Genomic DNA, 144,179 nt, shown 5'->3' with positions numbered 1-144,179 from the left:
CTTCTGGGTTCAGTTGATTGTCTAGCCACACTTGAACTTGATGGTATACTCAATATAAGTGTTGATAAGCAGAAGCAGATGTTGGAGGAAGACAAGATAGTTGTACTTTTTTATTGTTCCGTATATTTTTAACAAAATTTAAATATCTATACTTGTCTCTACAATCAATTTTTTTGGACCTCTATATAGAGCAAGTAGAAAGCGCATCTGTTTTAGATGATGACTTCTAGAGAAGAGTCAATCTTTTTAAATACTTCTGCGCAATCAATTAAATCATTACGTTTTTCAACCAATTTTAATTCAACCAATTTAAATACTGATGTTTTACCCCTTCTGAACATTGCTGATGTAGTATCGCAGCCAGTTAATGCATGTAAAAATAAGATATGATTTTGATATTTTGGATAAGCAGATAAACTGTTCGATGAACAATATATTTTTGATTGTACATGAACCTTCCCAGGTTTCAAAAAATAAACAATCTTATTAAATGGAGTTCGTGCAGTCAGTAGTATTAATAAATCAACATCTTCACCAACAACGATAGTTGTAGTTGTTTCATTAAATTGTTCTATTGCTTTTTTAATTATAAGGACATCAGCGTCATTATTAGCTTGTTTTACTACAATGTTCGCAGTTGTAAATTTCTCACATAACATTGAAATAAAGCGAGAGTTGTGAGTATTTGCAAGAAATTGCTGTTGGTTTGTTGGTAAATTGATAAAAAATTACATCAGAAGATGTTTTTGTAGTTCGACGACGTTGTTCTGCAGCTTTAATGTTTTTCTTATAATCAGTATAACCATCAAACACTGTAGTTACTCTATGACCAAAATGTCTATGTACATACTGAATGTATTTATTAAAAATAACGTTAAATGTTTCTTCGCAAATCCATACAACGTGGTGTAATAGCTATCCTCCATCGATGATGTAAGTAGCATGTGCGTTTTGAGTTTATATTCATTCAATCGTATAGTTCGTATGTATTAGTTAGACAGACCTATATTGTTTCTTATATTAAACGTCCGATTACATCATCGGCGTACTCTTGAATATTAGTATTTTCGATGTTTGAAATGATCAGGAATGGTGATTCGTAGAGAAAAAAGTATTGGGACAATTTTTGTAGATAATTGTATGATCTACAACTTCTGTCTGATCTATTTTTAAGATAATACTTACTGTTTACGAGAAAAATGCAAAAAAAAATATTTGCGATCTTAGACCTTGAATACATTTTACTTATAACAGTGTTCCAAAAACCTATACCAATATTTAGCTCTATGCGAATTATTGTAAACTTACCACTATTTTTTGGTCTATTTTATATTGTGATGAAGGAATCTGTTTTCAATCAGTTTTTCGACAATTATTAAACAGAAGTCCACACGACAACCATCATCTCCATCAAGCTATTTATGATTAAACACTGGTTTGAATGGATTGAATGGTTAAAATTTGTTGTACCTATACTAAATTCCTTGAATATGAGATCTGCTAAATCTATGTTTTGTGACCGTTTCCTAAGTGACACATTTGGATCGTCTTGTGCAGAATCCTTAACTACAATAGTTGCAGCATCGTAATCATTGTATTATTTTTTATCTTTTCACTATGGTTTTAGAAGATAAGCAAAACTTTTTATCAAGCATAACTTTTTCTCGAAAAATCTACAATAAAAGTGTTTACAATACTGTGGTACACACTGTATATCCCCATACGTCCCACATCCCCAAGAAATGTTCTCAGCGGTGTACACCACAACAAAACTCAATGTGCCTCCCCTTCCCCAAAAAAAAATTTCATTTACATTATTTTATTTAAGTGGACCTGAGGTACAAATTCTGGATTTTGTGACGCAACAATACAAGTTATTCCCTTATATATCCATGTGCTTCGCCTTCCAATTTGCTGGAAGTTGGCTGTGGAATACTTATAACACAGTTAACGAAGAGTTGAAATTCGGACAATTGGACAATCTGTCAGAAGTAAGAACTGTTGATTTTTCCTTTCGATTTCTAATTAATCCTTTCGTAGCTACACGCAGTGTCTTGCGTTCTGAAAGCCGTAAGCAGCGCCGACGCGGCCGAAGGCGTTGAAACTCTTCGTTTGGCTTGCGGAGGTCACGGCTACATGACCTCATCAAATTTACCGAACATCTATGGACTAGTTACGGCGGTGTGTACTTACGAAGGCGAAAATACCGTTCTACTACTACAGACTGCTAGATTTTTAATCAAGGCCTGGCAAAATAAGACGAACATGGGTAAATCACCGACTCTGAAGTATTTGGAAATGCCCCTCGAGGAAAACATTCCATTCGAAAGATCGGTAAATTGGATCATTTCCACTTTACAGCAGACGGTGGTAAGGTAAGTTACCACATACAGGTCTGGCCATATTTTATTTCCGATACAAAGTTAGTAAATTATAGAAATATTTCACCAGTGTCTCCTAATAATTCTGACTCCGCCCCCATATCATTTGCATAACTTTATGCCATCGATATAAAGGAACAAAAAAACGCTATAAGAAGTGCGCAAAGCCTGCGGTTCTAAGCTCTCCTTGACTATTGGTTTATTGTATGTGTCTTGCATTAGGAATTTGGGAACAACGTACGTCTAAGATACATACATACATAGGGAAGATATTGGACCACCGAGGGATTTTTTCCCTAATGGATTCACAAAACTCCATACGCCTTATTTCTTGAGAACTTTGCATTTTATAGGTTTTGTAACCATTCTTTTTTAAGATGCGACGAACTGTACGACTTGGAATGTCAAGTTCTTCGGAAATTTGGGAGGAAGAACACGGCTCACTTACTTCCACAAAAGCATAGACATTAACCTCTTTTTCTCTCCTTGCTTCAGGAATTTGACGAGGTTCCTGATTGCTACAACATTTCGTACACCGATTAACACATCCACAAACTTCAAACTTGAAAAATAATCAAAACAGTTCTAGCAGTGGGGACTGGTTCGTCGGGGTATGAAAATATAAATCGACCAACGACTTCCTCTGCACTTTCTGCACGACAATACCATTTAATAATATTAATTTTTGTTCGACACTGTACACCAATAATAATAAAAATAAAACTAAACAAACAGCAAAGCGCTTTAGGTATTCGGTCGGTTCACAAAAAATGTAACGGGGCACGTGTGCTCCCACAGCCAACCAATTATGAGAGTCCGAGTAGGAGCTTCGATGATATATGTCATGTCCGACCCCTTCCACCCGAAGTTGATAGGGGAGGTGTGTGTAATTTACTTAAACTATGCGAAAGAATTACCTGGCCAGACCTGTGTACGAAATCACTTTTGTTGTATCAACTATCTGTTAAATAACCGTTTAGCAAAATCAACCTAGTTAACCACCATATCAATGAACGGGTTAAAAATGGCGAGACATATGAGGATGCTTGGAACAATACATCAATAGAATTGGCAGCCGTGGCAGTATTACACGGTAGAACGTTTATAGTCGAAACGTACTCTAACACCGTTAGCGATTTCCAGAAGAAGGTTTCGCCAGAATTACGTACCGTGTTGCAGCAGCTTTTAGAACTTTACGCGGTTTATACGATTCTCAGATCGACTGGTGATGTCTTAAGAGTAAGTACGACGACATTTCTAATTGTTTTTATTGATATTGAATCTTGTAGTTTACTGGCACCTCAAGAAAAGATATTGAAGTGATTCAATTGTGGCTTGAAGAATTATTAGCTAGTATACGTCCCAATGCGGTTGGTATAGTGGATGGCTTTGATATGCGCGATGAGATATTGTCGTCAACTTTGGGAGCTTACGATGGCAATGTTTATCAGAGATTGTTCGCCGAGGCACAGAAAAGTCCTTTAAATGCTGAGCCAGTCAACAAATCGTTCCATATGTACCTTAAACCTTTCATGAGGTCTAATCTTTAGATTTCCTTGAAACGTATACACATTTTTCTTTACTCAGTTTTTATTACATTTCTTTTTTGTATGAAACGAAAACACTTCTAACTGGAAGGGGTATACGAAAATTGTTAGTTGGCGACTTCTAGTATCCTAATTAAAATAACTTTTTTTTCAATGATATTAAAGACTTGTCATACGTAGTGCGATGCAAAGAATTAGCTTTAATAAGGGTTTAATATACAAATAAGTTTTTATTTATTTCACCCCAGCATACCTTGGCTCAAAGTGTACAATAAAAATTTAAATAAAAAAAATATTGACTAATTCATTCCCTTTTTATACTAAATATCAACATTCTCATCTAAAAAAACGAAACACATTTATCATTTCCAATTTACGATTTACTTTGGAATGGTCAATTTGCAATACTTAAATAAACAAGTATGTAATATTATAGAAAAAAAAGGATATTAGAATAAATAAATGAAGCGTTTGCCATTATATTATGACCGAACAACTGTGTTTTATTATATACCACTAAAAAAAGGGTTGGTTTCCTTAAACTGATGTTAGTCTCCAGCATTAATAGTTATTTATAGAAATTTTGAGGAGCTTCTATGAAATATCCTTTTGCTATTTTGTGAAAATTAATAGCGTTTATACGAAAATCGAATATTGATAGACTAAATGTATGCATTTCGATGAAATTCAGAAATTTTGTGAAATACACTAGATACATAATTTTTTAGTGTAATTTACACTTAAGACATTGGAAGATTGGATATGTGAGAATAGATTGTAATATGTATGTAGTATGAAAACATTTGCCTCATTTTTTAAGTTTAGTTATTGTTATCATCACCTTTTGTTTTAACTGTATTAGAAAATTGTTGAACTTAATCCTTTTATTTATTCTTAATGACATTTATGCACTTTAAACAACGAACATTAAATTATTTTCCGACAACTACTTGATCCTTCCACCGCTAATGTGATTTATAGGTGGTATTTCTTTTGAGACTCTTTAGAACAGGGATGCACATACCGCGGCCCGCGGGCCGTATGCGGCCCGCTGTCGATGTTTATGCGGCCCGCCAACGAATTTTAAAAGTATTCTACTCGCCGCGCTCCGGTCCAAGCATATTATTACGAGACTAGAAATCTGTCGCATCAACTAGATTACAGATTCGCGAAACACGTCGATCCCCGAACAAAGTGGATGGTTCTCGATGTTTGGTAACTCGTATAAATACGACGCATCGCCGGCTACCGGGGCAGTTAAGTTTTGACTACGGATAAGCGAACGTTATACTGTTTGAGAACTGTAATCTGTGACGAGTAAATATTTCGTCTTTCGAAGTTTGTTTTTACCGACTGTAACATATAATATTAATTTTGATATCGATAAACCAGGCCCCAGTAAGAAACGTAGTCGTAAGGATGAAAATGTAAATCGACAGTTTCATGATATTTAGACCGAAAAATACTTTTTTATTTCATCGCATAACAAAATTGTCTGTTTAATATGCAAGAGTAGTGTTTCTATTCCGAAGGAATATATTGTGAAAAGGCACTATGAAACCTAGCATCCAACTTTTACCAAATTAACTGGCGAAAATCGAACGCAGAGAATTTCCACTTTACAACGGGAACTAATAGGCCAGCAATCTATGTTTACAAAACCAATTCAAGATGCTGAAATAGCCACTGAAGTTAGCTTTGAAATATCTCGAATAATAGCGAAAACTTGTCGGCCTTTTAAAGATGGTGAGTTTGTTAAGCAATGTTTGGATATCGAAGCAAAAAAAAATTTGTCTGGAAAATGTAAAGAAATTAGAAAAAATTCAGTTAAATCGGATGACTGTTCAAAGAAGAATTACCGCATTAGCAGATAATATAGAAGAGCAATTAGCTACGAAATCGAGAAGTTTTGAGTATTTTTCTGTAGCGCTCGACGAATCTACAGATATAAGTTCAACTGCTCAACTATTAATATTTTTACGAGGTGTAACGCAAAATTTTTAAGTGAGTGAAGAACTGATTGGTATGAGTTCTTTGACAAGTCAAACCAGGGGAAGTGACATGCTCAAAGCTCTTCTAGAAAAATGTTCTATAATGGATTTGGATTTAACGAAAATATCTGGAATTACAACTGACGGAGCACCTTCAATGGTTGGAAGTACATCTGGGATAGTAACTCTGTTAAAAACATATTTACAAACTAAAAACATAAATACCAAGGAATTAATGCAGTTTCATTGTATTATACATCAAGTTCAAAATTATTGGGATTTGAAAATGTTATGAAAGTTGTAGTACCTACCGTAAACTTTATAAAATCACGAGGTCTCAATCACCGACAATTCACACAATTTCTCGAGGATATTGAAAGCGAATATGGTGATCTTCTGTTTTACACTGAAGTAAGGTGGCTAAGTCGTGGGTTGATACTACAGCGATTTCTTAACTTGATTGAAGAAATCCAACTATTTCTGGCGGAAAAGAAAAACGACGTCCCCGAACTCGACAACCCTGATTGGCTGTGTGACTTAGCGTTTCTTGTAGACATCACATATCACTTGAATGTCTTAAATACGCGACTCCAATGCAAAGATCAATTGATTTCGCAGCTATACTCTCATGTTTCGTCCTTTCAATGCAAATTGAGTCTTTTCAGGACACAAATCAATTCAGCCAATTACGGCCATTTTCCGAACTACAAAAAAATTATGGAGAAGTTCAATAAAACTGACGTCAATTTCGCTCATGTTGAAAAAATTGATATTTTGATACAAGCATTTGAAAATCGTTTTGTAGACTTCAAAAAAGTTAAACCGCTATTGGACATTTTCAGCAATTCTTTCAACATTTCACCCGAAAATGCGCCGGAATTAATGCAGCTGGAATTAATAGACATGCAAAATGATGATAATTTAAGAAACAAATTTAATGAAGGTAATTTACTCAACATCTACCGTTGCGTTGATAAAAACGCTTATAAAGAGTTGCGAATAAATGCATTGAAATGCGCAAGCTTATTTGGATCGACGTATATTTGTGAACAAACGTTTTCAGTGATGAAACTTAACAAAACGAAAAACCGAAACCGTCTGGCAAATGAAAATTTGGAAGCAATTATACGTGTGGCTACAAGTAATGTGGAGCCAAATATAAAAAAACTTGTTAGTTCAATGCAATGTCATGCATCAAAATAATAAAACATGAAATATTACATTGTAATGATTATGTAATTATTACAACAAACATTTTTGAAGGTTATTTTATTTTTATCATTGTATTTCATACTATTTAAAAATAAAAAATTTTGTGTTAATAAATATTGTTTGTAGTGGCCCGTCCTTGGCTTATATTTTTCCCGAGTGGCCCCTGTTCCCTATAAGTCTGCTGTGCATCCCTGCTTTAGAACGATATTGCTTATAACTTTTAAACGGGAGGTGATACAGAAAAATTTCTCTAATAAAAGTATATTAGAAAAAAGAGAGCATTTTAACAGAAACAAATATTGGGTATGTTTCTGGAAATAATATACCTAATTGATGACGTCATTAGTCGTTTCTGTCAAATCCCAAAGATAATACTATAGATTTTTAGAATTTTTTGTATCCTCACAATAGGCCCATACTATCGCGTTTGAGACACTGTACAATTCGCCATGAAACACAATGTTTCTAGATGAAAGCCATGAACCTAATCAAATTTAAACTCATACTCATCCGATGTCGGCCAATCTCAAAATATTTTATATGTTTACATCCAAAGGTTTAAAAAATATATGCAAATTAAAAGCTGACATCTGAGGGAAGGCATAAATTAAGAGTTCTCACTTCAACGTTTTGATGAGGTTCCCTGCTCATTTTGAAGGAATGCATAATCGCCAAGCCTCCATTACATTGTTTACATCCGGTGTGTAATACAATATTTTCATTCGTTCAACATGGTCGAAATTAGCGTCTGTTTTCACTCTCCATGGATGGTTATGGGCTTAGGAGCACGGACCCACATTCCTAATCAATCAGACCACTTGAAAATTTGACACTTTTAAGGCTCCGATAACGTCACGGATCACAAGCAGATTTACTGGCCGTGTTTTGGTGTAAATGGATATACACAGTGATCCTGAATAGGAGCTATAAACCCTAACACAAAGAAGGACTCTCCAAAATAGTAAAAATGCTGCCATCAATATATATTAATATTCCACGTCTGTATTTTGTTGTCAGTCAAATTATGTCGTTTTAAAAAGTTATTGTGGCAACGAAAAAAATATTTGGAATTTTTTTTCTCCTCGACGAAATTACACTGAAACTTTTTCCTATCATTTGAAATGACATTCATTTATTTTCTTCTGAAATTCTGTTTAGTACAATATAAATACAATTCTTCATTCTTTTTTTCTAAACGCCAAATTTTATTATATACAGGGTGTTCCTAAATAAGTGTCGCAACGGAAAACTGTAAATTCCTCTTGAAAAAAGAAACATTCTTTTCCTCTTCCATTTTTCTCTCTGGGTTTTCGTTTTCGAGATATACGGTGTCAAGATTTTCATTTTTTAAAATTTTTTTGCCAATATCTTAGGAACCGTTTGAATTACAGGACTCGAAACTTGCCGTTTTCGAGATAATTAGTTGTTTTTGAAAAAAAATCACTCTAAATGAGACTAGATAGCAACAAAACTGTAAGAGTTAGAAACCTGCAGTTTTCACAGTTCGTTTTGGCATAAATTACTCTATCTTGTTATCTGTGAGCAAAAGGTGTACCTTATTCAGACTCGGAAATACTGAGATCTACATTTAATAATCTTACGAGTTGAAAAACTTTCTTTTTAAATGGAATGACCCATATTAATTGTCACGGGTGAATCTAAAATTGAATGCCCTTTTGACTGATATAAGGTTGTCCATACTTACTCTAACAGTTTCCCAGAAAAATCAGGTTCTCCGAAAAAGTAACTATGTAACAGCATCAAGAAGGCCTTGCAAAACAACTTTTCTCTCACATTTTATCAGGCCTGGGACTGATATAGTTATAGTTATATATAGAAAAATTACGTACGACATAAGCTTTATTATTTTGGACAAATAAAATAAATAAATAAGGTTACTTCATAACTCAAAAACATTAACTGGAGGCGGTTGTATTATTTTTTTAAGGAGAATAGATAAACTAATTGTTTCGATTTTTGGTAAATGCAGGGATTCAATCTTCATTGGCAATAAGACCAATGAACCGGTGAGTTCTTTGTTTATACATTTTTATTTTCAGACCTACAAGGTGAAGGTAAACTCAAATCCATATTCAATAATAGATTGTGGCCAAAGCATCATCAATAATATTCTTACTTCTGGTTTTCTTTCGGATGTCCAATTAATTCTGCTTACAGCATTCGCAGGAGAAACGGCACCAAAAAAAAAATATGCAATTCCAGACATATTTTCGAGGAAATCTTTACTATTTTGATGAATTCTCAGAGACACCCCGTATGTGTCGTAGAACAAAGTCCCTAGGCGCCACCAGATGACCTCTACAGTCGGGAATTTAAATTCTATTAAATGTGTAATATTACGCCACGACTTGGTATAATAAAACAGAGGATTGCTTTTATTGGACAAACGAGTATTTTTTTCGCCCGTAAACAGGTTGTTTATTTAGGTAACTGTGAAGGTGAATTTTACAATATAAACCGATATTACACCTTAAATTATGTTGTTTTCAACTACTTATTTTCTTGTTTTATCTACTCCGTCGACTCGAGGAATAACGTTATACTGAACATTATGAATAATTAAACAGCCTTCTGAAAAACTGTTATAAAACATAGTTTGCTCTGTTTTTTTATATTTCGATACTACCGATACATAATATCACTAAACTGACACTTGACAGGAAAAGCAGGATAGAATCATTTTTGGTTAGTACCACTATTAGAAATAATAATTGAACTATTTAATTTTTAAAAACAAGGGCTCTAGATTATGTAGTGATTGTAGTGTGTCCAATTACTTTTTTATTATTGGTTTTATGAGAAAAAGTTATTCTTGATGAAAAGTTCTGCATGGCCTAAAACCCAAAATGAAATAATCAGATTTCAATTTTTTTGCAGTCGTATACGAGGTTTGTCGAAAAATGTAAATTTTGCTCAAGAGTAAAGTAGGTACCTTTATTTTTTACAATATCGACAATAAAGTTGATCCTAATAGAAAACTACAGTCAGTTATTCAATATTATTCATCTACCATTAAAAAACAGATTTTGCAGATTTTGTTATTTTTACAAACTCTTATCTGTATTAGCATTGATAATAATTTCTGTACGTCTAGAGATCGACATTAAATCTAGGGTGCACTGACAAACCAATGAATTCGATACAATAAATGTTTTATGATTTGCAAAAATAAATTATAATTTATTTGTTTATTCTACCACATATATTTATACCCAAAAATTATTAAAGATTGTTTTTAATGCCAGATGGATAATATTGGATATCTGACCGTATTTTTCTATTAGGATCAACTGTTCTTAATAACGATTGTTGATATTGTAAAAAACAAAAGTACTACTCTTGAGCAAAATTAAATTTTTCGAGAAAACTCGTATACGACTACAAAAACATGGAAACTGATTATTTCATTTTGGATTTTAGGCTATGCAGAATTTTTTATCAAGAATAACTTTTTTTCATAAAACCAACAATAAAAAAGCATCCCATATAGTGCCGATTTAATTGGACACACTGTATAATAAACATCAACATACAGAGAGTTCCGATTTGCATTTTCATTCAGTGGTATTTAACTCCAATCTAATGATTTTTTTCTGAACCCCTTTTCATATATGTATTTAATTATTCAACGAAAATATTGAGATCATTAGAATTTTTTATGATGGTTAGAACAAATATTCCCTCATGTAGATATAAGCGGTCTGTTCAGAAAATATTATTATTGGATTATTGATATCTCTTTTAGTTTTCTTGATATTATTTGAGTCCAGTGTTAAGGTGTCAGTGATGATTTTTGAAATGTGAGATTTTCCGGAACAATGATGTAACGTAAAATTTTGTGTGGAACTGGTGAACACTTACATGGAAACGTTTTGACTTTTGAAAAAAGCTTATGGAGATGCTTCTCTAGCATCTGCTCTCGTACGCAATGTTGTGAATGGTTTTCACGATTTAAAAGTGGTCGTCAGTCAATTGAAGATGATCCTTGACCAGGATGGACTTCAACTGATGACTGCCACATTCAGAAAGTCAAGTATCTGGTGCGAGCAAATCGTCGATTAATTTCGAGAAATAGGCGAAGTTAATAATACATAAGCAAAAAAATAAAGTTATTTTCTGAACAGTAGTCTACGACTGTTTTTAGATACTGCTTTAAATTTTTTAAATAGCTACTACCTAATATTTAAAGAATCTGTAATAATTAAACAGTTAAAGAAAAATGATCAAAAAACCTAGAGGGCTTAGTAATGACGTATCAAGTCGTATAGAGCTATTTCTCGTCAAAATTAAAAAAAAAACAGGAATACTTTTTTCATAGCTTCTAAAGATTGGGGCAAACTATTTCTAATTGAGTTTGTTTCCGATATACCCCAGTTTGCTAGAGAATATCCACATTTATTATCCTGTAATTATTTTATTAAGCGTTTCGTGCCCATTTTCGTAGAAAACTTTTTGGTCCTATAATTTACTTGACCAATGTTTTAGAATCGCCCTGTAGGAGTAGTGTGATCTATCCAGATACTTGGGGAAAAGAAGAAAATACAGGCAAAACTAAAGCGACAGCCTGCTATACCTCCGCCTCGGACCCTCGAAGCGGATTCCTCGGTGACGTCAAGCCAAAACAAAACTCGAATCGTACAAATCAAAGCAACCCACGTTCGGTCGTTCCTCGACCAAACGCGAAATAAATTATCGGCAAATTTTAACAAATGCTTGTTATTTTATATGCGGACGCCTACTCTATTACACTATAAAGTGAAATTTATTGCAGTCATTTTGAATTGCAAATGCGTTAATCTTTTTGTTCGATTCGAAATAGCGAAGTCGGGTTGAGATATGGGTGAAATTTTATTGCTCACGTGTGGAAACTAAACTTCTGAAAATACCTGAAAATTGTTGTATAACCTTTAGACTGTAATTGTTTGTTTCTAACAATATTTCTTCTGCAGATCTATAATATCACAAAGTTTTAAATGGAAGCGAGCACCTAGGCAAAATTGGACACCGTTGTTTTAAGTACAAGAGATTGTGTGTAATCCTAACTAGCAAGGCACATTTTTAATTCTCGTGACACTATACAACAAAACAAGTAAAGCCACATACGAACAATAGCATAACGAGCTTATTTATTGATACAAGCTACTTAATAAATACTATATACAGGGTGTAAGAAGTTTGACGGCCATTACTTCAGCATGAGATAGAGTAATCATAAATGAACAAAAAAGTTGTATATTACAGGGGCGTAAGATTTAACAGTTTTCAAAATACTATAGCGAGTATTAATATTGGGGAGTTTCATCACAACGTCGCAACAGCGCTTAACCCGCTTATGCACACCACGTGTTCACGCGGCAGACTTATCCTACGGAAAAAATGTAAACAAGTATTGAAACATTTAGTAAATTCCAAGACACCTGTTTTCCAGTTTTTAAATAAATAAAATAAAATGTACCCAAAGATTCACGTCATCCAAATAATCATACGTATTAAAAATAATTTAGTTACCTACTTGTCAAAAAGCAAAATTCAATAATTTTTAAACGAACAACTACAAAACAATTTACAATATATGCCCAAAATGTCCACAACCATTTTCGACGCACGCAGGACACCTTCGCATCCAATTTTCGCGCACTAGTTGGAAAACACCTCAAGAAAAGGAAATAGTGCTACGTAAAAAAACACTCTCACACGGTCGAATCCAGATACCAACTTAATTGCGTAATGCTGAACACCTTAGTACCTCGTGTTAAAAAACCGCCGCGCCTTTGTCACATTGCTCGATATGAATTTTATCGAATTTTAAATTTATTACAACGCTAATTATTTTTTAGAATTAAGCATAAAAAAGTTCAAAAAAGTGATAAACATTGTATTTTATGGTATTCGACGCACGCAGTTATGTCAGTATTCCTTAATTAATCGAACTTTTGTACATCAAGTAGCAGAGTTTGATAATTTTTTTCTCGGAAATGGTTGAGTTTAGGACGCATGTCTTATAAGGTTTTTTTGTTTATTTTAATGTATTCTATCGTCTGTTAAAATTAAGGCAGTCAAACTCCTAACACCCTGTATAAAATGAAGGAAAATATCCGCTAATAGATAAAACTGTCATGATGTACAAATAAATCAATTATATTATATGTATTAGAACCCGGTACTTGTTGGTTCTATGACCACTGAGGGCGGAAACTCCCCTCAGTCTCCGAAAAGGTTCTTAATGGGTTCTGTAACTAGTCGCATCCAATATTTTCAAACGTTTCACCATTCTTAACTATCCAAATCTTCAGGGGCAAGCAACTCCTCAAAATTATCAGTCGCGACTGAGGTCAATTGAGAGTTTGTCATTGATTTTATAGCCACAATTAGGCCTGCGTAGTGGTGTCGAGGGTGTGGTCCTGTGTTTGTCCCCAATGACATTACCGCTACATGCCCCTTCACGCCTGCGTAGTACAGTTCCAGGAGTAGGGTAAAAAAGTACGCGCGCGTCACCTATGGCACTGGATACTGCTGCGTCTCTAGTCCTGTGAGTAAGGTAAAGGGTGGGGTTTTGAGTGTGTCCCCACTAAGCGTGACTCCGCCCTGCGCCGTGGGCCGTCAAGTGTGTTCTCACGTTAGTCCCCGGTATCGTCGGTGCCGTTGTGTTGCTTTCAGGCGTGTGCAGTAGTGTATGGCGTGTTCTGCTCTCAAGCCAGTGCCTGTTCTTTAATAAAGCTAACCAGGTTATGTTCATCCCAAAGGCTTTATTACTATTCATAATATTTGGATGACGTTCTCACAAGTTCCCTCGGTATCTTCGAAGATTATCGAGTATCTTTTATTTAAGGCACATTGGACTCCACTTTGTTGAGCTTTGAGATCCTTCGTTCTTAAAATTCAATCTATTTGTCATACCTACATAATACATCCCCCATCACATGGTAAGTGATCTACCCCAGGGGTCAAACGGTCATTTACTGGCCTTGGTTACTGTTGGACTTTTCGTGTAGGGATGAACATTGTACATACTACAATTCTTTGGCAATGGGGTCTGTTCTCCTACCACTACGCAGGAGCGTGTATCACCAATGACATTAGGTGCGTGATCAGTGGCATCGACACTATAAGAACAGATAAGGAGATGAAATGGCTTCAGTGGTAGCGAAACTTTTGCAAAGTCAACACTGGAGATGTCAATAGAGAAGAACTTCGAAACGTTTGGATGGGACAAGTTGCAGAGCGGCCTTAGAACAAGGATTGAAAATAATGTTGAATATTGTAAAGATTGTCAGCTAAAGCTGAGGAAGTACGCATAGGCCACAGTATAACAACCCGAAGAACCATGGTACATGCTGTGAAAGCTTTAAAACCAGTATTTAAAAAAAAAGTAAAAATCTTCCATTATGAAGAATTTTCTTTGTAGGTGCATTGTGAAACGTGCTTTGAGAGATGTAAAATCGTTCGCTAGTAATAATAAAAATTAGCACACTCAGTGCCACAAGGAACAGTAAGGTCGGTGTTTAAGATATATGGAAAGATTTAAATTTACTTACACATTGCTCAAAATAGTGTTAAACATGAAAGTTATTGTTGGAACTTACTTAATATAATAATTATGTACTTACTTACCCCAGTAATAGGAAAACTCAGTACAGCATGAAGAAAGCGTGAAACTTACCTAAAAAAAAATACATATTTTATGTCGTACAAGGTGAAAACATTGTAAACAACATACTTCAAACAATAATCGCTAATGCGGAAACGAGCAACTTTGATATGTGAACAACTTTACAATCACGATAACCAGATTGTCTAAAGTAATTACCGAATGCGATTTTAAATATGACTACAACAAAAAAAAATATGTTAAAACGAAGCGTGATAAATGATTTACTATTTACTCTCACCTCCACGAAAACGTAATATATTTCGAAATTATTTCTGAACCATTGCTTATGTCAAACTTTGAAATAATTGCCATTAACTTTTTAACTTATAAGATGTAGGGCATGTCAGTTAAAATAAATATTAAAAATTTCTTAAATATAGACTTTCCAAAACGATGTCACGTTATGTCCAATATTACTTTCAACTTTAAATAAATAAAAAACGACGTTTTTTCTGCGAATTACATGTATGGGTATATCGTTTACTGTTTCCAAGATACAGTGTTAATTAAAAAAAAAGAATTTTGCCAATATCTCCAACAGTAATCAATAATATGTCTCATTAAAATTTCGAAGAGATATGTTAGGTATGGCTTATATAGCTGATTCAATTAAATAATTTATAGAATACGTTAGTTTACGTTGCGATCATGAAATATTTTAGATTACAACATTTTTGAAGTTGGTTGTTTGGACTTTTTAGTACAATTTTCTGTTGTACTATTTATTTTACAAAAAAAAAATAACAATTCAGTTCGAGAAAAAGTTCATAAATATGAGGTAAATCTACTAAGCTCTCTTATGTTAAACAAAATAGTCACTTTAGAGATTATTTTCAGGACACTAATTTAGAATTAAATAAAAAAGGATAATTAAAATAAAAATTGTATTACATTTAACAATTTTTGACTAAATAAATTGATGGAACAGATGTTACGATTAGAGATTTAACAATTCGAAAAAGAAACCAGAGTTCTTTTCAAAGAAAAAATTGAAAAAATGGGAAATTGATGAAACGAAATAAAAATACGAACAAAAATACTAAAATACTTTTTCAAACATGTTTTGTTGGAATAAATTTTAGTAGGTACAAATGTATGAAAATAAAATATTTTAAAAAATCAGTAGAGATCAAATATAAACTAACATAGTAGATATAATATATTATAGACTTAATTAAAACAGCAAAACGAAACAAATTCTTATTTGTTCATGAATAAACATTGGAAACAACTTCAGTGCACTAAACATACCAAAAGAACAACATTTAAGTGTTTTGGCTTCATTTAAAAATGGAAATGGTCAGATGAACTTTTATAAAAATAATTTGTACGGGTTTTTTATATAACATATTATTTGTAAGTAAAATTTTTCCGAAAATTTCCATTTTTATAGCAAAAAACAGTTTTTTCCGACGCCCGGAAATTTTGAACCTCTGGTTTCAATTCGCTATATTTCTGGCATTTTTTTACGTGCTACAATAATATACTGGCTAATTCATTGGTCAAATTTATATGAATAAAATAGTAGATAACAAAATAGAACTTTATTATTTTTAAAATACGTTATTAATTCTCAATCTGAGAACAACCATATAGCTAAAACAGGTTTAACTTAAAAGTCAGTATAATCAGCAAAATGAGCCAATAAATTTAACCCAATTCGATTTTTATTCCAATTTTTTTACCAATATATTAAGGAAACAGGAAATTTTGGGTGTTTTGGAAGTGTCTGCCACCTTTTCAGATTTTGCCATAAAGTGAATAAAACTTTAGATGATTTTTGATTTAATATTTATTTTATGAAACCATTCTTAAAATATCATTACACAATCCTTCTCCCTATTTATGTAATAGAGAAATAGGAATAAGATCAGTTACAAACAAAAAGATTTCTGTAATAACATGTCAAGTCTGTTACGTTACAGGACTAATAAAATAAAAACGTAAATAAGGAGTTACTAGCAAAATTGCGTCTAGAGTAGCACTCATTAACTTTCACTAGAGAATCGCATTGAGTAACAACACAGCGCACTACTTTTTGAAAACATCCTATTCTGCATTACATTCATTAAATTCTTGGCACTTTACTGAACCAAAATTTAAAGCAAAACAAAGAAAATTGATCGATTAGATGCAACAAAATTATAACGTCTGCTCTACCGAAAATATTCACACAAATCTTGTTTATTACGTACAAGCTAAAGCCTCCGAATGTAGGTGCCGATTATACGCATTTACCATAATTTATTTCGCATTCATTTTTCACGTCTAAGTAATAGCGCTGTATTGTCGCCAATTTACAGTATGTAGGCGCAAACTACATTTCAAAAATATTTGCAGTGACCCGCTGCCGACATATATTACTATCTTTTGTGACGTGTAGACGCAATAAAATTTTACATCGATCTGTTTGCATACTTCGAATCTAAAATACACGGTCATTATTACACTGCGGCTCGGCAGCAATGTTCAGCTGTCCTAATTAAACCGAAATGATATAAGTTTGCGTTGCCGTGCCGCATTAGAAATCTCCAAATTGCTGCTTTCGAGTTCCAATGCAAATTAGATGGACTAATTTGACATCTGTTCCTACAAATTGTGCCAATTTTATTCTGCATTTGTTCAGATTTCTGTAATTTCAATTTTTCGTATTATGTAGCTAAGTACTATGAAAATACACGAACACATCCAAATCCATTATTATCCCAGTGAATGGATTGTTGGATGATTAATGCCATGGTATTAACATGTACCTAATTAAATCTACACATAAAAACAGATGCGCATACATTTGGGAAAGGCTTCTTATTTTACAAAAAGAAGAAAAGGGTTACGTCCCTTCATCTAAGTATTTACTTTATTGTTTATTATGTATTGTACAGGGTGGTTCTAAAATATGTAGGGCAGAAACTTGAGGTCAAAATAGACTGTTTGAACTAATTTCCGAAGATATTCACCTTTATTTTTTTATACTCCGTACTTTGATGGTTTGTGCAGCATCATCGGACATATAATTTAATTTTCAACGACCCTGATTCTCTTTTTTGATACGACTAATATTAAACGAGATAATTGGATCGGATTCATCACAATGCATTTAATTTTATTAAGTATTTTTCATGTAGGCTGTTTAAAACAAGCTTATTAAGACTACTGAAATGTCATACTGACAGTAGTGTTGATAACTAAGTGTGTTACTACACTTAAAATATTATACTTGTTTAAAAGTTTTAATATAAGTTATTAAAAAATAGCGAATTTTACTTTTGGCGAACAGACTATAAATTCATTCCTTTTATTTAAACAAAAAGAAGAATGTATTTTGATTAAATCATGTTTTTATGAAAATAAAATTGTTTTAAAAGTAAATAATAGTTATTTATTGTATAAATGTTTTAAGTAGCATTTTTGTTTATTATCAACTATTTAATAAACAGTTCTATCTGAAGTTGGTAAAAATACAAGAAAGTAATTCTGTTCCTGGCTGTTTTTGAAGAAGCTCAAGAAACAATTTTTAATTTATTGCCAGCGAAATCCAGGGAACATTATGAAAATCTGTTCGCCGAATTTAACGGATAGAGGGAAAAACGGAGTAATGACAATAAATGAAGAAGTCATGCTGTCGTATTTTTTAAATTTGAAGAAAAAATATGCAATTTCATCTATGTAGTCGAAATATTTGATATTTAAGGCTACTATAAAGGTCTACAAAAATATAGATATTGGAAAATATAACAAGCTTACTGCTTATTTGGAGTGAATCGAGAGGATACAAAGCAAAAAACGCTGCAGTATTGGAAAGAGTGAAGAATTTTTGACTGGGGCTTCCGATAAAGAATATTTAATGATTAAAGTAATATCTCTTTACCTTTTACATGTTGTTATGTATATAGTGAACTTTAAATTATTTTAGGTTGCACTAATAATTAGACCAGTGCTTAAGCCTTCAAAAATGGTAGAAAGTGAAAAAAAAATTATAGTAGGATGAAACCCATTGGAAAAGGAAGAGAATATAACAGAAATGAAAAGAAAAATAATTTACGGGCGATCAGAGGTCGGGAAGGGGAAGGGTAAAAAACGGTTTATCTTGATTTCCGGAAAAACTACAAGTATTATGGAAAAAAGTTAAATGTCAAAGATGTAGGTAATAAAAAGGTCTACAACTTTTGTATTTACACTTTTTTTACATAATCTCAAAATTTATGTGAAAAATTCAAATAACCAAGTTTTTGGTTTTTTATTTTTATCTTTTACAAACAAATTTTTTTTTCACGAAATTTGGTGAAAACTTACCTATTTATGTCCCAAACACGCTGTAATTTTTTTGATTTGAAATATTTATTTTTTCACCTTAATTTTACTTAATATCGAAAAAGCACCCTTATTTTCAATCGAAAATTCTCACGTCAAAATATCTGCTTTTTTAAAAACGTCGGTGGGCTTTTTCTTCGTTGAAATCTCTACTTTCTGATGGTGTAAAAAAATATATACATTACTATGGTAAGTTTTCTCAGGAAATGCAAAGAAATGAACTAGAATCCGAAAATTTCATCATTATGTACAATTTTGAGCTATTTATTAAAATTTACACACAATTACCCGAAATACGTAAGATTTCATGTTTCATTGATAAACAAAAAAATTACAAGTCGAAATATACTATTATAATTAACAACCAAATAAGTTAATAAAGTTAATATTTAATAAGATATCTACAATATTTTGAGAAAGTTGTAGAATCTTCTTTCGTTTCTTTGCATTTCCTGAGGAAACTTACTATAGTAATGTATATTTTTTTACACCATCAGAAAGTAGATATTACAACGAAGAAAAAACCCACCGACGTTTTTAAAAAAGCAGATATTTTGACGTGAGAATTTTCGATTGAAAATTAAGGTACTTTTTCGATATTAAGTAAAAATAAGGTGAAAAAATAAATATTTCAAATCAAAAAAATTACAGCGTGTTTGGGACATAAATAGGTAAGTTTTCACCAAATTTCGTGAAAAAAATTTTTTTTTTGTAAAAGAATAAAAAATCTAAAACTTGGTTATTTGAATTTTTCGCATAAATTTTGAGGTTATGTGAAAAAAGTGTAAATACAAAAGTTGTAGATCTTTTTATTACCTACAACTTTGTTATTTAACTTTTTTCCATAAGACTTGTAGTTTTTCTGGAAATCAGGGGAAACCGTTTTTTACCCTTAAAAACTCACCCCCTACCCCTTCCCGACCTCAGATCGCCCGTAAATTATTTTTCCTTTCATTTCTGTTATATTCTCTTCCTTTTCCAATGGGTTTCATCCTACTATAATTTTTTTTTGGTTTCAAAAATTATCGACCCTGGTCTAAATAGGAGTTTCGGGTGCCTGTCGAAGCTGCGAATTGACAATTAAAATTAGTGACGTACAGGACGGCACTTCAAGAAAATTTACAATTATAGAAGAAGGATTTTGCGTGAATGCTGTTGAAATATGCAGAAAATATATTTCTCTGCGCCCAATTCGCCTAACACAAGACAGATTCTTTTTAAAATACATCTATCGAAAATGTACCTACTTCTCAGCCTGTTAGAATGAACACATAGGCGAAAGTACCCTCAATAGTTGCTTCATTCCTGAATATCGCAAATCCAAAAGCATATACTGGACATTGTATTAGGCGCACTTCAAAAACTTTATTGGCCAATAAAGGTGCTGATCTTACAACCATCAAACGGCATGGTGGATGGAAGAGCTCCTCAGTAGCAGAAAGTTATGTTAAAAAGTCTATATCTAACAAATTTGATATTGCAAGGAAAATCTAAGGAAAATATAGCTGTTCCTTACAAGAAGAGACGTGCGTAACTTGTACAAGTTTTTCACAAACTTCGGCAGATTTTATGCGTTCCGAAAATGATGGAACAATGTTACAAGGATTGTAATGAACGGAAAGGAAGTTAAACGTGATAAAACAAAAAACGAATTGTCTATTACTATACATGTAAATGTTAATGTTAATTAGTAAATAAATTATATTTGATTGGATAAAATATTTTTTTTATAATAAAACCTTACTTTTTGCTATATTCGCGTTCGTTAAATATCCGCAACAAAATACGGGAATGCAAATTTAAAATTTAAAGCAAATAATTCGCATTTACGAACACGATTATTCGGAACATCCCTGCAAATCACTGAATCAATTTTCCAGTAGGCATCTCAATTCAGTAAATATCCCAATAAATATAATTGTAGTTCTGGAAGTAACAAACTAAGAAAAACATAACACGCGTGACAAAATAAACCCCACAATGCGGTAAACAAAGCAGGGGAAAGAAAAAGAGACGCACGAAATGAAATTTACTGGTCCAAAGAAGAAACACTCCATCCTCTCAGTCCAAGTTTATGTCTGTGTAATGCGTCCTGCTAGGCGACTAATGACACCCACATGAAACTCGGTCCAAAAAAACCAGCACATATTTCACGCATTGCTCCTGTCTTGTCATTTATACCCGTCCCCAGTTAAATTCTTGATTATTTCCCTTTTTTCCAGTTCCAATTCTTACGAAAGTAAAAATTTTCTTCATATTTATTTTATTTACATACTTAAAAGTTCACATGTTCAACTCGACTTGCAAAATTTGATGAATATCTCTAATATCTTTGTACTTTCATATACAGAATGTGAGTAAAACACTTAGCCAAACTTTAATGACGAACTCAACCTTTTAAATCAACAAAAAAATTCCTGTAGACATATTGCGAAAGTGTTTTGTTTTTGAGATACGGTGAGTTAAAGTTTGCGAAAATGTGGCCTTTTTTATTAAAAAAAGATATATTTTTTTTTAAATTTGCCATGCTTCGCAGCTTAAGCGTTTGTTTCATATCATATGCGTGCAAGTCGGAGAAACGTTATTTTTCCTTTTCAGTTACCTATGTATTTAAAAATTTAATTATGTATTTTTTATTTTAAAAATAAACATTAAGGAAGACATTTTCTTCGGCTGATAATCACTGTTCCTTCATAGTTATTTATAATACATAGTAAGTATTGATTTTGAAATATTGAAATACAACAAAATAATCAAAAGCATATAAACAAAACAAAAACTTTTTAATACATCAAGAAATAAATATTCTACTAGTTTGTGTCCACTTGAAGGCAGATACCTACTATACATATATTTCAAAAGTTAAAAAATATCGTTTAGTAAGAGGAAATAACTAATGCATTTTTCATTTCGCTGTGCATATGTTTACACTACATTTTATTCCTAATCTAATTATCAGCGTTTATAATTTATGCACAGCCGTGATTTCATTTGCTATCACTAATTATCCACACTAACGTAATAAATTACTTTCTGCTCCCATTTTAATTATTACACGGAATATTGATATGCAATTAGACCATATACGAGCGCGTGAATATAACATAACATGAAAAAGGAAGACCCATATAAATCAAAAACGGATAATAGTACATGCGGTAAAAATGTACCCCGATGTAAAGCACACTGATAATTTTTTAAAACATTGTTCGGTAGAGCATATCTGAAAAATAGGCTTATAGATCTCGCGGATTACATAAACAGGTATAAGGTGACAGAAACAGGCGAATAAAGGAGTATTTCTTAATGCTTTGAGTGCTCTTATTTGAAAAATGGTAGATATAGGATTGTACAAAAATTTAACACCCTGTCTCTTTTTTTACGAGACGTCCTAGATAAAAACTTTAGAGGGAAAACTTTCCTTAAAATTTGCCAAAGAATACAAGGTTTCATTTTTGGTCAGCATTTCTGAATAAACCTGTATACACAAATACAGTAAAACATTCTGTTTTAATTTGAATATTTTTTTTATTTAAAACGCAAAGATTAATCCATCAGGATATGAATTAGGTTAAAAAAATACAACTTCAAATTTGAATGTCGTCAATTTAGCAGAAACTAAACGACTAGAGAAAGGATACCATAAATCACAAACTATAAAGATTCCAAAGTATACCTAAACATTAAAATTTAATTCCATAATAACAATTTATTTTTTAGTAGTATAACTTTATATGCACTCCTAAAATACTTCCACAAAATAAAGCTGCTGAATATAAAAATGAGCAAACGTATTAATATTTATGAAAGAATTCCTCAGCTGAATTCTCACATTCTACAAGAAATATTAAATGCTCACAGGAAACCACTGTTATATAAATTTCAAATTCCTCAGTGAACCCAGTAATATTTGCACGTTTTCAAATCTAGCCTCAAAGGCAACAATTATTTGCGAATGATTCATTCTTCTACAAGATATAATAAAATGTTACCTCTCTATTAACTTTTTCGAGTATACACACAGTAAGGATTAAAGGTAGGTACAAATTTTTTATCAAATCTAAGGCAGAAAAGAACCATTACGTTATTACTAAAAACCCACTTAAAAAAATGCCTTTCTATTTTTTTTTTAACTTAGAAATAGCAAATTCTTATCCACATTATCGACATCACTATACAGAGTGTCCCAGTACTTGTCGACAAAAAGAGTCGAATACAAATAGATGAGGTCAAAATAATATTAGCAGTTCTTCATATAAATTTTTTCATAAGGGCCTTCGTCAACAAATTACGGGCCCTCAAAGGTGAAAATTAAAAACTTATTTTTATTTACAATCTCTAAACTATTCAGCATGATGTAAATTTGGTGATCGATAACACGTGCATAGCTTGTTTTTGATGTTGTAAGTGAAACTTCATTATGCCCAGAACGCCAGGTACGGACTGACAGACGGACAACCCAAAATGTATGCATAGATCGAAATCTGCTTGCATAAAAAATTAGGTCCCTTAAGAATTTGCCAACGATAATACCCTCTTGGTTCAACTCGGTAAAATTAACAGTTTAGGAAATATTTGTGATTTTATGTCACACTACACATCGAGCGGCGCCTCCACCATTTTCTGTTTTTAATTTTTAATTGGACTTAATTACTATGTTAGAACCGTACATATTTTTAAAATAAGAGCCTAGAAAATCTTACTGTCTGCTAATGTAATTTTCGCTAACAAAATTTGACAAACACACCTTACACAAACACATAGAACACAAAACAGAAAAACAAAACAAAAATTTTTTGTATCAAGTATCGAGACACCCTATATAACGTACAAAGTGTTGAAAAATAATGATTTCTAAAAATAAAAAACTGCACAGTGTCAAACTTACAATTACTTAAAAGATAAATGATGTATAGATATCGATATAAAAAAATAAAGTTGTAAAAATTAGAAATTTATTGAATATATGGTTGAATATATTTCAAACATGTTTGTAATTATAAGGTGCATAACAATGTAAAATAAATGTACCATTTCAGACACTAATATATTTCGAATGACAGATATGCAAATAATATACTTTTAATGTCATCGGAAATAAAATTTATTAATATCGCTGTTATCGACAATTTTCAACATTGTAGAGCAATTAACTGTCAAACGTTGAAATAAATTATTAGAATAATACATGACACAACAACCGACTTACAATAATTGAAATTCTACAACCAGAATTATAATGTATGCTAGGAAGTTTTACATATTTTTTTATAGGGAGCCACGTGCTAAACGTATTTGTGTTACTAAGTTATTTCTTAAAGCAGATGGACAAACCGCTATTTTTCCATATTTGGGAAAACGATTAATAAGTTCATTCAAATCAGTTTTACAACAGTTATAAATTATAATGGTAAAACAAGTATTTATTGTAATAGGATAATAAATGTTTGCGACAGGATTATATATTTTTCTAGAGTAAAAAGGTAGGATTTTAAAAAATTATAACAATTTGGAAGATGCACCTGTTTCTAAGCTGATTTATATTCTTTGAAACAGGTTAATTCATCGCACCAGGCACATACTCCAAAAATAGGAAATTGACCATGATTCATTTTTAAAATACGCATCTTAATTTCACTAAAAAATGCAGAAATAAAGTTCACAAACACAAGTCCGTATGTAATTAATTTTACAATAAAGGATTGTTGAAGACTTCTTTTTATATTCCCATTGGTAATATGAACTCACACTTATCTATTTAACGTTTAGTTTCGCAATCACAATTTCATTAAAAATTGCTGTTCATAAAAAAACAAGCATTTCCCTACTTCTTTGTTTTTAATACCGCATCGACAGTTATTGGTTTAATCCTACAATATCAAAACTACTTGAGTTATTTACAGTTTCCATTTCATGCAGAAAAATGTATTAAAATAATTAAGTATGTTAAATTCTGCAAGAAAATTTCACATCAAGATTGTGAATCAGATTTTTACAAATTAAACCAGACATTTTAATGAAAATAATTGAAAGTTGAGGAAAATATTTACAAGAGGAAGAAGATTCTTTAAGAAGAATGAAGAAAGTTAGCTTCAGATGTCGATCGGACATAATAATATACCTAGAGTGAAACTACAAAAAAATTGTTAAACAAATATTGGGAGTATTTCGTGCCAAAATCAAATAGTTTATTAAAAAATTAAATGGCATAGAGCTAAATATCGCAAGCTAATTTCGGCACAATATGTTAGATGTTTATTTTCTACTCCTTAATTGTAAAACAAAACTTTTATTTACACTCTCCACTTTTTTTTATAGTTGCACCACAAAAATTTTAAAGCACCAATGTTCACAGACAATTAAAGAGTTAAGGGCCTTTGTGCAAGAAAGGCACGAAGAGGACACACTTGAAAAGGAAACGCTTGTAGTACAAACGACATTTTTTATCAAAACAGTTAAAAGACCTTGCGACAGAAGCGAAACCAATGTTTTATGGTCGTCCGTTTCACAAGAATACCCATCTTAGTTTATTGGCACAGTCCGACAAGTTGAGGTTAGATTTTACTGTTATCACAGTAATCTAGACTTGTCATGGCGCCTGCGAAGACCGATTTCTCTGTGGCGTATCTTGGATTATTGGCCCGGTCTAGACTGGGTATTAACTCTAAACCATCTCCAGTTACATAATGACAAATATGTGAAACCCTAAGATTTTTTTAAGGTGCCCATTTGCTGTTTTACAATTTAAAACCTGGGTACCTGTCACTAGTCAACAATTTAACGTTTCCTGAAAACTATCTGTGCCAAAACACACCACAGAAATGAGACGAAAAATATTTATATTACACAGGGTCGAAAAGAAAGTCATACATTAATTACATTCCAGTTTATCAGGATTTTTTCTGATGCCATATACAGGGTGATTCACAAATGGTGACCAAAATTGATACCTCCTATTCTTTGGTGAATTTTAATGATATTGATACAGGGTATTAAACGTCATAAAATATGTTGAATTTTTTAAAATAATTTAAAAACTAGTACGCGAAACAATTGGAAATTGAGCACATGTATTTATGTAAACATTGTCCAAAATCTGAGGGCATTTCCTAAAATTTACATGATCCAGTGGCGGAGATACAGGGTATCGGTGGCATATTTTTTTAAATAAAATAATACGCCACTGCTTTACGGTAACAACCATGATATTTTTGGATTCGTCTTTCAATTTTCTACAAATTACTACTCTTTTATGTTTTTCGAAAAATGCCTGACTTAGATTTGGAATAAAACTAAAAACCAACTGAAAGTAAAACTTAAAAAACCAAATGAAAATACTTTTACTTAATTGACATGACAAGCACTAATCATTCGGTTATTTATTCGAATAAAGAAATTAATAACATTAGTCATTTTAATCATTTTATTTGGGTAAATGCTCAAAATACCTCCATTTGCACGAACACAGGCGCGACATCTTTTTAGTAACGAAAATGTAATTTGTTCGAAATTTATAGTTGCTTGAATCTGATGAAAAACATTATATGTTCTTTCTTCTACACGGGTAGCCTGAAGGCTGCGGAAGTTCGACAAAAATGTCGCAAGATTCTGGACATAGGGAATTGTTCCTGAACCTTTAAAAAGTCGATTCCCGTTGCGCACAAAATCGGATCTGCTCCTTTTTTCGCAAAAAACTGTTTTTTCCTTATTTCCTGAAAATGAGCTTTTTTAGGGTATTGTAAATAAAAACATTGTCTCTTTTTTGAACAAAATATTTTATTGGTTTATATAATCGGTTTAACAATCAAAGATTTGTTAACAAAAAACACAAATCGGTTTAACAATCAACAAAAAACACAAATTCGAAACTGAAGTTGGCTTGAATGAGCTCACACTGGCACAAATCCATTGCAAATATCTGACGAGTAAAGTGAACATTGATTATCGAAGACATGGCTCATAAACAATAGTTTACTTATATATGATGTGACGAGAATTCAACAACTGCTTTTTTCAACTGAACGATGTATGTAGGATCTTCTAAAAAATTAATCTTATGTCGATCCCAATATTTTAAAAACTCCCGATGTATTGATTCTCCAGCTTGTTCTGGCCACAGACCAAGTCCATCGTTATCAATAGATTCTAGGTATTGTTTCAAATGGGCGGTTACCACGTGAAGTTTCAAGGTTTCTGAGAGTTGAAACCAGTGCTTTCTTTAGATCTTCAACAAGTGATTCCACATCAGCATCAACTTTTTTTGTGGTAAAACAACATTCAACCAGTTTGTTCATGGCCCTAAAAGCTTCTACAAAAGGTAGTAATTTGAGCTCCCCCACTTCAGCACAAATACCCCCCACAACTACCACAAATACTAGTTGGAAATTTGGAATCCACAATCGAAAATGTCTCACAAATACACAGTTTGATAAGTTTTTCACACAACTCACTAATTCGAAATTTCTTCGCGATTGTTATTCTTCAAAGCGAGATTTTTTTACCACAAGGCATGCAAATCTTCTGCCTATTTTCTTCGTGACTACACTTTACACTCGGATGAGCCATTATCAAACCAAATATTTCTGAAAATCGACAAAAATGGCGAGGATCGTCTAACCTATGACGCAATAAACAAATGCCAAGGATCAAACATCAACAAATAGTTACGTACTGGCATCACGTGACCCCAAAGCCAGCGCGGTCGATTCAAACTATTCAGCGAAGTTCGAAAAATAGGGAATCCAACTCATGCTAATTAAATGGACCGTTGTAAGATTTGACAAGTTCGTTTATTTCTACAAAAAGCAGTAAAGGGGCACAAATAAAGTATTTTGTATCAGATTATCGATGACATTTAAAATTCCAGGCAATTAATACAATGCAAGCGAATTTTGAAAAAAAAAATTCTGGCGAGTCAAAAAACAGTTTTTTGCGATAATTCGAAAAAAGGAGCAGATCCGATTTTGTGCGCAACGGGAATCGACTTTTTAAAGGTTCAGGAACAATTCCCTACGGCCAGAATCTTGCGACATTTTTGTCGAACTTCCGCAGCCTTCAGGCTACCCGTGTCTAACTGCTCGAATGTATTTCGGAAAACATAACAGTGTAGTAATTTGTAGAAATTTGAAAGACGAATCCGAAAATATAATGGTTGTTACCGTAAAACAATGGCGTACTGTTTTATTTAGAAAAATATACCACCGATACCCTGTATCTCCGTCACTGAAGTATCTAAATTTTAGAAAAAGGCCTCAGATTTTGGGCAATGTTTATATACATATTGTAATAGAATGAGTTGGATCTTTGCCCCAACTCAAAAATTAAAATATTAAAGAGAAAGGCAAATTTGGGAAAATAAAATTGGTAAAATTGATTTTAAAGAAATAAATTATAAGTTGAATAAGTGTGACCAATAGGAGTACAGTAGATGGTTGAAATTGAGAAAGAAATGATAAAATAAATAAAAATTAGTATATGATCAATTAAAATTTTTCGTAAAATATGAATTACAAACAAAATTTAAAGAAATGTAATGTAATAAAGTATATTCGAAATTGAAAATGTGATCGGTAATAAAAAATTGGATTACTAGAATTAGAAAGTGATTTAAAAAAATAGAGGAATATGAAAAGAAATAGACTGAGGTAATTAAGAAGAATAGAAAAATAATAAATTGGGGAGCTGACAGCTAAAGTTTTGAAAATAAAAATATTAATTTAAAAGGAAGATAATTTGATTGCCAGAAAGAAACAAATGTATTCAATAAAGAAAAACCATTTATAAGGAGTAGAAGAAAACAATCTCAAGAACTAAATTAATTGAAGATTACGAACAATAGAAACTTAAGTAAGTCCAATAACAAAACAAAGTAAACTGTTATAGAGTTTTGAATCAACACAGATCTAATCCAAGTCATCGACAGGGAATAGTAATACAGAAATATCAGCAAGTAGACAAACAACAAGGAGTTATATGACAGATGACAAGTCAGGAACAGAAGTTGTGCTAACAGGTACAGGAAAGAAATAGAAGAGATAAAGGACCAAGAAGAAAAGAAATTAATGTATTAGACAGTGGTAGAGAGGTATAAACCCCTACAGACTTCTGTTAAATTTAATATTTAAATCTAAATCTTGGATATTGTAAATTAGTTTAAGTTAGAGTAGAGAAAGTGGCGTGGGTTTAATTTAAGAATACTTCTATTGATAGAAAATTGAAAAATTTTGGATAAATAGTAAAATAAATTAAGTGTTAGCCAATCACATAATTTTTATTTTAATTTGAAATATATTGGATCAGAGTAATTAAATGAATTAGAGATTATTTTTACGAGAAATAGAATAACTGTGGTGAGTTAACATTCAAATATAATTTTTTGTCTTTTCCTTCTCAAGATTAAGTATCTAAATTCATTAATCAGTATAATTTAAAAGCAAAATACTAATCTTCTCAGAATGTTATCCTGAGATAATACTACTCATATTAGATAAAAATTTGCTTGAATTTTAATTTTTTTTCTCAAAGACTTTCTCAACATAACAAACAAAATTTGAAGTAAATTACGACTATATGCTCATGTGAGCTGGTGCCCAGACAATAAAGAAGAAATATAGGATATAAAGAAGAAGAAGCAAAGCAGAATAAGTAAACACAGGTAAGAAAATTACCTTCTCACAAGAATTTATAACAATATATGTGCTCAATTTCAAATTATTTCACATTCTAGTTTTTAAATTAATTAAAAAAATTAAAAATATTTTTTGAAGTTTAACACCCCGTATCTTTTTAACGAAGTGTCCTAGATAAAAACTTTATAGGAAAGACTCCCTTTAAAATTCACCAAAGAATGTGAATGGAGAATGTGTTGTGAATCACCCTGTATTTGGTGAATTTCGAACGTCAGCTCTAGCACCTTACAACTCAACCAGTGACGGATACTAGCCAGTACATGTTGTACATCTAATTCCTAGTGCATTATGTACATATAACTAAAATTGTAAGTGAGCATTAAAAGTAAGTAAGTTTTTCAAAGCATATAATGTGTAAGAAAATTTATTTCATTGGTCATTTTGAAGATGTCTTGAGTACAATTTCTTTAATGAAGAACATATTTCAAATACAACGATACAATATTTTTTCGTGCATTGCCTTTTGCAACTATTATGTTAATCAACAGGACCACGATCATTTGCGGACGCGCGTAGCAAGGTGTTTGACGCCTAGATCCCTAGAAGAAAGGCTGCAAGCAATCCGCGGGTGGTCAAGGCGGGAATCCGTTGGCGTCATTACACACGCATCTAAAACTCGTTAGTACCGCTCGTCTTAATTAAGATCAAAACACAGTTGTGCGTGTACGCATACACATATATGTTGGTCAGTCACCGGAAATACTGTTTTATAATAGGTACTAGACACAATTATTTCTTATTATAGAAAACCATGTAATGAATCGTTTCAATAATCGATATCGCTACTGTTCAAGTTACCGCTACAAATACTTATTACTTTGCTGTTACAGAGAAACAGAATAGCAAAATAGATGTTTACGTATACATGTATTTATAAAATGTAAGGTGAAATATATTTTACCATTTCTAGGACAGACAAAACGTTTTGGAATACCAGATCTTGCATAAATTTATAGTGTCTAAATTTACCTCCAAAGAGGGATTAATAACTATTCCAACATTTATTAATTAATGACTTTTCTGTAATGTGCTTTCATGTCCAATAACCATTGCTAAGGAATTCTATAGGCACATTTTCATTAAATAAAATAATAATTATTAGTATAGTACAAATGTATTAAAAAATATTAAAAATACTGTATAGTTTATTTTAAAAAAATGCTGCAAAGTGTAAGTTCGTAAATTATCTCTTGTAATTTTTCATTATAATTTAAATAGCAAACTTACAAAGACCAACCAGGTTTCAAATCTCGGTGTTATCATCGATCCGAAACTAACTTTTTCTTCGCATTTTACAAAGTAGTCGCGATTTTATTAATATAAACATTTTGTTCCAATTACAAGATTCAAATAAATATCCTAGAAAATATTCCACGAAGAATTTTGAAAATGCTACATTTCAAAACTCATGATGTTTATCCACCTGTGGGGTATCCTCAATGTAGTCATATTGACTTATTTTCTCCCGACTCACTTTACATACGTATGGAAACAGTAGCTGCCAAGACAACAATAGATAGATTTTCGAAATGTTAACTATTTGAAGTGCGTAATATATGAATGCTGCGATGTGTTATCTGTATTTCGTATTCGTCTGCTTTTTTTATTGTGGGACCTTTGATTAAGCAAAACTGTTTTCATATAAATAACCCCTGATTGATCCTTTTGGCGCAAATGCTTATTTAATTAATTTTTTAATTTTTTTGTCAGGTGGCAAAATACTCAAAAAATAAATAATAAAGAGTAAAACCTTATTAATTATACATTCTCAGTATTAGTTTTATTATTTTATTTACAATCACCTTTCGGACTTTTATCCACACATGTGACCCGTCTAAAGTGATACTTTATTCACTAGTGGAATAATGAAAAAATAATAATAAATCAAATTTAATTTATTTACTTATTAGCCAATAAATTTGTTGAAGTGCGCCTCATACAATGGCCAGTACATGCTTCTGGATTTGGGATATTCAGGAATGAAAGCAACTATTGAGGGTATTTACATATTGTTATATGTAAAAGGCAAAGAGATATTATCTTAATTATTAAATATTCTTTATCGAAAGCCCCAGTCAAAAATTCTTTCTCTCTCTTTCCAATACTGCAGCTTTTTCTTTGCTTTGTATTCTTTCGATTCACTCTTGAAATAAGCAGTAAGCTTGTTATATTTTCCAATAGGTATATTTTGTAGACCTTCAACATCGAATACGTCGACCACATAAATGAAATTGCATATTTTTTCTTCAAATTTAAAAATACGATAGCATGACTTCTTCATTTATTGTCATTACTATCCATTGTCTCCTCCATTCGTTAAATTCGGCGAACACTTTTTCGTAATGTTCCCTGGATTTCGCTGGCTATAAATGGAAAATTGCTTCTTGAGCTTCTTCAAAAACAGCCACAGGAACACAATTACTTTCTTGCATTTTTACCAAATTCAGATAGAACTGTTTATTACATAATTGATAATAAACAACGTACCGTATCAACCAGTAGGTATAACAAAACCTACCACGTTTCATTGAGTACTAGTAAGAAATCAAATCGTGCGAATATTTTTATATTAAATTCCAATAATTTTGCTTCCACAAATATGATTGTGATGTGATTATGGATAAAACGTTGTATTGCATTCGTATTTTAATTGCCATTAATCCGCTTAAGAACATTCTTGCGTGGATAAAATGCTACTTTAAAACACTTATACAATAAATAACTATTATTATAAAGGACTAAGCTTTTAAGCTTCAAATCAAACCTAAAAATGTTCCTAAAATTTTCGTCTGATTAAGTCATCTGCGCTCTTTGGTATGCTAAAAATTAACCAACACCTTGCCACTCAAATTACTATTTACCTTTTTCAAAGTAAAATAAAATATTATTTATTAATCCCCAAAGGTTACGCTTGAGGTGCGCCACCTTAAAGGTCACACTAGTGCGAATCGGGAATTTGCCAACTTTGAACATTTATGTCTTCTTTAGTTGTTAACGAAAACAGAGCATTTATAGCAAACATGGGGTAAAATTTTCCGAGGAATCGAATTATGTACTTAATTAAGTTTGAAAAAAAATGTTGTTAGTAAAAAATGCGATTTTTGTCTCCTTTTCTGTAAATTGATGTTTATTTTGCACTCTTTTGCATAAAAATATTAATTTAAACAATATTAACCATAAATATTGACAAATACATGTTACAATTAAACTATTACTGGAAAAAAAAGAAAATAATTAACAATAACTAAATAAACAATATTCTAGTCAATTTAGTCTATTCGACAAGTAATATAAAGTGAAAAAAATCATAAATTTGCATTTCAATTCACTTTATATCTAGATTATATAAATTCAGCAATACTTTTCTATTTTGACATTTCAAACTCTCTAGTTTGGCCGGCAATAACAGACTGAGGCCAGCTGTGGTACGGCTCGATAGTTTGGGCTATAGAAGGAATTAACCTGGTGGGGGAACCCTTGGCAGCTGCTACCTGTGAAATTTCAGCGGCAGTGCGAATTCGCACTATAGTCTGTTTGGAAATGAAAGAGAGTAATAAAACCCCGAGATAAGAACCGGCCATGGGCGTGGTAATATTTCGTTTCAGGTAATTATCGGGTAACACTAATGCTAACAAAAATGACAGGGATTGGAAAATCGACTATCTACAGACTTTTAAAGGAAACAAAAAATGAACAAGATACTGTAAATCCCCCAAAATCATCTACAGGGAGGTCAAAAGTCGTTATAGATGATTTCTTCAAAAATGTCATTCGCAGAAAAGTACACTCATTTTATTTTAAAAAAGAAATACCAACGCTAAACAAAATTTTAAGTGAACTTTCAGAGGACAACGATTTGCCAAAAATCAGTAGAAGCAAATTATGGGCCGTCTTACGAGAGTTGAATTTTTGCTGGGAAAAGCAGAACAGGAAGTCAGTTCTTATCGATAAAGATGAAATTATTTGTTGGCGAAGATCCTACTTAAGATCAATTAGAAAATTCCGTGACGAAGGGAGGAATATTTATTATCTAGACGAAACTTGGGTCAACGAGGGATATACTGTAACAAAAGTATGGCAAGATAAAAATGTAAAAAGTTTTCGACAAGCATTTTTGGATGGACTTTCAACAGGGTTCAAGGCACCTTCAGGTAAAGGGCGAAGATTAATAGTGACACATATAGGTAGTGCCAGTGGTTTTGTAGATGGCGGTTTACTTTTATTTGAATCTAAAAATACAGGTGACTATCACGAAGACATGAACGCAGATGTTTTCGAAGAGTATTTTACACAGATGTTGGATCTTATTCCTCCGGGGTCTGTAATTGTCATGGATAATGCCAGTTACCATTCACGGCAGACCGAGCGGACGCCTACGACTGCTTGGAGGAAAGCCGATATAATTCAATGGTTATCCGGAAAAAACATTTCTTTTGAAACAAATATGGTGAAAAAGGAACTTTTGACACTTGTCAATCTTAATAAAGATCAGAAAAAATATGTTATCGATGAAATGGCAACAAATCGCCAAATAACGGTACTACGGTTACCACCTTATCACTGTGAACTTAACCCAATCGAATTAGTCTGGGCGCAGGTAAAAGGAGATGTAGCGCGAAATAATACGACGTTTAAATTAAGTGACGTGAAAATTTTGTTAAAAAATTCCTTGGAACGAGTAACTGCAGATAACTGGCAAAGATGTATACATCATGTACAAAAAGAAGAGGAGAAAATGTGGGAACTCGATAATTTAATTGACGTTACTGTGGAACCTATCGTTATCAATCTAGGAGACGAAGATAATTCATCAGAATATTCAGAGGATGAATTTTAATATACCTACTTTTTTATTTTCTTTATTGTACATTTATACAACACTACATTTACTCACCATAATTTGAATTTTCAAAATACATATATTTTTGTGTGGAATAAAAGTCTATTCATTAAATTTAAATAAATATTTTGATAATAATATTGAATAATTTTATTTGAATTACTAAAAACCCTCTTAACCCGGTTATGATGCTTAAAGTAGCCTCATGTTTTGAAATGCTGTTTTTATATTGTTTACTTATAAGAGAAATGGACCGAGAAATTGAAGCGGCATAGACAAAGACGGATTGTCGGGGATTAAATTTTAGTTACCTGCTACAATTTAGAACAGTCCGATCGCACAAAGTTTTGTTAAAAGTACACCGAAAATGCAGAATATAAAAATGTTGAATATAAGCACCTGTACTACATTTATTTACGATTTGCATACCTAATGAGCTTTTATTACTCTCTTTCATTTCTAAACAGACTATAGTGTGACCTTTGAGGATTAAATAAACCGCAAGGTCTTTATCCTTAAAGATGCGGAAAGTACGACACCCCCCTCATTTCAACCCGTCGAGCTTCTCGCATCGCCAGCACGCCACCGCCACTACATAACCCAATTTATTCGCATTAATTGCTCCCCCGGTTAGATAATAGCTGCATCTAAATGCGGCGCAATCAATAATATAATGTTCCGACGGAGTACATCGCACGTCGCATGAATAATTGCTGCACCGATGTCACCGCCGCTCCGGGATATTGTACCTGTGCGTATTTCCTATCGGCGCCCCGGGAGACGCTCGAAATCGCTGATTGCGAGGCCTTGTTTCATTAGCGGCCCGTGTACGTCCAGGTATCAATAGAGCGCGCGGACCCGCCCCCAGGTCCCTAAGTTAATGAATGACCTACCTGCACTTGTACTCCTGGAACATCACCGGTCCTCCCTTCGGCCGGGCCGGGGCAATTCCGTGCGACTAACGTACATATCCGGGTGGGCAGGATTAAGCGCGGAGGGAAGGATTAAATATTAATCTGTAACGGTTCACACGCCCCGAGTACAAAGACCCGGGGTTGTAGGTATCTATTATAGGTAAACAAAAATTGAACATCCCCGATGCGATCACGAAATTAGACGGAAGGCAAGTTTAATTAGTAAATAATGTCGAAGTATCGAAGTAGCCCGATCAGGAAATACCTTGGATCTAACGTGTCAAAATACAGGTTGTGGTGTGTATAATTTATAAAAATTAAACTACAGCTTCCTAACGATATTTGTAATAGAAAAGTCTTATACGGAAAAGTTTTATTTCTGCGTTTTTTTTTCGTAAATTAAAGTTCAATTATGGATCAAAATATTTTCTCTGGAACGATCCTGTCCGTGTGCTGTATGTGCTGTAGACCAGCCGCGTAAACAAATCGTTGTTGAAAGATAGAAAGATACTTCGCCGTTTTTGGGAAATTTCTCAATGTAAAAGTACAAACTAGGAAAAATATATTTAAAAAAAACTAATATTTTCTTATTATAATAATTAATAGTAATTACTATCTTCAATGCATTGTTGTTACTGCAAGAGTTTGCAAACAAAACCACATCCGTACCTAAGCATCTGTAGTTGCCAACTGCGTGCACTAAACAAACTCCAGAAAATGTTGAAATGGACCCCATTAGCGCGGATACAGGCATGGCACCGACGAACCCAATTTTGGTGAATATTTTCCCAAATTCCAGGTATTCCCCTAATTGTGTCAGCAGCATTGGAGTTAGATTGGGTGACAGAGGTGGCCACGGCACAGGACCAAAGCGCCAATCCATCGCTGAGGAAACATTTAATTCAAAAGTATCGTTACTTATCGAGGACTGTGTGGAGGAGCTCCATGTTGAAGTAAAACATGCGTGCCCCGAACTTGTAATGCCACATCGTGCAATAATTCAGGCACCCGGTTCTCCAAAAAGTCAGCATATGTTGGTCCATTTTTAATCGTCCTTCAAAGAAATAGGGACCCACAAGTAAGTAGGAAAGTCTACTTGATTGGCACATTGCCGTAAAACCATCTGCAAAAACGCATTCGTTGATCACAATCCGGGGGTAAAATCTGTTGAACTGGTTGCAGATGATAGGGGTGCAACAGCTGGCGCCTTAAGATGCGATGTACGGTACGAGGTGGGGTTCCTACTTGCTGTGCGAGTCGTCGAGTACTAATTGTGGGGTCTTCGTCATGATTTTCCAACACTGCATCTTCAACATTAAGGGTCACTTGCTGACCACGTCCTTCTCCTCGAGGAATAACACTTCCCGTATCCCGCAGCCGCTGAACACAGTGTAGGATCGTATTTGCACATGGGGGGTGACGTTGTGGCATCGTTCCCGGTACAACCTAGTCGCCGCGAGCGCATTTTCTCCGACTGCACCGTACGCTAACACCATATCGACACAATCGGAAATAGTAAATGCATTGTTTTCTCGGTTCAATGTAAAACTAGTTTGTGTACAAACTAAAAAATTAAGCAAAGTAAGAATCTCATTTTTAATGTAATCGGTACGCTGTTCTTATTTTTTACTTCTTTATAAAAATTACACTGTCACTATTGTGGAATGACAAAATCTGGAATCTTTCACTTTTTAACACTGATAGGTCGATGGACGATGCTTAATATTTAATAATTAAGTGAATAATGAATTCAATACAAATACAAAATCAGTTGACTACACAAATTTTATTTTTAATTAGATTATACCGACTTAAATTATAAGGTTGCATCTCAGGTCGCATAAAAACATTTCCAGTTTTTAATAAATAACACAGGGTCGGCCTTTATTTTCGTCGAATAATGAACTTTAATTTACAAAAAAAAAAAAGCGAAAATAAAACTTTTTCGTATAAGACTTTTCTATTCCAAATATCATCAGGAAGCTGTAGTTTAGACGAGAAAATACTTTGTTGGTTTTGATGTACAAAGTGCGTTCCAAAATAAACAGGAAATGTAGATCCTTCACTGACTTATTGCCAAAATTTCATGAAATTTGAACGAATAGAAGCGGAGTTATTGCGACTACGACCGATACTGAAGTGACACAAAGAGCTGATATTAAGTTTTGTTTTAAACTTGGTAAAACTTTTACCGAAACGTTTCAATTGATGAACCAATGATGATTGTTTATCCCGTAGTAGAGTTCATGAGATTCCATCAAAACTTTGCCTGAATGCATCAAAGATCAGCCAAAATCTTCATTGAACTTCGTGATATTAGAATTGAGCATCTCATTTAGGCTACCGAAAAGTGCATGCACGCTTTGTTAAGCATATATTCGTCATTGGTACGAGGGAGAGTCAAATATAAACGGTAATTTTACTATTTAGCTTAGCACGTAATTCCGATCTAGAGGATTCGATGCTCGATTGTTGTTTGGTTTATGAGGATGGGGGAAACCGATTTGGGTAGCAGCTGCGCTCTGTTCTGTCCACAGTACAGCCATGACTGAGCGCGAGGTTCCTTCGACTGTTGCACAACGCATCATCATAAAGTTTTTAACCAATGAAGGCGTTAAACCATCGGAAATTTTCATTCGTTTGAGGGCACAGTTTAAGGATGCTACACTGTCTCAGAATCGAGTGTATACGTGGGTCAGAGAATTCAGGGATGGGCGAGAACGTGTCGAAAATGAAAGTCATGATCGACGCCCACGAACTAGTCTCACAAATGACAACATCCGTGCTGTTCGAGAGCTTATTGAAGGTGATCGCCGGTTAACTATTGAACAAATCTCATCAGAATTGGGTATCAGCTATGGGAGTGTTCAATCCATCATCACTGATCAACTTAGCTTTAGAAAAATTAGTGCTCGCTGGGTTCCAAGGTTGTTGACCGAAAATCAAAAACAGGTCAGGTCGGAGATCAGTGAAAGACATCTGAATCGATTTCGACAAGAAGGGGAGGTTTTTTGAAGCGTATTGTCACTTGTGACGAGACGTGGGTCCATCATTACACTCCCGAATCAAAAATGGCGAGTAAGGAGTGGCGAAGAAAGGATGAAGGCTGCCCAGTCAAAGCCAAAACCCGTCCCTCAGCCGGAAAAGTGCTTGCAACTGTTTTCTTTGACTCAAGGGGAGTTTTACTCATTGATTATCTTCACGATCAACGAACAGTGAATGCGGTTTACTATTCTGAGTCGTTACAGTCGAGTCGACAAAAATCGCATATCGAAGCAAACGACGGGGTATGCCCATTCGAGACGTCATCACCCTTCATGACAACGCCAGGCCACACACCGCAGTTTTGACAAGGGATAAATTGGAGAAACCCTCGAGCACCCTCCTTATAGCCCTGACTTGTCACCCTGTGATTATTTTTTGTTTGCGCCCTTGAAAGAATCGCTTGGAGGCAAAAGACTTGAAAGCCATGAAGAAGTAGAGGAGTATGTGCGCAATTGGCTGACAACTCGCCCTCAAACTTTTTATGAACAAGGAATATTCAAGCTTCCAAGTCGGTGGCAAAAGTGTGTAGAGCACGGAGGTCACTACATTGAAAAATGTTAAATGTTTAGTTTGTGTATACCATTGATCAATAAATTTATTTTACAAAATTACCGTTTAAATTTGATTTCCTCTCGTATAAATATTATTTGCCATAATTATTCTGATAATAAATTAATCAATTGGTACTAATTATTGGTTGACAGAGAGTGTCAATTTATTAAAATGATAAATAACAATTTATTTGTTATGACATCCGCCTACTTTATTTTTACAAATTTTCGCAATTACCCCTTTAGCGAACGATGACGCATCTATTTTGTTTTTTATTAGAAAATATTGCAATGGGGTTGACTGTTTCACTCCTTACGCCAATGATCGAACAAATATTGAAAAGTTGTCTGTTTATTAATAGGAGGCTCATACCAAGTTTTGTTTCTCTAGCATTCCTCATGTTTAAGAAAAAAATTAAAATGTGAATTTCAATCGCCTCCTTTAAGAGGGTACATCGTCTCATGGGTGCAATTTTCATATAAGGTATCTATGTTTACTTCAATAGTCTTATTTTGGGCTCTACAACCACTGGTACCATTTTCTGCTCCTTCATTGAAAACACCCTGTATACTATAGGAGAACACGTTAACTTAACAGACGCTTTAAAAGAAAAACATGTTACCAAGACGTAGCAAAAATTACTTTTAAATGGTGAAATTACAATTTGTCATCTTTTTGATGACAGCGACTGACAGTTTGATTTTTTTTTTCAATATTTGACGATACAATTTGTTGCACAGTGTTATTCTATCCTAAATAGAGTATAGATCGAAGTGTAAATCTTCGTTTAAAACCTAGAAGCAATGCTTCTGAAAAATTTTTAGTACCTGTCCCATTTTTTCAAAACGATTTAAAATTATTTACCAGTATTCATCATTTTCAATAAATATTTAGAAAATTGATGGGGATTATATGAGAAGCACGAATTTAAATATTCTAAAATCATCTTAACTACTCTAACATCGATTTCTGTCGTTTACATTAGAGATTAGAAGCTGCTATAGCATCAATCTTAAGGAATAATTATTGATATTTTCAAATATCTACGTTTTTTCTTTAACTTACTTAGACTCATATGAACCAAATATATCATTCAATAAAACTGAGTAGTAATAGTTTCCTTGTTCGAAGAAGATATTGGACAAGCTTCGCATTATCTGCGATTTTCAGAATCAGGTGGATACATTCACCACGAACGAGCCAACTCAAAGGACGAATCTTTTTATTTTATCTACGCGCAGGCATCTCTTAAGTGCCACCACGGACAGAACCGCGTACCTAGGCCGACCTGGGACTTTAATTAATAAAAAAAGAACAGAACCCTCAAAACAACAAAAACCGAGATAACGTTAGTGAAATATTCGAGCGTTGTCAGAGATGGACGAGAGGACGGCGGGCATTGCCATTCATTCTCGTCAGAACGCCGGCTACCAGTGTTGCCTCATTACTAGTGAAATACGAGCCGCTGCTTTAATAACACCTCATGTTGGAAATAATTGGCCGGGAACACAAAACGCTTGTTTCTGTTAGGTGGTCCCCGGACGCGGTCATAAACAAATTCGCTAGGACTTTTTTATTTGACCAGTCGGTGGCGATATATAAAATTTTAAATATTCATTCCGCTATTTTACGGCCGACGACGGCTTAATTGGTCCGGTATCAGATGACAACGCGAGAGTCAGCGACGATTCCTTAACTAATCTACGTTTAATTGCATCTAATTTTCAATTCAAAAGGCAGTCAGATTTGCTGTACCCATAAAAATTCGTCGCTGATACATTGTCCAAAAATGATGGACAAAATTCATATTTTATTTTTCCAGTCGAAATTTAAAAAAACAACCGCTGAAACAGATCAATCAGTAAATAGAAATTGTCACTTTTCTGCAATATTTTTTATTTTTTTTTTGGGCCATGTTTGACAAACCTATAACATTACCGCCCTTTTAAATTCAGCGATATAATGTTATAACGAGCGTTCAAATAAAAACGTGGTCGAAGTTGGCTCTGACACATTGGACGTAGGAAGTAGCTTATAGCGACCAACTTAACCTCATTTCTCAACGAGCTGTATAGCAGCTGTCAGTTTCAATAACGTTAATGACTATATAACTTTATTTTAAAGAATAATCGTGATAACAATAACAAACAATTAAAGGAGCTGCGGAAAGTGTCCCCATCCTTGTTATAACAATAAACTAAAGCAGCTGCTGAAAGTGTCCCCCTCCTTGTTCCAAACACTTTTCACACCTGTTCCTCAAAGAATTAAAGACATTTTCTAAGATGCTCGGGGTATTGTTAATTTCACGAATCTTGTCTGTAAGTCGAGCCTGCAGATGGTTTAAATCAGGAATAGGCAGTTCAAAAATAGTGTTTTTAAGGTAAGGCCACAAAAAGAAATCACACGGCGTAATATCACATGACCTCGGTGGAAATTCATGTTCAGCATTGAGACTTATTAGTCGATTTTGGAAAACTTCCCTCAACATATTCTTCGTCTCGCCTGCCGTATGTGCCCTTGCGCCATCTTGTTGAAAGTAAAAGTTTGTAATTTCGTTTTCTTCCAGCTGGTTAACAAAAGGAGCGATAATTTCTTCTCTATACCTTTGCGCAGTAAGAGTACCATTAAAAAAAATAGGTCCATAAATCCTCCTTCGATTGAGAGCACACGAAACTCCAATTTTTTGAGCGTGTAGAGGGCCCTCGACAAAAGAGTTATCTGGTTTTTCAGAAGACCACATTCTCATATTCTGTGAGTTTACGTAACCACTTAAATGAAAACAGGCTTCATCAGAAAAAAAGGTGATATTATGAAGTTAACCGTAGTTGTTTAAAAACCATTCACAAAATACAGCCCGTCGCGGAAAATCAACTTCATGAAGTTCTTGCTGACAAGTTAAACGATAGGAGAACAAACGCAAATCTTTTTTTAACACTGTGTGGCAGGTACCGACTGATACTCCAACCATTTGTGATAAAACACGTACAGAAGTTCTTGGCGCATTTTCCATTATTTGTTGGACATTTTCTTTTAATTCTTCAGTCCGCTTTTCAGATCGGCCGCTTCCTTATTTTCTTACACTGCCCGTTTCACGAAAAACATTAACACAACGCACAACTGCACTTTGAAAAATTTTGTACTCAACAACGCCGGGAAATTGATTTTGAAATTCTATGAAACATTTCTCAATAGAATACTTCCATATTCCATCAATCTTGCGTCCATTTCTAAAGTAGGACTCTATGATAAACACTTTTTGTTCTTGAGAAAACACCATTTTAAACGCTTTTTAAAACGAAAATATTCAAATTGATAGCGCTTTGACAGATGACGTTTAAGTTCATTTGCTATACGCTACGCCCTACGTCCAAATTTTCAGAACCAACTTGACCACGTTTTTATTTGAACGCTCGTTACTTACTGTTTTGTCATAGTTGTCAAAAAAATGTAAAAATTGTCTCACTGACGATTATTTCAAACAATCATAGTCTCTTCTGTACTTTAAAAAAACGTAAGTACATACTCTTTATTAATCTTTTTCTAATTATTACTTTAAAGCTTTTTTTCTCAAAATAAAACCACATCGGTAAACACATAAAATTCACCAGAGTACCTTAGGTATAACGTGAATCGTTTTAGTTCCAATTCATTCGTTGTTAAATTATTTTGAAAAATGGTTACCCGTTTAGCGCAAAACAGACAATTGAAATTCTAATTAGGTATGATTGAATGCAGGAGATAAAAATCCCTAGTCAACAGGAAGCATGTGACTTGTTTCACAATAAGCAGAGCAGAGAATTAGTCAAGCCACAATAAGTAAAGTATCCAAAAAGTTTGAAGAAACCGTAAATATAAAAGATTGACAAGGATCAGGAAGGCGAAGAACGGTAAGCGAAAATGACCGTTTAAATGTGATGCTTGCCGTTACTGAAAATCCTCACTCATTCATTACATCTATCTAATAGAGAGTATTAAAGTAATAAAGTAGGAGAAACCAAATATAGAACGGAGAAAAATTTGTGTAAAAGTGAACCAAGCAAATATAGCACGAGCAGAATACCAGCAGTAGCAGCAGAAAGAAAGTGGAATATCAGCTACGGAATATCAGCTACAGCAGCAAAGAGAAAGCGGAAAGACAGCAGCTTCCGAAAGAAAGAGGAACAGCAGCAGGCAAGTCCCAGGAAACCAGATACATAAAGCGGCCTAGTAGTAGCAGCAGCAGAGAGAAAGTGGAAGGGGAACAGCAGTAGCAGGTCCCAAGAAATTCGTCAGAAAGCGGTATAGCAGACAGTGTCCAAAGAGCTATCGAAACAGGAAAGACAAGGAATTAAACAAATAAGACGTATAAAAAGGTACCTTTTATTTTCGTAGACAATTTGTGCACAAATTAAAATTTAAAATTCGATTAAAAGTTTTCAGAAATTCAAAATTTTCATTTTAAACAAATTTAATTCAACTATATAGAAAGCATCATAAAAATTGGCCAAGCCTTTTAGATGTATAGATATTAAGATTAGAGATAAGTTGTAACATATTAAAACAAGAAATTATACGAGAAAATTTAAAGTACTATAGAAAGCAACCAGTAATACAGTAATTTCAGGAAAGTAGCCAGATCGAAATAAATTCTCGTTTAAAGTGTTCAAGATATTGTGAAAAACTTCAAAATATTTGATATTGTGTGACATTTCTGAATTGAAACATATTGATATACAAAATAAAATATTAATAAATTAATTTGTTGTTTAGAGTTGTTAGTTGTGCATGGTTTCCGGAAGAATAATATTTTGATTTGAACCGACTACTGAGGAGAGTCTAAAGCTAGCAGGGAAAAGGTATACAACCGACATCACACTAAAATCAAATTTACATGTTACAATAAAACAAAATTCAAAATTTAATTTGGCGCTCATACAAACACAAAGTCACATAACAATACCATTACATTATTTTTCTCAGCCAACTTCAACTTGTCGAAGTCCTCAGTTCAAATAACTCTGAAGTCTCAAAAGTGGCATCCTTACAAAGTTAACGTCTAACAAGAACTATGATCAGATGACACAGACAGAAGATTACAGTTTCGGCAGTATAATACGGTGAAACAAGCGCCTTCTAGGAGCAACGTCAAAATAAGCTTTAAATTCGTAATTCTCATACCAAAAAACCCAACACTACCGAATCAAAACTTTCTCAATTATTGAGAAATTTCAGAATAAAATTTAAACATTGAACACCTGAATTCAATGCCGGTAGGGGCATATAGCCCTCGGAGTAGTTGTTTCTCGCAACACTGACGCGACATTCGTATAAGGCATGATAAGCTCAAACATAATATTTTGGTGTCTAGTATCTCCGGCTTAGTGTTGACCCATTTTTTCTGATTCACTCTGTATATAACCTTATATCGCTGATTTCGTCTTTAGAAGGGCTATCTATTTACACTATAAAATATAGATCTTCCCATTCAAAAAAATGTCGGTAATGTAGGTCTGTCAAACATGGCTAAAAAAAAATAGAAAATATTCTATTTAATAAATTGACCTGTTTCAGCGATTTTTTAAAATCTGAACTGGAAAAAATATGAATTTTGTTCCATCATTTTGAGACACACTGTATAATAGTGAACAGAAAAACAACAGAAAAAATTAAAAAATGCATGGATTTTATAGATTGGGGCAAAAAAAATTCAATCGATTTTAGCCCAAACGGACTCAACCCTCACCTACTGCCCCCAATAACTGATCCATATTCAACTACTATGACAGGTAGTAATGACAGAACAATTTCTTTTTATACATCTTTAGGGCCAGACAAGCAATATTCCGTTGATTTTGGGTACCTACAAATGAAATGACCATAAACGAAGTGGACACGTAAAAAATGTTGCATATTTATGTCGATACTAGGTATGATACTACTTATCTACAATCTCTGTTTATACCTCTGTCTTACAGTTGTAAACAAATTCTATAGAACTTTTTCTTTCGTGGAGCTGTATAAAATTTTAAAAATTCATTCCACTATTTTACGGTTAACAATTCTCTGATCTAGTAACAGATAACAATGCAAAAACTTGCAGCGATTTCTTAACGGAATGGAATATACTGAAATAGCAGGCATTGTACAAATATTTAGTTCCTTTCAGAGAAATACGTTTAATTGCATTTCATTACCAACAGAAAAGGTTATTTAATATTGATCAGGTTTGCTACTACCGTGTAAATTCCTCTTCAAGATTTGTACCTGGATGAAATTCCGACAGACCTCAAATAACTATTGAAAGTCAAACTTCAAGGCACGATTTATGCTCAGTATAAGAAAATCGATATAGTTGATAAGTCACAAAGTTTTATAATTTATAATTAATATTATTTGTTCTAATTGCCTGAAATTATGTATTTGTGGTACAATATTTTAGGCAAAAATAGAAGACTTTAACCGAATTTTTAGAGTAAAGGTTTATTCAATTAATTTTTAATTTTTTCACACTTTTTTACTTATTTATGTTGACGATATACGTAAATGTTTTAATTTTTGCAAACATCTCTTATATGCTGATGACGTGAAATATTTACATCAATCCAATTTTTATCAGATTGTTTTCATTTGCAAATTACTATAGCTTTTTTATTAATATCGATAAATTTACACAAATATCGTTCTCGAGTAGCATTTAATTTTCAATTTCGCTGTTGACAAAAATCATATAAAAGAAGCTTCGGAAGCAAAGAGTCCAGGTGTAATTATTGACAAGAAATTAATAATTTACTCTCATATTAATGGATTGGTAATTAAACGCTTTTAAATGCTAGGGTTTATTAACAGGCAGAGAAAACCTTTCAGAAATGTTAATTCTAATCTATATCCATATTATGCATACATAAAGTAGCACACAGCTTCATAGATACCACTCAATACAAATTTATTTACTACATTTCTCAAGATTTAACAACAAATCAGAAAGTAACAGCAATCGTGAATTTATAAACGATTTCGAAATAAAATAAAGACATTTTATATTTGTCCAACATATCTTAACATACTGCTAACATACAATACTGTAAATATTAATTTGGAAAGGCAAAGGTTGCATTTATTAATAAAAAAAAGCACCTATTCAGCTGTACCGACGATTTTTACACCTGTCATATGTTTGACTGATCACATTTTTTCCATATTATCGATTTATACTTTTTATTTGAATTGAGCTATCACTTAAGCGTATTACAAATAGCACTTTACTACAAAACGATACATTTTTTGAAAGACCTGTCGTATGTAGGTACCTAACATCCACTTGTGAAAACATTTTAATGTGAAAGCCAGTATATAGATATATGTTTTTATAAAATTCTTCTTAAGTTACATCATAAAATGTACAAATTCATTATATTTCTAGCTACATGACAGCATATGCACGTTTGATTTAATAATTTTTTGTAACATTTTTAAACGTACATTTTTTTCATAGAAATATAACAATATGTCAAATATATGAAATGGTCCTTTTATTAGGTACATTAAAACAATAAAAAAAAAAACAACAAATTTGGCTTACAGAAATTGTAGTATTTGCCCTCTTTGTGTATTTAAATGCTGTCCCATTATTTTGAGACCATAATATGATTAAATGTTAAATTTACCTAAGTGTAAAGATGCCTCATTTGCAAATTAGAGGGTGTTTAAGTTTTTGACAAATATGCAATATCGAAATTAACTATAATAATACGAGACATCCTCACTAAAAACCTCCGAAAATGGATGTTACTGAATATTTTGGAAATACGATAAGTTCATTTTATTTGTAAATGTATCACAAAGAAAAAGTATCGATTTATTGTGATAAAATCAGTAATTTTCAAATTATTTTTTAGTCTAACTTAACTGCAGTTAAATAGAATGTAAATGATAAATTCTAAAATGTAACCATTAACAATGAAAAACATTGGCGTAGAAAATTTGAATTGTCTAAAGGATAGTACAGTGAACATTTCTACACTACTGAATTTGTCAGATTTTTAATGATTAAAAAAGTAATTCATTCAGTGAACAATTTCTTGATTTTCCCCTGCGGTTGTAAGGGGTAGAAAAAGCCATTTGTTCCATACCTAACTTTTTTTCTCATTACTAACTACCTTACCATTTAAAAATTCAGATAGCCCGATTCATTCTAAACAAAAAAGGTAATTTTTTTGTAAAATTAACGAGTCTTGGGCAAAAATTTAATTAAAATCAATTGCACGGCATGATTGGCATAGGGCAAAAATTTTATCGAACTGTAATTTATCTAGTAGGAGCCTGTCACGTTGACATTTTGTGATGGCTACTTAATTATACAAGTCTTAGGGGTGGCTTTTTCTATAGATTTGAGACATTGTTTTTAAAATAGCTCTCCTAATATGAAAGTTCATCATTTGCAGAACACGCTGTATCGCGTCTAATTAATTTCAACACTGTATACCCTAATTAATCATGTGTGAGTGATATATTTTTGCACTCAGTATTTAGTTAATTAAAAACCAAGTCTGAGTAAAAAATGACTCAATAATAGTTAAATTTAAATCATATTAGAGAAAAAATCAACCCTAAATTGGTTTTATATGCTCAGAAAGAGTCAAAAGTCACTCAATTGATAGTTAGCAGTAATTCGGATTTGAGTCAAACTCTTCTGACGCAAAAGTTTCACTCAGTTGTACTCACAGACCACCTAGACTGGCCTATAGAACGACTTTGGTGAAAACACTTTGGAGCCTGATTTGGAGCCCAGCGCTCAGTCGTGTCCTAGCATTTGACGTGTACGCATCGCTGTGATTTCGATAATTAGACGTTTTATCATGGGCAAGTGTATTGTAAAACATTGTATAAATAGAAGTGATCGAGTTGGTGAAGAGAGGCCTTCTTTAGGTAAGTAAAAAAAAGGAATATATAAAAGGTGAATATGTACGCCATTTGTCGGTTAACGTCACAAGTTTCCAGGGTTAGCTTTATAATTTTGTTCGCCCACATATTGTAGTTATTATCGTGATATTGTTATTATAAAATAATGAATGAATTACTGTAAAATATTTTTAGTAATTATTTACTTTATGTGTCTTAAATTTTTATGAAATTTTACCAATTCCCGTCATTTCGAGATAGCTGAAAATTAATTAAATATTTTTTTCATTTAAAAAATCTCGAACAAAACTAATTTCAGATTCAGTATTCGTACAGTCAATTAATTTTTATTAAAGATAGTGGTTGTTTGACGTATCCATCTCGAGATGTCGTAGTAATATGCTAAGAAACATAAAAATTAATAAAATTATTAAATAATGATGAAAGCAGAACACCTAGGCTACAGAAAAATAAAATTGTTTATCATGTATTAAAAAACTTTCTGAATGTGAACATATTTGAAAATTTGCATGAACATCAATTTGATAATTTGCCTAACAATTGTAATCATTTAATAGAACTTATAAGGGCTGAATGTGAAAAGTATATCGATGTACGAATAAATCATGAAGTCAAATTATTTAATTCCGTAAAATCTACGAAAAGGCAAATATTAAATAAATTAATATTATTTAGAGGACAATAAATATATTTGAATTATTTTGTAGTTTTATTTAATATGACACTAAAATATACTATTTTCTGAATTACAAACTTAAAATTGAATATTTGTCATATTTAATATGTAATAAAAATATTACTTAATCCGAATCTGTTTAAAGATGCGCGCGATCAGATTGCCTTCCACACTCCACTTTCCCGGATTTTGCATTCACTGGTACCCGTGCATTGGAATTAGATACGGCCAGTCTAGGTGGTCTGTGGTTGTACTCATACTAATAAAGTGAAATTTTCACTCAATCGGGTGTGAACAGAAATTGATACATTATTGAGTAAAATTGAGTGAATTTTTACAGTGTAAGAACCACTTGGGCGAGTAAAATGTATAAACTAACAAACCCGACTGGACGTTTTATTTTTTCCCTCGTAAATAACGAGCTCGATTCTCTGTAACAGGTAGTCTCATACGGTTCTTACTAAATAGATTTTAATTACGACCAATAATATATTATCTTAATTATCGAGCGGTCGCAACCAGCTCGATGCCGGGATGGAAGAGGTGGGCGCGATCGCTCTCAGCTGATATATCGCCCTTTTTTACCATTGGACCGGTAAAAAAATTAATTCATTTTATTCGGCCCCTGTGTGTGATTCATTAGAGGTTTGTGTGTTTAACGAGTTGTTTTTGCAACCGCTGATTAAGCTGCGCAGTTCTATAGGAAATGAAATTAATTAAACTCCGCTGTTTTCCCAACAAAAAATTTACATAACGACAAGGTACATAATTAAAACACAAATTTACAATCAACAGTAAAATAAGTAAGGGATCAGGCGTTCGTTGGGTACCGACTGTGCTATTTTCACTGTATTGGGAATTAGATTAGGCACTGTATAGCGATTTAGATATTGAAACATTATAGTAGGTAATAATATGCTGTGCACATGATGTTTGGTTGGAGAAAGTAGACATTTGTTGTTGTCGAAATGAAAAACACAAATAACTATTTAGTTACTACATGGATTTCGAAAGGGAACAAAAAATTGTTGTTAATATATTGTGATAAAAGGCAGGTTAAAATACCAAAATTAATTTTAAATAAAATATAAGTTTGACCAACTTTGTTTTGGGGAAACCAAAAATAGTATGTGTTTTGACAGATGTCAACCAATAGGAGTGAATTTAGTATATGACATAAAAAACATCAAAGAGGGGATTTCAAATAATAATTTAATTAAATTATTTTATTCAAAATTAAAACTTGTTGTGATTTGTTGAATTTTGTATTACTAGGAATAATAAGTGATAAGGAAAAAAACATAGTGGGTATATGAAAAATAAAAAGTGTTGCGTTACCTGAGATAAAAGGGAAAACAAAATATAGTTGATTTGAAAATTAAAAGTAGGGACGGTGCCGAAATTTAGCCAAGCGTAACATATTTAAAAAAAAACATATCCACAGTAGTGTAAGCACGGAAAATAGCAGGCTACACCATTTTCTTGAATTTGCCAGTCGCAAAGAAGCACAACAAGTAAGTCCCAGCCAAAAACAATTCAAAAATACCATCCAGCAATAGTAACATCAAGCTGAAAGAGAAACCAAACGACACAATTCACCATTTTGGAAATCGAATGCACGGAACAGCACTAACAGCAATAAAGAAGTATAGCGCACTGACTCAGAAGATAGATTTCAAATTTCAAACAAGGAACATTAACAAAGCAAGAGTTTGCATAGAGGGACGAAAAGCCTCAGGACCAATTGGAATACGAAGCCCAGTGCCTTAGGACAATTAACTAAAGGTAAAATTCACAGAGAACTAAAATAAATGCACCGTTGTTTTAATTTAGTACGGAATATCCGTTATTAGATATCTGTTGTTTAATTATATTATTTAGAGTAACTATTAGCGCAGGACAGAGTAGGTTAGAATAAAGTTTGCGTATGATCTCAGAAGAGTCATTATAGTAATTTTGAATTGAAAAATTTATTAATTGTTAGCTAGTCGCAGAAGATATTACTTATTTTTCAATATACAGTAGATGATAACATAAAAATTAAATGAAATTATTAGTTCTGGTCAAATCAATATATACTTATTAAAATTAACTTTAAAGTTTGTTTTTCGTTTAATCTCAATTGGCCTAAGTCATTGACTAAATAAATAAAAAATTATAAATAGCCTTTCTCAAAACCTCAACATGAGGTAAAATCTCATTGTCTCATTGTCGCAAAATTCATACTATTTTAAAATTACACAGGGAATTTATTTCCAAATTAGCAGACCAGTTTTAAACTAAATGGAAAACATATGCTCATATGAGCTGGCGCCCAACTAAGAAGAAAAGAGTTCTGCTGGGTAAAAGAAGAAGAAGAAGAGCTAAGCCAATCAAGGTAAGAAGGGAAAACATACTCACTCAAAATTATAACAATATGTATAATAATACCAACAACAAACAGATAGATATAGGACATACTTAATAAAAATGAAGAAAAAACATTTTAACGAAGAAAACTAGATAAAAAAAATTGAGAAATTGAAATTCAGAAAACCATTTTGTTCAAATTTTAAAATCATCTATACCTAGCTAGGTAAATTTACAATGAAAGTGAAACAACAATGACCAAAGACTGTGCTATAAAAAATAGGTAAAAAATGCAATAGCAGAAATAAACAGATGAAAAAATATATTTTTACATCGCCTTTTTTTACTGAAAATGATGAAGTTTAAATGCGTTTCGATTGTTTAGGATGGACAAAGTGCAGTTTGGAGGAATAATAAACTGAAACTCATTCGGAATAGCCAAAAAGCTAACTTTAAACGCAATGACTGGTTATTGATAATACGACCGGCACACAAAAATGGTGGTCTGTACCTTTGGTTTGACCCAACAGACCCTATATGTTTTGATTTATTCCAAATAAATTCGACTGTCTAGAACCATACTTGCTTTGATGTTGCTCTTACACTTTTCTTCTCTTGTAGCGAACTCTTTTCTCCTTGAATGACCTATGCAGCGGGTTTCTGTTTCTCTTCAGTCTATTCCAATTCGTTTCTCTCTTTCCAACAGAAATCTGCCAACATCTTCCTCTATTCTCCATTTCACTTATATCTTGATGAAATCTTTCTCCTTGTTCTTCACTGTAGTATCCAAAGTTTTGAGGAAAGTAGTCAAGGTGAGAGTGTAAAACGATGCAAGATTTATAAAGCATCCTGTTTAAAATTTTGCAACATCTCTTCAACCAAATTTTTGTAATCCCCACTCTTTTCATTTAAGTAATTCATATCCATGTTATTTATTCAAGATTTTTTGGAATTCACAATTTCCATTTTTGAGATATTTTGCGATTCTTGCAAAATTTTTCGGTAATGAAGCTCAACAGACTATGGATTCAAATTCGAATCGATAAAATTGATGAGAAGAACACTTCTGGCAAGGATAGTTCATACCTTCCCGTTGGTTCTTGCCGAGCAATAATATATTTTAATGAAAAGTAAATGTTCAACTGACTACGGAAAGACTATACCACCATCGTTGTCATGGTATTGATATAGGTCAATTTGCTCAATGTGTTCATCATCTACATACGGAACAAACATTTTTACATCTTTATGTACACAGTAAATAAATAAACAAGAAGTTTTAGACCAGTTTGAATCATGTAAATGTTTAAAAATAACTTGAATTTATAAATATGGAACACTGATCAAATTGTTCATGAGATACAATTATGTATATAGTTCATTAAAGAACGAAATATTTTCCAACAAGCTTAATTAATTAGTACAAGGGTAAGTTTTTTGACGGAGTTAGCCCATATCAGAATCAACTAAACGAATTTGAAACAACCTAATTATCACGTCAATACCCCTTAGTCCGTGAAGGAATGATCATCAATCAAGAATAATGCCCAATCATTCGGTCCGCATCTATTATACCGGAAACAATCTAATTCGTCAAGCCCATTAGGTAAAGATTCCCAACCCATCGAGAAACCGCAAAAAATTAATCCCAAAACATGAGTTACCCGGCTACTTAAATTTTTCACAATTTCCAGCGCCCATTTGTGAAGGTGCCACGTGGTGTTAAATTGCAGTGTACCTTTAAAAGGCTGTCATTTTTACATATATTTTATTTGCTTTAAACAGGTCCCCTGCAGTTAGGTTTCGGGTATATTTAGTGTGCCACGCCCCCAAAACAAACGAACGTCTCACGCCTCAACAAGGGTCTCTATTGTTTTAAGGACCAAAACCAGACCGATAGATATCGCCGGACCTCTCCAGGTAAGATAGCCGATTGATACGTCTCCACTTTGCTTATCTTGAGAACAATCGGACAAATCGTTTCTTTTTCTGGTCGCTCGTCTAGACTCGAATGGTGAGTCCCTCTAGTTGAAGCCCGGCGAGGCGCCGTAATGGTACGGAGGTAGTTTTGGGGTAATATATTTTTTAACTAACGTTAGAGATAACAGTGATTGCCTGTGGCTCGAAAACCTGAAATGAAACAATGGACAAGTGGAAGATACAAACTCCGTTTTAACAAAAATCTCCATTTTTGCGTTGAACGAAGTTTTTCCTCATTTCTAATGCAAAATTACTATAAATTCCACGAAAAAATCTAATATCAAGGTAGGCTTAGGACATTGAAAATTAGTATTTCTAAATTTCCAAGGCTTACTCGATTTTACAAATTTGAAATCAAACACAGAAAAACATTCTTATGAATGTACATAACATTCGATATATTTATCTTTAACAAAGAAATGATAAATATAAAAGTTGTGGATATTTTTCTGAATGAACATTACGGTAATAAAGGTTGATAATATATAAAATAATATGAAAGATAGGATCAGAAAAGTGTATCTATCGTGCAGGTTTTTCACTTCAGATTCAGCTTTTTAGATCCGTTCATCCGTTTGTAGGTATATCAAATTCATCTGTTTGTAAATTAAAATAAATTTTTAATAAGATATTTATAACAATATCAATTTTTTTAATCGTTAATTTTTATGAGTTAACACTAAAACAATTCTGTCATTCGATTAATTATTTAAAATAATGAAAAGTTGCTTTCGAAATTTTGTTTTATAGGCCAGGAAAAAGAGCTGGGAAATGACCATTTCGCGACTTTTGCTTCGGCAAGCTGAATTTATCACTATAGATGCTAAATATTATTTTATTTTATTTTATTTATTTTAAGATACATCTGCCCAACAGCTAAATACCAATTACCGGGCAGGCTAATTACACACATATTATTTACATATATAAAGTTAAGATAATAAAACAAAAACAATCGTAAAAAGCAAGCAAATGGACAAACTAAACAAGTTAAGTTAAGTAAAAGATTTAAAACACATAAATAGCACAAATTAAAACAAGAAAAAGGAATACTAAGATCCCAATATTATAGTCTTGATTTTGGAAACAGATGAAAAAAACAAGTCTATTGAACCTTGGAGCGACGTATAACTCATGCACATCCGATACAATGGAGATGATGATAACATATGCGTTTTCGGAAAAGGCAGTCTAAAGGTGTCACGATGCCGAGAGTTCAAGCGAGGTACATTGAATTCTAGTCTGTTCAGGATTTCAGGACAGTCCATCAAATTATTAACGATCTTAAACAATATAATCATAGCAATACAGAGTCTACGGGAATCTAGGCTGTTAACTTTGTACTCTGCCAATAACATATCATGGGGATAACCTATAGGTGGATAAAATCCATGCAGCTTAAAATATACGTGTTTCAAGAACTTTCTCTGTACATATTCAATCATATACTTCTGATTGCCATATTTAGGATACCAAACAGAAGAACAGTATTCCAGTTTGGAGCGAACAAAAGCATAGTACAGGCAAAGTAATGCATCCACCGATTGGAATTCTCTCGAATTGCGTATAATAAAACCCATATTCTTGCTGGCTTTCGTAACGATTGCACTTATATGAGCGGTAAATGAGAGTCTAGGATCAAAGGTAACTCCTAGATCACTGAATGTTAGGGGTCTTGAAAGAAGGATGCCATCCAAGTTATAAGGAAAGACCAATGTGCTCTGCTTGCGAGAAAATGACAGAACGTTGCATTTTTTAATGTTTAAATTGAGATGATTCAACTTGCACCAGTCATTAATTCGTTCTAAATTATTCTGCAACAATTCACCATGATCAACGTTAGATACTGACCGGTAGATTTTCATGTCATCAGCATATAGTAGGTACTTAACATCGAGACAGGAAGATATATCGTTTATATAAATGTTAAATAACAAAGGACCCAAGATTGACCCCTGAGGAACCCCAGATAGTGCTATAAATTGAGATGAGCTAAATCCTTGACATTGTACAAATTGAAGTCTGCCGTGAAGGTAAGACTTAAATAGTTGACACAACTTACCAGAAACACCTACGTGATCAAGTTTGTCTATAAGAATCTTATGGTGTAGACGATCAAAGGCTTTCGTCATATCAGTATAAATGACATCTACTTGACCTTGATTATCAAGGGTTTCTGATATATATTGTGTTATTGAGAGTAGGTTAGTATTGGTAGATCTGCCCTTCATAAACCCATGTTGACATGGGCTAATGATATTACTTACATGATTGTATATAGAGGAGTGGATTATAGTTTCAAAAGCTTTGGCCAAATTAGAAATTATCGTAATTGGACGATAATTAGAGATGTCACATCTGTCTCCACTTTTAAAAATTGGACATATTCGGGATAGTTTCCAGTTGTTGGGAAAAGTCGATGTACTAAGAATTAAGTTAAAAAGAAAATTTACTGGCTTACATAGCACAGAAGCACAATCTTTAGGAAGGAAAGATGGAATGAAATCTGGCCCGGTTGTCATTTTAGGTTTCAACGATTTAAGTGCAAGGTAGGTTTCGTTTTCAGAAATATTTTCAATATATAAAATATTAGAATTGCCATCATTACAACGATTGTTTTGGGCTGCAGCAGATGAATAGTTACTAGAAAAGAATCTACTAAAAGCATTTACAATATCCTGCAAATTTTCATAAGACTCACCATCCAGATTCATTCTAGAAGGTATACAAGAGTTTTTCTTCTTGTTATTTATATAAGACCAGAATTTATTAGGGTTGGAGGAAATATTGGATTCGATATTCCTGATAAAATTTGAATACGAGGTTCTAATATCTATTTTAATTCTTGATCTCAGTTCCTCAAATTTATTTTTCGACTCCATACAACCATGTTTTTTAAATTTGCGCCAACAAATAGTTTTCTCTCTAATAAGTTTCTTGATATTAAAGTTGAACCAAGGAGGATCAACTTTATGTACATTAACATATTTATTTATTTATTTATTTATTTATTTATTTATTTATCAGTACAATATCCAACGAGCGATAAAGCCCAGTTACAGGATAAGGAGAAGAAGCAAGAAGTCAGTCATCTAAGTGATGTAAAACAAAAGAAACAACAAAGAAAAGTGTCAAAGATACATACATAAAAGTTAAAAAACATTAAAAAAGAAAAAATAACAGTCACTAATTAAAAACAGACAATAGACAAAACTAAAGTACAATAAAAGTCACAAAATAAAATCAGTTGCGTACATTATAAACCTGCCTAATACAACTGATGGTAGAACAGAATAAATCTAACCGTGATTCAACTTCTAGGTAGCTGGCACACATCTGATGAACAGGCGCTGCTTTGTACAAATTTGTTCGACTTTTTTTAATTCCAAAAGATGCCTGTTTCTAGCATTCACTCGAGGAACATGAAAATCTACTAGCCTCAACAAGTTCTCACATTTTATTAAATTATTGAGCATTTTAAACAAAAATATAACAGAATACATTTTTCGGCGTTCTGCGAGACTGCACATGTTGAAGCGTTCGAAAAATGCCTCCTGCGGAAGCCCCTCGGCGGGTAGTGACCATCAAGCGCGAACACCGCTAGTTTAAAAAATCGACGTTGAACTCTTTCTAAGCATGACACATGAATAGAATAAATAGGAGTCCAAACCAAAGACGCATACTCCAGTCTAGATCTGACCAGTGCACCGTATAGCAGTTTAAAAGTGTTGGGATTCCTGAAAACCCGCCATATTCCGCACGACAAAACCCAGGTTCTTGTAGGCAGATTTAACTATAAAATCCATATGCTGCCTGAAAGAAAGTTTTGGATCGAAATAGACTCCTAGATCTTTAATAACATTTGGCCGAACTAGTCTGGACCCGTGTAATCGGTAGTCATACGAAATTTGCCTCAACTGCCGACTGAAGGACATGACGTTACATTTTGCCACATTAAGAGGTAATCTATTGTCAGCGCACCAGGAGTTTACCAAATCCAAATTTCTCTGCAGATTACGTGCATCACATTCATTGGCTATGGGACAAAATATCTTCATATCATCCGCATATAATAAGAAACATATTAGTGTTCACAGTCATAAAAATGGGGGAAGATTGTTTACAGGGTGGTTAATTGTATAATTTTTACGTAAATTCACATTTTTCGCTTATAACTTTTTTCCGTGCATTTCCACGAGAAAACAGTAAAATATTTTTTTTTTTTCGTCTTCAAAAGACCTACCAAACTAGCCCTCGACCGTCAAAAAATATTCATTAGATCAAAAGTTATAAACAGAAGAAGTTTATTTATGACTTTTGAATTAAATATTTATATACTGCGTTATTATTACCAGAACCTTTTGGCATCGCATCCTCTCATTCCTTATCACTGTCTAGTAACTCACACGAAATCTGGAATCGGTAAGTTGAATAGTTTACAAATTATGGCCTCATAAATAAATTAGCTAATTATTAGTCTAGACGATCCCGAGCATCTTCCACAATCGCACTGATTTTTTTCATGGTAAATTTCATAATATTACATTGAAATATATCATTTTTTTTATTTCAAAGCAACCTGGAAAGTTTTTTTTATTTTTTAGCCTTAGTTGCAAAATGAAATATACGACGCATACGCGTGATATAGTTATATATTTATTACATATTTGGAACGCTTATGAAAAGAGATTTAAGTTAAAAAAAATCGTCAAGATTCGTTGAAAAATAACGGAGTTACAGACTATCCGATAGCTCTTACCCCTTTTCAGTTATCTAGAAAAAAACATTTATTTTATCTTTTTCACCCCTGGCCGGTTGTTGAAAAAAAATTACTGTCACTTATTGTTATTATATACTTCAAACTAACTTATATCAAAAATTTATGTAAGTTTAAGTCCCATTTAATTGTACTATAAGGCTTATTGAGCAACACGAACGAAATCCCTATTTTTTGAGTCTCATTTTCCAAATAATATTATATTGTTTTATTTTCAACCATTTTTTGGCAAAAAAAACTTAAGTATTACATTGATGAATACGAACAGATATGAAAAACTCTGTTATTTCAGCACAAAATTAAGGATTCAATTTCCCCTACTACTAATCCATTGGAATTTTCGTTGTGTATACTTGTTATTTGTCTGTATACTAATTGTAAGTCAAATTAAACAAACATGTAGACAGATAATCGGTAAAAAAACTGTTCCTGACTACGATATCAGAACGTTGTTAACTGTAAATTAATAAAATCAGTCCACTACTTCCTATCGCATACTCACTGATCTGTGAAGCATTACAACGAGAACCTGTTAAGAATAAGGAAACGTATTACTCACGGCACTACCCACTAAAAGTGTTATCACTATTACTTGGTTAGCGTTATCAAAACAACTGTTCTACTGGTCTGAATTAATTAGGACTATAAATATTTCCATGATGTATTCTATTACCTTGTTTTACATAAGAAAAGCTGTGTGTATATACAGGGTGTCCGTTAAAGAACTGACCAAACTTTACCACTAGACCATACGATTAAAATTAATGAGGAAAAGTTATATACAATGTTGCCTATAAATACTTAGTTTTCGATATAAGGGTGTTGAATTTGAAAAAATAAAAACGATTTTCGAACATATCTCAGAGATACGTTAAGGGATTTTTTTCTAATTCGATATGGGGAGTTTTAACGGGGACTTACATCATTTGCTGCGATTTCACGTCAATACAAAAAAACAGTAGCGTGCAAACGATATTTTCGAGATTTTTTTCTAAAAAAATAAATGTCACGCCATTGTAAAGTGGAAATAAATAAGATTTTTCAAATTTTCAATGATTTTTCAGCATAAATGGTATACTTGTTGAATATCGCTGAGAAGCACCGAGCTGTTTTTGAGAAAACTGCGATTAAAGTCAGCAAGGACGTACAGCTCGTGGATAATGTAACTTCAGTAACATCCAATTATTATATTATAGAAACACAATTTTTTGATAACAAAATATTATTAACGGACATTAAAATATTTTAATATTTTACAATAGACTGTTTACGTATGATATTTCAGGTATTACAGTTGTAAAGCATATCAAACAATTAATAAAACTAAAATAAAAATATAAACAACATTTTTGTGTAACATAGTTATTTATTGTATAAGTGTTTTAATTTCCATTTTATTCACGCAAGAATGTTTAAACGCGAGAACGTAGTTCGTGTATTTAATATTCTTAAGTGGATAAAAGGCAATTAAAACACGAATGCAATACGTTTTATCCATAATCACATCACAATCATATTTGTGGAGTCAGAATTATTGGAATTTAATAAAAAAATATTCGCACGACTTGATATTTCTTACATACGTTTTTATACTACATTTTAATACCACATCATCACTGACAACAATTTACTAATGAGGACTACTAAAATAAACTTTTACCTTCTTTTTAAAACTACTGATATTTTTTATCTGTTTAAGATCATCTGGCAACGAATTAAATAACAAAGGCGCGTAATAGGAAAACGATTTTCTAAAGGTAGCTGTTATATGCCGAGGTATTATTAATAAGAAAGGGTTCCTTCTAGACCTACTGTGTATTTGATCTGCAAAAATAATTTTTTCTTTTAAATATGTAGGCTTATCTGTAATAATTATTTTCTGAATAAAACAGGCAAAGTGAATTTCTCTTCTCACATTCATTTTTAACCAACCATGTTCAATGTAGCTTGGAGTAATGTGATACCTTCTTTTAATATTCACAGAAAACTTCATGCATGTATTTTGTAAGACCTGAATTCTATGTGCATCATAAAATGATAAGCAAGGACCATACACTGTATCGCAATAATCAAATAAGGATAGAATTAGAGTATCAACTATTTTTAATTTCACAGGCGTACTTAAAATAAATTTAAATTTGTATAAACATCTCAACCTCGCATACGCAGCTTTGATTATATTGTCGATGTGAAATGTAAAAGAAAATTTTGGATCTAGAGTAATGCCAAGGCTTTTACATTGATTATTTATTGGTAAAACAGTGTTATTCAGCAAAAGCCTGCCTTGCAAATCTACTCTACCAAGGTGGGTATTTGATCCCGTTAACAAAACATTTGTTTTCTGTGGATTTAACAGCAATGCATTTTTTACAGACCAATTGTATATGTTATTAAGATCACTATTCATTTGAGTAATAGCCAAATCTGAATTATCTGTTGAAAAGGGCAAATATAACTGGCAATCGTCAGCATATAAATGCACCTTACTATATTGTATTTCATTAGGGATATCCGCAGTATAAATGACGAAAAGTAAAGGCCCCAGTATAGATCCTTGGGGGACTCCACTGGATATATTTAACGGGTTTGAATATATAGACTCCGAGTTGAGTTTTACTCTTACCTGGTGTTGTCTGTTTGAGAGGTACATACTGAACCATTTTAAAGTTTTCGGTGAAATGCCGTAATAATTTAATTTAGCCAATAGAAGTTCATGATCTAAGCAATGAAAAGCTTTTGAAAAATCTAGCAAGATAAGAGGGGTTACCATAGAATTGTCAAATCATCGTAATAAGTCATCAACTATGTCCGTAAGAGCCGTAGTTGTGCTGTAACCGCTCCTAAAACTAGATCGTTTATTCGGCAATATGTCAAATTTATCAACATGACTTTTTAGTTGACCATGAACAACTCCTTCTAATATCTTAGAGAAAACAGGTAGCACACTAATAGGTCTAAAATCTGTGAACTGGGAAATATTTTCCTTTTTCGGAATAGGGGTTGTTAACGCATGTTTCCACCGATTCGGCACAATGCTGTTGTTTAGTAACATATTGATTATATGTGTAATAGCGTCACAACAAAAAGGTAAACATAATTTGATCATTTCTACAGTAATTTGATCTACACAATACCTAGACAATAGGTTGACAAAAGAGACCACATTACATCTGGCAATCAGAATTTTGGAGTTATAAAAAACTTTTATTCTTAATATGATTTTGTATTTCTAGGAATAATAGTGTATATCCTATCCAACAATTGATGACTGCTCTTCGGATCTATGCTGGAGCTGGTAATTTGTCTGCCATTGCAGACTTTTCAGGGATGGACATATCAACAGTGTCCAGAATAATTGTACGAGTATCAATTGTAATAACTCGACTTTATCAGAGATACATAAAAATGCCAAACCCAGAATAAATAGTTAGTGTGCATCATGAGTTCTATAAAATTACATAATTTCTTAAGGTGTTAGGTTACTAAACTGAATTTTTTTATCACAATAAAGTAAATTAGGTTATTACGTTAGGTTTAAAAATTTAACTTTGACATATTTTTTTTCGAACATGACATAAGTTAGCAGCATAACAAAATTCCTAAACAGTAATTCTTACAGCTCAGTTTACTTTAATCTACAATCGGCAGTAAGTGGTGCAAAAGCTGATTATTAAAACCTAGTTTTAAAATTAAACCAAGTTCAGTTGAACTTGGCTTTAATTCTAAACGGGTATAACCAATAAGGTAGAAAACACCCAGGTACAAAAACAGAAGCACTTACCTTTTTGTTGACCAGCCTCGGCTCCGCATTAGCAAGCTTTAAAAGTTCTTGAAAGTCACCCTTGCTCGCCGTCACGTACCACTCCATGCATTTTTTCGGCTCCAACTGTAACAATATTTTATACATTTTATTCATTTGGGTGTCTTAACTGAAAGACAGTCATTGTTCTTTACTAAGATTAATGGAGCAGAATGCATTACTTTATCGCCATTTTACATGAAATAGTTTAAAGAATTTCTGTTATGAAAAACAGAAATAGTGTAAAATACAAATAGTAGTTAATATAGCGTGTTCTGAATGACATAAGCCAACTTTACCTGGTGATGTAACTCCTTAGAATAGGAAAAAAAATTCTATAAACATGGGTGAGAAATGTTTGGTTTTCGATGCGAGTCAAGTTCAAAAATATATAATATTTATCCAAATATCTCTAAAGACGTTTAATGTAGATAATAAAATTAAAAAAAATTCTTGAATTTGTTTGAAATGCCTAATAACTACCCTTAAATTAAATAAAAAATGTGAGAACTAATAATAAAATATATGTCTTTTAAATTATACAGTTGAATAAATTAAAACATGTCTGGTATTATTTGTCTCCCAAGAAAAAAGAATATAGGAATCAGTCCAAATGTATCACTAACGTAGAAATTTGATTTTTGTTACAAGCAGTATATCTTGCTATCCTTGTTAGTCCGAGAGCCCGCGGTACATTTTAGTGGCAAATAGTACCAAGGCTGATTTTTATCCATATGTAAGGTCTTTCATAGTACATAAACGAAACGACTTCAGCTGCTGCTCTTCGGGTGGAGCTGGGAGTAATACAGCCACTCCCGCATTGGAAAATGTTTAAAAAAATTAATAGTACCAAAGCTGAAATTATTTGTATACTTTATTTATAACAATAAATGATAAAATATTACGTTCAGGTGGAAAAACGCCGGTGGAAAACGCTTTCGCTGCACGTATAAACAGGTACGAAAATCATATTAAAAAAATGTTTAGGTCCCAAATGTGAAATTGATTTTAATGATAGTAGAACGTGTATGTTATAAAAACAAGTTTCAGGTGAGCACGCATCGAAATTAACTGTGGTAGGACAATGTAGTGTCTTTAAAAATCGATAAAAGGTAGCATGGAATCAAAGCAACTTAAAGCAAGTCAATTTGAATAAATTCTTAAAATACAGGTAAGTGAGGACCTGTTTAGAACTGACGAAAACTGATCTTCTCTTAAATCTATGAATAAAGGACTTCCCTTTGGAAACTCTTCATGCATATTATGTTTAAGTTTAATTTTGATTATTTGAAATAAATGAGAAAAGAACTACAACCTAAAGAAAATTGGTGTTCTGTTCGTGTGATATAAAATCCGTGTCAAGGGTTTATGATGAAGATGGCATATGTTTTGATTATTATGAATGCAAAAGAGCTTATAGATTTCGGATTTATTTATTAATTGAAGATAATATATAAGTGTTTATATATTATCTTCAAACATGCAGTTGTCTTAAATTTAATAAACAGAGAAAAATTTATTACAAATTGGCCTGAGAAAAAACCGTCTAGTCTAAACTGTTTCTGTAAAAAGATTTCTAATAGTAACTTTAATTTCGCAGCAAAAATATATTGTTGTTATTGAATGTCAACATTTTGGCTTATGGGAGCTTATAAAACTAACCTATCGTTCGGCATAAGCTTTATTACAACTTTATAAGCCCGTTGAGATTGTTAAAAGGAGGTGTTAATTATTTGTATATTGTGGTTTAAAGATAAAATAACCATAAAATTATAAAGTATGTATGAGCTTATTGCAACTATTATAAAACTACACTGATTTCACTTCCCGAGTTTATTTCACCACCAAAGAAACGCATCGTCCTGCTGGAGAAAAACTTATTTATAAATATTTAATTTTTTAACAGCCAAAGGATTTTCTTACTCAGAAAACCAAAATATCAGTTTTTCAAAATGTTGCTTTACTTCCATCCAGACACATAAGTACATTATAGTGTTTCCAACAGAGGTTAATCATACTAGAAATGTCAAAAATACGAAAAATATTTGTTTAATAATAATAATAACATTTATTATCCCTTTATATATGTATAGGACAAGTTAGTATTACCACAGATGTTACAAACATACAATCCACTACACAAATGTGTCAGCAAGATACTCATTTATAGTATATAGGCAGTATTTTTTTACATTAGTTTTAAAAATTATGTCATTAATTTATAATGTGGTGCTAGATGATTGTAAAGCTTTATTCCCATGTACAATGGAGATTTCTCAAATTTGGTAGTTTTATGCCCTGGAATACACAACAGGTCTCTATGCCTAGTCAGATAGTCATGGTAGGAACCACTTTTTGCTAAATTATTCGCAAATTCTCTTGCTTATAACAATGTTTTGTGTATAAATATACAGGGAAAAGTAAACAGTCAATTAATGAAACATACATACATGATACATGATCCCCTATCCGGAACCCTAAACATGTTACGTATAATTCGTTTTTGGACAACAAATATTCTTTGACTCTGCAAAGCATTACCAAAAAACTCCACACCATAACTTAGGTGACTATACACAAGGCTATAGTACATATTAATTACATCAGAAATTGGTAAACAATCTCTGATGCGACAGATAGCATAATATGATTTATTGAGTTTTTACTTAACAAGTCGATATGGGCTGACCACGTAAGATTCCTATCTACAATAATCCCAAGAAACTTTGTTTAATCTGTTGACTTTATGTTTGAATTATAAAAAGTTAGGTTTAATTCTTCAATTACTCCATGATTCTGGAAGTATATGCAATTTGTTTTCTCAATATTTAGTATCAGGCCAATGTTGCTACTCCAATTTACATAATGTTTGAATGTAATCTCCGAAGATAAAACCAACTCCTCGAAGGTATGTCCTGAGACCAACAAAAACGTGTCATCAGCAAATATTGTTAACATTTCAGTTTGTATATATTTGGGCAAATCATTGATAAATAATAAAAATATTAGGGGACCCAGAACAGGCCCTTGGGGCACTCCAGAGGTTGTTTTTAGACAATCCGATGTCACATTTTTAACTTTTACTAACATTAACCTATTTTTTAAAAAGGTCATCAGCCTTTCCCACGAGGCTAACCTAAAAAGCTGAAAGAACATTCATCTAGTGCCTTAGTTATTTCCTAAAGAAAAAAAAAACGAAAACTAAACTCTCAAGTGAAATTAAGGTACTGTACATAAAAACCAACATCAAATTGAGTTAATTATCAAATAATTGTTACTTTAGAATTATGTACTACCCATCCTTCTTTTATATGTACGTATTATACCCACTGATAAACGCTCGGTTATCTTGGTTCTGTGGAACTGTTTGTTTGCCTTAACACATAATAATAATAGTGCTAATGTTAATTTTTACTTGCAACAAGCAAAGTTCGCGTGTAATTATAAGTATCACATAACGTCTCTTGACATCAATAACATATTGACTAATTAATGGAAGTAATGGCTTATGTAAAAAGATAATGACAGCTTAAAACGGTGACCCGCGTCACTAAAAACCTTGACCAAATCGTAGCATTGGGTAATTAGAAAACCAGATAATATGATGGGGAGGTACGTCAGTACACAGGTCTGCAAATTGGAAATAATTACTCTGTCTTTTTCAACTTGTAATTTGTACAAAAATATATTAAATTACATGAATTTTTATTTTGATGCAAACTGCAGTTACCATGTTCAGAATCTTGCATTTTATAACAGTTAAGTAAATTTCATATAATTGCTATCTCGATATGTCAGTTGATTGAGAACCACAATGATCCCATACTATGTTATGTCGTACAATTGTCAATTTTCTAAACATTAGTTAACCCCATGAAACTTACAGAAAATATTTCTTCATTCATTCATTATTAATCCGCTATTGAACAGATGAGTCGTTGCTGAGTTATTGACAATTATTAGGCCAGGAAAATAAGCTGAGAAATGACCATTCACATTTTTCGCTTATAACTTTTTTCCGTTCATTTCCACGAGAAAACAGTAAAGTACTTTTTTTTTCGTCTTCAAAAGACCTACAAAACTAGCCCTGAGCGTCAAAAAATATTGATTAGAACAAAAGTTATAAACAGAAGAAGTTTATTTGACTTTTGAATTAAACATTTATAAACTGCGTTATTATTACCGGAACGTTTTGGCATCGCATCGCACTGTCTAATAACTCACACGAAATCAGGAATCGGTTAAGTTGAATAGTTTACAAGTTACGGCCTTATAAACAAATTAAGTAATTATTAGTCTAGACGATCTCGAGGATCTTCCACAATCGCACTGATTTTTTTCATGGTACCTATATTTCATAATAATACATTGAAATCTACCATTTTTTATATTGTTACATATTCGGAAAGCTTATGAAAAGAGCTTTATGTTAAAAAAAAGTTGTCAAGATTCGTTGAAAAACAACGGAGTTACAGACTGTCAAAGTTGACGGCCTATTGTTAAACAAATTAGGTTGGTAGCGGCAAAAAATACCGGCAACTCGAGTACTTCCCAGATAAAAATATTTTATATGTGGAAGTATGGTAAGTGCATAAGAAATATTGTCAAAAGTCTGTGGGTCGTTTGATTTTCGCCGAGCCGTGGCGCGGCGGAAGGGTGGCGCAAGCGTTAAATAACCGAAATTCGCTTGAAAATAATATATTTGACAGTCTGTAACTCCGTTGTTTTTCAACGAATCTTGACGATTTTTTTTTTAACTTAAAGCTCTCTTCATAAGCATCCCGAATCTGTAATAATATATAACTATATCACGCTCGTGCGTCGTATATTTCATTTTGCAACTAAGGCTAAAAATAAAAAAATTCCAGGTTGCAAATTTGAAATTAAAAAAAAATTATAGATTTCAATGTATTATATGAAATCTACCATAAAAAAATCAGTGCGATTGTGGGAGATGCTCGGGATCATGCAGATTAATAATTAGTTAATTTGTTTATAAAGCCATAACTTGTAACTATTCAACTTACCGATTCCAGATTTCGTGTGAGTTATTAGACAGTGATAAGGAATGGGAGGATGCGATGCCAAAACGTTCTGGTAATAATAACGCAGTTTATAAATGTTTAATTCAAAAGTCATAAATAAATTTCTTCTGTTTATAATTTTTGATCTAATCAATATTTTTTGACGCTCGAGCACTAGTTTTGTAGGTCTTTTGAAGACGAAAAAAAAAAGTAATTTACTATTTTCTCGTGGAAATGAACGGAAAAAAGTTATAAGCGAAAAACGTGAATTTACGTAAAAATTATACAATTAACCAACCTGTAAACAATCTTCGCCCCAGTTTTATCACTGTAGAAACTAATATGTTATTGTACATAATATTTAGCATCTATAGTGAAAAATTCGGCTTGCCGAAACAAAAAGTCGCGTCCAACTCTATATTTCCTGGCCTATATACGTCGTTCTTACCGGAACCTTTGGAATGACGGTGAAAGTTTTCTAGATCTTTACGAAACTTGGAGAGTATATACCATCAAACTTAAACAAAAAAGGCGAAAGACAACTCTAGCTTTCAGCATGCAAATTTGATTTTTTTATAATTCTATGGACCGATGATGAGTGTTAAAAAGAACGTAATTTAAAAAAAAAAAAACTTTTTATCTGGCTCGTACAACCGGAGGTATTAATGTGTTTGCCTTCTTGTTATCTTGAAGAATTATCATTTAGAAGAAAATTGATCTCTTGCACTTTCTTCGCAGAACGCGATCCAACTGGTAGTAGTTGTAGGGTTGGAGCGGCCTCATCCTGGCGATTAAGCCACAAGTGGCCCTTTTCGCTTATTCTGCCATCTCACGACCTATCCTTTCTGCCTCTGACCCTCCTCGAACCCTCCCGACCCCCTGATAAACGCCAGGATTTTGATCCATGGCAGGTCGCTCACCTCATCCCTTTCGGTACCAAAGACTTTGCGCAGTGTCCTAAAAGATGGATAGGGGTATATTCCCCTTCTACACATTTCAGAAATGAAGAGCCTTCCTCAATTCCTATTAAACTTAAATGCCTCCTAAGTCCGCAATGGCCTATATATAAAGCTATGGACCTGCCTACATCCTCTGTTCATCCTCCAGTTTTGACCTAGGCCCAGTTATTAAGGACCCAAATAGTGCTACCTCGTGTGATTCCGACGATTGGTCGGCCGGCCAGACCCGGCCAGACCCGGAACCCAAATCAACTTTACCTGTCTTCGTCTGGTCAGTAACTCCAAGGCATCTCCACACTCCCTTATCCTCTGTCCGAACTGATAAAAAATCTCCTCTACACAATTCCTTACCTCTTCCTTACTTGCCACCAAATAGCGAAAACCTCTGCCTGAAAGACTATGGTATACATACCCAATGAAAAACTTTCCTGGATACCACTGTCTTCCAGGTATATTTCTGCCCCTAAATACTCATCTCCGACCCTTGGGTCTTGATCCATCAGTATAACATATTAGCGACCTCGAGGGGAACATATCACCTTCCTGCTTCCACTGGTCTGTCGAGAGGAAGATGGTGACACTTCCTTTCTAAACTCAGCCGCCCCTCTGCTTCTTCAATCCTCATGGCAGATATTGGCACGTCCCTCTCCACCCTGAGAGATATGGCAGCGTGACCTCGACTCGTCCTTTTGCTTTCCAATTGTCTGTGTCCGTTATCCTTAGGTACGTCGCAGCTCCAGGAGGACCCCTAGTGCGGCCACGAAACAAAGGACTCATCCTGTAGCCTCGGTCTGACTACAGCTGTATACACCCATTTAAGCACCATTGGATTGTGTCTCCAATTTTTGCCAATTACCTTCCTTAATTGCCAAAGAGTTGCCATCTGTGATCCCCAAGACAATTTCCTGTCCAAGATTACTTCCAAGTATTTAATTTCTCCAACCAATGTCCAATTGGGTCCAACTATGATATTGAAGGGAAAACAAAATAAAACATTTTTTGCAATGTAGATGCTTAGTGATGACATTTCTTCTTCACTATGTGGCGCTTGTGCATTCCAAGTGTTATTCTACAACATTTTGGGGTTTTTGGGAAATACCAGAATCACGACGTTTTGAGCCTCCGTCGACTCGACTATACCCAGAGTAGCTTTACGTGGAAAGTCTACAGAGTACAGACAGCTTTAGATTACATAAGTGTGTAATATCCAAGCAGTTATTAAGAGAATTGTCTGATCATTTACATTTTTTAAAAATTCGGAATTAAAATGTCCCTCGTTTTATTTACAAGTGTACCTGTCTTGCAAACAAGATTCCTCCTACAAAAATATGTATTACACTACGTACAAATCTATGTATGTACCAGAAACATAAAATATTACCTAATAATTTATTTCAAATTTAACAAATGGAAGCACAATGAAAACTAATGTGTTTTCGTACTTCAGTTATTGTTGAAATATACTTAGAGGCAATATTGATGATAACTATATTCGTTTCATGTAAAAACGATTCTTTAATAATGTCGCAAGAATATGTTAACTTGTTGTAACATTTGTTATATTACATTCCGAAGCGTACTATTTTTAAATAGGTTGCAGTCGAAGAAAACATGTTTTTAAGCACCAAATACAACTACCTATGGCGTGTTCCGTAACAGTGAAACGCTTTTAATTCTAGAGAAAGAATTTAAAAATATTTTCTCAAGTAAATAATATTTTGTGTGTCTTTTATATTTTTTTATCTACAATTTTTATTTTATTTTTATGAAAAAAAAAAGTGAAAAAGAATACCATTATTCTGGGTTTCTCTCACTGCAACTAGATTTATTATTTATTTTTACTCTTCAGAACGTAATTAAAGGAAATGTAAAGTGTGAATGTTTCTCTCAAAACAGCAATTTCTTTTAAAATAATTGAAATATTCAAAAATTGATATTTGTAAATACATCACAAATTCGGAACATACTCAATTTTTTATGTAAACAATCTCACGTGAGCAGACCTTTACATTAGATTTTAAAAAATAATAAAAATGGTCTATGTTACAAAACACATTTATTCTTCCACCGACTTTGTGAGCAATATTGCTTCCTATTCTCACAGTATAAAACTACTTTTACATCATTAATTAATAAAATATAATTAAATGTAATTATAATAATAAGTTACAACTATTTTTAAATGGAGTAATTGGAAAAATTGGAGTCCTTAATTTCCTTCCAACTTGTTTCGACTATTATGCCACAAACTTCAATATATAAACAAACAAATAGAAAAATAAATATTTTCCAATTACTATAAAAACAAAATTAAACAATTACGTCAATTTCATACATTGAAATGGTTTAATAGTCAGGGTGTCCGCAAATTTCACCGACAACGTTTGACTGCATATTCACGACTATAAATAAATACGATCTACGAACAAAAATTTAAATAAAAAATGTTTGGTTTTTGAGTTACAGGCCTTCGAAATTGTCAAAAATAAAACTAATTCAATTAGTAACTTCATAACCATTTTACCGATCGTGTTAAAATTTGGCACATTTATTTGGACTATTATGGCGTTTATTTCTTTAAGCTTTAGTCAAATCAATATACTGGGTGATAGTTTTCTTCTGTTACCTTACCCTTTTAGCGGTCAAAATTTTTACAGTGGTCGTATTTTTTAAAAACTATCACTCAGTATATCGATTTGACTAAAGCTTTAAGAAATAAACGCCATAATAGTCCAAATAAATGTGCCAATTTTTAACGCGACGTCGAAAGGGTTATGAATGAAATTATTAATTAAATTAGTTTTATTTTTGACAATTTTGAAGGTCTGTAATTCAAAAACCAAAAAGTTTTTATTTAACTTTTTTTCGTAGATCGTATTTTATTTATCGTCGTGAACTGTCGTTAAACGTTGTGGGCGAAACAAATTATGTTTCCCGGTCACCATTTATGTCATTGAAACATGTTGCAGCTTCTACTACAGTTGCATTAAATAATATTTTTTTTTTTAATTAAGGACTTAATTATTGTACTCCTCCTACTTTGAGGACGTGAAGTAACATTGCTCACGAAGCCGGTACTGCATTAAAAAACTTGTAGGATGTAAGTCAAGTCTCTTTCCAAATACTTAATCTTAAAGTGATATATTTACATCTTCTTAGTGGTCACTGAAAAAACTTATTGTCTCTTAAAAATAGTAAATATTGGCCAAATTTTCGACCATATAATAACCATAAGTGATAATCAGACTATTGACTTTTCGTTGTTTCATTTTTTTCACAGGAAAAAAATGTTTCTATATCCCAAATACTAAATATTTACCATATGACTACATATTTTTATAATGATAAGATTTTTATTTTTCATAGAATAAATACTCTTGTAATATTTTAATTGCAGCTAAAATTAATAATTCATGCCTAAATTTAAAGATTTTTTTCTGACTACAAAAAAATAACGGTAGCAATACACCTGCTGCTATTGATATTGTCTACAACTTTATTATAAACAAATAATATTTAATATTTTTGGGACACAATTTTACTATGAAATAATTCAATATTGTCGAGAAGTCAATATCTGGTTACGAATTTAGAATTTAGAATTTAATTTTGCAAACATTTAATAAAATACTCACTTTTGAGTTATGTGCAAAAAAAACTTAAATCCTAAGCACACTTTTTAATGGGAACAGGTTAGATATAATTGCTTATTAACAAGAACTAATATTGGTGAGAAATTTGAAGATTTTTTTTTTTAGTTTTTATGTCATGAGTGCTGGTACTTTGCAAAAAAATAAGGCAAGTTTCCAATAACTTCTAAAAAATTTTCTAAGGTAAATAAAACTCTGCTCATCATTTCAACAACAAACAAGAAACTATTTCTTTGACCAAAAAAATCTTATCTATACAAGATGATTCACGACTCATCCAAAAACGTGTGTAAAAGCTATAATAAAATATTACAGACTTTGGAAAAAATTGTTGATATTTTTATATTTACAATCACGAAACTGGACGAATATGGTATGTTTATTAAAACGTGTATTCAGATTTTTTGCGCTCCCTCTCCAGACAGACTCAGACACATCTATTAAACAAATGCCTATTTATTTACTCAGTATTGCTGTGATTTCCTTAGTGCTCTTATTATTGTGAGTTATTCTTTGCATCAATTTTACAAGTGTTAAAAATGACCTTGGTATAGCAACGCATAATGAATGGATGTTGTTTTAATTTATGGCGAAACAAGACAAAATGCATTAGCGGCTTCTCACTAGAATGCAAAACGTTTTCCGGGTAGACAGGTGCCAAATGCTACTACCTTTACCTCGGTGGTTCAACGAGAGCATGACAGGGAAAGTTTGCGACCGAATCGTGGAAGAGATGGAGGTTGTGGCTATCCAGATCACACTATGGCAGCTAAGAAGCAAACTCTAAATACTGTGCATGAAATTTCCCATATACAGGGTGTTTCATAATCATGTGCAAATATTTTAAGGAGGTGTTTAGAAAGTAATTTTAGGGGAGGCACTTCCTATATATTTTTTTGATTTGATTTTTTTTGGTTAAACTTAGAAATTTGAATTTTGGTAAACGTTAACGACTTTTTTTCAGGATTGTCTTTGAATGAAAGAAATTAGCACCCCTTGGTTTTATTTCTCTCATATTTTTTTTCTGTTAACCAATTCCAACAAGAAAAATAGCTTTTAATACATTTCATTTAGAAACTTTTTTACTCTTCCAATTTTTTCGTACACTTAATGGTAAAAAATTAATTATTTTCCCTTGACGATTAAGTATACATAATTAGTATAACAGTTACCAAAAACGATCGTCATCTTTGACATGATTTTTCCAAAAATTGTTTTTTTATCAATAGAAAAAGCTAAGCAAATATGAACTGAAAATTTAAAAAAAAAATGAAAGCTAAGAAGAGATTTCAATATTTTCTCAAGGGGGGTCAAATCGAAAAAATCTATTGGAAGTACCCCCCCCCCTAAAATTACTTTTTAAACATATCCCTAAAACATTTGCATATCATTATGAAACACCCTGTATAACTACAAGACATTGTTGCCTTGTACACTGTTCGATAAACTGCCTGGATTATCCCAGTCAGAGTGTAGCGTATATTACACAAGACACAAATACACAGATTATGGTTAAGATTTTGTGAAAGGTTATTCCAGCAAAATGATCAAAATCCTTAATTTACTCCTGAGTTAACAGTTTTATGTAAAGCTGTGTTTATTTATATGTTATATATGGTAAATAATGTTCACTTGAAACTTGGAAACTTGAAAATCACAAGCAATTCAACAGATCATTTCCAAAACTGTTTTTCCTTGAATTTTTAGACAATGATTTCAACAATCGCTCTATTGGATTGTTTATGTTGCCAAATCGAATGGATGGTTTTCCGTCCCTCGAACTTCTTCTAAATTATCTGACTGGAGTTTTTGAAGATGTGCCCTCAACTGTCCGATAACGAATGTGAAGTTTGCACTATAGTACACCCCAAATTTTTAACAAAGTGTTCCAGATTATCTTAAGAAGTACGACGGATTGAACTAGGAGAACCGGTAGCAAGGCCACAGCGGTCTCATGACTTTTAAACCGTATCGACTTTTTTTAACGGGAACATTTAAAAAATGAAGTGTATCGTACTAAAATGGAACAACTGATGGTTTACGTGAACGTATTACAGCTGTTTCCAATAAATTACGAGTGCAAGACCAGCCAGAAGAAGGCATGTACTGGTTTGTCAAAACTGGATCATACGTGGCCAAATGTGTTTACGAGTCGATGCACAAAACTTTGAACAATTGTTAATAACATTAAAAAAGGTCAATTTTTTTCTAGACTATTAAAATAAATAAATATTTACTGATTATATTTAACAAAAGTAGGAATTAATAACAATAATAAAAGAAGTACTTAAATCCGCTGTATGTGATAACTTTACTTACGAGTATTACATTACCACACTAATTTTTTTTCGTTTTTACAGTCGACCGGTAACGTATATAATTATTAAATTAGGGGGCAATATTTCTATAAATAACTGAACTGTCAATGCAAATGAAACCAAACGCATTTTTGTTCTTCACAACCAGCTACGATAGAAAATATTGACATTCTACCAATATGAACCAAGAATACCTTTTTTTTACTAAAAAACTCTAAAATCTCTTATATTTTCAGTCAAAAGTAAAAACAAAGTCAAAGCATAAAAAAGTTAAAGCAATGAAAATTTGTAAATTTCGTTTTTGTAGCGGACTGAGTCCGTAAGAGTTAAGTTAGTTACCAACTTTCATAAATTTATCTCGATTGGTTTCGGAAAACGCCTAAATATGGGTCAAAACAGATTTTTTCCTAAATTTTCACCCAAATAGTAGATTTTCTAAGAAATGCCGAGATCATGGGTAAATTTTACTTATGACATCGTGATCAACGCGTCAAAATTGATATTTTTGTACAAAATTTAGGCAAAAAAAATCAGTTTTGACCCATATTTGAGCCAGTTTTCACCCAAACCATGAATTTTCTGAAAAATATCGAAGTCATGGGTAAATTTCTTTAATGGTGTCGTTTTCAGCGTCACAAAATACTACGAAAATTATATAGTTGGACAAAATTTAGGAAAAATTCAGTATTGACCCATATTTAGGCGTTCTCACCCAAATCATGAATTTTCTGAAAAATATCGAAGTCATGGGTAAATTTCATTAATGGTGTCGTCTACAGCGCCTCAAAATATTACGAAAATTATATATTTTGAAAAAAATTAGGAAAAATTCAGTATTGGCGTATTCACCCAAAAATTTCACCTTCATCCGAAATTCATCGACAAGTCATGAATTCTGACTACAGGATCGTGCTCAGCGCATCAAATTCCTTCGGAAATGATATTCGGGTCTCTTGGCTTTGGACTTTTTTGTAGGCCTTTGTAATTTTCAAAGTGCTCTTTTTTATTTCTTCTTAACCTCATGACATTTGTTTTTTCATAAGTAGTGAATCACCCCAAGATATTATGCCACAAAAATTCACAGTTTGTAGAACCTGATCATCACTATTTTGCTAATGTAAATCTCCGTAGCTGTCTGGATCTTTATAGCAAGAAAGAGATTCCATTGTTTAAACAACCATTAAAACGATTTCATCTGGATTATTTTGATAATCATTTTAAACGAGAATACTGCAATAGGTCAATCATGGTTGGGAGAACACATTTTCTTTTAAATTTCTCCTTTTGTCATTAGCACCAGGAGAGGGGTAACAATCCCCTCAGGAATCTTATACTGGATTTTATTTGTTATTTTTTTACAACAGCAGATCTTCAAATCAAATTCAAATTTAAGAAATAGAGCACCACCAAAATGAGAAATAGTTTCAAAATGATTTGCCCATTTCCCCCTTTATTGTCATTTAGGATTTTTTAAGACTTAAATGACAACTGACCTGTTTCGGCGTTCCGGCAAAAAATTAATAATTTTTAAAATAATCCAAGAAACTTTTCCTTTGGCCATCTGGTTTGAGGTAGCAACTTCACTGTAAGTACGAATATACAGGGTTCTTCACGGTAAGTGGTCTATTAGATGTTTCAGAGGAACCAAAGACAATATGACTCTGAAATTTTGTTTACGGGGGTTATGAGATATGTTCTCTTCAATGATGCCATCAACGTAGCACTTCCGGTTATAATTTTCTTCATGTAATTTTCATAGGGGAAAGTAGTGCACATTATGTTATTTGTGTATTCCGAAAAGCAAGTGAAAGCTCTCAGAACGAAGAAAGATATAAGGAATTTTCGAAACGCTTGCATCTGTCAAAATTTTTATAAAACATCGATTATCTCGAAAATGGTTAGATTTAGTATTCAAGGAAGCTTTAACATTTTTTACTTATTTTTAATTTATCTTGTCGATAATGCAATAACATATAGGGTGTTCCATTTAAAATAACGAATTTGACAGCTACTTCCGGTATAACCGAATTGATGGCATTATTTTGAAGGGAACAAATCTGATAACCCCCGTAAACAAAAGTTCACAGTCATATTGTCTTTCGAACCCTGTATACGACGAATGAAATCGTACTGACTTATCCAGTGCAATCCCTCTTTTTTTAAATTTGTTAAGATTTTATATGAATTAATACTAGCAGATTGCCTAACTATAGGATTTTAGACTAACTTCGCTGACTAATCCCGTGTTCAAATAAAACAAAAATCAGGATGTGCACAACAGCAGTGACCTTTCGCTCCCATACTTTTAACTGCCTGCCTTTCGAATATCACCTTTAATCAGGAAAATCTGTAGGGCATCTCAACCGGAGAAGGCGCGTACACTTCCCCATCTAGAACTAATCACAAACAAACAAATAATAATACACCCATTCATCATATCCAATTTACTTCAACTTGGGTGTCTAGATTTCAATACCCCGATAAAAATATTACTAGACAATTTATTAAACCACAAATACAACTCCTCAAGGCATCGCGCGCCGTACCAAAAGTAATTACTTCCAGACATTTTAATATTTTAATTAAGCGTACCGCACCGTACCAGATACCAATCACAAACTAAATTAATACTAGTTATAATAATTCAGCAATTAATAATCGAGATACGCATCTACATATCGTATGAGAAAAGCTGATAGCGTTTAAAATAGTAACGAATTCAATTTAAACTTAAAAACTAACAACATTAGGCACGGAATACTCACCGGGATGACGGAGGCGCCGTCGTCCTCGTCGGCCCCCTGCGAACAAAACACAATACTAAACAAAAGAGCATCGTGTATAAATTAGCGACTGCTAGCGATAACATCGCCATACGCTAAACGGGCCAGTCACGCCGTTTTTATTAACGAATTACATGGGACATCTAAGTAATTTGTCTGTCCGCGTAAGGTAATGGTCCTTAGCGCAACAAGGAAACATTAATAAAACCACAAAATCCGATGTCCCCTGCGTCCGCCTCCTAAAAACTGCATCACTGCCAGTACAGGCTCATTCTATAACATCTAATATAACTACAACTTGTTTTTACATTCACCGTAAGCAAAAATCAGGTCGATATAGTTTTAATGTAAATCATAAATCTAATCGGAATGCTTCAAGTCCTTCGAAGAGACTTTGTGACGTCACACCACTCGACTGCCTCGACCCGTCGCACAGTGGGATATATGGGAAAAATGTCTACGCACTCGGCTATTTTAACCATACAGTGGTAATTTCTTTTTTATTCTTCTTTATATGAGAATTTTATCAATCGAGTGAGAATCCATCAGCTTCAATATCAATCATAATAATATGGCATTTAAAAATAAAAAAAATAAAAAATTTCGTATCTGATGTTGATTAAACCATGAAAATAATTATGTAGCCTCACAATACTTTTCAACCTTAGGTAAACCTGAACCTGTAAATATAACCTCAAATTCATCAACACTATCCTCAAAGTAATACACACACTTCTTTTTTTAAATCTATGGGTATAATTACTAGAAAACTATATTTCTGAGACTATATTTCTTAACTCTCAAGCCATGAACATACACCCATAAAAACCCTTCAAGGCTTAACCCCAAACAATCAAAATCCAACTTCAAATTTTAAAAATTTGAGCTAGAAATTCATAGAATGAATATGTTCCACACCAAAGAATAAATGTCTTTGAAAACTATTTTTTGGAAGTACTTTTTATTTCTGAAGCCTCTAACATCACTTCTTAAATATCTAACCTCAAATCCAAGAAATCTTAGCTAGAAAATCAAACAAACGATATTTTCCAAACCAAAAATGTGATATTTTGTATTTCTGAAACCTCAAACCTATGCTATGTCCTCAAAACCTTGAAACTTATTCTCAAATCCACAAAAAAATTGATATTTAGATAGACAGATTCATTCGACAAATTATAAAAATTCCAACTATTTCGGCCAAAAACTCAAACTCAAAATTTGACTGCATTTCATTATCTTTATTTACATAAGACGTAAGCCCTTTTACCGGGTTAAGCAGTCTTCAAAAGGGTTGTTTTTCTGTTTTTTTATTTGTATTTATTTTTTTTGTGTTTTTGTTTTTTTTTCTACTTCTAATTTTTATTCAATGTTACAAAAATTTTAATTTTATTTTTAAATACTGAATTATTATCTTTGGTGTTCAGACTGATGGGTTCTTCCTCAATTTAAAAAAATCCTGTATAGATATATAAAATTATCACACCAGGATCATAAAATTAAGCATATTTGAAGAAGAATAGAAAAGTTTGTTCCCATATTTCCCACTGTGCGTCGCGTCACGTTGGCGCAATACGCTATGACTATTATCTCAAGTTACTTACTTGCAGTATAATTTTATCTTTTTCCCTGTTTATTAGTGTATTTCTACCTATGACAAAAATAAACAAAATTATGACAGAAACATTTGCGCCAAAAAGATCAGTCAAAAATCATTTTTATTAAACTACTTCTGGCTAACCAAAAATTGCACACTGAAAAGAATAGATAAGTAAAAAATACACATCACTATATCCCGAACTTCAATTTACGACTCTGGTGCAAGAAGACCATTTTTTAGATATTTCTGCAAACATAGATTTAAAAATGTACTCTTTTGGTCTGGTGAAAATATGGGTTTAGAAATCCTAAACTATAACATAAAATCATTTATTCCGTGCTATAGACTAGTGCTAGTTATACAGAGTGTTCCAATTAAAACTTGCAAAATATTGGAATTAAAAAAAACCTGATTCAATGAGAAAACGTGATGGCGTAAGTTTGGAGTCTTGAAAGCCACCCCTTAGACAATGGTGCCCTTAAACTTTAAATGGCACCCTATGTTGTGTGACACTTCATTTTAAAGCTTTTTCTATTCTGCTCACGACGACCTACGATTTTTTATATTTTGTTTTGGATATCACAATAAAATCATCACTTAGAGAATATGACAAAATACCAATGAATGAAAGAATGCTGTTCCATTAAATGTTCAAATCGGTTTTCCTCCACTTCCATACTACTATTACTAAGGGCGTTAAATTTGACGATATGAGAGGCTATTCAATTGAACCCCTGTGTCCAATCCAGTGATTTGGAAAGTCAGGTTGTGCAAAACCGTACTTATCTTATCAACTTCGACGTCACCTGTTACATGAGTGTTGTATAATAATGAAAAAGTAATATTGACGGTTGGTAAAAGACAGCGCAAAAACTAACGCTTAGGTAGGAAATTCTAGAAGGAAGCCTAAATAGTTGAAGATAGTTAGTTGAAGTAAGAACAGTGTGCAGATAGGTAGTAAGACGATCGGCGGACAGTGTGTCAAAGTAGTGAAAAGTTAATTGTTTAAAGTGTTATTAGTTAGTAGGTAATATTCTTTAAGTGCTTTGTTGTTAATTGTTCTATATAATCTTATGATTGTGATGATTATAGATGTTTCATGATAATAATTCTGTATATGTTTAGCCTTCATTGTCTTACGCTCAGGGGCGTATATTTCTCTAAGATAAAATTGTTACAATCATTATTATAGATTGCTCATTATTTATTACATGTTAAAATATGTATATTGTCGTGACTGCCCAGATATTGCATTAACGACCTCTTTGTTTCACATTTAACTTGTTTTATCATGATTAGGTTGTTCTTTGATTTCTTGTGCTCACTTTATGTCATACGTATGTAAGAGCTTTGCTGAATTTACTAACATTTTCACACATGATTATTATTATTGTTATTAATGTTGTTGTTCTCCCGAAATCTTAACTTTAGCTGGATAGCCTCCCGTATTATGGGACTCCAGTACCTTACCTATGATTATTATTATTGTTGTTGTTCCCCTGAAATCTCAACTATAGCTGGATTGCCTCCCATATGGGACTCCAGTACCTTCCCTATTATTATTGCTATTATTATTATTGTTGTTGTTGTTGCTATTATTGTTACTAAAACCTCTTCAGTTTTACTTGGAAGTGTGTATGTCAGACTTGAGTGAGATGACATTTAGTGAGAAATTAAATAAGTCCAGTTTTGATGATCATTAGCAAAGGTTCTTAATGTATGCCTTTGGTTAGCAGTTGTTTTGTATTTATATTTGGGTAGTAAGAGCAACGATCGTGGGTTTCTCTGCCATGCTCTTTCCCCACAGGAGCTCTAGGTGAGTCTGGCACTTTCATTTTATGTTAAATGGTTGTTAATGTTTTTGTTTTTCTATTTGTCACATGTTTAATTTGAATTGTATGTAAATAAAAGTTAGGTGTATTTACTCTGCTTTTGTTTTATATAATTAAACCATACATCCCCTCTACAAAGTTAGTAGCCAGCGCCTTCCGGTCAATAAAAAAATAAATACACACAACGTAGGTATTCCTTATGACGATCACATATTTTTGGCCACAACTACGTTTATTTATTTTTTGTCGAACCTAGGGTTGTTATACTACAAGGTTAAGAAAATCACGCACAGCTACGGTATGATGTGGTGGAGCCACCATCCTGTTGAAACCACACATCCTCTTCTGGCAAAGCGTTGTCATTTTCCAATACTTTCACTATCATCGGTTAGGTATTTGTTTCCAGTAGATTCAGATATATTATGTTTCCATCTAGATTTCCCAGTAGAAATAAAAGCTCTATAAGGTGGTCTTCCTGTATGCCCGATGCCCGCCCAAACATTCAATTTCCTCGGATGAGTTTAATGACGATCATTAAAAATATGTGCCTCCTGCCGTGCACGGTCATTATTCTTGTAGACAAAATAATTATTTCCACTTTTTCAGCAATTGTATAAACCATTTTCCCGAATTGGAATTAATTCGACTTTGTGATGATTTTACGAGATATTGTCGCGACAAAACAAGACGAGACAATATTGCCTCGTTTAACGTAAAACAGATAAAAATGTTGAACTGATAGAGTATAAAGTTTTTGTATTGACGAAAAAGCAAAATATTTTTTTTATCGAGAAATTGTGGAAGAGTATCGTTAGATAACGCCCGAAATGCTTCGAAATGTTCGTTCGGAAGTGGAGCAAATATTTTATTAGATCACAGAACATACTTTGATTCATTGATACAAAATCATCACTTATTCTTTAAGTGATGATTTTAATGTTATATCCAAACCAAAATTTAAAAAGCCGTATGTCGTCGTGAGCAGAATTGAAAAAGCTTTAAAATGAGGTATCGCCAAATGAGGTGCCATTTAAAGTTTAAGGGTATTTTACACCCTTGCGAAGACGTAGCTTCCAAAACTTACGCCACCACATGTCCCCCTTCAAAAGAAAATCGACGTGTCTCAGGTGTTTTTGTTTTTTTAATTAAGATATTTTCCAGGTGGGAAAGTTTTAATTGGAACACTTTGTATAACAAGCACTAGTCTATAGCACGGGATAAGTGATTTTATTTTATAGTTATGATTTCTTAAACCCATAGATTAAATATTTTCACCAGACCAAAAGAGTACAATGTCAATTATCTTCTTGCACCACAAATACGCTGGTTATATTTGCGCTATTTGTTCTGGTCGTTTACCGTTTGTTGAATTATATCCAAAGCCGTAGGCAATATTTGGAAGAGACTCAACGCATTTTTTATTTCATTTTATTACCACAATAGAGAGTTTTATGAAATAGGAAATCGTTATTTGGCGTTGTGTGTCTTATGAGTTATAAGTATAAAAGTTTACAAGTACACATGTATTGAAAAGTATTTCTTAAATTTAATACCTATTTATAAAAGGCTTCTCAAAATATTTACGTAAAAGCAATATCCAAGTATCCTTAAAACAGTGTTAATAATAATTTCTAAAGAGTTTCTTATATTAAAGTATATTTCCTCGGCATTCTTTTAAAACTAATATGTTGTTGCCATGAAATAAAAAACTGTCATAATTTTTAGTGACAAAACCGTTGACAGGGACCACCCATACCACACAGTCTGACACAGTCAAAGATACACTCTGTGGGTGTTTGGCACTGGATATAAGTTTTTAATAGAATTATTAATTACGCTGCTACAAAACAAAGTTTGAGAAACACAGAAGAATATATTAAGAAATAATAACGGATGACGTAAAGGAGAGCTGCAACTAAAGCTATTTGTTTTCATTTGGAATATATACCAAACCTTTAGATGCTTCTAATTGTTTGATAATTTGCTAGAGAAAAAAATAAAAAGCTAAAAGAGTGTTTTCTTGACAAGAGTCAAAATGTTAAGTAAAATTGTTAAGTACCAATTATTTGCTAATTTTAAGAATGAACATCAGACACCTTTATAGTATAAACAAAAAAAATTGGTTTAATAAATTAGGTATTTTATTTGAAATGAAATTATGTATATCAAGATAAGAAAAAATAATGAACTGGCGTAAGTATCACAAATTGTCCAATATATGTGGCTCTCAATTCACACAAATTTGCAATTTATAAAAAAATATATTGTTTTCGACCACACCAGTAAAACGGTGACAAATAGCTAAAAAAAATACAAAACAGTAAAAAATTGTAAGTTGTCCAAATATGAGATTTCTTAATAAAAAGGACCATATTTAAACCAGCGGAAAAAAAATCGAAATATCTTTAATGAGACACTATGTAACTGCAATACAATTTTTCCAAAAAAAAAAAATCCTAATAGATCAAATTATTCATATTTTACAGTTAAAAAGATGTTTTATAATTCTCCGATTCTTGTCATAACAATGTTATTTATTTTTGATAATTTATTAATTAAAATTCGTTTGAAAAACTATAGTTTTGAAAAAGTGGAAGGGGCTTGCACTTTTATTATTATATTTTCTCCAAAATTTAAGAAAATTTCATAGATAAGTTGTTTTAACGCAATTCGCAAAAATATTTTTAGAAAATCATAGGCGTAGAATCTACGCTTTACGAAAAGGGTCCGGATTCCCTCATATGTACAACCATGGTATAGTCTTTTCGAAGTCAGTTGAACATGTATAATAACGCCTAGCAATAAAATTTAATGAGTTTCATGGGCGTACCTAAAGAAGTTTTCTGCTAAAGGTAAAATAATACAAATTTATGTGTAGAAAATTTCTATTATCTGTTCATTTGGCCAATAACATATTTTAATTATTTATGTCCTCAATTTTCTTTGTATAAATTATAAATTGTTCGCCGAATTACGTCTCTCGTCATACCATCGATATTTTTAAATTTTTGTTTTCGCTTCCTCTTTATGCAATGATCTATAACACCTTGTTCAATAACACGAAAAGTTGTAGGCACTGAAACTTTAGTTAATATGTGAATTCTTATTTATAATTTCATTATCTGATTTTTCATTTTCTTCCTTTTTTAAACAATCGTAAATATTTAAAATGAGACGCTGGCTATTGAACATGTAAATATTTATTTTTAATTCTAAATCTGTTTCGTCAACAACCGATTCTACTAATTCAATATTGTCTGACGGTATTTCGTCATGTTCCTTTTCAAAAGGTCTCCAAATTGCTCTCCATGTTGTAATAATATTAGTAAACAAAATATCCCTCTTATTTCTTATAATAAATTAAAATTACCTGAATCACACCAAATTCCTCATTGCTGCATTGCACTGCTAGGCAATTTGTCGACAACTGAAATTCATGGCCGGTCGCCCAGTCCGGCTGTGTTTGTTCGCACTTTGCCCGCGCGCGCATTCTTCAACTGGGCGCCCAGACCTGTATCCAGGTATGCCTAAATAAATATGCGAATAAATTTTTCAAATATTTCAATGACGAGTTGTTGCGTAGCAACCGAACCTGGTACACACTACTATAATTGGAAAGACTATAATTGGAACGCAGCATTACTAGTATGGTTCTGTAAATACTAAAGACGTTACGCATTCCTAAAATGTTAAAATGGATCATTTTTCCAAAAAATTTTATGGCGTATATTTCGGAAACGATGCATTTCCCGCACAAAATTTACATATTTTTTTTCCTGACTTTTACCTAAGGAATGCATTTCCTGGCGGGATATCCCGTATAGAAGAAAGCCCATATTTGGGCCAAAGTATCTTGGCAGTAATTGAATCATACAATATTATAACAAAAATTATTATAAAGATGGTCATCAATTTCACTCTTGAGGTGAGGCGCAAAGCACCAACGTGTGCACGCATGTTTATCTTCATGCAATATTCCTATAAATCAACATCCATCTAATTTGTAGTTTTAATTTAATAAACCACACGGCCTGAAGACGATAAGGTTGCAAAATGATTTACCGCAATTGCAATTATAAATGTGCTGTAAATCATTATGTATATCGTGAAAGCTTCTTAGGAAAGCTTTGAATTTAAATCCGCAAAACCTTTTATACAGACTTCGATCAAAAGTATAACTAGATATAGTTCAAGAACTGTTTTAAGGGGGCGATTTAGTATGTATATTTTTACCGTGTAACAGAGCTTCAGATGAGGACACAAATCATCGAAGAAACTAACATAATTGAATATTATTATATATCAATGTATTCGCAATGGTTCCCGCTAGTGAGTGAGATAAATTTCAATACTCATGAGAACAGAAGAATAATTTAAATAAATGCCAAAGTACCTCAATTTTAACCATACTGTTAGTCTGCCAATATATTCCATTTACAACGGAACTAGGTTAGGCACAATAACCAAACTACTTCACTCACTAGAACGGACACCTAGGATCATTTGTATTTAATTTTCAGATTAATATTTATTAATAGTTCTATAATTTGTGTCCTCAAGTGAAATGACAACATTTTACACACGACTCCATTTTTAATATGTATCTAAACCAGAATTGTCCAGTTTCCTACCTATACACAAGATATTTCTAACATTTTTCGATATAATTAGTTTGTACACTCTCTCAAAGGTGTCGCTACCCTTGAAAATGAAAGTGAAAACACAGAGTTGGTTTATTATAAATGCGTTCTAAAATAAAGCATAATAAGTCTAATATTATCTTTGATATACCTAGTAGTACCTAAGTAATGATTTTGTAAAGCTTAAATAGTACGAAAATATAACGCATAAAAAAACAATAATATGTACTAATTTGTCTTTATTAATAATAAAGATTAAATTTTACGTACAGGGTGTCCCACATAAAATCGTTATTTGTTTTAATAAATTTACAGCTTAAAAATTAGCCTGGCTCAGATAGATGTCTTCTTCAATCTACAAATCTACAAATCTTCAAGCTACTTAGCGGTAAGAAGGAAACCACTGGATATTTAATGAAAAAAGTTACGACCAAAAAAATTATACATTCTTGAATATAAATATAACTAACACGATTTTAATTTCATATTGTCTTGACAATCAACTTTTGCTTATTTTAGTCACTTACTATCGAAATAAATGAAATAGACCTCTGAGTTTGGAAACCGATATTAAGAAAACGTAGGGGCAAAAAATTTGAAATTTGGACCATATATAGCCTCACTATTACTCTATTGTGTGCTAAAATTTCAGTTGGTTTCGTTATCCCATTTGTTAGTTATTAATAAAAATGTTGAAAAAATCACGGTTTTCTGCATATAAAATTATTGGTACCGCTCACTTTAACTCGTCGTAATTTTTTTGTTAACTGATAAAAAAATCCAATTTTTACTAACGATAAGTCGAACTATTGTCTTTAATATTGTAAAGGTCATTTGTCTCAAAAGGTCTTCTTTTTTTATTTTTAAGTGAAACATAAGGGAGTGCTATCTCCGTAAATATGGCATTCTTTAAAAAAAGAAAAAACTGACATAGGTAGCAAATAACTGTAAACAACAATTTGAAAAAATATGTTAAAATAATACAGTTATAAATATGATATTCTTAAAAACAGTATCGGTATGGTCAATTGCGTTCACGGTCCGATGCAGAGTATACAGTATAGCCTTTATAACTGTATTATTTTAACAAATTTTTTCAGATTGTTGTTTACGGAGATAGCATCCCCTTCTGTTTTGCTTAAAAATAAAAAAGAGCTTTCGAGACAAATGACCTTCACAGTACTAAAGACGATAGTGCGACTTATAGTCAGTAAAATTAGAATTATTTTTGTCTAATTTTTTTTCCTGTTACACGTTTTTAAGCGATCTCTAAAAAATAAATATCAACGAAGTAACAATTTTTTTTCATTAAATTTGATCAACAAAATAATAGAAATTAATTACGAGACACTTAATAAATGTCTCGAGGCAAAATTTACTACCGCACTGTGAGTATCAAATATTTATAATTTTTTAATTTTTTTAAAATATTTTATTTTTTAGAGGTCGCTCAACTCTGAAAATTAAACTAATTATGAGTGACCTTTAGAAATTAAAATATCGATTTGAAATTTTCAGAATCGAGATTTTCTTCAACCTAGAAAATGATAAAATAACGGGAAAAAAAAATCAATTTTTGACGATTTTGGAAATTTTTAAAAATCTTGAGCGACCTTTAAAAAAATTTTTTGAGCTGATTTTTTGAGGGGGCTCTTAAAACATGATAAACTTACATATTTTCACAAGAGACACGAAAAAAAATCGTTTTTTTGGACCACCCTACTACATATTATTCTCCAAACGTAATTAGTAGCAAGTTTCTATATATTTTAGTAATTAGGCAGTGTTTTTTAAATTAATACGACTCACCAAAGTAAAAAAATAATTCAAGTTAAATCATTTTTACTGAAAATAGCAGGTAATTTACGTATCGGATTGTTAACGTGAAAATATAAACATTAGACTGTTGACTATTCCTGTTATCCTGTTATACGTTTTTTAAGTTTTTGAAGAAGAAACTACTTGTAATTTTAAAAATTATATCTGCTTTTATAATAAAGGAATGGTAATTCTAAGATTGTTTAAGCTTATTAACTAAAAATTATTGCCTACTTAATAAAAAAATTATTATTGTCCTCGATAATCTATTAATGATTAATAAAATCTTTACTCTCTTTCCTTATAAGACTGTATGTACACAAATTGGAGCCGTTCCTGAACAATCAGGCGCGAGGCCTGTTAAAATATCGCCCAGCGTGTTATTAAACAACACACCTTGAAGCGTTGGCCGCTAGAGCTAGAGCAGCACTTGCCGGGGTACCGTTTCGTGACTCACGCTGGGCGATATTTTTTGTACAAAATCCCGTCCTTAACATTCCCCTCTTCATTCTTGAGCACGTAGTTACTTAAAATTATATGGTATAGGTATGTGTATTATTTACTTCTAATAATAATACTTAGACAAATTCTCTGCCATACACGCATGTTTCAAATTAAACTACTCCTGTTTGCATATTGTTAACATATGTAATGTATCGGAGTTTTTCTATATAGGTAATTGCATATCTTGGGTACATGCATAAGGAACACTAAGTATTACCGTGTACCGCATTTTTTTTGTATAAATTGGAAATAATTATAATAAATATATATAAATTGTAGTAGTCTATGAGTACTTGTAACAGTGCTTAGACGCTCATTATAGATCGACAAGTTATTTTTTTTCTCCAACCGCCACAAAACTATGACATTTTTTGACTGTCAGAAGTCTAATGTTGACATTTTCCTTCTTAGATTAAAAGTGTTAACCAATTTTTAATTTATAAAAGTTTATTCAACAATATTTACAATAATTTTTGTTTATCCACACTGATATTAAATACGCAGTTTGAACATGTGTTAAAATTAAATAAACCACTGAAACTAACACTGCTTCGAGCAATTCTCAAAGCAGTCCAACAGGTTGTCATTAATATTTATATTATTTTCAGATATTGTGAAATCAGAAATGACAACGGTGCTTGGTTTATCATTACCACTATCAACTTTCAGTAGTCTTTTCGCAATATTTTCTTTATTCAAAAGTGAGTCTTCAATGTAGCCTTCCGCCACAGTGATCAATCTCCATCATCCGTGTCTTTTAAGACAAGTGAGATCACCACCGCCGTCAACTAAAAGGGTAGCAGACGTTCGTAGTAATGTGTGTCCAATGTACTCTTTCCAGTTGTTCAGCTTCAAAAATTTTGCCACTTCTTGCGAGACGGCACTGATTTTATGAATACCGATCACCATTCGATGATACTTTCCACTAATATATCTGAGAAATAATCGACGTTCTACCAATTCCGGTGGACGTAAAGCAACATATTTTCTATAAAAACTGGTCTCCCAGCACAGTAAAAGAACGTGGTTTCTTGGTTTTCGTATTGGGAATTTTTGCAATTATGGAGGATTTCAAATCTTCAACATTATCAATTGTTAAATGGACTAATTCATCAGAACGGCATGCGCCTGCAACCCCCAATATTAGGACGACCTATGAAGAAGCTTTTTAAAAATTATTTTTAAAGCGTTTACCTTCATCATCAAATATAAATTATCAGGTGCACTATTCAAAAAGCAATCAACTTCCTCCTTTGTAAATATCGCGATTTTTTCGGTATATATCCCTCATTTTGTCTATTGAGAAAAGCACGTAACTTTGAATATTTGCTTATATCCAACCGCAACAATGAATACTGTGAGCAAAGCGTTGACGGCTTCATTTTATTTGATAAGTTTGAGAAATATACCATCAATACATCTTCTGAATACAACTTAATGTTTTTTTCTTTGCACCAATCCATAAAACGATGGTAGACACATTCATAAATTTCACGAGATTTCTTTGGGACAAGATTCAAAGAAACCTCTTTCGCACACTCCAGTATCTCCTCAGGTACACCTAAATTTTCATTAAATTACAATTTTACAGAGTTTTTAGCAAATTGAACCACAAACAATCACAAATGAGCGCAATTAAAGTCAAGAAGTCAAGTTGTTTGACAAAACTTTTGACTACTTTGATTTATAGTTGGTACCCTGACGTTTCAGGGAAACACGTAATTTCAAATATTTTGGTAAATCAATGCCTTCCTTTGTACTAAGTGTTGCTCTCATCATGGATAAATAGTGAAATCGCTAGTTAGATTAATTCTAATTACTTGTAAGTAATCTATAAAAATAATATTTTTTAACAAGAGGTAAAAATCTGTAGATTCGTAGTAGGTAGATAGTTAATACATAAATTGCACTGTTTCTGCAATTGCATCCAATAACCGCTTCTATATAAAACCATAAAAAAACAAAATCCGCATATCATACCGGTGCCAGTACCGAGCAGAACTTCTTTTTATTCAGATCTGTAAGCACGGTACGACATGAAACAAATACAAATTAAAGATTTGTATTTCCACAGCCTCGCTTTAATATGCATACGAGCAACAGATTCTATCAGCAACTCTGACTTATAGGTTGCGCAATAAAAAAATCATGATTTACGTGTATCGTATTGCCGTATAGTGTCGTGGCAGTCATAATTCGAGTTATCTCCTTATTTATTGTACACGCAATCATGCTTGCCGTTCGATGTGAAAAAAAAAGAAGACAAACCCAGTAATTTAATACCTTCCAGCTTCTGTTGGTTTATTTTAATGAATATTACCGATCGACTCTTCAATTATTAAGAAATCCAATTACACGGCTAAGTTATTGTAAAACGGGTACAAGAAAGGACGAGGGCATAAATCGTTGTGCCCAACAGAACGCAGCTGATAATTTAACAGTAAAGTTTCCTATGTAGAAAACAAAAACTCGTGTACTAGCATCGACCTCTATTAGATAAATGGACCACCAGGACTGTTTGCAAAATGTGTTACTGCACACCGAAATGTCTTTAGTTGCTAAGTACAAGGCCCACCTCGTTTCAAAACGGATGAAATTTTTGTTATACCGTGTGTGTATGTCGTCGTCTTATCGGTAGAATCTGGGGGTTGAAGCCAAGAATGTCATAGTGGATCTATACATCGATAGTAAGACCTAGGATATTTTATGGCGCTGTGGTATGGTGGCAAAAAAACACAAGAGACCACAGAGAGGGAAAAACTGAATAAAATCCAGAGACTGGCCTGTTTGGGTGTAACGAGGGGATGTCATCGACCCCGCTGCGCTAGAAGTTATGCTACCACCGCTCCACATAGCGGTGGAATAAGAAGCGTGGTTAGCAGCATATCGACTCGAAAAAATAACGACTAGTTCCTTAGTCCCTATTCCAGGATTATGGAAACAACATGTTGGAACCAACTCTGGAGATGGTTCCAATGTTTCACTTCCACAAACCATTTGAGACTCGAATAAAAGATCAAAACAAATGGAAGGAAAAATTTGACACCCAGGAAAGATGTAGCCTGGTATGGTTTACAGCGGCTCCAAATGGCCATAGGGAGGAGTTCAGAAATATACGGACTCAGACCCAGATGGAGGTTTCTCATTGTATTTCAAGCAGAAATATTCGCGATAATGGAGTGTTTAGAGTACGTAGAGGTTATTAACAAACTCATATACATTCTCTGATAGGCAAGCAGCGGTTAAAGCTTTAGAGGCGCACAAGGTAAGTTCAAAACATGTCCTGGCATGTTTACAAATGCTGATTGAACTAGCTACCACTAACAGAATTAGAACGTGTTGAGTGCCAGGACACAGAGGCATTGACGGAAACAAAAAAGTGGATAAACTTGCTAGGAAGGGATCCGAAACATAGTTCATTGGTCGAGAGTTCTGTGGTACATCTTCTAGTATGGTAAGGGTGACTCTGGGTAAATGGTCGGAATACATAAAATACTGAACTTTAAGACCAGGGCAAAGCCATACACGAATAAGTTGCTGAGCTTGAATACGTGTCAGTTTAGGAAACATATATCTTGTAGACACTCAGGTCTGCCGAGGATCTAACTCTGCGGATGAAAGCTCTCTGTATATCCAGGATTTTCACGTAGTTGAATGACGCCACTGGGAAAACTTTATCTGGAACCCGAGAAGCTGACAGCTTCTGCAGTGTCAGCAAAGAAGCCTTTGGACTTTGTAAAAAGGACAAGACTACTTACTGAATAGTATTGAGCCGTAACATGCACAATAAGGCCGCGGTGCTATGGGACTTGATTAGAACCAAGCACTAAAAAGAGATGCCATGTGTTGTTGGTGAGGTAACACTCGTGATATCCTCATTGGTCAGATGCTGAAGTCACGTTAGGTTTGAAAAAAGAAAAGTAACACAGGTACGCAAAATAAAAACAGCACGTTGATCCGGAAACACCATCAATATGTTTTTCAAAATGCAGAATCTGAATTTTCGTCGGAATCATACAACTAGGATTTGTGACAACATAACCTCAAACATTTCCTGAAGTTTCAAAACACCAGAAATTAGATGAATGCATCAAGGAAAAAAGAGGAGCAACTACTGCAGTATTCTTATGGGTTATTGGATTTAATAATGATTGTTGCTAATAGCTATTATCTTTGACTAAATCAAAATCACGCCATTACAGGTTGAAAGAGTTCAACGAAATTGCTTGTGTATCTTCAGAATGTTAATGTAAACAAAAAGTATGTAGAAAACGCAGAAATACTACACAATACGATCGTATACGGAAACGAGACCACCAACAATAAACATTATCACAGTAACTCAGCATATTTTGGTGATTTTACACCTGATTGATACATGGAATTCATTCTTACAATTTCGGCTTAAAAACACATAAATTGTTGCCGCATGTACAATATCGAATAACAATCATACAGATATTTAAAGATCAGTAAGAAGGTTATTAAAAAATAAACATCATGCAAATAAGTGTTACTCACACATGTAACCTTTTATATAAAAATATATATTTTTAACGTTTTGAAGACACTACATTGTCGACAGTGATGACTGATGACTGACGAGGTTGATGGATGGATTTATAATATAATACTTCTATAAATTATACCTCATAATCCGTTAACATTTCTCTTTTTTTTACTACATTTAGAATCGACAGACACTAAAGGAACAAGTTCCTTGATGCTAGTTTTGTTTTTGCAATTTCAGTTTCAGAAAGAATAAAATTAAAACATGTGAAAATAGCGTAGAAGGACAGAACTTGGAAAATACAGGAAACATACTAATGTAATGATATGAAATACTTTAATAAAAACACAAAAAAAATGGTCAATTCAATAGATGAACTGTTTGGACTGAAATAACAAGTATTTAGAAGTAATAAAGCAAAATATCACAGTATTAACAAAAACAGTAGATATAAATATCCACATTATCAGAATTACTCATATATCAGGTGATCCAACTGAATTGCTATCTCAGAAACCGCAAGAGATAGATATGCTTAAATTGGAGCAAAATCTGAAGAGCCATAATTTCCCCAAGGAACGAGAAATTAAGTTTCCCAGTTTGTGGAAATAAAAAAACAATATTTCAGATTTGGACTGTACCGCTTTCTAGATTTATTTAAAGACCTACGAAAAGAGAAAACATACTCAAAAAACATTTTAGCTTCTCTAGGCCAACACGAAAGTAAAATTTCAGTTTCACTTCTCAGTAACTATCATCAGCTTCAGTATTTTAAATAGGTACAAACCAACAAAAATATTTAAATTTATCTCTGGGAAACTATATATGCATTAAATTATGTAATTTTGCCCCTATCTTAGCATCTTTCTATATCTGACGGTTTCCGAAGTAGTTCTATTATTATACGTAATTACTCTGAATTCGAACCATCCTAAAATATATACATAGATTCCTACGCAATAATTTTAAAATTACTTTAAGTCCAGTTACTCAGGGTTTTTACCTCCGAATTCTGTATAACTGAACCGATTGGCGTGAAATTTTGAATGAATGTGGGGAATGCCTCAAGGAACGAAACTTATATAGTGCCGAAGTTGCTTCTGCCCTGGGGGTGGTTCCCACCCCTTCTTGGGGGTGGAAATTTTTACGCCCAAAATAACCACAGGAATAGATAGAGGAGTCAATTTTAAGTCAATATAATATAAAGTTTTTTGGATTATCCAATACTTTCCGAGTAATTTGTCATTGAAGATGTTGATTTTTTACTGAAAAAGTGCTTGTTTTCAGACAGTTTTTTGCAAATAACTCTGAAACCATTGGATTTAACGAAAAAGTTGTAATGAACAAAAAGAAAGGTAATAAAAAATCAAATCTAATGGTATTATTTTGTTTTTATAATTGCAATATAAACCGAGTTATACCGAGTATAATTTTTAAACATTATTATATGTTAGCTAAAATCTAAATTGGAACCAGTTAACGTTAAATAACGACAAAACCATAAATATTAGGAAAAAAACTGTTTGCACCTTTTTTAAAGTACTTTGAAAAACATTTAAAGTGAGCAGTCTTAAAAGTCTTTAGAATCAAAACTAACGGAAATATGATTGAAATAACATGATAGTCTCATTTTTTTAAAGAAAAAATTAATAAACAAATCAGTGCCTTTGGCGACAGAATTAAGATTAAATGCAATTCATTTACAGATTTCTTCATTTATGTTCTAAGAATATGTTCTGGGTCTTTGGCTCACTTACAAAGCATGATTTCGAAAACAAACTTAATTTTTGAAAATGTTAATTTTTCAAATTTGTAACTTAAAAATTAAAGGGTGCACGGAAAAATGCAAGAGTAAAAAAAATTAGCTTTATTTTTGCTGAAGATTTTGCTTTTTTTATTATTCCTCTAAAATTAATATTAATCGAGATATCACCATTTTAAGTTATCATATGAATGATAGAACCACCCTTTTCGAGCCCTTTAAACCATTCAAACTTGAAAATGAAGGGCTTAAAAAAGATCAACTCAACAGTTCACGTAGCCCTTACAATTAATTCTCTGCAAAATGAGCCTTTGTGCGATTAAAAATCTTAAAAAGTAAGAAAGTTATCGTCAGATCTATAAACACGTGTACAGGTGATAATTTTAGGAAAATATATATAAATATATAAATAAATGTAAGGGGTAATTTTTAAGGGTTGAAAGTTGCAATGAATTCAAAATTATTTTAATTATTTTATAAGAAGGGAATAAATGTTTATTTAATACGAATGCACATTTAAAATGTTTCTACTCTTTAAATAATATTTTTTCATTTTATTTTCGAAAGAAGGGGTATTTTTCAAGGGTTGAAAAGTTGCAATCGATAAAAAAAGGTTTTTTTTAATCAAGAAATCAATTTTAATTTGATAAAAATGCATGAATAAAACGTTTCAAGTTGAAAACAAACATTTTTTTATTATTTTCATCTAAAGGGGTGGTTTTTAAAGGTTTTTCCGGGTTGAAAATTTGGGATACATTAGGTTTCATGTTATATAGCACAATAAATTACTCATACTGCATAAATAAAAAAGATTTGATTACATAAAATGCTTAAATTTGTATTTTTTCTTTTTTTCCAATAAGGGGTGGTTTTCACCCATTCAGAACAAAAAGCACACCTAGCGCATATATAAGTTTTGAAGTGGGGGGTAAGATGACCCTAATTCTAAGTTTTGAGAAAAATCGACGCAGTTATAAAAATATCGGAGGTATTACTATATTTTCAGCTACAGTAACTGGGCTATTTTACCGCATATACATAGTTTTCGTGTCATAATTCTTATTCAAAGCAATCGCCTTTATACAATACAATGTTTTTCACTTTTTTAAACTTCTTTATGCTTAATTATAAAAAATAATTGGCGTCGTGATAAATTTAAAATTCGGTAAAATTCTATCAATCTGGAGTAACAGTTATTTCAATTAAACAATCCACTGTCACTTTACTTTTTGCATAAAAAGGTACACATGTATGTATGTACGAAGTAGGTACGTAAATCATAAATTAATTAATACTTATGTCTCGACAGTCAGCAAGCAGGTTGCCGGAAACGGAAAAAATGCTGTACACTGGTAATACCAATCATAAGGGTGTTCACATATTTATAAGCAAATTGTAATAACTTCTTACATTGCCAAGTTGCGCGATAATGATTAGTACCAACTATTTAATGAATTACAAAAAAGTGTATAGGGGTTAAGTATTGCATGTTGTGCACCAATTACATGTATCATTGTAATCTGAGAAATAATTAGTAACATAGGACGAATAAAAAACAATAATTTTAAGTCGTTGTAAAAGTACAGTTTTATGTTTCGGTTAATATTGTTATCCTGTTTTATTTTGTTCCTTACTTTCCATTATAGCTAAGAAAAAGTGTCATATTAGAGCTGCGACAATTTTGCACAAAACTGTAACAGAATTATGGCTTTATATCACTTCTGACTTATGTTTATTTAAAGGATGCCATTAATATTATATTTATATAATTTTAGAATTGGACAATTTATACAATTGATCCCAGAAATCAGTGACAAATCTACCTGAAGACGTGCTAATCCACTATTTGCAATATATAGAATGAGAGAAATGAGATGAGAAGATTATGCAAGGAAACCAGTTTAACAAGAAGAGCTGATAAGATACAGCTTAACAAAATTCATTTTATCCGTGAGTTTCCGATGCTTCATACCATATTTACCAAACCTAACTAAAATTTCTCTTCTCGATCTGCACATCAATCGGACAAGATGAATTTAGCCAAACTGTGTTATATTAAAATATATATTATCTGTATCATAATTTCTAATTAATGTAACAAGTTTTAGACAAATAGTAGGTATTAATTCCTGTAATCTAGAAGAATTACGATAATTAGTTAGTATATGACATTATAGGTAATGTGTTTAATATTTTTCTATGATAAAATATTGTTAATACAATAAAGAATGTTTTCAGTAACCCTTCAATACCCAGTTTACAGAAATATTCTGCTATTAAACGAAATTAAGGATCCTGTTGAGTATAATTAGATTAAAACATTTTCTAACTAGATAACAAAAGTGTAAGACATATTTTTATTTTAATATTAGAAACAAACAGGTTAGAAACAACCTAATTACATGTTTCTAGGAAAAAGAAAAAGAAATGTATAAACATGCACATACCTATCTAACTTACCTAATTAAAATACAAAATAAAATTCAAAATAAACTGCAGCAAGGGAGCAGCCGGGCAAATAGAACCAGGACAATCAATTTCAAGTAAAATCTATATTACGGATAACTCTATTAAATGTTATTAATGTAGTATCAAAAATGTCTATAGATATTCTATGTCTGTGTCTATTGAAAATATTACACATATCACTAATAAGAGTACTAGAACTGACATAAAAAATTAATTGTGTTGGACGTATACGGTGGTCTGGTATATTTAAATTTATCTGTGACAATAGATAAGGAGCGTCATAACCTCCATTCAGCACTTTATGTAAAAATGTTAATTTTCGGGCAATTCTTCTATTTTCTAACTTACAGATCTTAAACTGTTTTCGCAATGGCTCATAGGAAGCAAATCCGGGACTAATATGATATTTTTTGTAATAAAGATACTTTATAAATTTGTTTTGGATTTTTTCAAGAGCATCCCTAAGATACTGTTTTGAAGGGTCCCAAATAATAGATCCATATTCTAAACGACTACGAATAAGAGTATTAAATAAATATAAAATAGAATTAATATTTTTAAAATCAACTGTTACTCTTTTAATGAAACCCAAAAGTTTATATGAAGCATTAGTTAATTCATTCACATGGTTTTTAAAACTCAAATTAGGTTGAAAGTTAATTCCTAGATCTTTAAAGTCATAAATTCTAGACAAAATATTGTTATTCATTGTATAAACATAATGTTCAGGCGTACGTGCTTTACTAAATGTCATGACTTTACATTTATCTAAATTGAAGGGCAATTTGTTTTCTACGGACCAGTCATAAATTACGTTTATATCATTTTGTAATTTTGAAAAATCATTGATATTACTAATTTCAGTAAAGAGTTTTAAGTCATCTGCATACATGAGACAGTCGGATGTTATACTGTGGTAAATCATTTATAAAAATTAAAAAAGTAACGGTCCCAAATTCGAACCTTGTGGCACACCAGATCTAGCTAGATATGTTTCAGAATCAGTACTGTGATAACAAACAAATTGTTTTCGGTTCCGTAGATATGAAGAGAAGAAAATTACTAAATGGTCACTTAAACCAAGTGCATGTAATTTGGGTAGTAGTATGTCATGATTTACCCGATCAAACGCTTTAGCAAAATCCGTGTATACAGTGTCAACCTGTTTTCCCTCATTGAAAGCAATATAAATTTTATTAACAAAAGTAGCTAAATTAGTTTCTACTGACCTGCAACGGAAAAAACCATGTTGTTGAGGCGCAATCAGATTTTTTGTAAAACTATATATCTTTTCATAAATTACAAATTCAAAAAGTTTTGCCACACAGTTTAAAACAGTAATGGGCCTGTAATTTTTTACCAAATTCTTATCATCCTTTTTGTGTATCATCCTTTTTGTGTATACTCTTGCCATTTTAAATTCGTTTGGAAATTTACCACTGCTTAATGACTTTTGAAAAATTATTAGTAAGGGATATAAAAGAATTGCCTTATATATATAACAGGGTATTCCATCCGGACCAGCAGATTTTTTAGGTTTAAGTTTATTAAAAGCTTTTTCCAACTCATGTATAGTAATATGTACATCATGTAAATGTTCCGAATTGATAATCGATTTACGTGCACCATTTTTTATTAAATGTATGTCATAAGTAGATTTCTCCTGGTAGTAAACTGAACTAAAATATTCAGCAAAAGCATCAGAAATAATTTTTTTGTCAGTTATATGCTGATTATTAATATTAAATTGAAGATCAGAGTTTCTATATGCTCAAAATTTCGGGGGAAATACTCACTGGTATAGATTTATCGTAGTTTTTTTGTCATATTTTGCATGTATCTAATTTTGTACAGAGTTATCCAAAAAAAATATGTGCCAAGAAAAACTTATAGCCCAACCTTTTTTTGTCAAAAGAAATAAACTTTCCATAGTATTAAAACATTTTCCTGCAACCTTTTGCTTTTGTTTCGAAAACATCCGAATACCTATGAACTCAGTACCTGCGGCGATACAGTAATAGTTTCTTCTGGTGCAGAAATTTGTCTTTAATTACGACGGGGCATGTAAAATTTATATACAGAGTCGGAAAGTCCCCATGGTTCATCAGCCGTTACGTAAGAGCGATAGAGAAAGTCATAGAAATCCGTGCGGTAGAGAAAGATGGCTATAATGAAGGCGTCTAATAGTCACCGCCCATTTCGTCCTTCCACAAATAAGATCCACTTCTTATTTTTTTTAATATGAGAACTAAAACCGAGCACTTTGACTCAAATATAGCCCGTTAAATAAATTCTGCAGATAAACTCGTATTTGGTGCACTTGTAGCTAAATCGGAGTAAATGTCCCCATTCTATGGTTGTCGTGCGTTGTCTTTGTCTATTCCCATCGTCCCCATTAGGTCATCTCGTGGCGTGGTGTATGGCGTGTAGTGCTGGACAAGTGTCCGTTAATCCGTTAGTTTTGGTGAAAATTATGTTTAAACGCAGTGATTTCATTACAATAATTGAAAACAATAATATACTTGGTATCGATTAACATTTGGTTAAATAAACGGATAGTTAAATTATTACTTATTTTTACTTACGTATCTGTAACGTACAATGTAGGTTTTGGTAATCTATTCGTCTGAAATATGGTCTCTAAAACAGATGTATAGAAACCTCTGTGGCAGCTTAGTAGTTTATGACTTTAATACAATGATATTTACATAAATTAAAATTTAAAGAGAACCAGATCCAGATATTAATGAAATGGAAGTAGCGGAAAAAACGATGTTTCTTCAATGTAGTTCTTGATTTTCTTGGAGTATTAGTTCATTGGGAATAATATATTCTCAGTTTGAGTATTTAACAGAGCTTAATTGAAATAGATCCGGAATTAAAATGAATGCGTGGCTCACTATTTTAGATCCACTTGTTTCTTGATGGAAAGAAACTATCATTAAATTGAAAAAACGATGTTTCTTCAATGTAGTTCTTGATTTTCTTGGAATATTAGTTCATTGGGAATAATATATTCTCAATTTGAGTATTTAGCAGAGCGTAATTGAAATAGATCTGGAAAATTAAAATGAATACGTGGCTCACTATTTTACATCCACTTGTTTCTTGATGGAAAGAAACTAGCTTCAGTCTAAAAAGTTATTTTAATTTCTCTAATAATATGATTCCTTTAACAATAATAGCTAATTTCCCCAAGGAGATGCAAATAAATTATTGATATAGAAATATCAAACAGGTACGTTAATTTACATTGGTAATATTTTCTTTATTAGTACAAATACAAAAACATAATAACAGACCAAAATCGGTATTTTCGGCTTTAGGTATTTGACTCGATACTTTATTACTTTTTTGTTATTCAATAATAAACTTATAAATTTATAATAATTAAAATATAACACTGAAGGAATCTTTTACTAGTATGTACCATCGAGCAAATTAACACAAACAAATAATTAAATGAAGTTTTAATAAAATGTCGGGTGCATCTTACAAAGACTTGCCACCTTCCATTCAAAATAAATATGTACATTTACTTTAAAATTCATGAGTTATTATTATTGTTCCGTAAAATATAAAATTTGATTCACTGCAAATTTATTGGACTCACCCAGTAAAACCATTTACGTGGGACACGCGTAGATTGAATGCAGATGTGGGAAGGCACTGTGAAGTGCGTCGGCGCGTTTTGCGAAGTTAGCCGAGACAACGTATTCTAGATGTTTCGTTTGTCTGAAGCTCGCGTCTTTTCCTTTTCTTTCAGCAGTTCATACCTAACGTTTCGTTGTTTAGTTTAACATTATTCGCCGCCATTTGCATTTTGCACATAGGTAAGTAACTGCATGTTGTAAATATACCTATGCATTACAGAGTACATTTATGTTTACAGCAAGAACGTCGTTTTTTAAGAGTTAGAGTATAAAAGTGTACCTACTTAATTAAGCTTTTTACAACCAGTTGAAGCAAGTATGGAGCAATTAGGTACTAGGTAACAGATTGGAAACTTTCTAGTGAAACCGTACAGATATTTTTGGTAAGTGCAAATCCTGCTCTAATAATAAGACTTTTTGCCCTTAATTTATATTGTTAACTTTTTAACCCATCAGCTTCTAGTTATTTAAATTATCCGGAGAATCGTTTGTAAAGATATTCATTTAATACACGAATTTTCTCAAGTGTTGTCATAAAAAAGTTGTCGCTTTTTATTATCTGAAAAACCTTCATTTTGATTAAAAATTCAAATTTACTAAGTGAAATTTGCCCGTTTTGTAACATTCCCAATACTTTAATTAACATTTATGCATTTCACAAAAATTAACTTGTGTATATAGTTTTAATTATTTTCTGTATAATATTAAGCTTTGTTTGAGTGATTTATTTGGTTTTGTTTCATATAGTGTTTTTTTTTCAGATTAACTTCGACAATGAAAGAACTTTCCCAAACAGCGATATGGCATTTTGGAAGAATTTGGAATAATCGAAATATCCAATGTAAATGTATTTATGTACATATGTAAATATAGGTATATAATTATATACTATAAATATATATTCTTATCACCATGAACATTTGGTTTAATCTTTTTGATGTAAACATCTATTTCGTTAAAAACATTTGATTTCAAGGGAACCATTAATAAACTTAAAGCTATTTCTTTTATTTTTTGTAGGGAATACATCATAAATTCGTACTGAGTTGGAAAATATTTGTGTAGAATAATCGATTAGCTTATATCAATATTTTTTCTATTCAAATTAATACTTTCTGTAATTTAAAGAGAGCTAATAAAATATATCTAAACCATGTAAATTTCTCGAATCAAGGAAACGAATATCATTTACATAAGATATCGGTATATTCACATTGAGTAAATTATAGAATTGAAGTGCTTGTTAGATTTTCGCCATATGAATAAATTATAATCAATGTGAGAACATGATTTTCTCAAAACAAGAGTGGAAATTATTTGAAATGATGCATTTAGTTTTATTTTGAACTATGGCGCTATTAAATGAAGAATATCTTTTGCTACAAACAAGAATATATATTTTTCATTAGCTGATTAGGTTCATTCCAAGTATTTACTTTTTTGTGTGCAGGATCCAGCGATCAAGGATGTAAAAAGAAGTTAGTGTCGGATAGTGGAATAGAGGTATAAACTAAGAATATATAACTAGACTGTGAAAAACGTAATTTTGAACATTCATTGCGAAGACTTTATAGAGTTTAGGACATAATTTTAAGGAATAGAGTAGGAGTGGCGTAGGTAGTATAGAAATAAAGAATTGTTTTGATTACTAGAAAATAAACTTTGGCAAACTAATCACATTAAAATTTTTATATAAATCTACAATATACTTGCGTAACTAAAATAATTGAATTTTTTGCATAAATTAAAATTTTGAGATACAGTAATTAAATTCTGAACAAATTTTTAATATTTCCTTTTGAGAACATTATTCAAGTCTATTTATTGAAAGAAAATTTAAATCAAACCTCTTAGAACCACACCCTAAGACAAAACATCTCATATTCTTAAAATATAGTTGCTCTTGATTCAATCTAAAAACAATAACAAAGACTTTTTAAATATAAATATAATCCTACATCTAAATTATATGCTCATGGGAGCTGGCGCCCGAATAAAGTAAAAGATCAAGAAGCAGTGAAGCTGAGTAAGCACGCAAGGTAAGCAAGTCATATATAGTGCTACTAAGGAAACTATCACAATACATAGTAAAAAATGACTCAATAATAGTTAACTTTAAATCATATTAGAGAAAAAGTCAACCCTTATTGGTTTTACCTATTCACAAGTCAAACGAGTCAAAAGTCACTCACTTGATAACAGAAACTCGGATTTGAGTAAAATTCACTCACTTCTGTTGCCAATAATTTCACTCGGAAAATTTTAGTTGTTCTCATAAAAATAAGGTAAAAATTTAACTCAATTTCACGCTGTAGCAAGCGTGCCACTTTGTAAGCTGTATACAATTAAGGAAATAAAACGCATGTTAAAGAATAATTTGACCCGTCAAAAAATGTGAGTATCGTCGACATTCTATCCCATTCAATAAAATAATACAACAGACTCCAAGACATTTATCAAAACTCGAATGACATCAGATACGCCGTTGTGCCACTACAATTCCACTCTTCATCTCGGACCTCGGCCAATTTGTATTCCTTACAAACTGTTCCTGTTTGACACTATGTACTGTGTCAAATACGCGTCAACTTAAATTCCCTTAGTAATGCATATGTTTACGGAGTGACGTTTAAGCGCCGTTATTCATCAGATTTTTTCTTTACCAGCAACTGCCACGTAGTAAATCCTCTCTGCGGGCTGTCAAGATTCGGCGCTATCTTCCTTGTCCATCTCCATTGTGTCGTACCAATAACATGTAGTAAATTGAAAAGATTATAAAATCAATTGCCTCTCCGCCCGTACCACCTTTAAGTGACAGTGTGACAGTTGCGTCCGTGAGCGGGCCCGTCGAGGCGAGAACGGTGGTATTTACTGGTGGTAAAACGCTCCGCTGAGTGGACCATAGGAGGTCGGGTCAAAAATCCCACTGCTCCTACATTGCGACATTTTATGGTCTATCGCCTTATTTAGGTTAGGCAATCCTGGCGCCACGAGAAAAATGTATGCTAAAAGTTTCCTGGAAAATTTCGAACGCCATAAATTAAAGTGACACTGCGGTATCGAGGGCAAGTCTTGCCACTGCCCTACATTGAAAAAATTAAATGAATGAATATATTGTAATTTTGCCTAAATGCACTATCGCAACAAAATTAGTGTAAAAAATAATATTGAAAATGCAAATATTTTTGCAGCGTCGCTGTAAATTTACCAAGTCTTAAATTTTTTTTATAAGCTTAACGAAAAAATATACAGTGTGTCCCCGGATGGGGTATAGCACTCTTAAACTATTATATTGTTGATTTTTGAAGAAAAAGATAATCTCGATCAAAAGTTTTGCTTATATTGGGCAGTAATCTTATACAGGGTGTCTGCGAAAGGTTGGGAAATCTCGAAACTGGAGATACTGGTGACCAAAATAAGTTGATTGAGCCAAATATGCCTTATGCAAATGTTGCTGGTTTCAAATTTGAAATTCCTCAATAATTTCCAAAACTGTCAGAGAATGAACGAAAAAATTGGCACTATTATGTTTTTTGACATGACAATTAAGAATTTTTAACTAATTTTGACGTTGTTTGTACAGGCCGTTAGTTATGCCCTATTCCTTTGATAAAAAGGGGAAAAACTTTTTTGCCTTTAGAATTAAACTCGTGCTCAATTTTTATAGTAATTAGTAATTTTTAGTCCTAAGTAGATATTTCTTAAATTTCCAATTTTTTTCTGTTTTCTGTAAATAACTTTTTTCTGTATTAAATTTATGTTCATTGATTAACAAAGAAAGGCTCATACACTAGTTAGTTGTTAAGTCGCATTAGTTTAATAAGTTTTGGAAATTATTGAGGAATTTCAAAATAAAATTCAAACATTGAACGCCCTGTATCTTTGAAACCAGCAACATTTGCATAAGGCATTTTTGGTTCAATCGACTTATTTTCGTCACCAGTATCTCCAGATTCGAGATTTCCCAACCTTTCGCAGACACCCTGTATATTCGATCGCTAGGGACCAAACGGCAAATATTATAGAAACTTGCTTAGGCGGATATGTGTAGGTTGATTACGGCTACATTTAAAAAATATTTTAAAATATACAAGATGTCCAGGAAAAGCGTACCATATCAAAGTTATGTATTTTTTAATGAAACACCCTGTATTTTACTGCATTTTTGGAAGCACCATAAAAAATAGGTGAACTTTATTGAAGGTTCTGCATACCTAGGAGTTATTATTTAGATATTTCAATTTTACTGAACTGCAGGTTTAGCGTAGAAATTTAATATTAGCAACAAAAAAATAATTTTAAGGAAGCAACTTTGGAGAGAGTGTGTACAATCTTGAAATTATAAATTATTATATTTGTCGACACTTAGTATTGTAGAGTGTACAAAAAACAGCTGTATACTTTTGTCAACTTTAAACAGCAATAACTTGTTTATTTAAACGGGACACCCAGTATATTTTTACTTCGGAAGTTAGGAAATTTAAAACTCAAACTGTGTATAGGTTTCCGATACCTATCTTTAACGGTCTTGAAGATATTTGTTCCGTTTCATTTTCTATCGTTTTTTTTGTAAGATATATCCACGTGTCTTCATCGAGGTCTTCATTGAATTGGTTTGGGTTCTTCTTGATGACGTCTCTTTCAATATAAGGATAAAAATGAGGATGCAATTAGATGACGCACGTGCAAATTTTTCATATTTTAAATTATTTCAATCGAAAATTTAGTAATATATGGATAAGCAGGAATGGTGCATGTCAGTAGCCACCTAGCCAGACCTCATCGTAATGGACCACTTTGTTTCGGGCTATATAAAAAATGTTCCACTTACTATTTGCGATGATATGAAGGAGAGGATTAGAGATGCATTTGACACAATCATCCCAGATTTCCTAAGGAATGTGAGAATTTCATTTGAAAATAGAATAAGATGCTGTATTCAAGAGAATGTTTATCAATTCGAACATCTATTAAAAATTTTCTTTGTTTCTTCTAAAAGTAAAATTTCCTTTAATAAATATTTTTCATGTTCATAATTAATTTAATTCAGTTAACGTACAACAAACATATTTATAGAAAATTAATAACTTTTTATAATTATTCTGCATATAAAATATTTTTTATTAGGAAACTTTCTTAAATATTTTTATGACTGACGCTTTACCAATTCAATAAAGACACGTGGATAATTCTTACAAAAAAAATCGATAACAAACGAAATAGCACAAATATCTCCAATACCGTTAGAGATAGTTATAGGGAACCTATACACAGTTTGAAAGTTTTAGATTTCCTAATTTCCAAAGTAAAAATATACTGGGTGTTCCATTTAAAATAACCAAGTTATTGCTATTTAAAGTTGAGAAAAGTATCCAGCAGTTTTTTGAATACTAAGTGGCGACAAATATAATAACTTATAACTACAAGGATCTAAAATACACTCTCAAAAACTGCTTCCTTAAAACTATTTTTTTTATTGCTAATATTAAATTTTTACGATAAGCCTCCATTTTCACTAAAATTGAAATATGTCACAAACTACATATAGTCCTAGATATGCAGAACCTTCAATAAAGTTCACCTATTTTTTTACGCTATCCTCAAAAATTCAGTAAAATACTTTACAATTCCACTTAAAAATTTGTAACTTTGATATGGTACGCTTTTCCTGGACACCCTGTATATTCCAAAATATTTTTAAAATGTAGCTGTAATTAACCTACACGTACCCACCTAAACAGGTTTCTATAACATTTGCCGTTTGGTCCCTAGCGACCGAGACGTTACTGGTGGCCCACCCTGTACAATAAAACATACAGGGCGTCCTAAAAATTTCCAAAATGTGAAATTTTTTCTAAGCAAAGTGACTTTAAATTTTGTTTTCATTAAAAACTGTATTTAACAACGTTCTTCGAGAACTCAAGAAATACTTAAATAAGAGGTTTAGTCAAAAAAGAATATTAATCACATTTTGCAATTTTTAACTATCTTACACACTATTTAATTATCATGGATATTTCCTTATCAATGTCGAAGCCAACATATTTATTTTTATTAATAATGCTAACCCTGGAGCAAGGAATTTATCTTGTGAAATGTTATGGAATCGGTAATGTCTCATACCGATGTGCAATACAAATTTTTAATGAAAAGTATCCTAATGTAACTGTACCTCGTAGAGCTAAGGATAAAATTCGGCACCATTGGTGATGTAAAGAATATTAAAAAGATAAAAGAATGCAAGATGATAACGATGCTGCTAGTGTAGTAGTTATGGACTCTGTACAAGACAATCCAAATATGTTACTAGGGAAAAGGCCACAAAACATAGATATTAGCAGATCTCATATTCAAAGAATTTTAGTATACAACAAAATCTATTCATTCAAACCAGTGATTAATCATAAATTGCTTGACGGAGATGATGGTCGTCGTTTGGACTTTTGTTTAATAATGGTCGAGAAAGGAATTTAGAAAAAGATGAGAAAAATGTGTATTACTTAGTAGAGGTTGAATAGGATTTGCTTCGTTGTTGTTAATTCCAGTTCTAATTTGTTATTTCTATTTTTTTTATTAGAAAACTATTTATTTTGTTTGTAGGCTACCATGGTAGTTGTTAATGGTAGAACAATTTCTAGGCCGATTGCCACGTCGACTGATTTAGGTTTCTTGACGATTCGAAAGGACTGTTTTCAAAAACTCTGAGGAAGAGAGCGAAAATACTGTTGTTAGGAAAGTCATTTTCAACGTGAGAATGCTCTTTAGAGGATAAATGAAGCAACTTAGGGTAGAGATAAGTTTAGTTAAATCTGCTTATTTTAAGTGCAGAAGAAGTGTAGAAGAAAAAAGTGAATACTCTCAAACCAAATAATTGTGGCAACTCTCCCAGCAGTAATAGGAGAGACACCCGAACATCTTTCTTTCTAATCTTGAAACGTTTTCTTAAAAAAAGTTTAATTTTATTCATTATTTACAAGTATTATGTAGAAGTTTATGCCGTTAAGTTATTATTATTATTTTCTTTTCATAAAGAGAGTTAACAAAGTAGCAAGTTTTTTCAAGTGCTGCAACTATCCCTCTTTTACCCTATAGTCGTTATTATTTTTATATTCTCTAATTTAGAAGAATTAGAAGAACATAAGTGACAAAAAATATGTCAAAAAAATTAAAACTGAATTAATTTCGACTCAAAACTGCCGCTAATTGTTTCATACCAATTTAATACTTCTCTCATCGCTCGTGTAGTTGTCACGTATACAGACCTTGCACGGATTATTTACCACGTGAATTTGTTTGTCACAAATTGCTTTCCCTATTGGTCTACATGCATTCCTGTCGTCATTTGTTTTCCGCGAAATTTACGGCCTAATTATAAATCGTTGTCTGTATTTGCGATGGGTAATTTACGGCCTTATTTTCCCACAGCCGCAGATATTTTATAGTTGCAGTGGATGCATAGGAAATGTAGGTGTTCGTCTGGGGCGGAGTGTGTGTATACACTCCACAACAATAACCACTAATGTGTCCTAATTGATATGCCTCAAGTGGTCATTAAATTTTGAAGAAGCCGTTCAACAATGGCTTGAGGCACCCACTTGTATTCGGGCACGTGCTCTTTGTTCTTATGACAATTGTACGGACTCCGTGTACCTTACATCTAAGAGCCATGCTTCGAATACGCCATTCGTAATAATCTGAGGACCCGAGTTATGTTATGACCCCACTAAATTACATGTCGTAATAATGAAATTGTTCGATCAAGTGAAACATTTTAAACCCACGATTCCCACAGCTATACACAGTTACATCATCATATCTTGTACATAAAAGTCAGTAATGGTTATGGAGATCATTTGTTTCAATAGGTTTCCGTTGTGGTGCATCATTAAACGCATTTTTCTATTGCTGCCATTAAAAGTGATATTTTAATGATTATATGGGACTTACGATGAGAAATACTATTAAAACTGTTGCCTTTCATTGCAACAAATAAATTCCAAAAGTGCTATTGATGTCAAAAATCAAGACAAGGTCTTTAATTTATTCAATATAGAATCTTTTGTAATTCGATTCTATAAAAACTATTCCAAACAAAAACACAATAATTGTATTTTTCAGCCGATTTTTTGACACCAGCTATTTAATTTTTCAAAACGTTCCTATGGCTTAAACAGTCTCTGCAGTCATTACCAATGGGCTCATTCAGCAAAAAAATAGCATTTTATATCGCCTACAAGTCATCCAAAAATAATAATAAACTGGCGCGCTTAGTATCCGCTGAACCGGCGAGTGTGACGTCACCGCATGGGAAACCGATGCAGCATGCTTACGTGCGATGTCAGTCAGTCGGATAGTCGGGTTTTAGTTGCCTGTTAAGTTTCGACTGAGTACTACACCAGGAAAATTGACGAAAATAAAAGAGAAACTCGAAAAAATTAATACATTAATACATAATACAAGACATATCTCATCTCGTGAGTAAAAAAATTTTATTAGCTAACTTTTCTATTTAAACAAATAAGTGAGGAAAACAGTTTTTTCACTTTGCAGGGACCATCAATTTTAGCGAAAAGTGACTCAGATAACTTGTAGGGAATAGAATTATCTACAAAATGAGACTTGTTAAATTAAAATCGGTTAATAAACAAAAAAGTTATTGCAGATAACAAGAAAAGTGCCGATTTTTTAATTTGTTTATAACTATCGCATTTATTGTTAAAATTTTATAAAACCTATGACAAGTTGAAGGTTTTGTCATACTTTAAAAGTGTGCCAAAAGTGGTCGCTGTAGGTGCAATAGTTTTCGCATATTTCAATTTGTTTATAACGGAGGCTCCAAAAGTTATGAAGTTTAAGCCTCTGTTAAGGCGTTAATTTTCAACCAAACATGATTCTGCGTCATTGCAATCTTAAAGACGTAATTAACCGACCTATTAAAAAATATCACCGTTTTTTTGACATTAACATTCTCAAATTGTGCATTAACAAACGTGCGTTTTTCACTTATAAACAATTTGAATAAAATTGTTGCTATTTATGCTACCTCACCGAAAATAGATGCAATGGATAGCTGGAAAAAAATACAAATTAAAAAAAAGTACCCTCTACGACCAACAGGAGCCAAAATAAGAACATTTTTTTATAATAGTAGCGCAATTGTTTATAAACATTAAGACTTGAATTTTTCGCAAAATAAAGTTTACGACGTAAACTACGGTTTCCCGTGAATTGCATTGAAAAATGTGGAAAATCAAATACTCACGAGCCCTTTAAAGAGAAGGTACTTGCTAAGTAAACTGTCCGGCGTGGTGATGGAGGAAACTCGTCCAATCGAGTCGCGCGCGCGAGAAAAGTGAAATCCAAAGTTCAAATTGATGCGCGCTGTAAATTTTGTAATATCTCGGCTTCTATTCATCGTAGAAACATCTTTCTTTTTAAACTGGGGTAACTCGAAGAAAAAATAACAATGGGCATATTTACGAATTCGTAGAATAGCCATGAACCCCAGAAAAACAATGCATCTTGTCTTTTATTTGAAATGACTTATTTTGAAAGCAACAAAACTACCCTGCGTAATATAGGTATGTAATAAATACGTTTGTATCTTCTAGAAACACTATACTCTTGTAATTTCCATTGTTGATTTTTTTGTGAATACTATACAAATAGGTATTTATATAAAAATACATAATAAATGTTATATTATTACTATATTGATAAGATATTAGGTAGATTTTATGTAGTTTCCTTGGGAATAAAAATAATAAGAATTTTGCATTTGATTAGGTAAATCTTTGAAACCTGTGACAGAAACGATTTAGTCCAATTAAAAGTAAAATACTTATTCTAACTGTACAAAAACATCAAAACTTTCGCTACAAACGTACTTTAAAAAAGCTTTATACGTTATTATACCTTTGCATTTTCACTCCTCTCATCTTAGCACTGATAGTGTACCTACTTTAATATAATACTTTGTGTATGCAAAATAAGAACGTTTTTGACAAATTTACTGAATGACCTCATTGTAAACGGTTTGCAGTTTTCTGCATGGAAAAACAGAACACTGTAGTTCCAAGTTAATGTCATTCATAAAGATTATGAACAATAGACGGTCAAGCACCGATCCTTGCGGCACTCCAGGTACAGCTGTCAAATCAACATACTTGTAACCAGGGTACTGTACCTGGTGATTTTCTATAATGTGCTTTGTCCACTTTTTCGGCCATGTTCTAATTGATTTCTTAAAATTCTTCGTAAAATGTGTCTACTCATTGGTGGTAGATGAGGATATCTTTCATTAGATCCCCTGAGAGTCCTATTTATCTTGTGATTCTCTCCATGAAAAATAATAAATTTAGAATGTCAGCATTTAAATAAATGTTAACGTTTTCCATTGTTTAACAATAAATAATACTCAAATAAACATTCACTGTACGTGTTAAATTGACAACAATAAACTGGTGACAGATTACGTGCTTGTTTTGAAGTTTCACTAAAAATTTCACAGCCGCCCTCGCAAGAAATTATGCGATATCCGTTGACTGCACGAAAAACAGTAAATACCTTAAAAACCAGAAGAGATAGGTACAGGGAACAATTACACCATTCGAAAGAGAACAAAATTGTTCATCAGGTTGCGTAAAAAATATACCATTTAAAAAATAAGTTAAGATGGTTTAAAGCTGACTAAATTCAGCATTAAATTTCTACCGCCCTGTATGAAATTAAGTCATTTTCAAATTATGGCAGGGAAGCTTAGAGTTTTAGTTATACCCCCTATAAATTTTATCTGTCTAACTTTATTATTGTAAAATACACATCTTTTTCAAATGGCAGCGCTTTTTAATTTTTTTTAAGAAAATTAAATATATCAAAAACGGTTAACTTTAAGAATAGGAAACCTTTATGAAAGTTCACCTAAAATTTGACGTAGAGTCCAAAACTGCAATAATATACAGGGTGTTCCATTTAAAATAACGAAGATGATGTCAACATCTCGTATAACCGGAAGCGTTAGAGGGACGCCATTATTTTAGTTGGGAAGGGCATGCTCGAAAACACTGTTGTCCAAATTTTCAACATTAAAATCGAAGTAGTCACTGAAATATGTCTAATGTCTCGTCACCATGGGACACCCTGTATATGTTCTAAAATAACAGATGTACATCGGGTGCAAAATACAGGGAAACTTTTAATAACTAGAAGCAAATACAACTCATTAGTACCATTACAGTCCACACGAGGTCAGGTAAATATTTAAAGGTTCCGAGTACTGTAAATCTAAAGCTATAAAAAAACCTGCACTTTTAATGGGAGGTTCTTAGGAGGGGCCTATTCAAATGTCATTAATTTTATTACCTAACGTCCACGTAAGTCCTAAAAAAACTATTAAACTATGTTTGATATTAATGGTAGTTATACACAAATATTTAGTTATGGCCTATTACGGAGCGCACAGAAACCATTTTTATACGATAAGAGGGCCGTTATTATGATTAAGAATGAGATTATCTCTAATTTGTGTGTAATAGTTATTCAGGGAAATTAACTAGAGTTACTTTCAATAAATTATGTTCCCGTGGTTGCATGCCGAGAAATGTCCCAGGTAGGACGACACGAAATTAGTTACTCCTGTCTTAATACCGAGAATTTGCAATGTTTCTGGAGGATTTATTAACAATATGCCGAAATATTTCAGTGTACAGGTTGTCTCCAACTCAATAATATGTGCCTACTGTGAAGATAAAAAAAATTAAATAAAATTTGGGACACGTGGTGTTCAATAGGATGAGGTAAGCTCCATTTTCAATCGAAAGTATTGTCTTTGGGATTTGACAGAAACGACTAATGATCATATTTTTTCCAGAAACAAACCCAATTTTTTTCTAGCTAAAAAGCTCTCTTTTTTCTAATAAACTTTTATTAGAGAATTTTTTTTGTATTACTTCCCGTTTAAAAGTTATAAGCAATATCGTTCTAAAGAGTCTCAAAAGAAATACCACCTAAAAATCACATTAGCGGTGGAAGGAATAAGTAGTCGTTGGAAAATAATTAAGTGTTGGTTGTGCAGGAATTTCTTGTAGGAAAGGACGCCTCACAAATCAAACGGAAATTGGCTTTCGGTGAAATCGGCCGAATTTTGGATATGTTGTTCCTTTCGGTGTCCAGATCAAAAGTCTCCACGGGCACGAAGCTCGAAAATCTTCCCTGCGAGCAGTACCCAGCTTGGAAGGTTAGATACCGGTAATCCCCAATTTTCGCTGATTTTACCTCTACCCTTGCATTTTCGGGATGTATATATGAAGATATATATATATAAGCAAAAGGGTAGTCACGACTGACTAGTTGATACAAACGTTGAAAAAGTATTTTAGTGTTGCAGTCGGAAAAATGTGAAATGGCCAAAAAATAAAAATAAACACTTCGTTATATCGTCGAGCTTTCGGAAATGTTTATTTCCGTTTTCAAAACATCTATAATAGATTGATATCACAAACAAAATACATTAAATTGTTGTAAAATACTTACTAACATGAGATTAGTTTAAAAAGAGGCTTCATTACACACAATAAAAACATATAAAACCTCAATGATGATTATTAAAAACAAAATTAAAATCGAAATGCATGTGGACAGACATAAAACAATTTTATGTATCTTGTTGCTCGACGATATAACGAAGTGTTTATTTTTATTTTTGGCCATTTCACATTTTTCCGACTGCAACCCTAAAATATTTTTTCAACTTTTGTATCAACTAGTCAGTCGTGACTACCCTTTTGCTTATATATATCTTCATATATATATATCCCGAAAATGCAAGGGTAGAGGTAAAATCAGCGAAAATCGAAGATTACCGACTTCAAGCTGGGTACCTGGAAGATTTTCGAGCTTAACTTAAAAATAATATTATATCACTTTAGCGGCTAAAATTTATAAAAACTGTTCAAAATTTCGTCCGTTGGCTTGAATACACGCATTACATCGTCGGATTATGTTTCTGTGAACCTTGTTCATAATTTGAAGGGTATTTCTAATTTGTTCCGATGTGGTTTCAACCCTAGCGGTCAATTTTTCGACCGTATTGACAGGGGATTCATAGACAATGCTCTCCATGTGATCCCATAAGGAATAATCAAGTGGGGATAAATCCGGCGACCGGCTGTAGTATAACAACCCCGGGTTCGATAAAAAAAAATAAACGTAGTTGTGGCCAAAAATATGTGATCGTCATAAGGAATACGTACGTGGTATGTATCTATTTTTTATTGACCGAAAAGGCGCTGGCTACTAACTTTAAAGAGGGGAAGTATGGTTTAATTTTATAAAACAAAAGCAGAGTAAATACACCTAACTTTATTATTTACGTACAACAGTCTTCAAATCAAACATGTGACACATAGAAAGAACAACAAAAACATTAACAACCATTTAACATAAAATGAGAGTGCCAGGCTCACCTAGAGCTCCTGTGGGGAAGGAGCATGGCAGAGAAACCCACGATCGTTGCTCTAACTACCCAAATATAAATACAAAAGAACCGATAACAAAAGGCATACATTAAGATCTTTTGCTAATGGTAAATAAGACCTGACTTATTTAATTTATCACTAAATGTCACCTTACTCGACTTTGACATACACTCTTCCAAGTAAAACTGAAGAGGTTTGGTGTTAGTTAGCCGGCAGGGCCGGAAGGTACTGAAGTCCCATACGGGAGGCAATCCAGCTATGAGTTGAGATTTCGGAAGATCTGTTTTAACAATTCTTTTTTCGTATTTAATTATTCTTTTTAGATTCATTCCTCACGGGCGAAAATGTTAGTAAATTCAACAAGGCTCTTATATGCGTATGACATAAAGTGAGCACAAGAAATGCTTTATTATTTATTTTTCGAATAATGTGATCAGGACAAAACAAGTTAAATGTGAAACAAAGGTGTTGTTATTGCAATATCTGGGCAGTCACGACAATATGTATATGTTAACATGTGATAAATAATGAGCAATCGTTAATAATAATTGTAACAATTTTACCTTATAAAAATATATGCCCTTGAACATAAAGCAATGGAGGCTAAACGTACAGAGGATTATTATCATTAAACATCTATAACCATCACAACCATAAGATTACATAGAACAATTAACAACAAAGTACTTAAAGAATATTACCTGCTAATTAATACGGGTTAAACACTTTGATTTTTCACTATTTTGCCTCACTGTCCGCCGATCGCCTTACTCCCATCTCCACACTGTTCTCACTTCAACTATCCAGGCTTCCTCCCATAATTCCTCACCTAAGCGTTTGTTTTTGCGCTTCCTTCTACCAACTGTCAATATTACGTTTTCATTACACAGCCACACAAAAAAAAAGTTGGGTATACTTTTTATGCGACATATATTTTTCGTAGTAATTTGGCCTTCTGAAAATGAATCTGGGGTCAGAATTGGCCCATCACGTCACAATTTTTTCCTAACCTCAAAAAACTTGTGAAAAATAGTGAAAATTGATGAAAATTTACTGGGAAAATTTGGAAAAAAATTTATTTCCACATCAGATAGTATATTTTTATGTAAAAGACTCATATTATTATTATACAACACCCATGTAACAGGTGACGTCGAAGTTGATACGGTAAGTATGGTTTTGCACATGGCGAAGTTTTTACACCGTGCATCTCGAAAACGAAAGCCCGGAGAGAAAAATGGAAGAGGAAAACAATGTTTCTTTTTTCAAGAGGAATTTACAGTTTTCCGTTGCGACACTTATTTAGGAACACCCTGTATGTATATGTCATTTATAACGGTCACTTGAATTACAACGATATTTAGGTGTAAAGAATAAATAAATAACCACCGTTATTTAATAATTCAGGAATCAGAACATAAACAAAGGTAAAAATATAATTTGTTCCTTTACTGGCTCTATTTTATATGTTTTTATGTTTTTATAACATTTTATGTAGACTCCAAACAATGCCTGAATCAACAATGAAAAGGGCAGTCCGTATAAATATTACTCTAAATTATCCGCATTAATTTCATGGGCATCGGGGCGCAAATTAATTTCCCAAATGTAAATGACAAAAACAACGAACGCCCGCTAGACACTGACACCGTTTTGAATAACTGCTGTAAAATTTTAATTCATTTCATGTATGCGCTTGAAAAGTTTATGATTTAGTGTTGTTTAATTCAAGTGGGTGAATATTAGCCGGATAACAAGCGTGTTGAATGTGTGGCGAATTTTTCCCGCGCGTGCAGTTCGGGAGGCCGCCGGGCCTAGGGGAGACTGCCGCCGGGCGCACCGACGTGCATCCGGTGATCTATGGGTTTGCCCCGGGCTGGATGCAATACGCACCGAATCAAATGTTCTTCATAATAGAGTATGCGAAATGTAACGTAACATCCAGAAATATTCAAACAACATATCTTTATTATTTTCAAGAAAATTGGAACGTAAAAGCAAAATGAACTGGAATAATTAACATAAACAAAAAACAGCGATAACATTTTTTTCCCCTAAAATATCGAAGATTTAGAGGTGTGAGTAAAAAACAATAAAGCCAGCAATAAAGGTAAGGAGTGAATCCATTCTTGAGTACATTTTCACTCAATATCGAGCAATTTTGATCATTTTACTCATTTGTGATAATATTTGAACTAAAACTGTGTACTTTGGCTCAAATATAGGAACCCGTTAAATAAGTTCTGCAGATAAACTCGTATTTGGTACACTTGTACGTCAATCGGAGTAAATGTCCTCATTATTGTGTGACCCCACCCCATTCTATGGTTGCCGTGCGTTGTCTTCAATCAATCAATCAATCAATCAATCAATCTTTATTCATCCAGTTGATCATACAATGATATAGGATATGTCAAAAAAAATTTACAGAAATTTTTTTAGAAAGAAGATACAAGAAAACTACACACAAAAAAAGATATGTACAAAACAACACACTAAAACTCCAAATACTCCCTAACCGAATAGAAGTTGTTTTCTAAAAGAAAATTTCTTACAGCACACATATATCTACTAAAACTTGTTAGTGATTTTATCCTTGTTTATAATTTATTCTAAAGAACAGCACCAATATAATATGGATCAGCTCTATACAATTCCAAACGATGGGCATCATATTGCAAATCAAGACCATATCGCGTAGATAGGTGTGATCGGCATTTTAGTTGCTAAAACTTGAACAATTTATTTTACAAAACAAAGTAATACCAAGATATAAATACAAGACAATGTTAAAATACGTTTTTCCCTAAATATTTGTCTACAAGATTCACGATAGTTAAGATGATACATTGAAGCCCTTTTTTGTAGTATAAATTCACAGAAGTATTTTCACCTGCCCAAAAAATTACTCCATACTGAGACTCAAATTTTGAAAAATCTAAAGTTTTGACTACATTTATATTACATATTTTGGACAATCGATTTATAGCAAAGCAGCAAGTGGCGCATTTCTTACTAAGTTCATTTGCACGTGCGATAATATTTATAAAAGCCCATACAAAAAGTTTTAAAAAAAAAACAATTTTTGTTGTTACATTAGGCATAGTTTTGCAGCTAACACTTGTCGGCTTTGACACTCGATATCTCGGAACTTATACGATCGATTTAAACGTTGTATTTTTCAAGTTCAGCATTTTCGAGAACTGTTTTTTAGTACTTTGATATATTTTCCAAACAGCAAAACCGCTTCACGAAAGTATTTGTTTATAAAGTCAAAATTGTTCGAACTTTCAAAATCTTTCAAAAAAATATAAAAAAAGAAATTTGATATTATAACGATTTGATAGTTAAAGGGTCCAAATATGTGTAATAAAATCAGCGCCAATTAAAATGCCTAACTTTAACGACATTTCGCGCTGAAATTTAGTAACAAATTATGTCAAGCCAAAACCATCAGACCGATTTAGATCAGGTATCGGGATTTCGTTTTGTAATACTTTAAAGTACATACATCTACATTTATAGTAGAATTGGACAATTTCTTACCTATCAGTTGAACGCTTGAAAATTACCTTGATTTTCATCACTTTCTTACGCTGTTTTTACTATCTAGCAACAAAAATATGATACGCGCGGGTATCAAAACAGTTCTATCTTGTAGCAAATTTCATATCAAACAATTTCATCAGAAATGTTTTTTTTCTGTAAATTGGGTATTTAAAGTTATAATAGTAGTATATAAGTTATATTGGAAAATGTGAGAAAAAACACGTAATTTTTTAATATATTTGCAGTTTTTAATTTTTCTTGCAAATAGCACAACTTTTTTCCTGGCGCAAACTTATATTTTCATTGCATATATTATCTTATATTTTATCTCGACCAATTTTTACTAGTATCTAATTTACGTCAAGGAACAGCGAAAGTTTTGAGCTTAATTCTCTTGGACTAAATTCCTTTAATCGAAACCTAAAATATTGACTCTAAAACAGATCTGTGTAGCTTAGTAATTTATGGCTTTAATACAATGATATTTAAATTAAAAATTACTCAAAAATAGTTCAATTTAAATCATTTTAGAGAAAAAGCCGATTCTTAAATGATTTTGCATACTCAGATTAGAGTTAAAAGTCACTCATTTGAGTTTGATAGTTAGCAGAATCTCGGATTTGAGTAAAATTCACTCACTGTTGCAATAGTTTCACTCATAAAATTTTAGTTGTACTCATACTAATAGAGTGAAAATTTCACTAAATCGAGTGTGGATAGAAATTGATACATTATTGGGTAAAATTGAGTGAATTTGAGTGATTTTTTTTACAGTATATATTGTAGGTGTATGGAGTGAATAAATCAAATCCACCGCGACCAACCATAGGTCTATTGTGAACCTCCATGAAACTGAGACTTGTTCATCCAGCTTAGGCTCGTATCCGTCAACTGTTTTAGGGGGCTAGAGAAGAATAACTGACACTAAGTAACCTTTTTGATTTCCACTGAACCTTTATTCTTCTTGACTACCTAAAAAGATCCTTCAAAGATAGGATTTAGAACTTAGAAGAACTGAAGAACAATTACGCATTTCAAGTTTCAAGCAAAGGTTGTATATTGATGTGATAAGGCATTAATTTCCACATCGACTAACCATAGGTCTATTGTGGACTTCCACGAAACGGAGAGTTGTTCATCTAGCCTTGGCCTTGTGATTAGGGTATCACAACTTTCACGAAGATTCCTTCACATGGTCAATGTCAACTCTTTTTCCTGAATATAGATGCCACACTCTTGTTGGGTCCTCACACTAACACATCCTCCTTCTCTTAGCACAACAACCTATGTACATTGCTAATGTGAGGACCCAACAAGAGTGTGGTATCAATATTCGAAAAAGACCTCAAGCTGACTATATGAATGCACCTCTAAGATGAACAGCTCAGTTTCATGGACGATTCCTCCAAACCGATGTCGCTTAGATGTTTCCTGAGTAAGTCCTGCTAGTAGTCCTCTCATTACCTTTACCAATCTGATGAGCTAGTAGTAAGTCTGCCATTGACTCCTTCGATGGCCCTATCAAGAACTTATCGGCTTGCTTCTGTCTAGTGCCACCATTTCTGAACCTTATCTTTCACACGTTCCTGAACAAATGTCTCAGTAATGCATCTGGCAATGCAGCAAGAAGGTCTAGGTTCTTGTAAGGGCTGTAGATGAGCCTGTCCTGGCTATCCGATCCACAGTCTCGTCACGATGTCGCTCGGGCCCTGGTACACAAGCTACGGTCACCTTTTTTTGACTTTCTAGCCTCACCAAACAATTTAATGGGAGTCTGGAATTAATCTAGCGAAAGATGATTACCTCTTCCACTGGCTGACTGTCAAAGTATCTAGCAATTCGTTGTTTATCTAGCAAATCGTTGTATTTTTAACGTTCCTGTCTTTTGCATGTTATTCCTAGACTGAACGTGACTTAAACCCTTCCCTAAGCATCTTCAAGCCGTACTAGACTAGATTAAGTTAGCATTAACAGAAAGTCCCTTCTCCCGATCCTTCCTTCATTTCCAGTATTACTATCTTAAAATTAATATGAAAGTTCATTGAAACGAAGTGGTTATTTGGCTGTCCTAGAATCGAATGTGCCTTAAACTAATCGTACAGCTTTTGGTGCACCTCATTGCGCCTCCAAACAATTAGTAGGTGTCCCTGTTGCAGTCGGTACCTACAGAACTAGCTTCTTGAATGATTCTTAGTGGTGGTAGGTTCCAGAAGGGCTCCAAAGCTGCAGTAAACGTGGTCCTCATCCTATAATCTTGAAGTAAAGAAACATTTCCTCCTTGGATGAGATTTTATGAGGTTCAAGTTATTATCTCATGTTTAATAATTCTTAACTTTGATTTAGTTCCCCATTTGATGTCCAAATCACCTAAGTGGTTCCTTTCTGTGTCCTCTTTAATTCTGGTGATGTCATCCTTCTCATTCCACATTCCGTCTCTTCCTGCAATCTACTTACCATAAGCGTCCTCTCATAAAAGTCAGTCTAGTTCTGTCCTTCATATATTTACTTTGACGATACTTTAACTATTTTCCAATAATTTTTAGATGGTCAATGTTCTAAATATGCTTCTTTTCACGTCTTCGTATGTAATTGCAACTCCTTCAAAACACATTTCACTATTATCAGCGTTACAGAAGACGATGGCAAGACATGTAGAGTTGATAGAAAACCGTAGTTCCAAGTCACCATGAAGAATCATAGAACATAATTTAAGGGGAAAGAAAATCTTAGACAAATCAACACGTGAAGAACACACCACGGAAAACGTAAATTAATTTCTAGGCAATTAACACTACTTGGGCCAACACTCACCCAGCACTCCGACATCCCACATCCCCCCAACACCAACATATACTTATACGCCGACGACCTGACAATCACATCCCAATCCGTAGATCCTAGATATTCCGTCTACCTCCTCCAAAGCTCCTTAGACCAACTTGAAACCTGGTGCAACAGGTGGAAAGTCAAAATTAATCCCAACAAAAGTTCGGCTATCCTTTTTACCAAACGAAAAATCCCACAAAACCTCGACAGACTGACACTATCCCAGGATCCCATCTCCTGGAATCGACAAACACGATACCTGGGCGTGACGATGGACCAGCGTCTCACGTGGAAACCGCACATCGTGGAGACGGTGGCGCGAGCGAAGACCACCAGGGCTAGGCTCTATCCCTTACTCAAAGGTGGAAACACCCTCAGTTTAAGGAATAAGCGAACGCTTATCAAGGTGGTACTTCAACCGCAGCTAACCTGCGCCTCCACGGCGTGGGGTCACGCGGCAAAAAGCCACTTAAAGTCATTACAGGCTGTGGAAAACATAGCCCTCCGCACGGCCACCGACGCGCCCTGGTACGTAAGAAACACTGACATATTACGAGACTTACAATACACAAACGCTACACAGACAATAAGACAAAACGCGGAGAAACGATTTGACGTAGCCGCTAGACATGACAATCCCCTCCTCAGGCAAGCCGTTGACTACGTACCCGACGTGACCGACAAACACAAAAGACCTAGACACCAACTTTTTGACCCTGGGTGACCACCCCAATGACCCCCCCCCCCCTGCCCGCTAACCTTTTCTGTTTCAGAGACAGCCAGGATCAAGAAACGAAGACAACGACACACACACACACACATACACACCCCCCATACCCTCCTTAACCCTCCCCTCCCGCGCTAGTCTAAGGGCCACCTTAGCAAAGCGCATCCCAGGCTGCATAGCTGCACTACCCTACCCAACCATACCACACATAAACATGACACTACCCCCGGGGTTTACACAGACGAGCCGGCGAAGCAAGAAGAGCGCCAGGAGAAAGGGTCCTAGCCGGCGGGGCCCAGCCAGGACAAAAGGAGGTCCCACAAAGCGCCTACACCGGCCGCATTTGCGGTCGGGGTAGACGACGGATGGGGCCCACCTACGAAGGCTGTCCAGGCCTACACGAGATGAGGCAGGATAAAGAGGGATAATCCCCTCGATCCCAAATCATTGAGGCCAATTTCTAGCCATAGAATAATGGCGCACTCACCCAGCAACACGTCCAAGAAAAAAAATCAGCAATCTGTAAACACGAAAGTGAGTGGCAGATCGTCAAAATGTTGGCACGATGTTAAACATTCATAATAGAGAACAAGTTCCCCGCTTTCCATTTAACGTTCGCCATCCACGAATGTGCAAGTCACCTGACAGGCCCATAATTGACATCATAAATACAACGGGCCGTACTGTTCCGTACGCCATTAGAGCAAGATGGCCGAACGCCGCACGGGCACGTGGGTTTCCGTAAACTAATTTGTGATCGCAGCGGGGATAAACAAACACACACAAAAACTAAATGACTGGATGACGGAACACATTCTTACCGGACGGTCATTAGTCATTTTCAGATACGTTATCGCGACTCCGAGGTGTACTCTTAGCAATGATTACACGCAAAGGAACAGCATTCAATATACGTATCGTACCATAACTAGATTCAATTAGACAGTCCAAATTATACGGCCCGTACCCGGATGACTACGTAATTCGTTCTAAGAGGTCGATTTAAGAATTAATAGATTAAATATCATCAATCACGGCTTATGGCGTTCCGGAACGCATTCAATCCGCTTAAGCTAATACAGTTAAGAATGCGGGGATTAGGAGAATCACATTGTTTTATGCTCTCAATAAATACATATAAATGAAAACTGTATCATTGTTTTTATTCTCACAGTAATTAAACAACCAGGTAATTTTGCTTTACACTTTTTTATAAATTTATATTTTACAGTACTATATCAACATCGAGGAAGAGATTAGATCATTTTATGTCAAGTGTCAGTTGTCCCCACTCGACCACCTCCAATTTTGCTGAAAATTAATGTAGATGGCAGAAAGAAAATTGTATGAAGTTTTAGCTTCAAGTTGCAAATATCTAACGCACAATAACATTTCACGTTCACAGACTTCGTGGCTTAGACCGCACAGTGGGGCAGAATCCCAAAAAGCTGGCCAAAAGTCAAAATCTTTAAAAATCGATATGAAATTTGTTACTCGGGGGTTTTTGGGGTTGCTGATAACAATTTGGAGTCAGACTTACAAAATTCAATGTGGAGGATTTAATATAGCCATATCGGAAGTAGAAATATTTTGTAAATAGGGATTTTCCGAGTAGATTAAAAATTAAAAGATTATGAAATACAAAATGTCACATTTATCAAGCATGAAGATGTAAAAATGACAAATGACATATTAGACTATTCATATATTTCGTTAAATAAGTATCGGGAGTAATTTATTTGAATCCCGTGCCAGTTGTAATATAAAATTCCAGTTTTTTCATAAAAGAAAAGAACAATCATCAGATGAAAAATCTTCATTTGTAACATCCATCGAATCTTCTGAAGTTGAGACAATTTCGTCTTTATATGCAATCTTCCCATGTCTTACATCGTCCAGAGAAGGCGAAATTCATTTTTCTCTACATTTTACAAAAACCTATACAAAAAGTTGTTAGGCACTTATAGGCAGCTGATTTTTTTTTAGTTTACAGATAATAGTTTTGTCTTTTTTGTCCAATAAGTTAAATGACAGAATTCTGCACAATTATTAAACATTTTTCTTCAAAACTAAATTATTATTTCATTTTATAACGTAAAATTCACATAAGTTTGGTAGCCAATTACTATTTTTTGTAAAAATTTTGAGTATTTTAACCTACATATTCATAATCTACGTACATTTATGAGTTGATTCCATTTTGTTAGAGATAAATCTGTGAACTCTACAAAATTTTATAACCACTTAAACACAACTATTACTTCTGTTCCTACGCGCGAGTCAGGTGTTGCTCGAGCAGCGGTCGCTTTTGTAGTGATTTAAGAAGCAGATATAGGGAATTTGACCCTAATAGTAACGGATTCTGAGACTTGGGATATTAATCTAGCCAATCCAACAGTAAAAATTACCGAATGAGAAACTTTATTTTTTGACTTTTGGCCAGCTTTTTGGGATTCTGCCCCACTGTGGACCGTGAGGTGATCACAGAAACTTCTTCATTCTTATCTGATGCAGTAAAATTAGCTGATTTCTTACTTTGTTTTAAACTTCTTCCGCATAACCTTTCCGTAGATCTTGAATAAACCATTGAAAACAAAACTTGAACAAATATTTACTTCACTCAGAATTGTCAAATGCAAATGATCATCATCATCATACTGACGACTGAACGGCGGAACCAAATTCCAATACATCTCATACGATGTACAGAATAGACATAAAAGTTTGATACTTGTGTTTAAGCTTTACATTTATACATTTCATGAAATTAGGATTTTTTAGGTTTTTGCGAATGCTGTGTTGTCAGATTTTCGATATAAAAAACGCTGCAATTTCTCGAAAAATGACTTGGAAACAATAAATCATAGCGTCTTTGTAATCTATTTATCGGGTGTCCCGAAATTATGTTAACAAAATTTGGTCACAGATTAAAACAGATGTAGGACACTCGTATTTTTTATTTTTGCCAAGTGGCCCCCTCTTTCGGAGTAAAAACCGCCCCTAAGAATAGTCTTTTTTACATCTCACAACCTTGTTATACGAGAATATCTAAATTTGGTACACAGGGGTTTTATGACATGTGGAATCTGACAGTACTACGCTTTTTGGCGGAGAAACCCCTTAAGACACTTTTTCGTGACCACCCTTGCATTCTATCACATTTTGCCATTTTTCTCGAAAACATTGCGTTTTGTGAAAAAAATATCAAGACAAAAAAGTTCCTAAATTTAATGTTTTTCTAGCGGACTAATAATTTTTAAGAAATTCAAATAAACGACCAAATTTTTTTGGCTCCAAAGACAAGGGTGTCCACGAAAAAGTGTCTTTAGGGGATTCCCCACCAAAAGGCGTAGTAATATCATATCCCACATGTCATAAAACCTCTTTGTATCAAATTCAGTGATTCTCATGCAACAGGGTTCTGAGATATAAAAAAATACTATTCTTACGGGCGGATATCAGGGGGCTGTAACTCCGAAAGAGGGGGCCATTTGGCAAAGATAAAAAGTACGGGTCCCTAAATTTGTCTTAAGGATATGTGCATTAACTTCGGGACAACCGGTATAAGCTGATCATTATAATACATTCGCTAAGTATACTTAAGAGAGTTCAAAAAAAAATTTTGTTTGTTTGTTTTGTGTTTTGAAAAACCGCTCGGACGCATCAATTTTTGTTCCAAACAAATTAATAACGTTATTAAAGAATAACTTAAAATGTGAAAATTTTCGCCTTTCCCATTTGTAGGTACGCCTATGACACGCACTGACACCTTAGCAGAAAACAGAGAGGACGAGATTTCAAGAAGTCAAACCATGCAGCCATATAATATTAAAAAATCACCTACAAGTTTGTAATAGATGTAAAAAATTGATATCGAAATTGATTTACTTATTGAATTAGCTGTCTGGAATATCGATTTAAAACATTTTTCGAGTTGTCAATTATTACGTACTTAATTATATCAGCATGCAAATAAATACATACAATAGCAATATACACTTTAAGTGATTAAGTTGCAGTTGATATCTATACGTATAATTATTAATGATATATGACATAAATAGATTGCAGCAAACTGATTTATCAGTACCGGTATGTTGTAGAAAATGTAACAAGAGAATTTAACGAATTTTTAGAATTCTTGATAACAGTAATTAGTCATTATTATTCATTTATAGTGAACATAATACATGTTAGGTACGTTTCTGATAAGATAGAAGTTAATAAACGTACAAGTATTAAGTACAGGTCGAAGTACCTCTATAATTGAAAACAATTTCTACGACAATATCAACAAAGTAAAATTAAAATCTTCAGTTCATAGTAACATAAAAAAAATAAAGTAACAGTTAAGCTACGTAAATACGAACGTAGGTAATATTTTTCTCTTTTTGTGAAATAAATAATGTATTGCCTAATAATAAGTATTTGAGATTTTTTAAATGCCTAAGTAGGTTGCTTTTTGAATATTTCGCCACACTGTAAACTTCATAAATTGGAGATTAAAGAAAAATTTATTACAAATCAAAGTAGGCAAAGACTAAAATGTTAAGTGGTTGTTTATTTGCAATTTTCTAAAGAAGATGGCAATCTACATTATTTCAGTTGATGAATGCAGAACTTTACATGATAATGAAAATATTATTCGGCTAAAAAACACAAAAGCAATCCAGATCGGAAAGGTAGAAATAAAATAAACAAACACTGAATAATCCACTTTCAGTACCAAGGTAAATATTTACAAACATCACCAAACCGAAGGGTCAACCATCGAGAGAAAAAGATATAGAAAAATTTGTGTGAATTAAAAAGAAGGGAGTTTGGGAGTTACCATGTTCCTCATAGTTTTACAAGCTTTATTACACGTTTTGTTAAATATTATTTTTGTTATTAGCTCTTGCACTTTTACTATCCTATTATATAGAGGGTAGCTGTTCTGTTCTAATAAATTAATTCTAATTTTTTTGCATTGGCGTTAGCGGCATCATCAAGTATAGTCTTTCCGATATCAATTGGAGAACTAAAACGTTGATGGTATGTACCAGGTTCGGTCGCTGACGCATGCGCAGCAACTCGGCATTGAAATATTTGAAAAACTTGTTCCCGTATTTATTTAACCATGTCCATATATAAATATATATGCCCAGTCGAAGAATGCGAGCGCGGGCAAACGAAATCTAACACAACTGCATTGGTCTACTGGGCAATATATCTCAGCTTTTGACAAGTGGTTGACAAATTGCCCAGCAGTGTAGTGCAGCATTGCGGAATTTGGTGTGATTTAGGTAATTTTAATTTTTTACAGGCACCTTCTATTAATCATTTATATTACAATTGCGAAAGGGAGAAATAATATTATTACAACATGGCATTTTGGAGACCTTTTGAAACGGAAGAAAACGAAATTTACCATCAATATAATAAAATTGATTGAGGACATAAATAATTAAAATATGTTGTTGGTCAAATGAACATATAATAGAAATTTTCTACACATCATATACAAATTATTATAATTTTTTACCTCTAGCAGAACACATTTTTAGGGACGCATATGAAAGTCATTAAATTTTATTGCCAATCGTTTTTTTACATGTTCAACTGACTTCAGAAAGACTATACAAGTCAAATTAGGGTATGGTATTTAAGTATTAAACAAGTGAAAAATGTCGGTGGATGCAAATTAAAATGTGGATGTCCAGCGTCTAATAAACGGGATATCTTTGAAAACAATTAAAAACATTCATAGAAATTCATAACATCTAGTGACATCCATGGATATTGGGGAACATCCGTGAACATTTTGACATTTGGAGAGATCCATGGACATTTAAGAACATCCATGTACATTTGAGGACAAACATGACATCTATGCACTTGTACACGATATATCTATCGCGTTTTATCTACTAGATTATTCGGTGCAACGCCGAGATGTTATTATACAGGGGTCGGCATAAGTCAGGCAACGCTCTCGAAAAATCGGCATAAATCCGGCAACGCTCATAAGTCTAGCAACGCTGTCGAAAAAGATTAAAACGAAGCACAGCACATGCATTGATCAAGATAGGCATCAATTTGAACACTTACAGTAACCCTTTTTCGAATCCCTTTTGTAATTTCTTTTAATAAATATATTTTGAGGCTGCATTTTTTTCTCTTAATGCAAATTGGTTGCCTGACTTATGCCGACCCCGGTTAGTAAAGACAATAAGATCGTAAAAAAATGAGAAGACGCAAAAATACTGTTTCCAAACTGTTTGCACTAATTTTACAACTATATCCAGTCTAAACCCGCAGGAGTCATTTAGTGTACAAGCTGGAGTAATATTTGGGTATTAAAACAATTATATGTATATGTAGCATGTATGATAAACGCAAGTCAACTTCCTCCTTTCCTCAATCACCATTAAATATTTGAGCAACACTTGAGTCATTAGTTTGTTATGAAGTGAGTGTTAGTATTTTAGTCTACAATTTTTGGTCAGCGGTTTCTTCCTCGGTAACAATAGATCAATTTTTCAATATTTTAAAATAAACCTCACATTACTTACCCAACTGCTCTTGCTCTTCTCTGGAGATTTAGGCTGCCTAGGACTCAGCTCGTCTTCCACCGATGCCAGCCTGTTAAACTTCTGCGTCCTCTCCTTAACACTGACCGTCTGCTTGTCTTCGTTGTTAGCATCGGCATCGCAACTGCCCTTCTTCGGAGTCGTCTCTTCCGCGACGGATTTCGTCCTTTCGATGTCCCTTCTCCTTGGAGGTGCTTGTGGAGTTTCATTCAGAGACGTGAGTGATCCGAACGATATGTTGTCCAGAGATGCACTCGGTGAACTTACTGGAGGAGGAGGCCTGTATGGAGGCGGCTGTCGAGGACTGAAGTCGGGCAGTGACGGGGACAGCGGAATGCCTATGGAATTTCTGGGGTCGTTTTGAGGAGATGGGATTAATGATGGGTGTTTTGGGGACGGGGGAGGATCTAACGAATTCAGATATTTGGTTTTGAGTATCAACACTTTTTCATCGCCTTCTGTCTTTGTATGCGAGAGTGTGTTAATGTAAGTTTTGAATCTTACTCTGTTTTCCTCTGAAACAAAAATATTTCTTATCACTTTAACGTGTCACCAAGAGAACTCAAGTTTTAATGTTACAATAACTGCATTTTTATGCACAAAAACTCTGAAAATTTACTAGTACCAGTACAGACTATGATAGTAGTTAGTACTGTTACTACTGAGAACATTTGTACACAGAACCATTATTTGTAGGAGTATTATTCCATATTCTCTTACTTTTTCGTATAGTATAAATATTTGTATACAAATACGCTACTAACAAAAATTAAGTGAAAAGAAATTTAAACGGTTTATTATATTAAAGAACGTGATTTTTTTAAACTATAAATGCTCCGAAATTGCACGTTTTGACCCCACTACGAGATTTTTAAGCGCGTTTTTTGAAAATCTGTATAAACAATTATTAATTAGCTTGTCCTACTTGTCCAGTTGATTAAGTGTGAAAGGAAACGTAAAACAAAAGAGAAAAATTATCCCTTTTCCCCCACTTACTGGGAGAAAAATAGTTACTTTAGTGAATAAAAAATAAAACATCTAACTGAAATAAGTTAAATTACATCCAGAATTTTCAAGTTAGCTAGATTTTTTATTATTTCTACAAAATTAGTAAATACAGAGGCTTTTTGGGGGTGGATACTATATTTGCAATTTTAAGGAAATTATAATTTCTAAATATGCTTGTTCTTAGGGTCTATTTAGGAAAAATGTATATTTCAAATTTGATTTTTGCTTAGGTAATGAGCTCGGTAATGAGTTAATGGCCTATAAATTGAAGATATCTTGTACAATGCATCATCATAATTAAGGTAATACATCTCTGTAATCGAGGTTTTCGCGAACACTGACCAATTTGTTTAAGAAAAATGTTGAGGTCAAAACATTTTCTTGATGCTTTTTAGTCTTTGAGTTACAGACAAAACGAAAATATTTATATTTTCGGTGACTTCTGTAGCGGACACAACTGGATTTGTTTCCGATCTGAAGAAATTTTGTCCCATATAATTTTAATAATATAATTTTCCAAATCTCCAGTCCAGTGGTGTTTTTAATTTTTAACTAAAGATTTTTGACTTATTTTAATCATTTTCATTTTTCAAATAAGTATAATGTTTCATTTACAAAAATTTGCAAAAGGTACTGCAAAAAATATTTTATATTATTACCAAGCCTTATTAGGAAAATCTCCGACTGCACAAATTGCGAAAAATTGTGGATTTTTATTGTTAATTTTGCATATCTACAATGTGTCCCGTTTTTCAGGTTAACACTTCTGGAAATGTGAGAGGGCTGTGGAGTTTCCGCAAACCAATTTTTTTTACAAATAGTATCCTGAAGGGAGGTTATATTCTACTAAACTAATCATTTTATTGATGTAAAAGAGCCTGGCCTACTACGATATTTTAAAAGGGTCGTTTTTTCAGAAAGTGGTATTAGTAATTTTTTTATCAAAAAGATAATATTACCAGGCTATTCAACACCCATCAAAATACCTATACTTATACCAAATTTGAACAACAAATGTCTATTGAGTGTTTTTATAACTTTGAAAAATGAGACAGCTAAAAATTATAATAAGCAGGTCAAAGATTGCCATGAAAGTGAAAACAAGTACCAATCGGACAAAGAAGAAATACAGACACTATAAATTTAACACTTTTAGTTAAATAATAATTAACGTACAAAAAATGTAGGTAATGAATTATAAATATTAAGTTGTTAAACAAAAAATTGCAGAACAATCTAAATTAAATTTAATTTTTCTCGAACTACCTATGGACTTTTACTTTTGGGGTATTGTAAAACAAAAAGTTTATAAAAACAGATCAAGGAATTTGGATGACCTGATGAATTGCATAAGAAAAGCTTGTGCAGAAATTACTCCATAAGCTATGTAAATTATTTTTAAATTTAAAAAGAGGATTGGAAAAATGTGTTCGACTGGAAGGCGGTTTGGTGGAAAAAACTAAATCTTAATTTAGATCATCGTTTTGCAATTTTTTTGTTCAACAACTCAGTATTTATAATTCATTGCATTTTTTGTTATTATTTTTATAATTAATTAATAATAATTAATTATTATAATTAAAAGTATTAAATTTATAGTGCCTGTATTCTTTCTTTGTCCCATTGGTATTTGTTTTCACTTACATGGCAATCTTTGACCTGCTTATTATAATTTTTAGTTATCTGCTTTTTTGAAGTTTGGCACCACATAAAAAAAAACACTCAATAGACATTTGTCGGTCAAGTTTGGTATATGGGTATTTTAATGGGCGTTGAATAGCCTGGTAATATTACATTTTTAATAAAAATATGCCTAATACTACTTTCTGGAAAAACGACCCTTTTAAAAAATCATAGTAGGCCAGATTTTTGTAATATCAATAAAATGATTACTGGAATATACTTAACCTCCATTCAGGGTACTATTTGTAAAAAAATTGACTTGCGGAAAGTTCATAGCCTTCTCACATTTCCAGAGGTGTTAACCTAAAGAACGGGACACACTGTATAAGTGTAGAATGTAATGCTTCTATATTCCATTAATAAATTTTATCTGCGACTAACAAATAATATGTATACCTAACTGCTTTTAGCTCATGCAGAGTTTACATCAATTTGTATGTGGAAATGAATCAGATGAAACTATGGGATAATGTAAATGAAAGCTTATATAACAGTTATTTATGTGCAAAAAGAGGAAACTTTCGCCCGCGGTACCATGTTTTACATACAACTGCTTCAAAACACCAAAATATATAAATATAGGTACATACATTTCAGTTAAAATAATTTTCACAAGGGAAAAATAATCGTATCTGGTTTTTTATAAACTTTATTGCAAAAACTTCAGACAACTTAATTACAAAAATTTCAGAAAATTGCAAAACTTGCATACAATCATCAATAAGTATGAAAATATAATTATAATCGTGATACCTATTCTAACACTACATCGGGGATGGGATGCACTAAACTGTAAGTAATTCCAAGAAAGAAACACTGTATATCGAATAACCATAAATCAGAGTAACAGTTTAATAGGATAAACAATAATTATATTGTGTCACACACGGAATATATCACCAAGAACGAAAGAAACATCTCAGATACTTTGTTTCTCATTAACTTCCGGACATCCTGTATAAAATATGTCTATAAAGACTCGGTATATGACCTTTGAATTAATTTAATGCTAATCATTTTAATAAATTAGCAGCATCAAACAACAGAACATCATGTGCTAACTATTAATTAAAAACAATAACATAACCTGCAACAGTCACCACAATAGTATTTTTTAACGTTTCAAAAATAAACTGAGAAGTTATACGTAGAACATAAATTAGCTAACATGAAATTCTAGTTTTACGGTAATTACACTATTATTAGTACAATAATTACAATATGTAAAAACAAAAAGTAAACAGAAACTAAATAAAGTGTTGAAAACAACCATATATTTAACTTACGTTCTAGAACAATACTTAGTCATTTATTGATTATTGTTAACTGTATTTAAAGATTTACTAAAAATTTATAAAGTTATGCAGATAATGGGGCACATCTGCATAAATAAACAATAAAATTATGTGAAATACTGACTCAATCCACAGGTTGTTGATGCAGTTCAAAAGTAAACATAACGTTTTTAACGAAATTAGAAAGATCAGACGGTATATGAGCTCACCTTTAGTTTGGGGATCAGTTAAATAACCCTTGAAGTAACGCACAGCATCACGATTCTTCACCTTTCCACCTTTTTCTTTTAAAAACTGATAAATTTGTTCTAATGTCAACTCACTAGCAGCCATGATGCTGGTTACTAACCTACGGAACGGCAACATGACGCGGACAAATGTTTCTACGATCAGGTGGTCGGAGCACGCATACTGCCAACACATTTATTTGAAACGAGGCGCGCATCGTTCATAGCGAACTAATCAATAGACGCTCACAATAAGTTATACATTGGAGCAGTGCCGTATCTGCGGTAAATAAAATGGGTGTATATTAGTATTTAAAATTGGTAAACCGAGCAATTATTTTGTTTAGGTTTATATATCTGACAATAAATTATTGTTTTTTATTAAAATGCCCTTATACAATATAGATATAGGTAGTAAAAAAATATTTAGTTTACAAATATTTATACTTTATACAAATATTTCTCCTTAAAGTCTTCGTTCTTTAACATACAGAGTGTTCCCTTTAAAATATGTGAATATGAAAAAATTAATCGAAAAGTTTATTGAGGCACAAGGTTAACATTTTTATAAAACTATTTAAATTAATTCTGCATTTTTATCCAAACGGATAATCTTCACAAATTAATATTAGAATGGCATAAGCCATTTATAGATGTCAATAGATCATTTTTTCCGCAAATAAAACTTGTACCTACTTCGCAAACGACATGATTTTTTTCACCGATGGCAAAATATCCAATAAATATGGAAAACATATGAAACACCCTATACAGGGTGTTTGGTAAGTCGATGCATTCCTTGCAGGAGGTTATAGTACAAGTGGTTTGTGATATATTTCCTGAATATACCATATTCGGAAAACGCTTAGTTTCCGATCTACAGGGTGTTAAACTTTTAATAAAAAAATGCAAATTTGTAAATATTGCAGAAACCGCTAAGAATATTTTAATGAAATTTTACTAGCTTTAACAGTTAACAACAATGCATGTTTTACGATAAAAATATTGTTTTCAGTTTCACCAGTGGCGTGCGCACAGGCACGTCATTGAATATTTTTAAAGAAAAAAATAATACGCCACCGATTTTTCTTAAAATAAAAATTAATTTTCAATTTTTTGTTCAATTTGGAAGAGAAAATGCATCTCGACTCTTTTTCTTATGAAGCACCGTTTTCGAGTAAAAGGATTAAAATCGATTTATTGCATGGCGTAATCCGGTTTCAATAATTTTAAAAATAGCAGAAATTGTATAAGTAAGATAAATATAATAAAGTACTTATAAACAAAACAATAAATAATAACTTAACTGTACGCCCAAATTTATCAAATAAAAATGTTGCTTTCGAACCAAGTTCGAGCCCGTATTAAAAAAAATTACATATTAAATTCTCATTTATAAAGAGGGCAAAGGAAGATATTAATTTTAACCGAAATTATTTAAAAGGAAGAGAATTAAATTTGTGCCAGGCCGTACTTATCAGATCAAAATATGATATTACAAGAGGAAATGCATTTAATTAAACATTTTGAGGCACATAATCGACTAAGGCATCTGAGCCATACATGACACCTGCAATTAGTGACGCTTCGGAGCTTCGCTAAACGTCCTCCAGTCCACAAAACGCTCTAAAAAAAACCCTTATCTAAGATTACTTATACTAAGGAGTGTTACTATTTATCAGCTGTCCAATTATAAAAAGCGGTTTCACCCTTGTTGGCATTGACTTTAGGGCAATGTTTCTCGATCGTGAATATCCACGTTCAAACCAAATAACTGTTAATACTTATTTCTTGTATTAAAGTTGAATGAATTAACAGCATTTTGTTGTCCGCAACTGATTTAATTTATAATTCGTCACTGAAATGTTTTTAAGACAAAATTAAGAACAATTTGAATGAGATTTGATTGACCTTGAAATTGTTGCTCCAGGTATTTGTTAATTAATTTCGTTCGTTTTTTTGCAATAATAATGCAAGTAATTTTAGAAATTAATATCGTAGATATAGATTATAACTGGTCCAAAGAAACGTATGAAAAGAGAAAAATTAAAAGAAAATTTAAATTAAGTTGCTCTTTACATAAATCAAAGTAGGATGTGCAAAACAACGTTATCAATAACAGGTGATTACAACTTGAATAGATTTGAATGGTCCTATGATATAAAAAGTAAGTCATTTTTACATACGTTGGTAAACGATGAGATTTATCAAAGTTTTTCTGATTGTGTGTCCTTTAATAGCTTATTCCAATTTAATGGTTGTGTTAATAGTAATGATAGGATATTAGACTTATTTTTGTCCAACTATTCAGATATTATAGTGAGGAGGTGTGATTGTCCTTTTGTTAAAGAAGATTTACATCATGTGTCACTTGATATTCAAATTGACTTATCTTACATTGAAATGAAAGAACCCAAAGTTTCATATTTGTCTTTTAACTTTTTTAAAGCAGACTATAATAAAATTAATGACGAACTTAGTGTCGTCAATTGGGAATTATTGTTTAATAAGACTACTACTGATAGAGCTATTTCCATTTTTTATGAGGTCCTAAATAATATTATAGAGAAATATGTTCCTTTAGTTGACCATAAAAGTAGAAAATATCCTATCTGGTTTTCTACTGACACAAGGAAACTGCTAAGGAAAAAAAGTATATTCCATTATAGGTGGAAAAAATATAATAGAATTGCTGATTATAATTTGTTTGCAAGTCATAGAAGCCAGTCTAAAAAACAAATAAACATTGATTACAAAAAATTTATTGCTGATACGGAAAATAATATTATTAGTAACTCAAAAAGATTTTGGTCATATGTTTCGCATATCAGAAGTACAAACAGTATTCCTTGCAACATGAATTATAACAACAAAGTTTTTAGTAATTATCCAGACATTGCTAAAGCTTTTGGCAAATTTTTTGCTTCTGTTTATGAGCCATCTAATAAGCCAGTAATTACTGATGACCCTTTATGTTTTAACAATGCTATTAATATTACCTCTATTGACATTAATGATATAACAGAGAAGATTAATAACTTAGATATTAATAAGGGTGCTGGGTGTGACAATATACCTCCCATTTTTATCAAATCGTGTTGTAATCATATTAAGTTACCACTTTTTTTAATATTTAATAAATCTATTACTGAATGTTGTTTCCCTGAAAAGTGGAAGATTGCTAAAGTTACACCTATTTTTAAATCTGGTAGTAAATATGAAGTAAATAATTATAGATCAATTTCTATTTTATGCACTTTTAGCAAAATCTTGGAATCAATTATTACGGATAAATTATTTTTTCAAATAAAATATTTATTAAATGAAAACCAGCATGGATTTTTCAGTCGTAGATCTACTGTGACTAACCTTGTTCCTTATGTACAATTCATCTCTGATAGTATGGATAAAAATGTTCAGGTGGATGCTGTATACACGGACTTTTCGAAAGCTTTCGATAAGGTTCACCATGATACTCTTTTTAATAAGCTTCGATGTGTTGGTGTGTTTGGCAACCTTCTGGCATGGATTAAATCGTATTTAACCAATCGTTCACAGTACGTTGTTATTATGAATTGTAGCTCTGATGTTAGCAAAGTTACGTCGGGTGTTCCTCAAGGTAGTCATATAGGTCCTTTACTGTTTTCTATATATATAAATAATATATCTAACTGCTTTAAGCACTGTCATTTCTCAATGTATGCTGATGACCTTAAGATGTTCAAACAAATTTCAAGTGATACTGATGTTGTTGAATTTCAGGAAGATATTCATAGACTGTATCATTTTTGTAAGTCTAATTACTTATTTATTAATGATAAGAAATGTAGTCATATCTCTTTCACTAGAAATAGGCATACAATTCAGAGTCACTTTATTATTGGTTCTAATATTGTGGAAAAAGCTTATAGTATTAAGGATCTCGGAGTCATCTTGGATGATAAGTTGGTATTTGATGCTCATATAGATTATATAGTCAGACGTGCGTTTCGAATGTTGGGTTTCATTTTGAGACTTACCAAGGATTTTAAAAATATTAAAAGTATGTTTTGTCTTTATTTTTCTTTAGTTAGGTCTCAATTGGAATATAATACGGTAATTTGGTCTCCTTTATATTTTAAATATATAAACAGAATTGAGTTTGTTCAAATCAAATTTATTAATAATGTTAATTATAGATTTAATCGCGAATTGTTACACGTTCCATATAAGAACTCTCTTAATGTACATAAATTGCTTAGTTTAGAAGAGCGTAGACAATTTTTTGATTGTGTTTTGTTATATAAAATTGTTCATGGATATTTTGATACAGATATTTTGTCTCTGTTAAATTTTTTAGCCCCGGTGTATGCTAACCGTCAGTTCTCGGTTTTCTATGTTCAACTCTCGCATAGTAATTATAATTTAAATTCACCGTTTCATAGAATTCCAAGATATTTTAATAGCAATCTATGTCAACTAGTTGATATCTTTAATATTTCTTTGAATAGATATAATACCTTTGTGAGGAAGTGTATAATTTCTTATAGGTAATTTTTTTGTCTCTTTTTGTATTGTCACATTAGTTAGATTATGTTCATACTGTACTTCATCACCTTGTTTTTTGTTACTTGTTTAGTGTTACCCTGTTATTGGGATTTTTAATCCTGTTGGGTTTCCTACTTCTTAAATAAATAAATAATAAATAAATAAGTAAATAAATAAATTGTCTCAGGGTCAGACAAAGGCTGCTCGGGAATTCGCTCTTTTAGCTTTAAATAAAGCTTATTTTTACGTTAATTAAAAAAAGAAATAACGTACGCCTCTTTATTCGCAAGATTTCTTAAAATTTGCTTTAAGACTATAGCAACTATTCTTAAAAAATAGATGTGAAGAATCGTTTGAAAGATATGTATTTAGTAACTGTTAGTACTGCTACTCAAATAGACAGTTTATCTTATTTTTCAGCTGCTACACAATTTTATTTAAGAATTTGTTGACAAGATTTTGTAACTTTTTTATAAGATTTTTTATATTGATTCACTTGCACTTTGTATAAAATTCCGATTAAATAATTTTGACGAAAGTGTCAGTGCGGGTAACAATTCTGACACATTTTTGTGCAACATCTAGCAACCAGATTAGCATTACGATAAGAATTTTAAAATTTAAAATTTTCTATAATATTTTCTGTTCTTTGCACTTTAGGCGTTAGTTAATAGACTGTGATGTTTAATTGTAGTCCCTTCCAATTCTTGTTTGTTGTACATATTTACAAATTACAAATTTTTCATTTTAATATTATTTTCTTCTGTTTGTATTGTTTTTTAATATCTCAGTTACATTATTTTCTGCAAGTAAAAAAGGTATGTCGTGGCTTCAGCAGATTCCAATAAATTAAGGCAGAGATTTAATGAATATATCTTGGAAAAAACCTTACACTGATAATAATCTATTTTGTTGTCTAAAACTGAAAATCTTAAAAAAATACTTTCTTATGTAGAAAGTAAATACCAAAACTTTATGTTCTATGAATATTTGTTGTGATTCAACACCTCCCTGTTCCAATATTTTACAACATATGGAAAATAAAAATAAATTGTAAATATACGAGATTTTACTAAAAAGGATTATTCACGAGTTGTTTCTATTAAATCAATTTTTATTTACTATTTTTTTAAGATACAATATACCCAACGTAACGAAACAAAATTAAAATATGTCTAACAAATTATTCCAAGCAATGATGCTTCATTTATAAATAAACTTCTCTAAACTGTTAAAAGTCACAATAAATTAATTCCAGCCGAAGTCATTATTCTTTCTGCGGACAAGTCTCCCATAGTTCACATAAATTCCAAATAATATTTATTGCCGACGCGAGTCGTAAATAAGATAAATTTTGACATATCAGAGACCTGTACCTATAATAAAGAGAAAACAATTCAAAATTGCGATACCTAATTTAAACTGATATCGCATGAAATGTAAGCACAATATAAACAGACTATTTTTCACTTCATATCTAAGCAGAGACATCACATGTACAGACTTGTTTAATCAGTTTGTTCGCCGCTTGAATGAAAAAGTTTGATTCAGTGGCTTTAACAATTATAATGGAATGGAATCGTTATTCTTTATAGTAAGCCAGGGAAAATAATGGTGAAATAGAGCACAGCTAACGTAATAATATTTTAAGTACCAAAATATCCAATGAATGAATATTGAATCTTTGTAATAGTACAAGATAAAAATTGTCAAGACGAAAAGACAGGAATTTGAGAAAACGTTACAGTATTCTTTCCAAGTAGTTACTGTATATCTGATAACATGGGTACCAAATAAGGCTACAATATTCGAGTTTCGAACGTACTAGTGAATAGTAGACTCCTCAATGCACCTATATCGGTAAAAGATTTTGTACTTCTTATAACCAAGCCTAGCATACTATACGCGGACTTAATACTTGATTAATATGATCAGCAAAAGACAATCTGATGTGAAACATTACAACAAGATCCTTAATGTTCTGAAAACGAGTTAAATAAAGGTGACATACCTATATTAAAATATAAGGGGCTGATTTTTAAGAATAAACGTACACACTTTGCATTTTTTTGTGTTAACAGGTAAATAATTATCAGCACACCATATACAGGGTGTCCGGTAAGTACCTCCTAATCTCTCGGGAGTGTATAGGGGAGGTAAAAATAAAACTAGTCCTTCCTATAATTTTTTTTCCTAATGTGCCCCCTAACGGAGTTATGGGGGGTCAAAGGGGTACCTAGAAATTAACGTTTAGGGTTATAACTTTGAAACCACCCTGTATATTTTAATAAAATTTTCGTACGTTGTATTACACATGGAGCTCTACGATTTGATGCTAAAATCAACTTTTTGCTATTATCAGGTGTCCAGAAACGGACTGGCCCTATCACAATTTTTCTCAAAATTTTGACAGAAGTAATTTTATCAAACTGAAAATATTATTATTAGATACTCTGAAGGTTTTTCTTTAAAAATGGTACTCTTTATTTATTTCGAAAAAATGAACGGTTTGCGAGATAAATCGGTTTTGAAAAAAATTGGTAACAAATACAACAACAATTAAAATTTATTTTTTTTACATATTATTTCATGCATTTAATTTCTTTAACTTTATCAAGTCCAGAAATCTTTGAACGGGTTGGCTATACTTTATGAGCAAGTAGTGACCAATTAAAAATAACATTTGAAAAATAACTTACTTACAAGACATGCAACAAAGAACATTCAACAATGAACAAAGGTACCTAAATGTTACTTCGGTAGATGTTCAAAATGAGCACCCCGTACTTCAATGCACTTTCTAATCCTACGAATGTTTTCCCGGTGCACTTGAAATAATATTCCGTGATTATTGCGGAGATGGTCACAGTTCTGTGTTAGCCTCAGCAGAAGTTCCTCTCTACTATTTACGGGTGTTGAATAAACGTTATTTTTTAAATGACCCCACAGAAAAAAGTCTAATGGGTTTAGGTCGGGCGACCTAGGTGGCCATAATACAGGTCCGCCTCGACCTATCCATCGATCACCAAAAACATTCGTCAGATGTTGACGTACTAAACGATCAAAGTGGGGTGGTGCACCGTCATGCATGTACCACATTTCAGTTCTTATTTGAAGGGGCACTTCTTCTAACAAAATATTTAGATTTTCCTCTAAAAATTGCAAATAAAGAGCACCATTAAGTCTTTGCTCCAGAATAAATGGACCAATCAAATGATTCCCGATAATGCCAGCCCACACATTCACCATAAACCTTTGTTGGTAGCGAGTTTGAACTAAAGCGTGAGGGTTTTCTTCATCCCAGACATGTAGATTATGCGAATTAATTATGCCGTCTCTTGTAAAACCTGCTTCATCGGTGAACAAAATAGATGTACCAAAATTATGATTCCGAATATGATGCTGTAAAAACCAATTGGCGTATTGAAGTCTTTTTGGATAATCATCTGGAGACATAGCATGTACTTTTTGGATGTGGTACGGGTAAAGCAATTGTTCTTTCAGAGTTTCATGTACAGCCCATTTTGTAACATTGTTTTGCGCCGCAAGCTTCCTTATGCTATTTGAAGGATTATTAGCAACGTCTTCCAATATTTGTTCCTCTACATGAGGGTCTCGTACTCTCCTCGGGGCTCCTGCTCCACCACGGCGTGGCAAAAAGCTTCCTAAATAAAGGATTCGGAAGAAATTAGTTTCACTAACGTTTTTCACTATTTTTTTTTACCTGTTTCTCTTAAACTACGATCAACTCTTTCAAAAGTTTTTGGACTCGGCAAATGTCGACCCGGAAACCTTTCCTCATAAAGTCTTCTTGCCTCCACGGAGTTGCATAATGCTTCCCCATAAATTAGGTGCATATCAGCATATTCTGCACAGGAATATTCTTCCATTTTTAAATGTTATTTCTAACGGCTTAAAACGAATACCACAATAAAATTGAATTTTTATTCTGTCACGCGCCTTTGACAAGTACTTTAAAATCAACAGGGTCTAACAACGAAAACAATAGAAAAGAACTCCATGGAGACAAGAGCAATAATAATTTGTAGATGTATTTTGGTCATAGATGTTGATTTTACAAGAAACGGCATTATTCATTCCCTTAATTCACCACCAGTAAATGTTTATGGTGAATCTGTAGGCTGGCACTAGCGGGAATGATTTTATTGTAAAAAAATAAATTTTAATTGTTGTTGTATTTGTTACCAATTTTTTTCAAAACCGATTTATCTCGCAAACCGTTCATTTTTTCGAAATAAATAAAGAGTACCATTTTTAAAGAAAAACCTTCAGAGTATCTAATAATAATATTTTCAGTTTGATAAAATTACTTCTGTCAAAATTTTGAGAAAAATTGTGATAGGGCCAGTCCGTTTCTGGACACCTGATAATAGCAAAAAGTTGATTTTAGCATCAAATCGTAGAGCTCCATGTGTAATACAACGTACGAAAATTTTATTAAAATATACGGGGTGGTTTCAAAGTTATAACCCTAAACGTTAATTTCTAGGTACCCCTTTGACCCCCCATTACTCCGTTAGGGGGCACATTAGGAAAAAAAATCGGGTGTGCCCTTCCTTATTCTGTACAAAGAACCAAACCCTTTTAGGGTCACTTTTAATATTCGCTTGTAATATACGTAACATAATTAAGACAAAATGGTGGTGTCATGCTAAAAACATAAGGCATTTCGAGGTATTTTCTGGCATTTAGAGGCATTTTCTGGTATTTCTGGCATTTCGGGGACATGTCGGTGGCATTTAGGGCATTTCGGCGGTATTTTGTCGTACTGAGGGAATTTGTAGAATTTCGGAGGCATTTTATTATGATGCATTTTTCTCTGGGAAGATATTTTGGTATACACGATCTGGACAGCGGGACACCCCACGAACAAAGCTAATTCGTAATAGATTTTAAAGGCCATTTTAAATGAAGTCATCCAGAACTGCTTCGCGAAATGGAAACACCGCTGGGAAAAGTGTGTGATTAGGAAAATAATGTATAAAATTAATAATTAATAAAATTCGGTTAATTTCCGAACAGACCTAGTAATTAGTTTTATTTCTACCCTTCAATCTTACATAAAAATCACATCAAACACTCCTAATAATAGGTGTGCTTTTGCATACAATTTTAATGGCATACCTTGCCATGGTACGAGCATATAAATAATGAAATTTAGCGAATGATCATGGAGATAATGATAGGAAATGCATGTGCACGGTTGGTACAAAATTTTAATTAAATACCTTACCTTCATCATTGTAATTATTGTCAACAATTACTCATTGCAGTATATTGTTAATTAACACAGAAGCGCAATTTTTCTTTATAATTGTGTGCAATTTAATTTCATATAAAAAGCGCCACGTATCATGTGCCGCATGCAATCTTGACAATTGCTGGTAAAAATGCAACGACATGGTTTATAATATCCTGTGGAAGTATGAATAATACCCTGATTTTTTACGTTGATATCCACAAATAAGCCGGCATCGAAAACACCGCAGCTACTTTTTCCTTATTCCTGTAATATTAATTTGCATTAGTTTCACAAACTTTTGTGTTTCGTTTACGATTATGTGGTAATTTATGATAATTAAAAAAATGTATAAATATCAACAGTCGGTTCTGCATCTTAATTACTATAATTGTTCTCGTAATTTCAGGTTTATTTGCAGATCCAGAATCTCTGCTTTATTATCACTAAATTTATGTATGAGATAGGCGTCTCCTGGATTAAATTGAATGACAGGCACATCCGTTTTTTATATCAACTGCATATAAAATATTTTTGTTAAAAATTAATTATATCTATTAGCAAAATTTAAAACGCGTTTTAATAACCGGATGTTTATGTTTATGCAGGTGGAAGATTTTAATATTAAAAAGCTGTATCGTTCTCAGTACATAAACGCAAATTGTATGTGGTCTAACTTAATTGATATATCATTTTATTCAACTAATGATACAGTAGATTTTAGTTTTGGTAACTTTAGCGAAATATCAAGTCTCAAATAGCATATTATCCTACAATGGCAATTTGAAAACTGCTTCGTATAAAGAAGTAAATATATAAATGAAACAGCAAACTTTGTCCACAAACTAGAGTTTGCAATTATTATTATACAACTCATGGAAATTACCGACGACGGCGATGGTAGGTGATTATGAATCTAATAATATACTTATGCAGCAACATGTGTATACTTTTTAAATGACGTTATTATTAGCTTTCGTATTTTTTTCTTTGTTGTAAAGGTACACTAGGCACAGAAATTAAGGGATATTTAAAAAATCCTAAAATTTGGGTGAGTTTCAAAGAGCTATAAATTGGAGGGAAAAGGTCCTAGAGAGAATATAATAAAAGGAAATTGAAGCTTCAAGTGTCTAGTTCTCAGATCTGCAGTTTAAATTTTTTTAGCTTCAGCAGTTTTTGAGTAATCATAAGAAAATCAACGAAAAAAAAATTGTAAATTTTTGTTTTTATAAAAAAGCCTATGGACTTAAAAAAACATTTTTTTTGGTAATTTCATCATAAAGCTCTTTTGAGATAATTTAATTCTCTTCAATTTGAGCGGTTCGGGAGCCTTGTACGATTATTTGTCGCGGAGTTATCATCGATCAAAGTAAAAAAATCATTTTTGAATTTGGCAATCAATTACTTGAGAAGTAATGGTCGTACAGAAAATCCAAGCACAGTTTTGAAAACTGCAAAGTATTCTCTACAAGTGGTAATTATGGGTTTTTGATCAAAAAAATGTTTTCAAACTGAAAATGTTGGTTAGAAAAAAGGTAAAAAAATGCATAATTAGGGATATTTGAATAACTTGGCATAACTTTGCAAATAATGAATAAACTAAGGATATCGACTGTAAGTGTCCTAAAGAAACCCTGATAATTTCAAAACGTTTTCAACAAAAACACGAATAACTAATAATACGTATCGTAGCTATTATTTAAAAAATCATCGAAAATTCAAAAGTTGGCTATGAATTTAAACGTCAGCAGTTATTGAATAGAGTAGACTTCAATTTTCGACGAAGAATAAATTTATGCCTGAGTAAAAACGGTCATCATTTTGAACAATTTCTATAACTTATAAGTGCAAATTGATGTTATTTCTGTTTAAGTTGTTTGTTTTTCTGTTAAATTATTCCTATTCCAATTTTCTTCCTGATAATCGAGTTTGACGTCGTCGTAACTTATTCTTTGTATCCTAATCCTTAATTATTTCTTACGTGAGTACTAAATAAATATAATGCCTAGCACATGTCACAATGACATATAGGCTTGCCAGGTCTCCGGGTTTGACCCGGAGTCTTCGGGTTTTGATGGTACATCTCCGGGCTCCGGGTTAATATGTCATTTCTCCGGGTTAAGACGTCCTACCCCCGAAATTTATTTTCCTGAGAGATCTGATTGTTTTCTGAATGTAGACATCAATTTGTCCATTGAGCTGCTGTAGACTTTTTTTTTATTTTTTAGAGATCGATTTCCTCGTAAACGATTTGACTTCAAAATTTCCTAAAGACTTTTTTTTTTAAAATAGATCTGGCAACCCTAATGACATATCCAATTGGTAATTTTAATCCTGAATAAGGAGCAGCCCTCGATGATGATTTTGAATGACCTTTCCTAAATCAACCAAAAAAGTTAATATTTTTCCCAAAAAGCTATTTACATCAATCGTTGTTTACTCTCAGAAGAGAAATGCGAAGTCCACACTTCATATCTTTGATAGCGATATTAAGATTTGCGAGAGTTTAATTATGATGTTTATCGATTTTATGCAGCAGATAAAGTATTTGATGACTTGATGTATTACTTGCTCTTTGATTTCAATAGAGGATACTACTATATTATTCATTTGGAGCTGTTCATATTAAATGTTGTTTCTGGAAATACTGCTATTAAGAATCTAGACAACAACTTCGACAACTCATATTGATTTAAAGTATACATATTTCACCTGTCCTTCACCCATACACGGTCATTAAATTTTAGATTAACAAAAGAAAACTTCAGTAGATGTGAGTCACAATAGAAAACTGAAGAACTATTACTACTATCGCTTCAATGAATAAACGATTCTATAGATAAACTGGAACTAATAGATCATCGGAATAGAGTGAGGATGTAAAATAAGTCCCAACACTGCCAATTAAGATATAGTAACAAGAATTCTACCAAACCCTCTATAAAGATGAAACTTTAAGGAGTGTACCAAAGTTGAATTCAAAGAGCAACTATGGCGTAAGTGTCATTTTGTAAAATAATTGTGACGAAAGAATTTTTAGGAAATAAGCGAGAAATAGAAGACATTTGGAATGACCGACTCAAGAGGTTGCTGAAGGTATTTCCTGAAAGTATTAAAAACTTACCTTACCTCTTTCCTAAATAGAAAAAAAAACACAACTTTGATCTTGGTTTGATAACTTTTCCTATTTAGTTACAAACTTGCAGCTTGAACAAATCCATTTTGTCCACACGTTTCAAATTCGCACCGACAATGTCATGACATTCAAGTCTCCAGATTCAATTTTTTTAAAAGAATGAAACAATACCGTGAATGCTTGGCGTGATAAAACAACAAAACCGAAGACTTGTATTAAAAAAGCAACGTTTAGTTATACCCTAGATTGGTTAGAAAAATGATTTTAAATCAACGCGACACTAATTTTCAAATTAAAAACCATGTCAGAGGACTATCACGATGACATAAACTATCCAAAATACAAAAATTGGTTATAAGCGGGACTGATCCCAAATTTGATGTCATGTTCTGTATTAGTGATTGACAATGCTTCATATCAAAACGTGCAAGTTGAAAATTTCCTAACATCCGCATGTCGAAAGAATGAAATAGAGCAATAGCTACGAGAGAAAGGAATACCTACAACATACAGATAATATGTGAAAGTAAGAGTTATATCATATTATAAAAATGCATAAGCTCATATATTTAAATATATGAAGTTGATCTAATTTTACAAAAAGGAGGTATTTTTCTGAGACTACCACCATACTCCCGGACCTGAACCCTATGGAACTTGTTTGAGCATCAGTGAAACAATATGTCCATGGTAAAAATATCACTTTCACTTTGACAAACGTTGAAAAGTTGTGCAATGGA

The 144,179-nt window shown here is 32.6% G+C and overlaps 2 protein-coding genes across 2 annotated transcripts in view; one reads left to right on the top strand and one right to left on the bottom strand.

Moving 5' to 3' along the window:
• LOC108914648 (probable peroxisomal acyl-coenzyme A oxidase 1) overlaps positions 1–3,931 on the top strand; it is a gene marked incomplete at its 5' end in the record, with an annotated part of 6,960 nt that extends 3,029 nt beyond the window's left edge. The window contains 4 exons of the mRNA XM_018720494.2: positions 1,829–1,991; positions 2,041–2,375; positions 3,362–3,620; positions 3,671–3,931. Coding sequence (XP_018576010.1) covers positions 1,829–1,991; positions 2,041–2,375; positions 3,362–3,620; positions 3,671–3,931 — 1,018 coding nt within the window. The remainder of the gene's footprint in view (positions 1–1,828; positions 1,992–2,040; positions 2,376–3,361; positions 3,621–3,670) is intronic.
• A 57,618-nt stretch (positions 3,932–61,549) lies between these two features.
• LOC108914649 (ankyrin repeat domain-containing protein SOWAHC) lies at positions 61,550–130,633 on the bottom strand. Its single transcript, XM_018720495.2, has 5 exons — positions 130,499–130,633; positions 126,286–126,818; positions 76,349–76,384; positions 61,615–61,719; positions 61,550–61,555 (listed from the first exon to the last, which is right to left on the bottom strand). The coding sequence occupies exons 1-5, from the start codon at positions 130,620–130,622 to the stop codon at positions 61,550–61,552; spliced, it is 804 nt and encodes a 267-aa protein (XP_018576011.2). The 5' UTR covers positions 130,623–130,633.
• Between the last annotated feature and the right edge of the window lie 13,546 nt (positions 130,634–144,179).

Source organism: Anoplophora glabripennis, unplaced genomic scaffold (genome assembly GCF_000390285.2).
Source record: "Anoplophora glabripennis isolate ALB-LARVAE unplaced genomic scaffold, Agla_2.0 scaffold717, whole genome shotgun sequence".
NCBI lineage: Eukaryota > Metazoa > Arthropoda > Insecta > Coleoptera > Cerambycidae > Anoplophora > Anoplophora glabripennis.
The sequence above is the reverse complement of the archived record's forward strand: the minus strand, read 5'-3'. Positions and strand labels throughout refer to the sequence as shown.

Bases quoted from the DNA above. Each gene is read 5' to 3' on its own strand.
- LOC108914649 (XM_018720495.2), bottom strand. From the start codon at position 130,622: ATGGCTGCTAGTGAGTTGACATTAGAACAAATTTATCAGTTTTTAAAA. The intron at 126,819-130,498 runs GTGAGCTCATAT...TTTTTGTTTCAG, and splicing joins AACTGATCCCCAAACTAAAG to AGGAAAACAGAGTAAGATTC. The intron at 76,385-126,285 runs GTAAGTAATGTG...TTTTGTTCGCAG, and splicing joins AGAAGAGCAAGAGCAGTTGG to GGGGCCGACGAGGACGACGG.